This window comes from Lissotriton vulgaris, chromosome 7 (assembly GCF_964263255.1).
Source record: "Lissotriton vulgaris chromosome 7, aLisVul1.2, whole genome shotgun sequence".
NCBI classification, from domain to species: Eukaryota; Metazoa; Chordata; class Amphibia; order Caudata; family Salamandridae; genus Lissotriton; species Lissotriton vulgaris.
In genome coordinates, this window is record NC_141695.1 from 159,957,205 (window position 1) to 160,101,383 (window position 144,179).

The 144,179-nt window shown below is 45.6% G+C and overlaps 1 protein-coding gene across 2 annotated transcripts; it reads left to right on the top strand.

Moving 5' to 3' along the window:
- Window positions 1-18,183: 18,183 nt before the first annotated feature.
- Window positions 18,184-102,845, top strand: LOC147701061 (uncharacterized). Of its 2 annotated transcripts, XM_086929857.1 has the most exons (4): window positions 18,184-18,267; window positions 43,825-43,904; window positions 81,276-81,449; window positions 98,162-102,845. In XM_086929857.1, exons 3-4 carry the CDS (start codon window positions 81,282-81,284, stop codon window positions 101,186-101,188), a joined length of 3,195 nt encoding a protein of 1,064 aa, XP_086785983.1. In that variant the 5' UTR covers window positions 18,184-18,267; window positions 43,825-43,904; window positions 81,276-81,281; the 3' UTR covers window positions 101,189-102,845. The 2 variants fall into 2 exon arrangements, with proteins under 2 accessions (XP_086785983.1, XP_086785982.1); XM_086929856.1 differs by lacking the exon at window positions 18,184-18,267 and having other exon boundaries at window positions 43,783-43,904.
- Window positions 102,846-144,179: the final 41,334 nt, after the last annotated feature.

Here is a 144,179-nt window from a genome sequence, read left to right on the forward strand (position 1 = left end):
AAAAGGTACCAATAGCTTACAAATCTCACTTTAACACACAAGCAGAAAAAACATTCAGTCTCACAGAAAATACTGTGAAAGCAGTACTAACTGCAATAGCTAAGGAACGAGAACTAGCACACGGCAAAAGGATCAATGTCCTCACAGCGGAATCCGCCTTCGAGGTGCTATTCAGCCCAGTAAACCTGCCTACAGTTTCACTGGATCCGAAATGGATCCAGTGGGAAAATTCTCTTGCTGCGGACGACGTGAAATACTATTTTGCTCCGCAATTCGAAACACTGAATGATTTAAAATATGAACAAGAATATCCTCTGCCAATCGAAATTCTGCCTCTCCAACAATACTCTTGTATAATCTATACAGACAGATTTTTACAGCATTACAACGTAGAGAACAAATCCTACGATGCAGCCTGCGCGATTGTTAAAGGTCGCTGGCTGTGCGGTAAATTCAGACCGAAAATAACAAAAACTGAATCAGTTAGAAACTGTTCTGCTCAGAGAGCTGAAATCAGATCTTTAAAGATGGCGCTTGAAAATGCAGAACGTGAATTCCCGACACTAATCGTGTGCGATTCGCATTTTTGCGTCAACTCTTACAACAACAAGTTACAGAGCTGGGTTCAAAATGATTACAAAGATGACACAGGTGCCACAATCAAGCATAAAATGCTTTGGAAACAGGTAGTTCTTTTACAGAAAAAACTACAAAAGACTCACGTGATACACACTCTGAGTCATCAACGTGATGGCGTTCACGTTGCAGGGAATTCATTAGCTAATACAGCCACAGCGGAAGCAACTAAACTGGCTTCCGTAGCCACAAAAAAGCGTTCAGAAAAATACATAGACGGGGAAACGATGCTGGCAGTAAAAACGTCCTTAAAAGGCGACTGTGCAGCACTACCTGTGAACTATCCACTCAATTATGCATACGTAATTGATGCAAACTCCGTTCCTTTTGCTCGAATCCCTGAAGTGGGGGATAGGGTCATTCCAAACATGAACCGGAGAAAGTTATTGATAGCAGACGCACACATGGGTGAAGGTCCGAGGCACAAAAAGATCAAGGAATCTCTGACTGAATTACAATCAGTATACTGGTGGCCGGGGATGAGCGTGCAACATCAAATATATGTAAAGAACTGTCCCGACTGTGACAGGGATCGCAGTAATGAACCGGTCCAGCCTGTTGCCCAGTTACCATTTATAGACAGGGTAATGCTGTCTACATGCCATCTAGCGTCCTATTAATTATTAAGACTAAAATTCACTTAAAAAATGTGGCCCCAGCGCTCGGCTGACGCCAAAACGGTTATAAAAGATCTGCGAGTCTTTATCGGCACATACGCAATTGCCATGTTCCATTCTGACCAGGGTCCTGCTTTCAGCTCTCGAGCTTATAAGGAGGCCATGGCCAGTATGGGCGTTGGGTTGCGATACTCTTGTCCATCACACCCGAAGGGAACAGTGTAGTGGAAAGAAAAAACCAGGACATAAAGCAATCTATAACAGCGAAGTTATTAGGTTCGGGTGATGAGTGGGTCAAACATTTAATAAGTGTCCAACTTAGTCTAAACAATTTGCCAAGAAATTCTCTAAAAGGTTTCAGCCCATACGAACTATTGTTCGGAACTAGAATGCACATTCAGGACTTAGATAGTCAGGTATCAGTGGTAGAAGATAAGAATAAAGACTTTGACATCAAAGATCGTCTGGCTGTTTTACAGGACTTGAATGAAACAAGAAAATCCTTAAGCAACATAAAGTTAAAGCAACAGCCAACTACCACTGAAGAGGCACCACCAGCCCCAGCAAGGCCTGTCTGGATTCCAAAGATTGGGGATCTAGTCAGAGAAAAAATAGCAGGGAAGAAGGAATTTGGGCCTTCTTACAGAAAAGCAGTACCTGTCTTGGCAATCAACGGAACAAGATCAGTAGTACTACCGCCCCTTGCTGGTAAAAAGGAGAACAGAGTTGTATCAATCGACCTGGTAAAACCACAAGCATGTGGCCTATAATCAACAGTAGGCCCAGTGGACTCCCGAGAAACAACAGAATACCCAAATTTGCAACAATCCAAGAGGTTCAAACTGAAAGACTAATCACATTTGATAAACCTGCAGTGCACAGAGAGGGACTATGCAATAATGCCATGGAACTCGTGCCTCTTGAGACACAGATTGAAACAGTTCGTCAAGAAACACCAGTCTACAATGATGTGGCATCAGAAAGTGCTACCGAAGGACAAATTGAAAGAACAATCCCAACAATTGACAGAACTGCCTCTGGTTATTTCATTGACTTCGACAACTTTTCCGAGGATCAAAGTAACCCCGAAGTGATGCCAGAAACAAAAAAGACGTTTAAAGAAAAAGCAACAGAACTCTTTAAACAAGTCAAAGAAGTATATCTGGATGCACCATTGATTGAGCATTGGATTATTTCGGGGGTATTTATACTCCTACTATGCCTAATTTTAGTTTTAATTTTAGGAAAGTTTATTACAATGGAATGGACACAGCAAGTCAGAACATCAACTTAGTCCTCAAACCACACAGATCATCCCACATGAAGAAAAGAGAACTGTCAACAGTAAATGTCACAGCCATTCCAATACCCGGTGGGGTAGTATGGGAGAAAACTGACTATGAGATCTATGGTCCGGTCGCGATCCTGAAGTATCCTCATCAACTGAAGGTTTCCTTAAGTGACTTTGTAAAACCTAGTACATTCTCTGATGATTGGGACTTTAACAGTATTAACGACATGATGTCTGATTTAGTAATGTCAGCTAGATTCACAGAACATGATTATTTACAAGGTTCGTCTAGTTATGAACAGATGTTCTGTTTTAAACATTATGGCGATCATTATTTGCATAAATCTGCACAGCCTAGAAATGTTTTTAAGTTTAACAAATGGGAACATTGTGCTACACCACCTAAAAGCAGTTCTAAAACATTCTTTGAGAAATTCAAGTACTTCTCAGGGTTTAACACCAGCGATGCAGAAACGTTTTATTACAAACTGTTAGATAAAGCAGGATTGAAAACAATGCTGACAAACACTAAATTGATATATTCAGAAGCATTTTATGAAAAAATGATGACATTTGGTTTTGATTATTGGAAAAATAACATTGAAACAAAAACCATTTGGGGTACGAAAGATTGGCAGGTACAAGGCCTAGAAGCACTATTCAGAACCTGCATGATACCAGAACAAATGATGTTTTTAAAGGACACAATTCATCAAACATCCTGTCTTGGCCTAGCTAAGATCAAAGACCTTAACAAACCGTCTATTCCAAAGCCAATACCTGATAATGCAACAACAGATATTGAGATAGACGTAACTAAAATTTTACATTTTAACAGAACACATCCTGATTGGAAAAAGTGGTTAATCTGGCCTACTGACACAAACAACTGTCAAGATAGATTCCTGAACAAAACACAGGGGTTAAAAATGACCAGACAAGACCCTAGATACTCCCAGAGACAACATCCAGGGATAGTAACAACATACAGTGTAGGGAAACTCTGCCTTGAATGGCTAGGATCATCCACACTGGCTGAAATTAAGCCACACTTATCTTTACTTAAAGAGGGTGCTGATTTGCGCGATTTCATTCTTGGAGCACGCAAACAGCGTCAAAAGCGTTTCATAGCGACCAGTATCTATGCTGCATACAACGAGGCTTGGAAAGTCACACAAATTGAAACAGCTGAAAAAATACGAGAAATTGATCATATTCATTTGGAAAAATCACTTTCTGTAGTGGACAATGGGTTAATGACTCTGTCCTCCAGAATATATTCGTTGGACGATATTGTATCCTCTGCCTTTGATATAATAGACAGAGACTTGCTAATGTTACAGCATGGCCAGTCGCAATTATGTTCTATTGTACAATTAGGCTGGACGCTGCAAAATCTTCGTTCAGGCTATGTGCCTTGGCGTTTAATCAACACAACATCATTGTTTTTCATTTTTAACCTTACTGATAAACAAATCAGCTTGGCACAGAAAGGAGCAGACTATACAATCCTGAGCATCGAAAAACTTGAGAGATTACCATTGACAATGTCAGAAAGTCCTGTCATTGAATGGATAATACACGGGATTATCACTATTCCGATAACAACTTTCCGATTTAAGAAGTGCCTTGAATACATACCTACTGGCCAGTATGAACAATTTGGTAAAGGATATGTTAAGTCAGCATGGAAATTACCATACACACATTCATGCTATAGTGACAGCGACAAAAATGTATTTCTTAGTGGTGAAAACTGTAAACGTTCACTAAGCGGTATACTTTTGTGCCAGGGTATTAATTTACATGGAGCCTGTGAAGGTAATTCTAACAACCTTTCATGCCACCAGCTTGTCACACCTGCAACGCAGATAGAGCCTTTCTTTATGCAACTCGCAAATGGGAGTTACATTCTAAGAACGGATCACAGATGTTGTGGCCTTTTGCCAGGGAAAGCGTATCTCGTAAGCGTAACTTCCATGGTCAAATGCTGTATGCAAGCATTGTTCCCGAGCGGCCCTGGAGACAAAGAGACTCCCATCTGGCCTCGTCTGCATTTCTCTTCTATACGAATTGATACTTTAAGCAAAATGAAGTCTGTGCTTTTGCAGACAACAGTGCCCATCACGTCATCAAAAGAGACGTATGATCTCCTAGTTGCAAGGACAGCTACGGAGGTTCATGACCTTTTATCAACAAATTGCCCCGTGCATTTCGTAGAAATGTTGAGCTAACTCCTTAACATGTCTAGTGCCACAGGCATCCCAGGCATATTTAAGACGATTTTTACGGGACTGCTAACACCATTTCAAGCAATTCTGGGAATCGTTCCAAATTTTGTCCACTCTGTTTTGGCGGCATACCCCTATTTTTGGGACTTGTAGCAGGGATTTTATTTTTGACCCTCCTGCTCCGATATGGCAAGCCACAGCTCAGACATGACTCCTATGGGAATGGAAGAAACAATCCTAGCAATCCGCTACCGGGACAGAATAACTAGAGTCCTTGGATTGGCCAGGCTGAGAGATCTAAACATGACCTGGTTCCTTTCATTCAGACCGATATGGCAAAACTGCATCTTACCTGTACTACGATGTATGCTATGCGGAGATGAGTGCATGTTGGACACCTGTCTTGCACTTCCATCAACAGTACCAATGGATATCGATACTTTGCTAAGTCCGATAACGGCTCACGCATTGTGTTGTCCCCAGCGGCTACCAATCCTGATGACGGCATTCGTTGAGACTCCTGTGCTACGACTAGGTGGTAACAGTGGAGCGAGTGACAAAAGCAACATCACCCAGGTACGACCTTCTGTGAGCATTGCTGATCCAGCCTTTGATGACAGCAATCATTCTCACACCTGCCAAGTTACAGCACTATCGAATTTGGTCGAACTGTCACCTGATTTTGTAGACCAATTCTTTGAGAGCCTGTCTGATATGATGTTCTCACCCGAACAGAAACAATAACTTTAGAGAAGCATTCCGACACACAGCGTTCCCATGAACTCTGAATTCGGCCTTCAGTTTTGAACAACAAAAACTGCTAAAAGCGTTGGAACTCTATTTTCCCCGTTCAAGCAATAATTCTTTTGATTGAAACCTTTTTAATATTCACACTTTTTCTGGCACGAAAAATTCTTTGCTTAAAGTAGAACTATTCATAAAGAACAGAAGCTTCTACTTCTATATTTTTAAATACATCTAGAGACATAATAACTTTACACCAGCCTCTAGCACATTTTACTGCAATGCATTTATATGTGATGAAATTATCTCGCCCTTCCTTTCTGTATTCAGAGATATTTCATGTGTAATTCTTTTTGCAAAATCGTTCATTGATTTCATATGCTATAATTTTTGAATGATTTCTATGCTTCAAAAACGTACAGTACCTACATGTTCACGTATTAGAAATACGCCTATTTCAAATGCATATATGTATTTTGGGGTGGGCAATGTTACACATGCATCTTATTGCTCTAGTTTTAGTAATTTGATGGACATGAATTCGTGTAGTGGGTGTAGCATTCTAATCTAGGACCCTGATCGATACTGTGACCTTATGCCCCTATACGGCTATAAATCCATTTATTCCCTATATTGGCATAACCGATCAAATGCAATATTCAGAAACTTGTCTCTGGCCTCACACGAACAGAGCCACATTTCAGAATCGCTTTCTCTGCCACTTCCTTTGCAGCTAATTAGTGCAATGACATAGCAGAAGTTACTATCTAAGATTCCTAGATTAACACTCCGAGTTCTTCAACAAGATAAAAACTCAGCAACCTGGGAAAGCCCCACTTGCTATGTTTTGATTAGTAATAGAACTCTAATGAGCACTGATAGACGATCACTTCCTAGTGACATCTTTATTGACGTCTTATGTCCAAAAACTTACGTCAAACAAGGCACCTTTCAGGTATAAATATTACCAACGTTGCCTTAAGCAAACGCTGCTGAAGTTGCTGCTGTTATGCTGATGATACCATAGCTGCTATCGCTACTGCTATCGCTGCTAACGAGCGAACGATGGTGTGGTGAGCCTAGGAGCTGAACCGCCTTCCCCCTGCAAGAGCCCAGCAGATGCAAGCTGCCCGCGGACCCTGCCCCTCCTCTTCCTCGACGCGCTGAGAGAGACGCTGTCTTTTCTCCTGCAGAGAAATCCAGCCCCAGCGTTTCCAGCCTACCCTTGCGGGTGACTGGGATATCGAGTCCCTGGGGGAGATACCAGACCTCCATCATTCTATTCCAGAGGTATGGTGTTGACTAAACCCTTAGAGAAAATTCTTGAAGCAAACCTTGGCAAAACCAACTTAACTTAAAGCTACTTACTTACTCCCCTCCCAAGTATTAGGCTTAGGTCAGGTACACTGGGGTAGGCGTAGTTAGAAGCACCAGTTGAGTATTTTAGCCTAATGTATATATGAATGTATATAAGTTTTATTCATTTTAAACCATTGTATGGCTAAGAAACCATATCAATGCTTTTACAGTATTATTTCGCAATACTCATCTGACTGTACGTACTTTTTATAATAACAAGTCTTGCAATTGTGGCAATTCATTTCTCTTGTACGAGAAGAAAGACTGTTCAATAAATAATACCTTTTATTGAAAACGCCCGTCTCTCTATTCTCTGCATCTTGGTGAAAGTAATCTGCACCACCACAGACTGAGTAAAATAACTGTCTATTGTTTCACACGACTCTAGAGATTGACTCTTATTCTAAGGAGCAAAGTTGTCATGTTTATGAGGTTGTTGGAAAACTGAATCCCTTCTTGTCTGAGCCAGGGGAGCTGATCACTTCCTATTCAGTCAAGAAAGTTTCCAGTGACCTCTGAGCTAGTTGGTAACATACCCAATTAAGTTTAGCATAGTCAGTAGAGACCTGGAAGACCGCACTTCTACGTCTATACTGCTGTTTATGTTATTCCAATGCGCAGGGCCTATAGGGAAAATAGGAACTACACTACAAGCTGAGAGTTGCCGAATCCAGTGGTAGACCTCTAACATATAACAGCAGCAACAACGGAGCAAGGCACTGTTACCCCGACTGTCCTGCAGTGCTTTTTCCCATCGATTCCGTCATTGGAAGGTAGGGAGGCTGACGGGAACTTCGCCCGAAAGGAACGAGGGTTAACCGAAGATAGCCTGTGATGTCCTGGTCATTCCTGAGTTTTGTCGCTAAATAGGGATGGTTGGAAGATCTTGCCTTTGGGAGCGCTTCATGTGAATGGATGCAATGCATGACATGGCGCCCTCAGGTGACTAGAGTGTTACCCTATCCCGCCTTACCACAGTGACTTCAGATGCCCAAGTGAGTGTGTCGAAGCCAAATATCCTGTCTGATGGGGCTGTGGCGGTGAAGATGACTGTGCATACTGAGTGTGGTGATACGAGACCAACGCTGAGTGCTGTACTGGTGGCTATTGTGGGACTTCACTCCTCCGTGAGCATGAAAATGCAAGCCCTGGATGGTATACTGGAGAATATTTCGCCCGGGAGTAGATTACAAAGTACGGACCCCGTTGATTTGCTGGGCGGCATGGAGGTCTTTGAGTTCGCTATGGATTCACTAACAGACGTCGGGAATTCTGTGGAACAAGAGGTGTGCAAGTCTTTGGACAGCGGATTCACTGGCTTTGGGTGTGTACATGTGACTCTCTCTTTGCTCCCGGATCCTGTTTCAATCCTTCAACTGGAACATCTGGACTTCCTGTCGGTACAGTGGAACTGTGAAGAGCATGGGGTCGGCCATGCTTTGCTGTCTCGAGTGGGCCGTAACATACCAGTACCGTACTTGGACTATCCTGACATTGCTGTGGATGGGAAGGGAAGTGTTAATGCTCCTGATCGGTCAGGCCAAGGCTGAGCTGCACACAATACCTCTTGTACTTTGTGACTCGGTGGTGGTGTGGGATCTCATCCTTTTATGTGTAATATGCGAGAGGAGAGGCAGGCGAATTACAATGCCCCTTTGTCTGTGTATTATAATGTTTGAGGATTAGATTTGTTTGACGAGGGGAAGCCGATCTGTTGGGGGGGGGGAGGGGATCAGGAGCCCGTACCAAGGCCCTCCTCCATTTTCTTCTTTTAGAATAGTTAGTTTGGTTTTGGGGCGACAGGCACGTTGCTAGTTGGGGACGGGCGAAAGCTAATGCAGGGGTGCAGGGTCGGGGGATGGGGTTTATGTTTAGTGTAGTTTATTTTGGGCTTATATATTTTTGTCATCTTTCCTGATCGTATTTCTCGTCTTTCGGGGTAATACGCGCTTGGTGGTTTATTTTTAGTTCTTAGTATGGTCGATTATCCTTCGTTTTTCCTGATTATGTTTCGATGTTTGTAACATATCCTGGTCATTTTGAGTATATGGGTGCAATACAAGCTTTATTATCCTGATTTGTCAGTGGGCGGGGACTGAGGGCTGTGACACTTGGGAGGTATCTACCATTAAAACTGCTGCATATCGTACTGGTTAATAGTGCTGGGGCCAACGTAATCCCTCTTGTAGTTTCATATATCTATTCTGATTAGACTTGTGTATATGGGGGCATTGCATGCTCGAATATCCTGACTTTCTAAGTGGGCAGGTCCTGATGGGCTGTAGCGCTTAGATTCGGTCGTGCACAGTATGGTGTGATATCATTTTAATTGATTACTAGCGTCTGTGTCGTCTTCTAGGTATCCTGATATTTGAAATTGCCCATCTTGCTGCTGTGACTGACTGTATTGTACCTGATATGTCTGTATTTTTGTTCTATTAATAAAAAGAAATATAAAAATAATATTTACAAAAAAACCAAAAAAGTTAACTCCATCCTCTCCTCCTTCTTGTGGAGTAATAAGAGATCCCGTATATCTATTTCAAAACGAATTTACCTTAAAACGGAGGGAGGAGTTAATATTCCCAATTTTTCTGCTTATCAAAAAGCATTTCTTTTACATCAGGCTTCATATTGGCTGCTTAACTCTACAGACCTCAGTTGAACACTCATTTCTATCCCCTTTCTCTTTTCAAGAATATTTCTATGTCTCCCGTAAACCTCAATCCCTTTCCACCCCTATAATCAAACTTACCTCTAAACTTCTTGGATTAACTTCCCCTTTAAGCCATGAGACTCTTGACTACTTCCTCAATTCAACTATCTGGCACAACAAAATTGTGTTAATACGTAATAAACCCTTCTATTGGAAAACTTGGAGGCAAAAAGGTTTAATCAGGATTCATCAATTATTCTCACAATCAGAATGTATACCCTTTCTCACAATTTGTCAATTATTTGGCTTGCCTGCTTCCTTCAACTCTGAATATAACCTCCTTAAAAAAGCTGTGTTAGACACATGCGCTCAATTTACTACAACACCTATTAATGTTCATACTCTCGATTCACCTAAACGCCTTTGCACCCTGTTGCGCACCTTACCTAAAGCATCCACTATTTATAATTTTTTACAATGTGCTGACAATATCAGACAAAAATCAAAAATAGAGATTGCATGGGAGCAGGATTTCAAAGCATCTTGGCCACTGTCTCTCTGGAGCAACATCTGGACTAAGATACGGAAATCTTCAAGAGCAGCTAATATACCGCAAACATTGTTTTTTGTATATAATAGACTTTTATTATCCCCGATTACCTTAAGTAACAGTTTTTCCACTGTACTAGATACATGTTGGACATGTTCATCCCCAAACGCTGATTTGTTTCATATGTTATTTTCATGTTCAATTGTATACAGTTTCTGGAAACGGGTATTGTCTCAAATTAATTCAGTTTTTGGTACCAACTTTTCTTTTTCCTTCACTCATGCATTCTTAGGAAGTCTTTCACCTATTTGGAGCAACTTTACATCCAATGTCAAAATTATTGATTTGTTACTTGCGGTTGCTTTCCAGCAAATTACTAGGAATTGGTAAGATTTCACCAAAATTTCCTATAAGGCTTGATGGTATGCTATTTGCCATAATCACAGGTTAGATACCTCCTTTGTCTATCCTATACATATGGCTATGAAACGTCTTCAACTATGGTCACCTGTTACATTGTACTTTGATGCAAGTACTAAACAACTTTCCTCATTCCAACCTTCTCAACAAGAAGTACTTAAACCACCATGAATTCCTCAGATGTTCCTCGGTTTTCTATTTCAATATTCACTATATTACCTTTTTACCACTTTTTCCATTCATCAATCCACTTCATGTATTTCTATCGGAGTAAATATGTAATGTAATGACTTGTGATTAATTTTATATTGAAAACCTTACTCTTTCAATAAAACTTTTTCTGAACTGGAAAAAAAAGTGAATAATATGACAGGGGAGGGAAATGTGGAACTAAGAGTGGCAGTACTAGCAAGACAAATATCTTTATTGTTTGGTTAATTAAAACCTTTACAAAGACGTAGATCATGTACATAATGATTCATTTTAAAAAATCGTATCGAAAGATAAAAAGCAGTACACTAATAATATGGATACAATTTGTTTAAAATGTCTATTTTTTTGTAAGCAAGACATGGTGACAGGCTGGGTGGAAAGAAGAGATGTAAAGAGAAGAGCAAGGAGGGGAAAGATGGAAGCAAGAGAGGCACAACCAGATGGAGAAGGTAAGAGGCTTGGGGAGAGTTTGGCAAGGAGAAGAAGAGAGCATGCATTGGTGACGTGAATATAAGAGGGGCTAAGCCAACAAGAGAAGGTAAGAGGATAGGCAAGAGATGAGGTGAAAAATAGAGCACCGAGGTGAGATGCTAATGTAAGTGGGCAGAATTAGCAAAATCATAAGAGTCTGGAGGAAAGGTAAAACATGACTTTAAACCAGTGTGTGCTGCTAAGTGCATTGAGCCTTCTGCCAAAGGGTGCAATTCTCTATCATCTTATTTTCCATGTAAACAAATGGAAAACATTTGGCTTATTTTTGAGGTATGTGTGCCTTCCTTTGTAAAGGGTTGTGATCTTCAGCCATCCTCAATGTCTCTGTGGAATTTTAACCTGATATCTGTGTACTCTGTTACCCTCTTGCCCTTTCTATCAAATCTAGCTCCTACCCATATTCTGATCCCAAATCTGGACATCATAGGTCCTAACCTGGCCTCCATTTGGTTTGTTCACCCTTGCATACTCCTCAGAAACTACCAATGCAAAACACTGAAAAAGCTGTGGTCGTTCATATGCTCAAAAAAATATTCAGCAGGCTCAAAACATCTCCACGTTTTCAAATATATCTCTTTGTTACCCATTTCTTGAAAATCCTTGAAAAAGAAGCCAACCATCTTCATCAAGAGTAATTTACTCACTGGCCATGTGCTGGTTGGCTTCTCACCATTCCATGGATCATATCTTGCTGTGTCAGATGGTTTGTGCCCGATTCTCAATCAAAGAGGTAGAGCAGCCTTAATATTACTAAACTGTAGTGCCACAATTGACATTGGTTTGTAGCCGGTGCTTTTAAATCAACTTGTACAACCTGAAATGTAAGGAATTTCCCTGGTTACGGTCTTCCTTGATTTGGGTTTGGGGGGGGTCCTGTCAAGTCAGTCAGTCAAAGGATCTTTATTCGTCTAAATGACAGCCATAAAAGAACAGATAAAATTTTTAACAATAATACACATAATAAAATTTTAACCGACTTAAATGTTACCCAGGAAATTCATTTTCCAACAATATTACGAAATCAAACTGCAGCAGAGATATACTTATAAACCATGAGACAAGTGAATTCATTGTTTAAAAGAAGTAAGGTGCTGACATTGGGTCCATTCTTATTTCTGATCATGCCCTCGTTCTGATCACTTTAGATCTCCCATCATCTGAACCTTCAAAATCTCGTTGATGGCATTTTAACAACTCCTTACTCAAAGATAAAACAAATTTGGACCTTTTTAAAGACTTTTTGTCAGACTGCTTTCTTAGAAATGTGTAATGGGGTGGAATGGGTGAAAGGAGGTGAGTCAGAGGCCTTGAATAGCGATCGTAAAGAAGGTTTTATTTTAGTATAGGATTTCCTCCTCCTGCTCGTCAGCCTCTCTCGGGCAAAGGCTGCAGGGTCCGTCTTGTTGTTTGGATCCAGACTGGGGGGGGGGGGGGGCGGGGGGGTTCGGTGCTACTGCTCCGTTCAGCAGCCGGAAACAGCTCCGTCCGGTATCCGGAAACAAAGAAAGACACATGGAAGGATATCAGTAAGAGGACCTGGGTTTGAACACGCAGGGGCCAGGGGTGAAGGAAACCGAGTGAGGAGGTGGTATATACAAGTACGGCTTGTGTCTACAGTGCTCGTGAAAGGGAGGGGTCTTTGTGACACTTATACACTATTTACAAGCGGGATTTAGCTCAGTAGGTAGGCTACGTCGCCCCACCCAACCCGCTACTCTGCCCCGTACCTGGTCAAGCCACGCTCCTCCCGGGGGAGCGTGGCGGGGCGCCTTGTGGTGACGTTGGCCTCCTGGCTTGATGGAATCAGCTCGGGAGTCCTCGTCTTGGCTCGTCTCGTCTTCTTTCTCCTCCTGGAAACGCCATCCGCCGACTTCCTGGATCCGCCTTGTTTTATTGTGGTGACGTCTGTCAGAGGAGGAGCGTCGTCGGGCTCGAATCCCTAGTTAAAGGTGCCCTGGTTATGTACATCTTCGTATGTCCAGAGACGATCGTTTTCCTGACGATGCCACTCCTCCTGATAGTGTGGAGTGGGTTGCTGTTGGAAAGGGACAGAAGCGGATGAGAGGGGGGCAGCTAGCCACCAGTCAGGTATATGTTCTTGTTCCACGGAAGTCTGGCCTGCTCCGTCACAAAATGCTACCCGACATTTCCTTCTATACTGTTTGGGATGCCTTGAAGGCAACTGTGAGAGGATGTATTATCGACTATGTTGCGGCTAGGAAAAAGGAATCTCTTCAAGTCTCAGCTTCATTATTAGCTTCCATCAAAACATCTTGAGCATTCCTACTTTTCTACCAACAATGAAGACACACTTAAGAAATTAATTCAGGCCAAATTGTGTTTTAATACAAAGTCTACAGAGGGCGCCTCTGGGACCCTCCTCAAGATAAATTCTAAATTTCACGGTGGTCGTAACTGGACAGGTAAATTGCTTGCTAATTATTTGAAGGTAAAATCCCAGAGATCTAAAATATGAATATTATCGATGATAAAGGTGTTAATCATTTTAAAGATAAGAACATATTACATTGTTTTATGGAATTGTACAAGGCACTATACACTCCTGAGACTTCTCCTTCTGATTCGGCTTTTGAATCTTTTTTTAATTGTTACCTCCTCATTCTTCCTCTTCTCCTGATTTTTCTTTTCTAGAACAAGACATTCCCTTTCTGAACTTAAGTCTGCTTTAGCTTTACTGATTAAGGAGAAATCTTCTGGCCCAGATGGATTTACTGCTGAATTTTATTCCTGCTTTTCCCAGATTCTTCTTCCTCATTGTTTATCTTTATTTCAGTACTTTCTTTCTCAAAAGGAGGCTTGTGGCTCCTTTCTTGAAGCTATGATATGTCTCGTTCCAAAGAAAGATGAAGACCCCGCTTCATGTGCCAATTACCACCCCATTTCTTTAATTAATTTAGATTGTCTGATCTTTGCTACGGTTCTTGCTCTCGGTATTAATAAGGTTATTCCTGATCTGATTGGATATGAACAGACAGGGTTTGTTAAGGGTAGGATACTTGCTGATAATTCTCAAACCTTTTTAAACATTGTTCATCTTGCCTCTAAAAGTCCCTCCCCTCTTGCTGCTATTACTTTGGCCTCAGAGAAAGCCTTCGACCGCATTCATTGGCTTTTCAAGATGCGTGCACTCAAGTGGCATGGTTTTGGTCCTGTTAACTTATCCCATACTAGTTTATTATATTCTTCCCCCTCTACCTCGGTCTTTGTTAATGGTTTTCAATCTCCTTATTTTACTGTTCAACGTGGCACTCGTCAAGGTTGTCCTCTTTCGCTTTTTATTTTATCTCTTGAACCTTTTCTTCTTTCCCTCGGACATCCTTCTTCTTTTAGTGGTTTCACTCATAAATTGTTTGAAATTAAGTTTGCTTCTTATGCTGATGACATTCTTCTATATATCTCTGATCCATCTTATTCTTCACCCGCTTTCACTGATCTTCTATCTTCTTATCCTGCTCTTTCTGGGTATAAGTAAAATTTGTATAAGTCTGAGGTTCTCCCAATAAATAAATATTGTCTAAGAAGTATGTTTGAAGGGTCATGTTTCAAATGGAACTCTAATCACATTGTTTAGTAAGGTATCAAATATTCTCCCTCAATTTCTAGTATGATTCGACTTAACCTCGGCGACATTTTATTAAAGATCTCTGCTATGGCGTAGAAATGGTCCCCTCTTTTCCTATCTTGGTGGGGCAGGCTAAATACAGCTAAAATTATGATGCTTCCGGTCATTAACTTCTATTTGTCCATGTTGCCAGTACGACTCCCTTTAAAGTTTTTTAAAACCCTCAATGGCATTTTGAGTAAAATCACAAACCTTGTATTTCTTTGTCTGCTCTATCTACTCCTAAAGACAGCGGTGGGGTTAGTTTTCCCAACTTCCGTCACTATCATTCCTCCTTTTTACTTCGTCAGGCTCTGCCTTATTTATCTACTTCGGATAACCCTCCTCTCTCGGTTTGATTTAAATTAGAGGAATTGGCTATTCTCCACTTCCTTTTTCTTCTGTAGCTCATTTCTCTCACTTTCCTCGCTCGTTTAAATCCCCTACTATTTGACAATTTGTTTCTACTTTTCATCCGGTTCTTACCAAATCCCTTTCACCTTTACAGTTATTCCTGGATTCTTCTATTTGGCATAATAAGTGTATTAAAATCTCTAATTGCACTATTTTTTGGAAGGACTGGATTATTAAAGGGGTTATCCAGGTCAAACATGTAATGGAAGATATGCAGCTCTTGACTTTCCAGGACTTTCAATCCACATTTAACTTACCTGCTACTTTCCTTCTTAAGTTTGAATCTTTAAAATCGATTCTTCTGAACCAGCTCTCTCATCTTCAGGTAGCTTCTTCCTCTTCAAATGATCCTTTGTTTGCATCATTATCTACCTCTTCTTCTGTCCGGGCCTCTTATATTTATAAGTACCTTCATTTCTCTCTTCCCACTCGTCTCAAAAGCAAAACTGAGCTTCTCTGGGAAGCGGATTTACAACGCACTCTTTCTATCCATACATAGAACTCCATCTGGGCCCCAATACATCGCACTTCTTGCAATGCTAGTATTTCATAGACCCTTTTTATTTTTAACAGAGATTATTTTTCACCTCACTATCGGTTTCTAAATGTAGTCACGGCCTTTCCCCCAATTGTTGGTCCTGCAAGAGCACTCCCGGCACATATCTACACTCTTGTTTCTTTGCCCTCACATTTCCAGCTTTTGGACCAAAGTCTGCACTTCAATCTCTTCCATTTGCTATGTCAATTTCCCTTTTGACATTATTAAATATTTCTGAGTAGTAACTCTATAGAATGGCTGGGTGCCCACAAATTGGGTTTATTTGTGGCCTTGCTGATAGCAAGTGCTCGTCAAGTAATTACCTCTAACTGGAAGGACGCCTCTAAGGTCTCCTTTTCAGCTTGGTGGAATCTCCTTTGCCATCATCACCGGTTAGATAGAGCCTCTGTCACTACCTCTCAACAACTCCTTCGAAAAGAAGCTTTCTGGTCTCCACTTACAGATTACCTATCTTCCTCTGCTTCACTTGCCAGGGATGGTAATTTTGTCTTTCAGCCACCGTGAGTACAGTGTTTATTCCTTTTACATACCTCATATTTTATTGTTCACATACTGTTGTCTGAGATTTTCCTTGGTTTAACATACATATAGTTGTTAATTTTTCTTTTTTCTCTTCTTGTTTCTTTCTCCCTTGTTCTTCCTTTTTTCTTCTTCTTTTCCTCTCATAAATATTTTAAAAAATGCTCCTTTTCATTTTCGTTTTAACTTTGCCCATTGATCTTTTAGTTTTCAGTTTCCAGCCTTTGTTTATTTTTTTTTTACAATTTGCTATGTTTTCTTTTGTATTTCTCATAAACTTGTTATTGTATTTCTGTACCTCGCTGTTCTTATTTGCTGCAATAAAGCTTTCTAAAATAAACAACGGAAACATCTGAGTAATGATATCAGTTTTGGAGACACAGGCCTAGCCTTCCACCTAGTTTAATTAATGTACTGGATTTCCACTTAAACGAGATTTAAATATGTGTACCTAGTTTACCTGGGTCATTAATGAAATGTTTATCCTTTTTAACTCCTACGTGCGTAAGGTTCCCCCTGAAGGCGCTATCCGACTCGAGAGAGGCCTCCCGTCGTGATGAGCAGCAGCTGTTCAGTGCCTCCTTGCTGAATAATAATACGATACTTGAAATACTTATCAATAGTGCCTGAAATCATTGAATTATGACAGAGCGGGTACTCACGCTCGCCCCGAATACCCGTGACAGTGAAGTAGCGGTACTCTCTCGTTACAAGTATTGTACCGCTGCTGATGCGTTCTGAGCAGGTACTCATGGCCCGGCAGAACCTGCCAGTTTAAAGCGCTTCTTATCAATGGCCTCGTGGGACTTTCTGACATCACAATGACGTCATCATAGGAGACGTCACCTGGCGGATACTGCGGCCCGTGAGGCTTTTATGTGACAAGACTGCCTTTCATAAGCAGCAATTGATAGACCTTGTTCAAAAGTAATTCGAAAAAGCGAAAGATATTTTGTGATAAAAAGAAGATGTACGCTCCGACGCACTCGTTGTTGGCTTTATTCTGCCATTTAGCCCAGGGGGGTCGCTACCAGTGGTGCAGCAGGGGCAGTGACGCCGGGGCCCTAAATCCTGAGGGGCCCATTAATCCCTGATATATGCCAGCGGCTGTATATCTCATGGGGCAAACGTCTCGAAGTGTTGAATGAATGCCTGTTCTAAGAGAAAGTATGAAGTGAAAACTAAATAGTTTTATATTCTAATAGCAGACTTACTTTCCACATGTCTTCGCCATACAAATAACTTTAAAAGACTTTAAAGACTACAATAACATATATCGCGCCTTCCTCTAGAATGGTATGTTAATCGGTGATGCATAGCGCCTATCTGCCATTGGTGTGGCTGCTAAGTGCTGTGGCTCGTCTGCTCTGTGCCGCATCGCACTGACAAGACTGTAACCGCATTCAAATATTGTAATTCACCAGGTCCGAACTGCTCCCGCCTCCCTCGTTTTCGAAGATTTATGGGTCATTGGAAACGATACACGTGGCATGTGACTCGCAAGAGAGTTCACAGACGCACAATGAATGAACCTGCTTCCGAGGTGTGGGTGTTTGCTTCAAACGCAGCCGTTGAGCCTTCCGAGGTCGATAGCACAGCGCTACGGAGAAACATGAGGGCGGCAGGGTGTGGGGATCAGAACCCAGTAGTTAGCACGGGTATTTCGGCATGGCTGCAATGCGGGGGTTGTAGTCCTCTGCTCCCGCTAGGGGCCCCAGGGACTACACCTCCCAGAACGCTCTGCGGCGGACAGGAGCGAGCCTATGGCAGGTGACCCGGAGGCAGGCGACCTTCCCATTGGCCGCTGTCTCCGGCAGGAAATCCCGGCCTTAAACTCCGCGGTGTGAAACTACAACTCCCAGAATGCACTGACGATGTAAGATGGCTGGCGCCGCTTCCGAAGGAGGGGTCGTGTCTCTATCTCGTGAGGGCCCCCCCCCGCAGGTGAGTGGGGGCGCAACGGAGCTCGGGTCGGAGGTGCTGCCGGCTTTTAGTTCTCCCACTGCCTTGAGTTGAGAGGATGTAAGGGGGGCGCGGGAGAGGGATCTTCGGGTGCTGCGGCTGGAGGTGGGGGGAGCTGGACGGGGGACGGGGGGAGGGGGGTAGCACACCTGTGTGAGGGAGACCCCGGGGGCACACGCGCATTACTCGACGCAGTCCTCATGACACGGACTTTATCTTTCTCAGACACCCACATGCACGCAGCCCGCCTCCCCCCCCCCCCCACACACACACCATGGTCTCCGGACGGGTCATGTGATCTGTTGTACTTGCAAACTCTGCACGCACGTCCCCTTCTCACACCGCACTCTCTCGAACACACACTTAAACGGGGAAGGGAGGCTGTGCTCTTTGTCTCTAAACCGTTCGCTTCTAAGCACTGTCACACAAGCAGGCATGCATACGTACATCCACCCACCCCCATGCCCTGGCTCACACGACCTTGATCTCTGTCCGCAATACGCACTCCCACTTTTGAGTTCTCACACACAAAAACAAACTTCTGAAATGCAGTTTGGAGCTTTAACTGACACACACATACTGGTGAGCTCTGACATTCCTGTGAACAGTTTTCTAAACTCTGACACCTACACAGCTCGATTTTTATGAGCTCCGATAGTGTCTATCTCACACACACACACACACACACACTCTCGCTCTGATTTTTATAACACATTCTACGAGTTTGTGGTGATTGACATGCTGATTTTAGAGTTTAAAGCACACAAATATGCATTACAGGGTAACAACGGTATGCTCATTGGGGTAACGAAACTTGGGGGGATCCCATGTAAAGTGCATGGAGGGCTCCCCTCCCCAGCACCCCACTTTTGCTGAGCCTTCCCCCACCCCCAATCCCCCAGAGCTCGGGTGCACCACCTCCTCTGCAACGCTGACGTTGTGTCACTGCGCATGCTTTTCCCCTATTAAGGTCCTGATTACAAGTTGAGCCAATATTTATCAATACTACAGAGAAAGGATGGCTGGGGGATAGTTGTGCAAAGTTGTGAGGCAATTTAAACTCAAAATATAAATAGCTCAAAGGATAAGGTGACGGCCATCAACCAGAAAGTACAGAAAAATCTATACTATATAAAGCCAAACACGAATATATCCTGAGCTTGCATCAACAGTAACTAGGCGGCGGCTAGGACATTTCTAGAGCGCGCTACTCACCCGCGAGGGTCTCAAGGCGCTAAAGGGAGGGGGCTGTCATTGTTCGAATAGCCAGGTCTTGAGGTGCTTCCTGAAGAAGAGGTGGTCCTGGGTCAGTTGAAGGTGCGCGGGGAGTGAGTTCCATGTCTTTGCGGCCAGGTAGGAGAACGACCTTCCTCCAGTGGTGGTTCTGTGGAACGGTGGCGAGGGCGAGGCTGGCTGAGTGTAGCTGGCGGTTGGGGGTGTAGAACGTGAGGCGGTCGTTGAGGTATATGGGTCCTTTGTCGTGGAGCGCTTTGTGTGCGTGGGTAAGGAGCCTGAACGTGATCCTCTTGTTGACAGGGAGTCAGTGCAGGTTTCTTAGGTGGGCGGATATGTGGCTGTGGCGGGGGATGTCGAGGATGAGTCGGGCGGAGGTGTTTTGTATGCGCTGAAGTCGTTTCTGGAGTTTGACTGTGGTTCCTGCGTAGAGGGCGTTTCCGTAGTCCAGTCGGCTGGTGACGAGGGTCTGGGTGACGGTCTTTCTGGTATCTGTGGGGATCCACCTGAAGATCTTTCGGGGCATGCGCAGGGTGTTGAAGCAGGATGAAGATATGGCTTTGACTTGCCTGGTCAGCGAGAGGGAGGAGTCCAAGATGAATCCTAGGTTATGTGCGTGGTCCGTGGGAGTCGGCGCGGCGCCCATGGCCACCAGGTGTCGTCCCAGGCGGAGAGGGATTGTCCGAGGATGAGGACCTCGGTCTTTTCTGAGTTCAGCTTCAGGCGACCGAGCTTCATCCATTCTGCAACGTCTTTAATTTCTTCCTGGAGGTTGGTTTTGGCGCTGGGTCCTTGGTGAGGGAGAGTATCAGTTGGGTGTCTTCGGCGTAGGAGATGATGTTGATGTTGTGTTTGCGTGCGATGGTGGCGAGGGGGATCATGTAGATATTGAAGAGGGTTGGGCTGAGTGAGGAGCCCTGGGGTACGCTGCAGATGATCTTGATGGCTTCGGAGCGGAAGGGAGGGAGGCAGACTCTCTGGGTTCTGCCGGAGAGGAATGATGTGATCCAGTCCAGGGCCTTTCCTTGGATCTCAGTGTTGTAGAGGCGGGTTATTAGGGTGCGGTGGCAGACGGTGCCAAAGGCTGCCGAGAGGTCAAGGAGAATGAGGGCGGTTGTTTCTCCGTTGTCCATCATGGTCCTGATGTCGTTGGTGGCTGCGATGAGAGCGGTTTCGGTGCTGTGGTTTGCTCGGAATCCGGACTGGGACGGGTCGAGCAAGTTGTTAGTGTCGAGGAAAGCGGTCAGCTGTTTATTGACAGTCTTCTCGATGACTTTGGCCGGGAAGAGAAGAAGAGAGATGGGGCAGAAGTTCTTGAGGTCTCTGAGATCTGCCGTGGGATTTTTTCAGTAGGGCGTTGATCTCTGCGTGCTTCCAGCTCTCCGGGAAGGTGGCTGACGTGAAGGAGCTGTTTATGATGTTCCGGAAGTGGGGTGCGATGATGCTGTCGGCTTTGTTGAAGATGTGGTGAGGGCATGGTTCAGAGCGGGATCCGGAGTGGATGGTGTTCATGACGTGGGTGGTGTCTTCTGTGCTGATGGGTGTCCATGCGTTGAGGGTGGTGGTAGGGGTTGTTGGTTCTGTGATTGGAGGCGGAATTTGGGGTCTGAAGCTGTTGTGTATGTCAGTGATCTTACGGTGGAAGAATGTGGCGAGGGAGTTGCAGAGTTCCTGTGATGGTGTGATGTCGTTGTTGCTGGGGTTGGAGAGCTCTTTGACGATGCTGAAGAGTTCTTTGCTGTTGTGGGTGTTCTTGTCCAGTCGCTCTTTGAACGATGTCCTTTTGGTGGTGCAGATCAGCTGGTGGTGTTCTCGGTGGCGTTTTTGAGGGCTGTCATGTTTCCTGAAGTCCTGTCGTGGTGCCCGTTTTTTTTGATGGTCAGTTTCAACAAATAACTACCTCCCCCCTAGATTCAGGTTTCGCCAGAGGCAACGATGGACAGAGCGGGCCTCCATATCCTGAGCATGGTCCAGGAGAGATGAGGTCCAGTCCCTGGTCAAGCTGGATGATAGCTACATTCCTTGATGCGGAGGATTAGTACAAGCAGGTTGCAAGGTCTTCCTGGATGTTCATTTATATCCTTTTTGCATATACCTTTTCACTTTTTTGCAGTAGCAAAAGTTAGAGAGCAGAGGCCTTGAAGAAAGCTGTAGGATTAGTTTCCTTATTGGCTGAAACATGTTGGCCCGTCTGCAGTTATTTGTTGAATCTGCTGTTTTGCACTGTTCTTGTTTTTAAACTAGGGAATGAGTCGATATTCTAATAAAAAGTGTTTTTTCGTCTCCTCATCCTATTTTATTCATCACTTTTTTGTTTCTTGCACTGCACTGATTCTCATATGTTCTATCAATATGGTCAAATAGTGGTTGTGGGTTTGATCCATTCCAGCCCTCATACTGTGGGTATGGTAAAATATCTCCATGATCAAGAGACAGACCATCCTGCCAGATGGATGACCAAATGAGAAGATTGATCATTATGATATATTGTTGGGAATCCATTTAGCTGGGTGTGGATCTCACTGGTAATCATGTGTCTTGACGCTTGTCTCTATTGTTTTTCCTGTCTTTTCTTAGGCTTGAAGGGAACTCATGTCCTGACTCACTTAGTAAGGAGTTTAAGCCAGTGAGCTAATTGAAAGGCTTTTTTGAGACCCCCCGGTTCTTTGTGTTATTACAATTGAGTGGTAGGGGATGTGAACCTGGGCAGGTATTTAAATATTCCTTTGACCCCTTCTTTCTCTGTGGTGTTTATGGGACCATTGTGGTTGGCAGAGTGAGGTTAGCGAGGTGGAGGTGTGAGAAACAGGCACAAATTGTAATTATCGATTGGATTAAGACACATAAACAGCTACACAGCACCAGCCATATGTGCTGCAGTGTCATATACATCAAAAAGAAAGTGATACTCAGAGAAGGCCCACTAATCCATATGGCAACATGCACAACACTGATGCTGTCAACTGAATGGAATATACCAAATAAGCAAACATCAGCATTAGTGACATGAGTAGCCTGCACCTTTTTAGTTTAAGCAAATGCAAAGGTGCACCACCAAAGACTCAGACAAATAATTTTTGAGTCCGTGTCTACGTTTATATTCTTCATAAATCTTCCTTTATTTTCATGCAGGATTAGAACACGATCAAGATGATCAAAAAACACAGCCGACGCGTTTCGTCCTTACAAAAGGACTTCTTCAGGGCACAATGAGTCTATATGTTCAGTAAGATGATAAATGATTTATGAAGAATATAAACGTGGACACAGACTCAAAAAATCTTTGTCTGGGTCTTTGGTGCTGGTGCACCTTTGCTTTTGCTTAAACAGCCCTATTCAGGTGTCAGTGACAACTCCTCCCACCACTGTAGCTCTGGAAGACCTATCAGCCTGGTTTTGAGCCATCAGGATATTCAGGGCTCATCTCAGCTCCCTTTGTGTGACTGTCTAGAGTGAATGCACTACCCCCAAATATCAGTATAAACCAGACGTAGATTCCACTGGTATGCAGAGACACAGTAAGGTAAAGCAAGAAAAACGTACTTTCTAAAAGTGACATTTTCAAACATGCGGTTTAAAAAAAAAACTTCACTAGAAGATTTATTTTTAAATTGTGAGTTCAGGGACCCCAAACCTCTATCACTTCCCAATTGGAAGTTACACTTGTAAGAGGTTAAAAGGCAGCTCCAATGATAACCTATGGGAGAGATAGTTTGATGGAAGACAACACGAAAAATAAAGGAAAAAAGAAAACTCACCTGCCGCCAGCCACTCTTCTGCTTTGAGTCCTTGCTGCAGCACAGGCTCCCAGGCTCCCCCGTGGCCAATCCTGATGCTGCTCTCATGCTGCTAGCTGCATGAAAGCAGCATTAGGATTTGCCTGAGCACCCTGAATATGCACTCCCAGATAGACTGGGAGCCTGTGCTTGCTATCTCCAACCTGCTTGGGTTAGAGACAGCTCAGTGCCCATGTCTATTTGGCTATCCTGAGATGGCCAGCCAAACCGACATGCACTGATGGCTGTGCCTACCTCTGCCCCGCCCCAAGACTCGGCCAGCCATAGAACTTTAAAAAGAAAGTGATACCGTTTCATTTTTCAAGTTTTGAAGCTGGCACGGGGGAGGGGGTGACACTCCTCTGCCATAGCGGAGGAGCCACTCCTCTCCTGCTTAAATCTAATAAAAGGGAAGGTTTGGGGCTGGCAAGTGGGTGCACTTGCCAGGTTGACATGGCAGTTTGTAACTGCACACACGGACATTGCAGTGGCAGGTCAGAGATATGGTTGCAAGGCTACTCGTGGGCGGCACAATCAGTGCCGAAAGGCCCACTGATAGCCTTTGAATTACAAGCCCTGAGAACACCCAGTACGCTTTACTGGGGTCTCATCAGTAAATCAAATATATCAATCATGGATAACCAATCACAATGACACGTTACACAGGGAGTACTTGCACTTTATCACTGATTTGGGCTGGACTGTTCCCATGAGGCACATGGTCAAGACTGATTTGCATATGGCCAGGTCTAAACTGGGGTGGCATGGTGAGCAAAAGGATGATGGATTTAACCCAGATCTCTTGACCGTGGGTGAATGTTTTGATTGGTTCTGCATTCCGTCCATCAATTGTGTGTCTTTTACAATCAGTGCAGCAGGCCCACTAATAGCCTTTGAATTACAAGCCCTGAGAATACCCAGTGCACTTTACTGGGGTCTTAGCAGTAAATCAGATATACCAATCAAGGATAACCAATCACAATGACAAGTTACACAGAGAGTACTTGCACGTTATCAGCAGTAGTAAAGTGCCCAGAGTTCAAAAACTAAATCTAATACACAGTCAACAAGCATTGGCAAAGCCAATAGGTCTCGCCTTTGGGACCTTATTAGTGTTTAGTCAGAGATATTGACTTTGTCTATGTCTTTAAGCTGTGCTGTACAGAAGTTTGCAGCATGCTAAAAAGTTATAATAAAGAAGTGTCAGAAGCCTGTTTGTTACTTTCTATATGACCAACTGAATGAAATGTCCTACACTCATTTACTTTCATAGAGTTAACCACATTGTGTTCTTGAAGCAATTCTCCCGCACGGTTCTATTGTCCTCGTACCAATTCATTTAAACCAGCAAGAGGTGCACATGTCTTCATAGTGGTCTGATCCTTGTGCACATGCCTTCTGCCACCAGCTGTGCACTCGGGATGCGTTTCAGGCTGCATCAGCAAGGTTTCCGTGATGGAGCCTGAAACCTTAAACGGAAGATAAGGATCCCTGGACGAGACTTTCTACTTAGCTGGCAATTATTACTCTCAATCATCTTTGGAAAAACAGGATAAGTGGCATTGTTTCTTCATCAGCGCTGTAGGCAATGCTCATTTGGATTGCTGTGAGAAGAGCCCTGGAATGCTGCCATTTGCTCCTGGGAGATTGTGAAGCAGGCTGAGGAACTTTAATCTGCAACTTCCCAACTACCATGAGTACCCTCTCTCAATGTGTGCCAAATGAGGTTAGTGTGACATTTCAAAGCCATTAAAAGGCCCAATGGAAGGACAAACTTGATAAGACATCCTGGGAATGCATTGAAGAGTTACGACCTCAGAGTACATACATCTCAGTGAGAGACAAACGGCTGTGCACCCTGCTCATTCCACAGTAAAACATCAGACTCTTAATCTTTCACAACAGTACGCTTCAGCCATCAGTGGTGGCTATTGCCTAACCACTTATGCAACTCAAGAATGTCATAGGAAAGGTCATATGCGCTTAGTGCTCAGATGCAGCCAAGAGGGAAAAGGGCGTTGTTTCAAAAACTCGTAAATTATAGGCTCAGAGGGAAAACCAGCTAAGAACATTTCCAGGGCTGCCATTAATTACCCTTTTATAAGCCTCACATCAGATCACATTAGTCACATCACATTATTCAAATTACATTAGTTTGTTAAACGCAGTACATATACAATCTGGTATTTTTACACCATGCACTCATTGCAAACATTAATCTAGTGCTTTATACTTGAGAACAACTTGGTTTACATCAGCAGAGGACAACGCAAAGAAAACGGGTATGCCATGCAGTGTCAAGGCGAGAAGAAAATAGCAGGGGAGGCGCTTTGCCCTTGAAGTCAGACTTCAGGCAATGTTGCTCCGAGTCAAATGCGTATCTAGGTCGTTTATGTACATTCCAATAAACGCCAGACTCAAAAAAACATTGCCAAACCACGCACTGGAGATACAAACACTCAGTGCCATGAAAAGAGGGCAGAGCCTCACACTGAAAAGCTGCACCAAACTCTCACCCCAATATCCTAGCTTCACAAAATAGTGTGATCCTGGGCATGTCGCCTTATCTCTCTGGTCCCCAGTTCCATTATTTGTTCAGTTTGAGAGAAATAATAATACAAGCTACAAAACGAACTGAAGGTATGTAAGAGGAACTTACCAAGCGCCATCTGTCGCCCTTAAGGAGCAAGTAGAGCGAGATCTCGGCTTCATAACAATGCTTATTTTGTAATCTAATTCCACAGGGTTTGGGCACTGAAAGTTTCACTGACCCTGCCGCTCGCATGTCACGCGCTCCTAGGATAGGGTGACCAGATTCTCAAAACAACAAGCAGGTCTAAGCTGATGTTGATGACAGAAAAAAACAAGCACTTCGTGTGAAAGTAAATGTCCTTTTCTTGTGCGGTTTCCCATATACACTTACACACGTCGGGCTCGGTGAGAGTCATCCAGGGCCGGCTTCAGCGACCTGAAAGGGAAAGCAACGTCGTACAGCGCGAGGAGGGAACAAGAGAGCGAGGAGAGAAAGACAGAAGGAAAGGGGGAGGAAATACCAGTGTCGTATTAAAGAATTTGGGAGCTCCAGGCAAGCCTCTATACCAGTGTGAGGGATATGTTGTGGCAGTGAGCGTGAGCTGTCTTCTACATGCAGCAACTAGCATCTAGCAGCCGGCGAACGCGCTAATTAGTCACACAAACAACAAGCACGACAGTGGTGCGTGCGCAGTCCGTTATATTTTGCAGCACATACTCGTGCTTGTGGCGTGCCCCTGCTCACTCCCGCAAGGTGGCTGCCGCCACAAGCACGAGTATGTGCTTCCAAAATGAGCAGAGCGACGGCTAAAGGTCTTCCTATGCAGCACACGCGCGCTGCATCGGCGAGACCTAAAAACAGGAGGTCAGATGCAAAAACAACAGGGAAAAAACACTGCCAGTCTCACAGTTTTTTTGTAATTCCAAGATGGTGGGAAATTTTAACCACTTGCCCCGTTATCATTCTAGTTTTTGTCATCATTTGGGGGACTAAGTGTGGTGATATAAGTTTGCAGGATACAAAATGTCCGCTTTTGACTATCTGGTAGATCAACAGGAAATATGAGAACTTGAAGCTTTTCCCAGGTGTAGGAAGCTGGGTCTGTATATACTATACCAAAGTGAAGTATAGTATGCACAGTCTAGTGGAACCCGAGAGGTTGGCAGGGGTGCCTTTTAGGGTCGGATCTTCTTACCAGCTCCTGGTTGCGGTTGGGGGAACCTCCCGGTTTGAGGCTGCAGGTGTCGGCTGGAGGCTTGAGGCAGGTCAGGAGCACTGGGGAGACCTCCTTTTGGTGTTGGGCCACTCAAACTGAGGCCGTGGGCGTCGGGTGCATAGTGGTGCAGACTTGCTAATCCTGCTGGAGCTAGAGTCTGTTGGTGATCAAATCTGGTGTTCTTGGGAGACAGTCTTTTCTTTTGAAGGCAGGGCAGGTTCTCTGGGTTCTTTATGCTCTTGGCTGCAGGATACACCGTGGTTTCGCTTCTGCAGGTTCGAGGTGGAGACAGGCCAGTAGGGCTGGGGCCAAGTCAGTAGATGTCCTCCTCTTGTTAGCTTTGGCACGGCTGTTCGGTCCTTTTTCTTCTGGTTTCTTGTCTGACTTCCTGGTTCAGGGCTGCCCTCTAAATACTGTATTTAGGGGGCGTTTTAGGGGCCTTAAGGTCAGTAGCCAATGGGCTACCTACCTTAGGGTGACTACACCCTTGGTGTGCTCACCCCATGTGGAGGAGTGAGCATACTCCCTAATCCTGATTTGGGAGTGCCTGTCATCTGCAAGATGGCGGGCACTGAAGAGTGGGCTTCACCTCGCCTCCCCCACCTGAGGGGTGGGGTTGCCAGAGATGGGCACACCTTCTGGGCAGGCTAATTTTTCCCACCCATCTTCCTGCCGAAAAGGAGGGGAGACAGGAAGGTAGCCTGCTCCTGACAGCAGGAAAGGCTGGGGGTCGCATTACAAAGGCTGCAAGGCCTTTGAAGCTCCCCTGCCACAGATGACTATTCCTAGCCTGGGGGAGGTGTAAACACCTCACCCAGAGTGCGAAGGCTCCCACCCAAGGGGTCCGGAAACATGCCTTGTGGTGGCAGGCTGCTGTTACCAGTCAGGGAACCCACCAGAGGCTGGTCATTTTTCAGGGGGCATCTCTAATATGCCCTCTAGGTGTATTTTTCATTAAGTTCTACACGTGCACCAGTGTGGGTTTAAGTTGCTGAGAAGTTTGATATCAAACATCTCAGTTGTCAATGCAGCCATTATGGTACTGTGGAGTTCGTAATGACAAGCTCCCAGCACCATATACTCTTCATAGAAGCACTGCACTTACAATGTCTAAAAATGGACTTAGACATTGTAGGGGTACAGGGCTCATGCACCTGCACCCTCACCACTGGTATAGTGCACCCAGCTAGAGGGGTGACTTATCTATGCCAGGGCAGTGGGTTGTAGGCATGGCACATGTGTGCCAAGTCGGCTCTTCAGTTTGTTCTGCACCAAAACACACAGCCTGCAAGGGCAGTGTTTGTGTGTGTGTCTGTAATGTAATGTAATGTAACTTGAACTTGTATAGAGCAAAAAACTGTCACCCTGCGGGTTTCCTGGCGCTAAGACTTACCCTGTTGTCAGTGTGCATAAAAATAGCCTGTTGGCAGTTGAGTAGCTCGTATTACTCTTCCCTTGGGAAGAGTCCTGTCTTTACGCTTTTCCTAAATGGACTATATAAACAGCGAAGAGTTGGCTCCTAATCAGTTAGGCTGAGCACTTATACACAATAGACCAAAAGATATGCCAGAACTGATATGTGAATTCAACACTAAATTTTACTCATAAGTTAGAAAAACTCATTCCAACCTGAGATGTTGCTAACAAATAGCGATTTATTCATTCAATTTAAGAGAAATTATTTCAAAAAATGATTACATTTTATATACAAAACTACACCATTATTTCATACAACACTCATTCAACTAGTCATCCATATCACAATCATACAAAATCAGACATCCATATGTACACAGAATTAAGGAGTTATCACAAGGAAAAAAGAACGTGATAATAGAAAGAAAGAGACAAAGGCTGCTCAAACAATACACATCTGTAATATACCATCTATCTATACATATATATACACTAGGAAATTAATCATAATCAACTTAGATGATGTAACACACTGTATATACACAGATTAGAGCATTCAAGTTAGCACTTGTTTGAATTTTTGAATTTAGAGAGAGCAGCACTTTGCGAAAGGGCCTACGCGTTTCGAGTCCTATACAATGAAGGGACTCTCATCAGGGCCAAAGGAAATATCCTACTGGTCTGCAAGGCCACTTAACGGGTGTAGAATGCAGGGATGCGGCCGGTAGCGCTCAGTTTTGAAAATAGCGTGGTCACACTCGCTCAATCTAAGCGGACAAGGTCAGGGGGGGTGGCCTGTGCAAAGTCGGCCTTTGGGCTCAGAGGGCAAACGTCCCAAACGTATTTTGACGAATGCTGTATTATATGATTGGCTCCTAATGGTAGGAATATCCTCGTCTCGTTCGGCGTCTCCTGAGCGCTGATCCTTCGCGCATGCGCTGTTCCACAGCGCATGCGCGAAGGATCAGCGCTCAGGAGACGCCGAACGAGACGAGGATATTCCTACCATTAGGAGCCAATCATATAATACAGCATTCGTCAAAATACGTTTGGGACGTTTGCCCTCTGAGCCCAAAGGCCGACTTTGCACAGGCCACCCCCCCTGACCTCGTCCGTGTCCACTTGTTGAACCAGACAGTGGAGAACAACTCCGTCCCTGACCCCGGGGGTCCGCTTAGATTGAGCGAGTGTGACCACGCTATTTTCAAAACTGAGCGCTACCGGCCGCATCCCTGCATTCTACACCCGTTAAGTGGCCTTGCAGACCAGTAGGATATTTCCTTTGGCCCTGATGAGAGTCCCTTCATTGTTTAGGACTCGAAACGCGTAGGCCCTTTCGCAAAGTGCTGCTCTCTCTAAATTCAAAAATTCAAACAAGTGCTAACTTGAATGCTCTAATCTGTGTATATACAGTGTGTTACATCATCTAAGTTGATTATGATTAATTTCCTAGTGTATATATATGTATAGATAGATGGTATATTACAGATGTGTATTGTTTGAGCAGCCTTTGTCTCTTTCTTTCTATTATCACGTTCTTTTTTCCTTGTGATAACTCCTTAATTCTGTGTACATATGGATGTCTGATTTTGTATGATTGTGATATGGATGACTAGCTGAATGAGTGTTGTATGAAATAATGGTGTAGTTTTGTATATAAAATGTAATAATTTTTTGAAATAATTTCTCTTAAATTGAATGAATAAATCGCTATTTGTTAGCAACATCTCAGGTTGGAATGAGTTTTTCTAACTTATGAGTAAAATTTAGTGTTGAATTCACATATCAGTTCTGGCATATCTTTTGGTCTATTGTTTCCTAAATGGAAGCAGAGATTTGGTTTGTCTAATATTCAAGGGAAGATTGTTCCTGAGTCGTGAGGCTGCTACACCGAATGCTTTGCCACCCGTCCTAGTCTTCTTGAACCTTGTGGTGGTTACCAGATTTGCGCCTTATGAAGGGACGTTTCTCCCAGGAGTGTACCAAGTAACTTTTTCCTGCATGGATATCGGACCAAAATCCTGTACTGCTCTGAACACAATACAGAGGGATTTGAAATGAAATGAATTCTCTCATTAATAGGTAGCCTCTGTAGGTCCTTCAAAGCTAGAGTCATTGAGGAACTGCGCGGCCTATTTAATGCCAATTTGGCTGCTATAGACTGGATCCTCTGTAGCTTGAGTTGAACTGAGTTTGATGCTCCCAGATACAACGAATTACAATAGTCCAGCCTGCTCAATATTATACCCCTCACTACTTGAGATCTGGAAGTAGCAGGCAGTAACGAGGATCTGACGTAGTGCTCCTATCAAGTAGAAACAAATACCAACTGTTTTTTGAACTTGTGACTCCAATTGAAGGTTATCATCCATTAAAACCCCCAGGTTACACACTGTTCTAGCTGGAATCAGTGGTTTATCCGTAGGGGTGAGTCTGAAGTGGGAGGGAAAGGGCCGCACAGTTTTGGCTATGGAGCAATATACTATCTCTGTTTTGTCTCCATTGAATTATAAGGAGTTTTTTCTGAGCCAATTAAGAGTTATAATGCATACACTTCTGGAATTTATCTAGGGAAACTGCCTGGTTTCCTTCTAAAGAGAACACCAGTTGTAAAAGGTAAAAGGTGGAATTGTTACAGCCTGTTGCCTGCCTGTCGGATATGATTGCAGCCACTTCAGTGCCAGTCCTTTCACTCCGATGTTCTTTAGTCTTTTCAACAAGATACTATAATTCACCGTGTTGAATGCGGCAGACATATCCAACAGTACTAAAACGGTCGGATTACCATTGTCGGCTCGCATTCTTAGGTTATCAAGTACTGTCACTAGGGCCATTTTCTTTCTGTGCCCTGGTCGTAAACCAAATCGAGCCTTGTCTAGCAGATGGTTTTCTTCTAAAAAGAGGGACAGGGTTTACTAACTGCCCGCTCCAGAATTTGTCCTGGGTATGGCAGAAGGCAGATAGGTCTGAAGCTCGATGTACATTGAGGGTCAAGTGAGGGTTTCTTAAGCAGCGGGGTCACCACTATCTGCTTCCAGGCTTCTGGAACAGTTCCCCTGTCTAGTGATTGGCAGCAAACCTGCAGCAACCAAGGGAATAATTCTGACTGAAATTCTTTCCATATCCCCTGCGGAAGAGGATCCAATGGAGAATCAGAAGATACACTTTGAGCTGAGTTATTAAATAATTCCTCAGTGGGGATTTGAAAGCACTTTAAAGCTGGCGGCTGATAACTATTAAATGCCTCTTCCTATTGTTTTATTGCTATTACCGTTGGTGGTTCCTTTTCCACATCTAAACTGCTGCTGTTAGAGTTAAGGTCACCAACAATCTTATTGATCTTTTTATCAAAATAGACAGCAAAATCATCACAAAGCTTTTTTGTCGCTTTAACCTTATTGCCCACACATACTGGGTTAGATAGGCCCCTTATAATGGACGCGGCAGGGGCTTTTAACATTCACAAAAAAGGCGGTTAGTATTCTGAAACTTGTGAGCCTGGTAAAGGGCTCCCGAGCTGGTCTAATTGTTATGCGGCTGCAATAAGGAAAAATACAAATTTCATTGCTCTGCTGCTGCGTGTGATAAAGGAAAATCACGAATTTCTTTTAATTCACTCCTCTTGCATTTTTGACGGATGTACTTTTAAACCCACTGTTTTTTAGCTCTGTACTAACTTACCTGGTGACTTGCTTGCGTGCTCCCCGGTCCACCGCGGTTGTTACTGTTTTTGTGGAGGGAACGTTGCGCACACAGGAAGTACCAGTGGGTAACTTCCGGCAGGGACACACACGAGGTCAGCGCTCTAGTGTTCGAGCAGGACACCTCTCCTATAAAATCATGATGCCTGCTGCAACGCACAACCCGTCCGCTGCCTTTCGGTGCTGGGGGCCAGACCCCCTGGCCAATTTCTGACATATTCCAAAGCAGAGCTGTTTGCTCTTACATCAGGCAGTCAAACCCTTAATGAAAGAGTGGCAGACAAACTACATGCAGAAAATCTGTTGAGGGTCACCCACACTAAAACTCCAGACCCACCCCTTAATGCTAATCCCATGCCCAATAACCCCCATGGCTTAAAGTAGCAGTTTTAAACACTCGATCCCTACAGAAACACCACCTTCAAATATTCTCACTCCTCCAAGATGATGAGGTTGACATCCTAGCCCTCAATGAAACCTGGCTCGATGACTCCTCAGTCCCAGACATTATCGCCTCACTCCCAGAGAACTATGATGTCCTTTGGCATAACAGACAAGGAATTACCCGGGCAGGGGGGAGTAGCCATCTTCTTTAACAAACGGCTACAGGTTACGAAAATAGTGAATGTATTGACCAAGCTGACATTCTAGGGGTCAAAGTCTCACTTAAATCTGCCTGCTTCCTAATGGTAGTGGTCTACCGCCCCCCAAGGTCAACACCCAGCTTTAACAAAATTATTCCTACAAACGGCTCCTTATCACTGGGGACTTAAACTGTCACTGGGACACTGTCCCGAAGGAATCTCACGCTAGGCAATTCGAAATAGGAATGGACGCAATGGGGCTACATCAGATCATAGATGCCCCCACTCACCAGAAAGGGCATACCTTTGACCTGATCTGGACGTAATAACCCTGGGCCATTCTAGCTTAGGTTGGCCCCTGTGCCTGGTCGGACCACGCACTCCCAAGATGCTGGGCCTCTTTGGACTGTGTAATACCACAACCACCCCCAGATTGGATATGGGTGCGTGACTGGAAGAAAATTGATGCCCCCAACCTGGTAGAAGCCCTACTCAGCTTCCCCCAGGCTCCCGCACTCAAATCAGGAAACTTAGATCTAGAGAGCGAAACCCTGACAAACACCTTGCGCCAAGCCATAGATAAGGGAGCTCCAGAGAGTACAATTAGAGCTAGAAACAAAGGGAAGGGAGCACCCTGTTTTAATGATTCTCTAAGAGCTCAAAAACCAAGCTTCTGCCAGGCCGAACGGCAATGGCAAAAAGCTTTTGAACTAGAACAGCTGGCACTTTTTTAAATCCAACTTACCCTCTATAAAAAAAATCTATCACTGACAGGGAGGCTGAATACTATGAGGCAAGGATTACTGCTGCCTCTAACAAACAGAAAGAGACTTTTAAAATATTGAGAGAACTTAGCCAAAAAGCCGAGGTGAAAACTGCCGACGTCTCTTTAGATTGTACTTCCTTCCAGTCCTATTTCCTGCAAAAAGTCAAAGACATCATCCCTGAGATTGACAATATCCCAATCAACCAAAATGAGCTAGTCCACGTTCAGGCAGTTCACCCCACCGGCCATCAACTTACGACTTTCCCTCCACTGGATCTCACCTCACTAACTCATTTAATGAACTGCACTAAATCCGGTTCCCCGGCCGACCATTTCCCCCCCAAGGATCTTCCAGATGGCTGCACCGGGCTTGGAACATCAGATTCTGGCACTACTAAACAGCTCACTGGAGACCGGTTACCTGCCTTCCAACTTAAAGGAAGCAAGAGTAACTCCCCTCCTAAAACAACCAGGAGCCGACGCTACCAGCCTCAAGAACTATAGACCGATTTCCCAAATTCCCTTCCTGGCTAAAGTGATTGAACAACATGTTTTTAAAACACTCTCACTTTTCCTGGAGTAACATCAACTTTTACAAATGCAACAAGCGGGTTTCAGAGCACACCACAGCACCGAACTTGTGATGCTCTCGGTCCTTGACGAGCTAAGAACTATGGCTGATAAAAAACAACAGAGCGCCCTGATTTTATTAGACCTATCCGTGGCGTTCGATATGGTCAATCACCTCCGACACCTTGATCGCCTAACAGCCTTAGGTCTTCAAGGATCGGCCCATCAGTGGCTGAAATCCTTTCTCACAGGGAGATCCCAGAAGATTCAGCTGGGGGACCAGGTATCGAACAGGGGCGCCCTCACCGGTGGTGTCCCTAGAGGGATCCACCCTATCACCACTCCTCTTTAACATCTACCTACAACCCCTGGTAACAGCTCTGGCCCACATGGACTGCAGTGTCTTTAACTATGCAGATGACACCCAGCTCATCTTTCGGATTGACAACACCGCCCGCGCCCAGGAAACGGCACAAAACCTTCTAAGATTCACCATAAACTGGATGACCAATAATTCTCTGAAAATTAACCCGGAGAAAACTGAAGTTCTTGTGATTCCCACAAAAAGCAATCCATGGAATGATTGCTTCTGGCCCCACAGGAGTTGGGCACTACCCCCACTCCCGCCGCCACCGCCGTAAAAAGCCCAGGCATTAAACTGGACCAAGAGCTCTCCATGACCAACCAAATCACCACGGTGGTAGGCACCTGTACAGCGGTCCTAAGACCACTACGGAAACTGGCCCCCCTGCTCTCCACTACCTCCCTACAAATGATCGAACAAGCCACAATTCTCTCTAGACTGGACTATGGAAACGCGCTATACCTTGGCCTTCCTCAAAAACTCATTAACAAACTCCAGGTAGTGCTTAATGATGCAGCCAGGCTGATCTTTAGGCTACCCAGATGAGCCCATGCCTCTCCTCTGCTCAACAAACTTCACTGGCTTCCTATCAGGCAAAGAGTGAAGTTTAAAGGCCTTTGCATTGCCCATAAAGCGATCTTTGGCAAAGCACCAGTCTACATAAAGGAACGCCTTAAGACCTACGTACCAGGGCGCTCGCTTCTGTCAGCAGAGGCCTGTAACCTGGCCGTGTAGATGCACCCTGGCGTCGAAAGGGGGGAAAACTTTCTCTGTCATATTCCCAAAACTCTGGAATCAGTTGCCAGACCATCTACGCAAAGAACCAGTGCTCCTCTTATTCAGGAAACAACTTAAAACACTGCTGTTCAGGGCAGCACTGATCGCTGTCTAAACCGCCACATTGCTGTTGGACTTCTTGATCTGTCCACCACGTTCGGCCTCGCCTCCAAAAGAGCTTAGAGACCTGTCGGTGATTAGCGCTATACAAATACAAATACAAATGGTAAAGAGCTTTTTCGTACTATTAGGAGCCTGCATGATGGTTTTGGCATAGTACTCTGCTTTTGACCTAGCAATTGTTTCCTTATATGAGGCCTGCAGGAATTTCAGCTTTTTTTTGTCTAATTCATCATAGGACCTTGTCCATTTCCTTTCAGCCTGTTTGCGTTTTTTCCACAACAGTTTCAGCTCTTCACTATACCAATGGGCTGAGGGTTTCTTTCTATTCTTTAGCCTTTTTACTGGATTAATCTGATCTAAAGTACAGTTTATTTAATCACAGAAGATTTGATCGTTTTCTTCCACTGATTTACTGGGTGCAAATAGATTCGGTAATTGTCTATTTTTTGAGTAGCTTAACCCATTCTCTTCCCTTACGGAAGGTTACTGATTGATTTATATTGTTGGTTAAACTGGGCAACGTTATCATAAAGTGAATTAAAAAATGATCCGTCCAGCATTGCCATAACACTCGATCACCTCTGTCTCCCTGTGGTTGGCAAATATTAGGTCTAGGGTGTGACCTCCTTGATGTGTCGGCTGGTGTACCAATTGGTGCAGATTGAGGCTCACGCATGCTTGCCTCAGATCTCTAAGTGGGGGTGAAATCCCACTTTTCTTTGAAGATCACCCCAACCCTCTGCCTCGCCCCAATGGCCTGGGTTTGTGGAAGATTTTATAACCTACTGGACATGCAAATCCTAGCTCTATAACACAGTCGGCATGGGTCCAAGTTTCAGTTAAAAAAGAAACTTTTAGCTCGAGACACTCCAGCATAGTTGATACCTCTTGGTAGTGTTTAACTAAAGATCTGCTGTTAATCAGGCCACATTTCAATCTATCTGGAGTGTGATCAACAATGACGGTGTTTCCAGTGTTCGCCATAACTTCTTGTATAACCCTGGTGTCCCTCTCCCCTATGTGTATGAGTTGTTCCCTTGAATAACAGAGTCTGGCATGCCCAGGAAGAAAACTGGCAGCATGGCTGGCGCTGAGCACGGGCGATGTGCCATCAGTGCACCCGCTGCGCGCTTGCATCATCCTTCCTAAATAGGGAGGCGTGTGCTGAGCAGAACAACTAGCACGCTGACCAAGATGGTGTTGTCCCGGTGACCTGCTCTAACAGGCTGAAGTACATCAGTACATTTTGGTCCGTAAAGTGCGAGTGCCAGCAAGAGGATAATCTCCGCAGCAGGTAAGTTAAAAAACACAGTTTTCCAGTTCCCAAATAGCAGCAGAATAAAAAGTTTAAAAATTAAAGTGTATTAAAACAAATACTAGCGTGTGTGTAAAGGTACAGGGCCTCTTAGGTGGCACAAAAAGTGCTGCAGACCATAGTCCTTCCCTGGCCCTTGGTACCAATGGTAGCTTTTACAAGGGACTGACATGTGGCCAGAGAGGTGCCAATTGGGTGTGCTACTGAAGACTATGTTTAGCGGGTAATGGTTGTTGCTGCTGGGATGACTGCCGCATTTTCCTAACCTCGCAACACCCGCTTCGCGGGTGCCGCATCGCGCTCTGAGGCCGAGGTGACAGGACGCCTTGAAGGAGCTGTGGACTGCGGGCTCTTGCTGGGGGCACACACAACAGGGCTGCGAGCGTTGCAGGGACTCCAGCTCCCAGGAGTCCCTGCCTGACCTACAGCTACCATCTGGTCCGCTCTCCTTGTTGCTCCGCCCACAGCCTACCGAAGGGAATTTAAACGTTCAGCCTGCGAGTACTTCGTGGGTGTGCTACTGAAGACTCTGTTTAGCGGGGTGTTGTTGCTGCTGGGACGACTGCCGCATTTCCCTGACCTCGCCGCACCCGCTTCGCGGGTGCCGCATCGCGGGTGCCGCATCGCGCTCTGAGACCGAGGTGACAGGACGCCTTGAAGGAGCTGTGGACTGCGGGCTCTTGCTGGGGGCACACACAACAGGGCTGCGAGCGTTGCAGGGACTCCAGCTCCCAGGAGTCCCTGCCTGACCTACAGCTACCATCTGGTCCGCTCTCCTTGTTGCTCCGCCCACAGCCTACCGAAGGGAATTTAAACGTTCAGCCTGCGAGTACTTCGTGGGTGTGCTACTGAAGACTCTGTTTAGCGGGGTGTTGTTGCTGCTGGGACGACTGCCGCATTTCCCTGACCTCGCCGCACCCGCTTCGCGGGTGCCGCATCGCGGGTGCCGCATCGCGCTCTGAGACCGAGGTGACAGGACGCCTTGAAGGAGCTGTGGACTGCGGGCTCTTGCTGGGGGCACACACAACAGGGCTACGAGCGTTGCAGGGACTCCAGCTCCTAGGAGTCCCTGCCTGACCTACAGCTACCATCTGGTCCGCTCTCCTTGTTGCTCCGCCCACAGCCTGTAATCGCCCCTACTTATTGGTTGTTGTGCCCCGCTGCACGGGAGCGTCACCGGGCGAAGACCGGGCCAAGAGTGGGCCCGTTCGTGACAGATCGTGACCAGGCCGGGCCCCCCCCCCTTGCTTTTGCTCCTTGCTGTACATTCTTAGTGTGGGGAGATGTCCTGCCATGAAACAAGGAGCAAGTCATCCTTAGTGGGAGCAGCTATTACTGGAGGTATGGAGAAATTCTTGGTCAGAGCCAATACACTCATTGATACCGAAATAAACGCTCTAGAGAAGCGTTTATCAAAGGAACGATCAACCAACAAAAGATCCTCCCTTGGCACTCTGGCTAGTGCCAAAATCCCGGACCGGCATAAAGAGACTAGTAATAATGCCATGACAACCTCATCTCTCAAATCTGTGGAGATCAACTCCTCGTCACCTGATCTGGACATATTGGTTAATGCACTTCTTCCTAATATTGATTTGGTTCTTGACATTAATAAGCCCACTTCCCCTGATCCAGTTGTCAGTTACGATTCTATATCAAATGGGGTGAATGAGGGGGCCGCCACCAAACGTAAAAGACAATATAATTCAAAATCGGGAGGCAAATCAAAATCTGCCAAACATCGACATGAAACACTTAATCCCACACCTGGATCATCCCACTCCTTACTTAGCACGGATTATTCTATAGAAACCTTGGGAGCTCTTTTTACATCTTTTTATTCCCCCTTGAGTCTAAACTGGAACGTATTGAACTTCGTCTGTCTATTATCGAGGAAACATCAGCCGCTATTCTGGCCAGACTTTCTGAGTCTAATTCTCCCTCTAACCCTCAAATCCCCCCTACTAATCTAGGACCCCCTTTAGTGGCCACTGTTGCTACCCCTTTGCAACCCTCTATGGGCAATTCAGCCCTGACTCAAAGTAGCAATTCTATAATTCCACCTTTGCTACCTGCAGGTCCAGTTCATCTTACGACCGCTACTAATGGGGTCACATCCAATGGCCATTTGGCTCCCCCATCCCCTGTAAAGTTTGATCCCAGACCACGTAGACCCGACCTGCCTCCTGAAGCTAATTGCTTCATGGTAGTCATGGCCGGTGTCCCCTCCCTTGAGGCTGGAGAAGGTGAGAATTTTCAGTCACTTAAAAGTAAAGTCATTAAATGGCTGAATTGGAATAGACCCCTCCCGGCCCACTTTAACAATGAAATTATCATGGTGAGAAGGATACCTTGGCTGGGTAAAACCAGAAAGTCTATAACCGGGGATTGTATCACAGTGAGTTTCCGTGACCCTAGGACAGTTTTGCACATATGTGCCGGGTTCAATAGATCACTAGATTCCACCATTCAGACACTGCCAGTGTCCTTCTTCTTCCCTCCTATCCACATGCACCATGACCAAGGCCGAGGTAACTGGATGAGGGTTGAGCGGAGGAGTAGATCTCGTGGGTATGAAGTAAGACCGGCTTTTTTGCCCCCGGAGACCCCTTTCTGCGATTTTAATCGATTCAACTGCCTTAACGGGCTGGACGGAGTCGATTGACTGCCTCCATCCCCTGTCTCAGTCCCTACCCCTCTTACTACTGATAACGGCCCAGTTGCAACATTGGGTAACATTTCATCTTCCACCCCAGCACATGTAATGCTCCCTACCGTTACCCCGGCACACTCACTTTCCCAGGGAACTGTCACAGTTGACAACAATTTAGTAGCAGTTATGGGTCAATGTCTAGTCCCTGTAACACCCTCCATTTCCACCCAGGAGCACACACCTTTCCATGGAGCTAACCCCCTTGTCCCTACCCATTTTCCAGTTTCCATGGACTCCCTAGTTGCCATTGAACCCCCAATTTCGAACGTACACAAGGTCCTTGAACCAGCCTCCTGTATCCCTGGCTTTAAATTCGCCATCTGGAATATTGCTGGCTGGAGCCGGCAAATGTTGTCCCTGGGCTGGAGCGAAATCCTTTCCGAGTTTGATGTCTTATGCCTACAAGAGACCTGGGTAACCACTGATATCACCCTCGATGGTTTTGTGTCATATAATAACCCGGCACAAAGGTCTAATATGGGCAGGGCCAAAGGGGGGTTAGTAATTTTACTTTCTGTGAATCTCCCCGTTCGTGTGAAATTGCACCAGACTGTGGGGTTCCATTCGCAAATTCTAATCCTGGAACATAAAAGGGGCCATGTAACTTTGTTAATCAATCATTACAACAATTTGTTTGATGCTGCTAACACCTCTGTGGTGGATGAGTTGGGTCTAGCCGTGAGTAATATTCGTAAAGGTATTCATAAATCTTTTGATATTATCTGGGGTGGGGATTTTAATATTCGTACCTGCCCCCATTCATTTACCAGAATTTGCGGGTATGATAGGGATACTGGGGAAAACCGGGCACATTTCATACATTCACCATATGGCGACTCCCTCAATTCTTTCATGTTAAACCTGGACCTCTTGATACACCCCCCGACTACAGATGCAGAGGGTAATCCAGTACCAACTTTTGTAGGATTGAATACGACCTCTGTTATTGATCATCTATTAGTTTCCGCACATTTTGTCTCATTTTGTACAGTCCCCATTGTTGCCGATCTTGGAAGTAGCGATCATAATGCTATCACCATGTTGATTTCTGTCTGGGGGGTCCCAGCTAACATTCAGCGATTGATAGTTGAAGATGTAACCCCCTGTAGGCAGAATGGTATTCGTATCAAATGGTGTATGGATAACTCCGAGAAGCTGCAGCACAAAATTGTAGAAGCGGGGTCTGTGGCAATACTTAAATGCTTGGATCCAGAGGCTTTCTCTGAGTGCATTATAGCCGATTTTGTGGAATTAGGTACTATCATTAAAAGATCTCTTACCATCACTAAAGGTCTAATTAAGAACTAAAATGTTGGCTGGTTTGATAGTATGTGTACTAAATCTCTCTGGGAACTCAAGCAGGCACTCACAAAACAACCCAGAGATAGAGAGGCCATTATATCCCTTAGACTTACTTATAAAAAGCACTTAACATGCAGAAAACAAGAGCTCAGGGAGCAAGCCTGGGATGATCTGACTAAAGCAGCAATATTGCACGATAGTAAGCTCTTCTGGAATACGGTTAACAGCCCTTTTCTTGTAAAAGAAGACTTCCCCATACTGTCAGCTCAGGTTAGTGAAGCGAACTGGGTTGCACATTTTACTGAAATCTTTGACCCGGCTAAGGTGGATTGTGCTAGTTCCTCCTCCCCCATGTTCGAATTAAAGCTATCTCTGGATATTACTCTCCAAGAAGTGGAAACCGCCATCAGACAGAGTAAAGGGGGGGAAGGCGCCGGGACCAGATGGGGTCCCGGTCGACCTGTATAAATCCAACATGACACTTTGGAGCCCACTCCTGACACAGGTATTTAATGCCTCAGTTAGGGATAATACACCACCCACCTGGAGCGAATCCATAATCTTACCTATCTATAAGAAGGGAGATAGAGGAGAGGCTAAGAACTACCGCCCTATCTCCCTTCTGGATTCCTCCCTCAAGATTATGAGCAGGGTCCTACTGATGCGTCTAGAGGAATGGGCGTAGGACAACAAAATTCTAGCCGAATCCCAATATGGCTTCCGCAAAGGCCTCGGGACTACAGAGCAGTGTATAAATCTCGACCTTATCATCGGGAAATACACCAAAGCGAAACAGGGTTCCCTATTTCTCTGTTTCGCTGATCTCTCGAGCGCCTTTGATTTAGTGGATCATACTTTGTTATGGTCCACTTTACTGGAAATGGGAGCCCCTCCTGCAATTATATACTTCCTGGCCAGACTCTACAAAAAACTTTCAGCCCAGATTCGCTATGGCCAGGCTGGGGAATGTACTGGGAAAATTAGGGTTAACTCGGGTATAAGGCAAGGTTGTGTGCTGGCCCCCTTGCTTTTCTCCCTTTTTATAAACTCTATGGAGTCCGAACTGAAGAGGGTGCAGGCAGATTCCCCGCAGGTTGGTGGTCATCCTGTGCCGGTCCTGCTATGTGCTGATGATACGGTCCTACTCTCGCGCACCCTTAACGGACTCCAGAATCTTATGAACTATTTCTATGATTTTATTAAGGGGAGAAAACTGAAAATTAACAATTCCAAGACCTACATTATGGCCTGTGGGAAACGGATGAAACTCTCCAAGCCATTTCATTTTAACAATCACAGAATAGAGGTAGTGGACAGATTCTGTTCTCTCGGTGTAACCTTTAATAACAGAGGGACATGGGCACCGGAGATTTTAAATGTGAATGCTAGGATGGGCAAAAGCTCCTCTGGCGTATTTCGCTTTGCATCCAAGTTAGGTAGTCGCCGCATCCCGGACATGTTAAATATCTATAGGCATAGATGTGTATCCATTGCTTTATATGGATCGGGTATATGGGGCTACTGTAACCACAGGGATCTGCAAGTCACAGAGAATCAGTTACTCAAAAGACTCCTTTGTCTACCTTCCTCGGCATCCAATGAACTGAGCCATAGTGAGGTGGGCATGAATCATCTTACTGACCTAATGGGAATGAGACCTCTCATGGTTTGGAGGTCAATCTGGGTTAAGGATGAGACTGACTTTACCAGACAGATCATCTTAGATTGTCTTCGGTTGGACAACGTCCGCAAGATCCCCTGGTTAAATTACGTTTCATCTGCTTATAGTGAAATTTTTAATCTTGATATATTTGATGACCCCTATAGTGCTGTTACTGTACCAAAAAAGGAACTTAAAAATGTCTTTCTGGGGACCAAGTCTAACTTGCGCAGGGCCGAAGGTAGCCTCATGTCAACTCATGTATTTTATCATTCTAATGTGTTGGAAGACAGGGGCATGCCTATGTACCTAAAAGCTATCACCAAGCAATCCCACCAGTTTGTTCTCACTAGGCTGAGACTAGGTATTGTACATAATTTAGTGGCATTTCCGCAGATGAAAATGTATAGCCAATCCCCCTGCCCCTGTGATGGTCTTACCAAGCAAAGCACATTTCACTATATGCGTATCTGCCCTTTTTACTTGCACCTTCGTCGTTACTACCTCAGAGATGTTTTTAAGAAATATTCTGTGTATACTACTGCCCAAGCACTGAAACTGTTATTTGCACTAGATACTTTGGACATCTGTTTTTTTACCGCTACCTTCTTACTAAAAGCTGTTTCTCATAGGAAAAGCCTAGTGTTTTAACCCCGCTATTGATTGAGCTGTTTTATCTATTGAAATGTCTGTTGCCTGTCTAGTACCCTATTTTTGTATTTTTTACATTGTATGCTTTTGTGATTGTTTTTAATAATCGAATAAAGCTTTGAAATTGAATTGGGTGTACAAGGTACAGTTTCGGGGAAAGAACACAGGCCCCGGGAACCTGATTGGCAGGGACACTGGGCACATCAAGTCAAAGTGCATCAGTAGTATGGCAAAAAGTGGGGGGGTTACTGCAACAGAAACCCAGCTTCCTACACCAGGTAAATGATGGGAGGGAATACCGGGGCTCAGTGTAATTGCTATTTCATTTTACATGACGAGATACTTGAAGGCAATATCACATTTATATATATTTTGTAATATGGCGGACCCGCAAATGTGTCGTCAATGACTATTGTAGTGTCTCGGGCTGATAGGTGATGTATACCGGCCACTTTATTCTGCTTTGTGATTATAGTGGCTCGGGCTATAAATGTGATTTCTACGGCCTACTTTGTTCCCAGTTGTGATTGAGAGGGTATGATACGCACATGCATATTCATTGTAAATGATGTTGACTCAGGGAAATTTAAAAGTAGCAGCACCCCGCTTAGGAATGGCATGACGCATTGGAACTACTTCAATGACATTTGGGAGGAATGAGACAAAATATGGGATATGGAAATTGCATTAGGATAATTACTCAGAGGTTCACTGTATTATAATGTTTTGATATACAAGTGAATTTATTTATGATTGATGTTAGTGTGGGAGTTGTAGGCTGTACGTTTTGATTTAGGGATACTAAAGTCTGTCCCCAATATTTATTATGCACGTTTTAGGAACTCCTGTTTAATGAAATCTAAAAGCGACTGAGAATTGGTCCAGAACATTATACATGAAGGAAGGCTGTTGAGATTAGGTGAGTCCTGCTACTATCACACATAGGAGCTTGAATGTACAGTAATGTTATGATATGGTTAACACACACAGTTTTGGTCAAATTTAATGTAATTTGTTAAAGTCTGAAAAGATTATTGCTGTATCTATGGGGATGATCGAATATAATGATTTTGATTATAATAAGCCATTGATTATGAAATCATGGATATAGGACATAATCATACTACACTATTCATATTTTATATTAACGTACATTTATTGAATATTATGTACTGAACAAAATGAAAGAATAACTGTGTTGAAAAAGGTCCCTCCATCAATGTATATAGAACATATTACATTTTCTATTAATGGAAACAAGTCTGATATGGAGTGATATAATGAAATGACTGTTAAGATGATGCTGAGAGGAGGTGGGTAATAGAAATAGGGAGTTGTTTTGTAAAATGTGCTTTGTATGTCCTTTTACAGCCCTGATGAAGTCTCTTATGGGAACGAAACGTGTTGTCTGGGCTAACGTGGTTTACTTTTAAATAAGAAAAAATGAAGAATAAGGAGAATTATATATTTTTTGTAATTGATAAGATCTGAGTTTTAGTATTGAATGGCATAGGCTCAAATACAATGCCTCAGCATAATGGACTTCTGAATTGTTTGCTGTTTTGTTGATAAACAAATATTAATTGATATTGACTTATTGAATGTTTCCCAGTTGAGGGATTATTTAAAACCATTTCATTTTATTTACCACTGCTGCCAGAGCAGGTTCTGTTTCAGCTCCTTCTGCCTCAATTTTTGTTATTATCCAGATATATCCTTCACCAATGAGACTATGCAAATTATACTGACCAGACTACACAATTGCCTAGATGTGGGGTGGGGCGGGGGTGCTGATTTTCTACACATGCTGTGGAGCTGCACCTCTATGACACTCTATTGGAAACGCATTACCCAGCGTCTAAACGAGGTGACCAATATAAAAATAATAAACACTGTCAGGCACTGCCTAGTATACACCCTCCTCTGCCCTATTGAGGGCAAGATACACTATAGGTTATCGTTTCTGGGCCTAGTATTGGCAATGAGGCAGGTGGCCCTATGGTGGTTATCTCCCACAGTTCCCACCCATCTACAGTTGGCTAAAGATATGGTGGAATGGGCTCTTGCAGAAGAAAGATGAATGCTAGAGGTCAGACGGCTGAAGAGGATTTTTTTCGTATGAGCAAGTATGCTGCAGGAACTGCTTATGTAAGAAGATTTATATAGCGCTGGCTAGACCCGGAGGTATCAGAGCGCTTTACATACGGTAAGCATTTTTACATAGTTAAATCGGTTGCATTTTTACATCATTATGTCAGTAACAAGAACAAATCATGGCATGGAGAAAAGCCGAGCTACATTATTACTAGAGCCTTAAATATGATAGAAAACAAGTCCAATGGTGTTGTAGAGTGGCGATAGATGGGAGTTGGAATATAGACCAGAACTAGGCAAATGGCCATGGAGGATCGAACATCAGGGAAACACAACACAGTTAGGGTAAGCGAGTAGAAAACAAACTGGAAAGTGTCAAATAGAACAGCAACATCGAGAGCCGGACCGCTTGCTGGATCGGGTAGGGAGGGGGAGAAAGGGAGCATAATGGTGACCATACGAGTAAAGCGGGGTGCAGGAGTTCCAGCGTGGAGATCGATTGAGGCTATGGTCAGACTGGAACGCACAAGGTGCTGACCGGAGGAAGGAGTAAATTTGAGAAACGGAAGAGACCGCAAGATTGAGGATCCAGGAATTAAGCCAGTTACTTTTACGACAAAATGGCGGTAGAACAAAAATCTGGTTAACAAGTTCTTAAGGAAACGTACCCCTGGTGAAGGGCTGAAGGGGAAGGCAGTCACCAGATGTGGTGGGGGAAGGCTGTAGTTTGTCAATCGTTCTAAGGTCGTCGAAGTCAGGGGGAAATCAGCGTGGGTGACTAGGCAGTGGCCCCGGGAGAGGAAGGCACCTGCGGGTCAGGGGGGGCACGCTGACTCGGATGAAGAAGGGGAAAAAAGGCTCAGTGGTACTGGGCAGCAGCGGTTCCGCCATTCTCGTTGTTGCTGTGGGGAGGGGGAACTAGAAAATCCAGCCGCAGTCCCAGCGATGCAAAGCAGGACACCATGCAGCCCCCGTCTCAGGCTCGGGAGACAGGGGAACAGCCGGAGAGGAGTTCCCCGTGAAATCACCAGCAACCACAAGGGCAGCTCAACCGGGCGTCATCAGCAACGAAAGAGGAAGCCCCATCGTTATAACCGCGCTTGAAAATACGTGTGTGCGTAAAAGTGCTGCCCGCAAATAAAGCTAGAAACTGTTCATTTGTGATTTAAAGTAACAGTGTAAACCACAGTGAAAGCATTGCCAAAGTCAACAAGTCATTCGGGTGCCTGCTCAAACATTAAGCATGGCGTCCGTGTTGTTGGTAAATGTGTACCCAGGAGCAGGACGGCAATGAGGAGCACGTTGACCCGCCGACAAACAACCATGCCATTGTCCGGGCTATAAAAAAAACTAGGATAATTAATGCAATGAACTGCTTTCCAGCTAAATGTGTGAGAATAGCAATAATGACATGATTAAACAAGCAAAATGGAAAGCAGCACCACATCCGGGCCGGGGAGGAGACCTGGGAGGGCGAGGGCTGCCCTCGCATGCGCGGTACATGTAACTTTCGCGTGCCCTGCAGCTTGTGCCCAGTGGCGGCGCGTGCGGCCGGTGTAGGCAGCACCTGTCCCTTTCCGGGGCTCCTGTGGTGAAGAACGAGCCCCGGCGCCAGAGAGTAAGTGCGGGAGCTGAAGTCCCGGGAGAGCGGCAGATAGTGCGGGGCTCCCAGGCCTAAGGAGAGAGCCCCGCATTGAGCTGGCAGAAGTATAGAGGAGCTGGAGTGCTCCAGTACCGTGCCACAGCCAGACGCCACACCGGGTGAGTGGGGGATTCTTCATATGTGCCGATACAAGCACAGTGTCAATGTTTATTTCTTGAGCGGGGCCGCTCCAACGATGGGGCAAGTTTAAAAAAAAGAAAAAAGTGAAAGTAAAACTGCATGCTGGCTTGCGAGGATGGAAGTGGGATAGGAAATGTGCACACAGCGTGGCTGTACGTGCGCGTACACCTGCTAAAATCGCCAAAAGCTCTGCGCATGCCCATCTCCTGTCCCACTTCCAAGGCGAGTCCACAACAATAGATCTCGCTGGCGACAGTGCTTCACGCTGCGTTCGCCAGGCGAGACCTAAAAAATGCTCCATTAGGAGCTGGAGGGTAAGGTCAGCAAATTAGTTAAGACTAAATTCTAAAATGCTTTTTTGGAGGAGGGCGGTTCTCACCATCAACCTATCATTTTTCAGCAAGTAGGTAAATAAAAAAACAGGAGAATCGAAAAAAGTGCCAGTAACACTATCTTTTTAGACATAACCTCCATCAAGGTTGTCTACATCGTGAACCAACAGATTACAAGAATTGAGTGGATCAATGGTTGACCTGATCAGAAAGGTGAGCTTTAAAATGAGATCCCAGAAAACATGCATATGTGCACCGTGCTTAAACAAATGAGGCTTCTAGAACGAAATGCAAAGAGATGTCATTTGATGCATTAGAAGGCCCGAAGAGGGGCGTGGCTTAGCAGCGGATGAGGGAAGCAGTGTGAGCGTAGAGCTCCGCTAGAAACCCCTCCATTATCCTGTAAATCAGACGCTTCCACCCACCTAACGGCGCCAAAGGACCGGAGAACTGGGGGGGACACCACAGGAGCAGCGCCGAACCTGCAGGGAGCGGGAACCGAGAGTCTCTGGGGGTTCCCTGACTAGCGCCGGTCGCCGGAGAGAAAGCTAACATGGCGGCGACACTTCGGGACATATACCGGACCTGAGCCGGGAGGTGCTACGGACCAGCCGGAGGAGAGGTCGCAAAAATATCAGACTGACGACCGGAGCGGTGAGGTGACCCCGATGTGTTGTAAGGGGGCTGATTTTTTTAAAATAGAAAATCACTTTTTTTCATTTTAAGAGTTCATTTTTTACACAACACATTATATCATTGGTACATTTCTTTTATAACCATGATAATTGTGGAACAAGATCCTAAAAATAAGTACATATACAATGATGTTACTCAATGTCCTCCTGATTACATACCAACACAGTCACTCCAATCATACAAAAACATTCACTCCCATACAACTACCAACATATAATATCTGAAAATGTTATAAAATAAATGTACCAATGATATAATGTGTTGTGTAAAAAATGAACTCTTAAATGAAAAAAAAGTGATTTTCTATTTAAAAAAATGGATGTTATAAAACAAAAAAATATAAAAACTTTGATATAGCAATCTTGTGTCACTAGTATATCTAAAAAATTGTTGGTCAATGAGGGAAATTTTATGATATTTATGTGTCTGGTTTTCCTCTCTTTTCCCTGACCGTAAAATATTATAGAGGGGGTCCCGTTATTTTTGCTGTTGTAAGGGGGCTGAGCCCTAGAGGAATGCGGAGGGCTTTGATGGACACCTGAGTGCTGGGTGAGAACTACTCGGCGGCGAGGAGGTGGGGCCGATGCGGCTACGAGGGCAGGGAGCTTTGGCCCCCGTAAAACTAGCCTCGGAGAAGGACTGACGATTGAGAGTGGACCCCGGCCGGGAGGCGCCTAAAAGACCGAGAGTTGAGTTTAGCCCTTTACTGGCGAGTGGAGAGCAGCAGAGCCTGGAACTGCGGACGGCGGAGGCGGGTACGTGGCTTTAGGGCTGCTTCGACATGCGAGCTGGGGCTTGGCGGAGGGGATCACCAAAAGACACTAGCTGATGTCTGGCACGATCCTGGATGCAAGGATACCTGAACTTGGGTAAAGAGGAGCCTGGGGGGTGAACCTGGGGCCCTAAAACGCCTGTGGGACAACCATGAAGGAGCGAAGAGATGTCGCAGGCACTTGACCTGTAGGAGGACGAGCGGATTGCCCCCCGGAAGGGAGGACGGGCCTATAGTGCACATCTAGACCATCCAGAACGTAGATGTGGGCTGGGGTGCCGGCAAGAAAAGGAGCAGCCAGACCCTGGGATTGAGATCATAGAGGCGGTGGCTGGCGGGCCCTGCCTGGGGCTTGGACCGACCCAAGAACCAGGGCACATGTGCGGAAGGACATAGAGGGGCACTGGTAAATATCTGCAAGGGAAGCTGGCAGCCGGAGAAGGGGTTCCTAGGGCTATGAAAATGAAGCACTGAGACGTTGTTACTGGATCCCTGGAGGAGCGGTGAGTCGCTGCGGGTTCTGGTCAGGGAACGGAGAGAGAGGATTATGGACCGGGCAGAGGGGGGTCACCAGACATGAAGGAGAGCGGGACCATAACGCACCGCTGGAATAATTAGGACATCATTGAGGACTGAGCTGCTGATACCCCGGGGGATAGCCAGTCACTGGACCAAGATCGCCGCAGTGGTGGGGACGGACCCTGATCGTGACAGGGACTGGTAGTGCTTTCTCCATTGGCCTCCAGCGACGTAGTATGGATAAGGACTGCTGAAACAGGCAAGAGGAGCAGCGGTGAGCAAGGGCAAGTGTGTGCTAGACCGTACAGAGGTGGTTGAATACCCCTGCTCGGAGCCCCAACATTGGCCCAATCGCTAAGCAACGGTGCGCTGGGAATTTGAGCTGGGTCGCAGTGGCAAAGTGGCGAGAGATTAATTAGTAGATCCTGCCTAAGGTCTTACATTTAAGAACTGTGAAACCTAGAAATATTTAGGAGAATACAGTGTGTCCGAGCACCAGGTAACGCCAAGACAAGAATTGTGGGGTCTAGCCATGGGGAAACCGAGAGGAAAGAAGGATGGAGCACAGCAGCTATCGGACACTGAGACTCCCAGTCAAGGGGAGCTGGAGACACAGGGGCCACCCCAGGATCCTGGTATGCAACAACAATTCGACAAAATCCTAGCAGCCATTGCAGACTCTTGCATGGCCCTACAACAGGACATTGCACAGGTGGCAACTGGCCTTGGCCTCCTGCGGGCAGACCACTCCAAGTTAGCGGATAGGGTGAAACAGGTAGAGGGTATTATACAAGATGTGGTCCCAGCACAAACTACACTGAACGCAACAGTAACAAATGCCTTAGATCGGATTCTGGCCCTGGGGAAACTCACCGAGGATGCTGAAAGTAGAAATTGATGCAATAACATTCGAGTAGTGACTCTGCCCGAAAAAGCAGAAGGTTCAGACATGGTGGGCTACTTAGAGAACTGGCTGAAATAAGTGGTGGCTCCGGAGGGTTTATCGTCCTTTTATACTTTAGAGCGAGCTCATAGAGTGCCAACGAGTTAACCACTGCAGGGGCGCCCTACCAGACAGGTGGTGGCGCGCCTGTTACATTTTAGAGACCGGGACTTATTGCTCCAAAAGGCACGAACTGATGGACCATTCCATGTAGGTAATAGTAAGGTTACACTGTTTCCGGATTACACCTTCGAGATACAACGGCGCAGCGCGTCCTTCCAGTCAGTCAAAAAGGAATTAAGAGCGGAAGGGCTCCAGTATTCCCTGTTGTTTCCGGCCAAACTAAGAATAATCTTGGACGGTAAAACTTGCTTCCACGAAACCCCGGAGGAAGCATGGACCCCGTAGGAAGCATGGACTTGGCTGGAATCCTACAGAGCTGGCAAGGATGGTCCGGAAAGTCGCACCCAGGAACCTGCGGATGAGCTACAGATCCGTAAATCCCAGCGGATTAGGCACCGGAGGCGGGGCCTGAGGAGGCCGTCGACATCACTGACTGAAACAGAGCGGAAGGGAGCACTAGCGTCAGTGTCGGCCCTGGCCGGGGCACAGAAGGCGCAGACACCGGAGGATACAGAGTCCGAAAGGGACAAGGAACACTCAGAAGCTGAATCATTAGAGACCGATAGTATACGCTTACCACTGGTTACACCAGCAACGGCAGATTGAATATTGGATGAATGAAGGTTTGCGGTATGGAGGGGAGATGTACACTTAGTGGGGCCTGGGTGAGGATTAGTGAATATTGTAGCGGAGATAGCGGGTTGACACCTGGGGTGATAGGAGGGGGACCTCCAGGAGCTGTTCTGCAATGGTGGGCCCAAAGGGTGGTTGAGTAACCTTGACTGTAAGTGACTGTGAACTTGGGGATACGTGGAAGCTATATCCATCTGGGGTTTCAAAGCGGCAACGGACCTGGAGTATACGAAGCCACCTATTGGCGCTGGGCACCCCCCTATTGCACATAAGACTTGCCTTCAGTGACTGCTGGAGGGCTTAGACTAATGTTGGTGGTTGATATGGTTTGGATGGGGACTAGCAATGTTGTTCTAGGGGGGAAAGGGGGACAAGGGAGTAGGGGGAACGGATGGGGAAAGGGGGTAACCGGTGTGTATACAAACGTACAAAGGGGAAGGTGGCTACTACTGTCTTGTGATGGGAGGGATATCTGATTTGCGCTGTATTACCTGGAATGTAAGGGGACTGCATACAATGACGAGGCGGCATAAGATTCACGCGTATTTGATCAGGAGAGGTATACACATAGCACTGCTCCAAGAAACTCATCTTACTAAGGCAGAGGGTTTAGCGCTGCAGCGACGATGGAGGGTATTCAGCACCACATATTCGGCATTTGCACGGGGAGCATTAATATGGATAAGGGAGGGAGTGCCTTTCCAGGTGACAAGACAGACTATTGATCCAGAGGGAAGATTCGTAGCAGTGGAGGGGAAGCTGAGGGGAGGGACATAGCACTCTGTAGTGTATATGCACCAAACATTGACCAGGCACGATTTTTAGAACGCTTTACAGGCACATTGGCACATTACTTTACAGGCCAGGTAGTAGTGGGAGGTGACTTCAATTCCATAGCGGATGTTGTACAGGACAGATCGCACCCACCCTGTACGGATTCACCCACCCACAGATTGGCTAAGTGTAGGCGAGACTGGCAGTCTCAGTGGGGCTTGGTGGATATATAGAGAACACAGCACCCGGTAGAACAAGATTACTCTTATTTCTCAGCATTGCACGATTTACATGTCCGATTGGATGTAGTTCTGTGTTCCACGCAGATGGTACCCTCCATAGAGCACACTGAATATCTTACAAGGACACTATCTGATCATAACCCGTTGCTGTTTAATGTGCGCTGGATGACGAACAAGGCTGATGTACCCACCTGGAGGCTCCGGCCTGAAATGCTAGAAGATCAGGCTTTCCAGAAGGAGGTTCCTAAGATACTATGAGGCACTATATGGCAGCTCGCTGGTGGCCGGGGAAATGAACATTGACGCCTTTCTAGGTGAAGTGCTGCTTCCACAGTTGGATGAAGAACAGGCGACATGATTGAGTCAAGATATAACGCTGGAGGAAATTAGATGCTCTATTAAGCACATGGCCCGCAATAAGACACCGGGCCTGGATGGATTGCCCGTAGAATTCTATCACCAATATGTGGACTTACTGGCCCCGTGCTTATTGGAAGTCTATAAAGAAGGGAAGGAGTTGGGTCTCCTCACCAGATCAATGAGGGAGGTGCTTGTTATTCCATTATTAAAGCCGGGGCGGGAGGGCACAGATACATCTGCGTACAGGCCGCTGTCAATGTTGACCACCGACTACAAGATCTTGAGTAGGATTTTAGCGACTCGCCTTCAGCAGCACATGACTGCGCTGATTCATGAAGATCAGGCTGGATTTATCCCCACTACGAACACAGCTACTAATGTGAGGAGATTAGTGAGAATTATGGGCGAGATCCAGACAGGGGAACCGGAGACAACGGTGCTGTCAGTGGATATTGAGAAAGCCTTTGACAGCTTGGAATGGCTGTTCTTATATAAGACGCTAGGAAGTTTTGGCTTGGGGGATGACTTTGTCAACTGGACTAATGTTCTATATAACTCCACGCTGGCCAGGGTGAAAGTGGGAGGGCTGATATCGCCCCAATATCGAGTGGCCCGAGGTACGAGACCGGGCTGTTCACTTTCTCCGTTTTTATTTGCTCTGGCAATAGAGCCCTTGGCAGCACAAGCCAGATTAGGACAGAGTTTTGAAGGCATGGAACCAGGAGGGAACCAGCAGTATATTTCGCTGTATGCAGACGATTTATTGATGTTTTTTAAGGACGCAGGAGAGGCGCTAGAGGGAGCGGCGGGCTTACTATCAGAGTTCGGCGATGTCTCAGGACTACGAGTGAATTGGGCTAAGTCGTGCTTGTTCCCGGTGAAGCCCAGGGGGATTCCCTCTCTTGGGCCCAGAGAAGTGCGCTGGGAACCAACGTGCTTAGTATATTTAGGAGTACGTATATATCATGACGCCAAGGACATTCTAGAAGGGAATATAGGAAGATGCATGAGGGCCCTAAAGAGTAGCATGGCTCTTTGGTCTACACTTCCACTGTCGGTGATGGGGCGGATAGCTTTATTGAAAATGGTAGCACTGCCTAGACTATTATATTTCTTTAGAACATTACCGGTTTGGATACTGAACTCTGTGTGTTTAAATCCCTGAAATCGATGATTGTTGGATTCTTATGGGGATCGGGTAGACGGAGAGTGGGCCAAGCAACCCTGGTGTGACCTAAAGCAGAAGGCTGATTGGCAGTCCCCGACTTTGAGCTGTACTATTTTGCGGCTCCACTTCAGGTGTTGACACAAGCGGTAGCAATGGAATTAAGAGGCCCTGAAGCCTTGAGAGGCAGAGGGATTCCAAGACTCATCCTATCCTTCATAATTCTGCAACAAAAGCTAGATCTTACTGGTCTCACTCTAGAGGAGATGACGCTGCGGTTGTGCTGGAATCTCAGTCAACCCAGGGCTGGAATATTACACCCATATGCTCCCGAAATTCCATTGGGGATGATCACAGCATTACCTCATGGGGGCGACTGGACATCCTTGATGGACTGGGAGCAAGCTGGGATTCAGGTGTTTGGAGACTTATATGAGGACGGGATATTGCTGTCCTACCAGGTTCTGCAAGAGAGGTATGATCTCCCTAGAGGAGGATTTTGGATACATGCTGCACTGGTTCATGCGCTACGAGCTCACTGGAGGGAAGGACTCGTGGAACCCAAGACGACAATGGCATGCCAGTACGTAGTAATGGCGGCGGGGACTTTCAAGGCGGCCACATGTCTGTACTCCAGGATGCTGAATGAGGGGCTGGCACCACTGGAGACCCTGAAGATAAAATGGGAAACAGGCATTGGGAAGCCTATACCAGGAACCACATGGGAACAGATAATACATAGAGCTTGGAAAAGCACGAGGAATGCACAATTCCAATTGGTGCATTTCTTTATGTTGCACAGAGCGTATTTAACGCTGGGAAAGAATAAGAAATACTTTAAGGTGGAAGATGCAGCATGCCCTAGGTGTAAAAGTGAAGTGGCGGAACTAGAACACATGTTATGGGAGTGTCCCAAACTGGGAGGCTACTCGGATGGAGTTGGGGACGTGTTAAACAGGGTCACAGAGAGGAGTTTAACGTTTGACATGGCAGCGTGTATACTGCACTGGTTCCCACACACTGCCAGGACAAAGGTGACAAGCAAGTTTGTGGACATGGGATTAGTGCTAGCCAAAAAAGAGATCACAAGACATTGGAAATAGGCAGAGGGCTCTACTATCAAGAGTTGGAAGGCTGAGATGCAAATATGGGCCAGTAGTGAGAGCACACTCAGATTCCAACAGGCGAGACGTCTGAATAATGAAAAGGCACTGGTATCTGCAAATGCATGGGAAATACTAGTACAAGAGCTGAATGATTGTCACTCTGATGTGGAGTAAGGGAAGATTATCATACATGCGAAAGTCCCCTGTAAAAAAAAAATAATAATTAGAAGGCCAGAAGATAAAGTATTAGGAGGTTAGGCCCTTTCTGATGGAGAAAACTCAGAAAATAGTACAGACACACCCATAATTTGACATAGGAGCCCACAGTGTGCCTAAACGGTGTCCCTGAGAGTATGAACTGGGAGGCCCACTGCAGGACGGCGGTTCCCTGTCGATCAAATGCTGACCCATGGCCTAAATTGAGGGGGAGGGGTGGAGTGTGGAAGGGAGAGGGGGGATGTGAAATTACATACTCCATCAGGTACCGAAGGCGGCGCTAATGGCACACTTCAAACACCTCGCCAATACAGATTACAAAAGATTCTTCCTACGACAGGCCCAACAAGGTCCAGTGGGGTGTGTGGACGTGTTCTATGTATCACTTCAAGAACCAGCGAGTACATGCACCCTCCCTGCAGAGTAAGATGAAATAAGGGTGCAGTTTATCCAAGGTCGTGCTTCAGCCAAGCTCCGGGAAGAAATCCTGCAAGCTCCTGGAAAGTCCATGAAAGACATTCTCACATTGGCTTGCTCCAAAGAGCTGTCTAAGGCACTTGCATTCCACATGGAAGCAGCGCTACAATGACCTGTCTAGCATCCTGAGGGGCCCGACGAGGAAGGAGGACAGGATAAAGCTCAAAGCTTTTAGCAAGATCTATCGCTGGTGTAGTGGACCCTTTCAGCCCACTGGAGAATGCCTTGCATTGGGAAAGAAGAGCTCATCTTGCGGAAAGCTAAACCATTTCTCTAAAGTGTCAGTCTGCTACAGTACAGCGGACCAGACAAAAGAAAGCCACAAACGCTCTTGAGCATCGAGCAGAAACACTAGAGGGCAGCAACATGGACTCAATGACCAAGTAGGCACCATCCATGTTGTCCAAGCAGTTGAGCTAGTTTGTAGCAAAGCTAGAACGACCCTTAAGTGCTGCATACAACTGGAAGGACAGTTGATGACAGCCCTCATCGAGAGAGGGGCATTGATCAATAATATGGTGCAGGAACTGTACAATACTTTGACAGAGAAACCCAAACTCTGACGCACCAGAATCAGAGTATATGCATTTAGAAACAATACACACCTTCCCCTAGCTGGGATGTTAACAGTTACATCAGACACCAAGAGCACTCAATGCATGGCAAAGTGCATGTCACCAGAGATGGGGCAGGCATGTTACTGAGCTGCCATATGGCAGAGAATCTTGAACTGGTACAGTTCGCTCTTAGCATAAATATGACTGCTATTGAGACTCTACTTGAGGACTACTCACTCCTGTTCCAAGGCATTGGATGTCTAAAACGGATAAAGGTGCACCTCTAAATCGACCAATCAAGCCAGCCAGTCACTCTGTGCCACTGGAAACAGGCTTCCATCTTCAACTGAAAGTGGAAAACAAACTCTTGTAACTGAAAGAGGCGGATATAATTGACAATGTTGGAGGAGTCACACTGTAGGTATCTCTGACCATGGTGGCCCGGAAGCCAAAACGACTGGGTGAAGTATGGAAATGCACATTCCAAATGTATCCATAAAGTGAGAAAGATTCCTGACCCTGACAGTTGACAACATTGTATTGGTTCTCGAAGATGGACCTGAGGTCAGGGTACCATCAAATACAATTGGCGTCTGAATCACAACATGTCACCACTTTCTCGACCCACAACGGACTAATGCGATACAAACGCCGTAGTTTCAGCATCTCGAGCGCCCCTGAGGTGTTCCCAAATATGATGAATGGGGCTGGCCTTCCAGGGATACTAAACATCAGCGACGATATCCTGGTACGTTTTCCTGACCATGGGTAACCATCTCACTCAAAAGCAACCTGTATTCATCAGACACCTAGGCAGAGAACTGATGCTCCAACAAGAGAAATGTGAATTCCTCAAACAAAACATCTTTTTTTGGGTACAAGTTCCTGGCTGCAGGAGTAGCACCTGACTCGGCCAAAGTCTGCAACATTTAGTCTGCAGTAGCTCCCACCTCAGTGACTGGTGTTCAGAGTTTCCTAGGCATGTTTACGTACTGTGAACATTTCACTCAAAATCTAACCACCTTGACAGCACCTCTACATGAGCTCCCTAAAACCTCCACACTGCGGGTATGGGTTCCAAAACAAGAACAAGTCATTCAAGACACCAAACAAACGCTATCCGAGGACACAACATGGGCCTACTTTGATTGAGTTGTCAGTGGATACCAGCATCCATAGGACTGATGGGTGTAGTTTGTCTCAAAAAGAAGAATGTAGTGAGTGGGGCCAGTGGCATGTTATGTTATCCTCCCTTTATAGCATGCACGGCTACTCGGAAGTGTCCCGACGCGGTAGCCACATGGTGGAGGCGAAGACGGACAGATCCGACTGGGGGATTACTTAAATAACAAAGTTTTCAAGTGTTTCTGAACAGCCTGAGGTCGCCGTTCTTCCGCAGCTCAAGGGCAGGGCATACCTACCTGGGCCAAACTTTTGGAAAATGTGTTCATCTTCAACTGACTAAACATGTTGATCACTTTGACCTTCTTAACAAACATCAATCAGGCATCAGAGAAGGTCATAGCAATGAATCAGCCATGATACACATTATCGATGATGCGCTACAAATCCTGGATCAGAATGGAGCTTGTCTACTCATCCTGCTAGACCTATCCTCAGCCTTTGACACGGTTAAACATGAGAATCTGATTGATCTTTTAAAACCGAAAATGCGGCTATCCGGATCAGTGCTAAATTGGTTCACCTCCTTCCTCCATAACCGAACGCAAAAGTACAAGGTCAACAACACTCTGTCCAATCCCATACCAGTCACATTGGGGGTCCCACAAGGCTCCTCACTATCTCAGACACTGTTTAACCTAGTCCTGGAACCTCTCACCGAACTGCTACATGCGTCTAACGTACAATATCATATGAACGCTGACGACACACAACTCTATCTCAAGATTCAATCCCTGGAAGACATCAAAGTGCTCAATAGAACGCTCAGGAACACACAGGCTTGGTTGGCAGAAAATCACCTCAAATTGAACGCTCAAAAAAACAAATTCCTTCTCATAGCTCCCCCTTCCAATGTCCCCATTATGCAAGACTTGATCAAACCTATTACCGCATTCAACGTTCAACCTAACATTGTAGACTCTGCTAAATCCTTAGGAATATCTCTTGACAGCAACCTCACTATGCAGAAACACATTAGCAATGCAACAAAGGAGCAAACTTCCAGATTAACACACTGAGGAAGCTGAAACCATTCTTGCCAGCTAATGATTTCAAGCTGGCAGTACAAGCACTAGTTTATCCCTCGGGTGGAGTATGGAATTGTTTCTTTGTGTGGCCTACCCAAGGCTACAACAGCACCCCTTAGAGCCTCATTAAATGCAGCGGCGAGACTTATCACTGGCTCGAAAAGAAGCTCGCATATCTCCCCAGATTTAAAAGCCTTGAATTGGCTCCCGCTTGAAGCCAGAATTCACCTAAAAATAGCATGCATGACGCATAGGGCCTTTCACCACAAAGCACCTAGCTACCTCACACAGAAGTTGACGATCTTGGGTGGGACAAGAGCCTCAAGAAATGCTGAAAATCTGCTACTGAAACCTCAAAGATTCAACAGGAAGAAAACATATAAACGTTCCTTCTCTGGGATGGCGCCCAGGATATGGAACTCACTTTCCCCAGAAACCAGACTTAACGCCTCTGCTGTTTCATTCAAAAAGGAAGTGAAAGTGCTCCTCATGGTGAAACTCACCTACTCACAGACTTTGGAATCTCGGAGAACAATCATCCCCTTACCATTAACACCATTGGTGCGGTGCAGATTTACCCTGAGCGCTGACCATCATAGATTACCATTGTTCATGACGAGCTCAGCTCGTCATGAGTGTACGAGAGGTGTACCTCATGACGAGCTGAGCTCGTCATGAGCATCGAAGGGGTTAACCCTCTCCTCCACAAGGGGCCACTAGACTGGATAGGCAAGCTCTCTGACAGCGACCTAACTCAACGGTTATATGTTGTCCTTGTAACCTATTGCTTCACTTGGATCCATTTGCTATGTATACTTGATGTGCCTGCATTTATAAGTTTGTATATCCAGACTGACTTTATGTAAAGCGCTCTGATATCCGCAAGGATCTTGTTCGCGCTATATAAGATCTTCAAAATAAATAAATAAATATAATTCCAAGCCATGGCTGCTCTATCAGAGAGGGAGCTGCCTCCCATTCTAGCCAGGGGATACCTGGGAACAAGAGTGAGGCATTGACCAGTAGAACATAGCTGTCCGGGCGGCACATAAAACGAGAACGGACTTCTGAGATACTGAGGCCCAGACTTGTACAGCGCACCATGGACAAGCGTAAGAGCTTTGAACAGAATGGGTTGGTCAACCGAACGCCAGTGCAGATCCCATAGAAGCTGCTTTGCCCTGGACCTTCCTGGAATACCCAATAAGGCTCTGGCTGTTGCGTTCTGGAAAATCTGCAGCTTTTGTAACTGATATGCCGGAAGACCGATGTACAAGTCATTGGCGTAGTCCAAGCGCGAAATGATGAGGGCACTGGTCACCATTTCTTTGGCCACTTTAGGTAAAAGTGACAGAAACTTCTTAAGTCGTTTCAATGTGCCAAAGCACATACCGGCCAGCCTGTTGCATAATTCTCAATTCCTCAATGAACCATACCCCCACATTTTTTGCCGGGCTCCCCGTCGATTTAGGCATGGGATGAGGCCACAGGCCAGATATCTGTTCTGAAATGTGGGGGGAAGGATCCGTAAAGGAGCACCGCTGATTTTTCTTCATTATATTTTATTTGGGCCTGAGCTAGCCATTTAAACACTTAAGCCAGACAGTTTTTTGTAATAGCCGGGGAGGAATCCATTCTCTTCCACGTGAAGAGGAGCTGGGTATCATCCGCATCGGCTTTGGTTTTACCACCCGGCTCCTTTGCAAAGTAAATAAGGGGCGTCATATAAACATTGAACAAAAGAGGGCTCAATGTTGAGCCCTGGGGAGCCCCTGTCGTCCGGCTTCGCGGGGGTGCTTCGAAGGACGGCAGCCAAACTTGCTGCGTTCTGAGATGTAATCCACTCCCACGCCTGGCCAGAGATGCCGATGTGGAACAACTGAGCCAAAAAGTTGGCGGTGTGGCACGGTGTGGAATGCGGCAGAGAGGTCAAGTAGCACATTAGCCGCTCTGCCGCCAGCATCCAAGCACTCCCTAATGGCCTCCAACACCGCCACTAGGGCCGTCTCAGTACTATGAGAGACCTTAAAACCTGACTGGGCGGGGTGAAGACCGCCCAAATTCTCCACAAACTCAGAAAGCTGTTTGTGCGCTGCCTTCTCACACACCTTAGCCACCGCCGGAAGGAGTGAAATTGGACAGTAGCTAGCTGGGGTAGCGGGGTTGAGTGAGGGCTTTTTCAACCGAGGGAGAAGTTTTGCCTGTTTCCACTCAGGTGGAACAGTGGCATCCATGAGGGGCAGATTAACAATTTCATTAACTTCGGGGAGAGGCTGATTTTAGCGACTGCAGTATCGCCAGAGTATCTGACAGCGGAATGGGGGTGAGCACCATAAGGCAGGTGCGGACTAGATCAGGGTCAACGGCAATCTGAAGCGAATAAATCGCCTGCTGTTGGATGACAGTCCTGAAACTATCCTGTATAGCTTGTATTTTATCAATGGAAAAACCCCGAAAGCTGCTCGCACCAGTCATTCGAACCAGGCGAGGCCATCTGTTCTGGATTCAGGAAGCTTTGTACAATTGCAAAGATTTCCTTCGAATTGTTTTTTGATTGAGCGAAACTCTCTGCAAAGAAGTGGCCTTTGGCCAACTTGACCTTGGAATAATAATTGTGCTCGGCTCTCCTGAGTGCAATTTTAGCAAGCGGACAGTAGGCCAATCTCCAGCAACGTTCTAATTTTTTACAGGATTTTTTTAGGTCTTTTAGATCCTTAGAGAACCAAGGTTGGGACGGGGATTGTCTTGCTCTTTTGAGAACCAGGGGTGTGGAAAAATGCTCCACTGCACAAAAACGGTGATGGATCAAGCCCTGATCTTTGGACTGGGTAGGAGTGTTCTGCTTAATTCAGATACTCTGTCCATCACCACCCCCTTTTCTGAATCGTTTTGTCCACCATAAGCGTGGAAGGGTATACTCAGATGTGAGTCCCTTGCTCACTGCACCATCAGGATTCAAGCAAGCCGGGCCGAAGACGGCTGAAATGCCAGAAACCGGTCCCCGGAAGCTTGTTTCCTTCCCAGTATAAGAATTGGCTTGGTAGTTTGGTCTGCCCTGTTCCCATGATGCACTGGGCCAGGGACAGACTAATTTGCATGTAGCCAGGTTCTGAGCTGGGATGGTGCAGTGAGCTAAAAAACGGTGATGGATCAAGCCCTGATCTTTGGACTGGGTAGGAGTGTTCTGCTTAATTCAGATACTCTGTCCATCACCGCCCCCTTTTCTGAATCCACTGCACTAGCCAGCCAGTTATTGAATCCCCCAAGTGCCTCCGACAAACCTACTAAAATACTAGGGCGGGTATCAGCTAAGACTCTACCAGATGAACATAATTCGATGCGAGGAGGTGGTCTCGCCACCAAAGTTTTTATTGAAGAATAAGATGGCTTAATGGTCCTGGAGAATAGAATTAGAAAATGATCTTACCAGGAAATAGGGTGAGGATCCTGTATAACTAACGGAAAGTTGGAACAAACCCCATCAATGGTATGACCGCTACTATGAGAAGGGGAATTAATCCATTGAGTCAGCTGAGCAAGATCCATGGACTCATTAAAAGCACGTGTCTCAGAGGCCTCTCTACAATCAAAGTGAATATTACAATCACTGAGTAAAAGATAATTAGAGAAGTGCAAAGCTCTGGGCACAATGACTTCATCCAAAGCTTTTAAAAAGGCATTCGGTGGCCCGAGGGGACGATATACAAGCGTGGCTCCCCGTAGAAAGTGAGGAGAGCTAGTTAGGGAGAAATCAAGCGCTTTCCCCCTCAGTAATGTCCTGTGATTGTCCCAAAGTGAGAGTCCAGTTCTCCCTGAAAACTACCGCCACCCCACCTCCTTTGCCTGATTTGCAGTCAACCATAGTAATTTTATACCCTGCCGGGATAGCCAAGGCAATGACCGGGGCTGAGCACTCATTAAGCCAGGTCTCAGATATAAACAGCAGGTCTAGCTCAAAAATGTCGAAGGTGTGTTTAGCCATGGACCGCGCGTTAATAGGAGCAGCTTGAATAGGTTGCGCAGGCAGAGGGGCAGAAGGAGTAAGGTTGGACATAGAAATCGTGTCAGTATTGTGGTGAAATTATACCTGCAGATCGGACAAATGCTACAAACATTTTCCAGTACTCCCCACATCATGGCTGCACTTACTCAATGATGCCCCAATGAACCTCAATTCCTCACCACTCCAGACTCTGCGTACCGAAATCATGTCCAGCAGGGAACAGGCAGCATGGCTGGCTGCTTCCGGGACGCTGACTGGCGCAGACTGGCTTGCCCTAGGCGCTCCTTTGGCGCACCCGCTGCACACCCGCTGCACGTATGCATTTGCGTGCAGCGTTCACGCGCAGCGGACGCGCCCTAAGCGCGCCAAAGGCGCGCCAAAGGTAAGCCCGTCTACGCCCGTCCGCGCCTGGATCGCGCCCAGCGCCAGCCCCCCTGGCCCCTGCAAAAACCTCTCCACCCGCCTAACGTACGATGCAGCAACCCTCTCTGCACTCAACACCGGCTGACTCCCCGACTGCCACCAAGCCGCCCCAGGACGTACCCATGAACCCTTCACCTGCCAATCCTGCAAGTTCTGCTGCATCAGGACCAACACTACAACCACGAACGCCAAACTGAGCTCAAACAACAACCACCTGAAGTGCATCCTGCTCAACACCCGGTCGGTCCACAGACACGCCATTGAACTATGGAACCTACTCAACACCATAACACCGGACGTCGCCTTTCTTACAGAAACTTGGATGAACGCCTCATCAGCTCCCGACATCGCCATAGCCATCCCGGACGGTTACAAAATCGTCCGAAAAGACCGCATCAACCAAACAGGAGGAGGCATCACCATCGTCCTCAAGAACACCATCCGCATCTCGACCAGCTCCGGCGACACCCTCAAAGCAACCGAACACCTTCACTTTCGGATACACACTGACCCCAAGACCACACTTAGAGGCACCCTCATTTATAGACCCCCAGGACCCCGCACACAATTCAGCGAAGACATCGCTGACTTTATCAGCCCACACGCCCTCCCCTCCGAGGACTACATTCTCCTAGGAGACCTCAACTTCCACCTGGAAATGGACAACGATAGCAACACCACCACCCTTCTGGACAACCACGCCAATCTCTGACTAAAACAACTGGTAAACACCCCCACCCACTACGCCGGACACACGCTCGACGCAATCTTCTCCAGCAAGCACGTCTCCTTCAATCACGCCACAGAACTCCACTGGACGGACCACAGCTGCGTCCACTTCAACTTCAGAAAGACCACGACCCACCACCACCCACAACAAGTCGCCCGCAGAAACTGGAACAAAATAACCACCGACCAGCTCACCACATTGCTAAACCAAAATCCTCCCGCCAGATCATCGGATCCAAATCAAGCAGCCATCAATCTCGCACAATGGATCACCCACTGCGCTGACGAACTAGCACCTTTGAAAAACCATCACAACAAGCCAGGAAGCAAAAAAGCCCCCTGGTTCAACGACGACCTCAAGAACTCCAAAAAGAACTGCCGATCCCTCGAGAAAGCCTGGCGAAGAAACCCAACCACAGACAACATGACCGCCCTCAAGGACGCCACCCGCAAAACACCACCAACTGATCCGATCCACCAAGAAATCAGCATTCAAGGATCAACTCAACAACAACGCCCACAACAGCAAGGAACTCTTCAACATCATCAAAGAGCTTACCAATCCCAGCGCAACGACAACACTCCCTCTCAAGACCTCTGCGACTCTCTAGCATCGTTCTTCCACAGCAAAATCACTGACATACATAACAGCTTCGGCGACCAGCCCACTCCCCTTACCTCCGAACTGAAGCCTCCCACCACCACCACCCTCAGCGCCTGGAACCCGATCAACACCGAAGACACCATCCGCTTGATGAACTCCATCCACTCCAGATCGCCAACCGACCCATGCCCCCACCACATCTTCAACAAGGCCGACTACATCATCGCACCCCAACTCCGAGATATCATCAACTGCTCCCTAAGCACCGCTACCTTCCCGGAAAGCTGGAAATATGCCGAACTCGGCGCCCTCCTGAAAAAACCTACAGCCGACCCCACTGAACTTAAGAACTACCGCCCCATCTCACTCCTCCCATTCCCTGCCAAAGTCATAGAGAAAACCGTCAACATTCAGCTCGCAGCCTTCCTCGAATCTAACGGCTCCCTCGACCCCTCACAGTCCGGCTTCCGTGCCAAACACAGCACTGAGACCGCCCTCATCACAGCAACAGACGACATCCGAACACTACTCGATAACGGGAAAACGGTTGCCCTCATCCTCCTGGACCTCTCCGCAGCGTTTGACACGGTCTGTCATAGCACCCTTGTACAACGCCTCAGCAACGTCGGGATACAAGGAAAGCATTGGATTGGATCATCTCGTTCCTCGCCGGAAGAACCCAGGGAGTCCGCCTCCCCCCTTTCAGATCAGAGGCCACCGAAGTCACCTATGGCGTACCACAAGGATCATCACTCAGCCCCACCCTCTTCAACGTCTACATGAGCCTCCTTGCGGCCATCGCTCGCCAACACAACCTCAACATCATCTCATACGCTGATGACCCACAGCTGATCCTCTCCCTCACCAAAGACCCAAACACCGCCAAAACCAACTTACACGAAGGGATGAAAGACGTAGCAGAGTGGATGAAGAACAGCCGTTTAAAACTGAATTCAGACAAGACGGAAGTCCTCATCCTAGGATCATCCCCCTCTGCATGGGACGACTCATGGTGGCCGCCGGCACTGGGCAGCGCACCCAAACCAACGGACCATGCTTGCAACCTGGGATTCATCCTAGATTCCTCCTTCTCGATGACCAGACAAGTCAACGCCATCTCATCATCATGCTTTAACATCTTACGCATGCTCCGAAAGATCTTCCGATGGATCCCCACCGAAACAAGAAAGACGGTCACCCAAGCACTCGTCACAAGCCGACTGGACTACGGAAACACCCTCTACGCCGGAACCACAGCCAAAGTACAGAAAAAACTCCAACGCATTCAAAACGCCTCCGCCCGAATCATCCTAGACATACCCAGCCACAATCACATATCCGGTCACCTGAGGGACCTTCACTGGCTCCCCGTCAACAAGAGAATAACGTTCCGTCTCCTCACCCACGCACACAAAGCCCTCTATGACCTAGGACCCAGTTACCTCAACACGCGCCTGACCTTTTACACCCCAACCCGCCAACTACGATCATCCAATCAAGCCCTCGCCGCGATTCCAGGCATCCAAAAAGCCACCATGGGAGGAAGATCATTCTCCTACTTAGCGGCCAAGACCTGGAATTCGCTCCCCACCCACCTCCGCCTCACACAGAACCACCTCTCCTTCAGAAAACAACTCAAAACTTGGCTATTTGACAAGTAGCGAACCCCCCTCCCTAAAGCGCCTTAAGACCCTCTGGGTGAGTAGTGCGCTATATACATTTTTGACTTGACTTGACTTGACTTTATGGACACCCATTCACTGTGCATACAGAGCACACGCCCCTAATTACCCAATTCCCGGGGTAAGCCTCAAAACATCCCCATACTTAGAAAAGTGGCTATTGCAGTTAGAAGAGTATCAGTTTACTGTGGAGGGCAAGCCAAAATCCTGCAGATTATCTGTCAAGGCATGCCAGACCAGCCACAAAAGAGGAGGAGGTTGCCCTGTTTGACATGAAGGTGTATTTTCGCATGATCATGGAATGGTCCCAGCCCATCCCGGTATCTCTGGAGGAAACAATTGATGGTACCTAAGTTGATAACTGCCTGCAGCTAGCAATGGCTACAGTACAATCTGGAAACTGGAAAGCCCCTCACCTTCAATGAAGCTTTCAGAACAAAAGGGGCCAGACAAGTGCTAACTGCCCCTATATCATTTGTGCCATGAGCTGACTGCCACCAAAGAGAACTGCCTCATGCAGGAATCCCATCTGGTAACACCACAATGCCTGACCCAGCGAGTAGCGCTGCTAGCCCACAGCTCCTACCAAAACATGGTAAAAGCAAAGAGTCGACTTTGGAGTAAACTGTAGTTCCCCCAGCTTGACGAACTAATAGAACATTCAGTCACAAGGTATGTACTATGTCGGTTAACAGGAAGGCTAGAGCAACCCGACTCTGGTCATCATGAAGAACTACCAGAGACCCCCCTGCCACCAGACGAGTGCCGAATTTGGCAATCTACCTGACAGTTGCCAGATTTTGGTTGGCATTGATGACCATTCTAAATATCCAGAGGTGGAAATTATGCCGCGACAGTGGCTGGGTATGTCATCGCTAAACAAGACAAAATCATGGCAACCCCCAGTCTCATTAAGGAGCTGTGCACCAAAAATGGGCCTCAATTTAATGGGCAAGAACTTAGAGTATCACCACTCCAGCTGTCCCAGGCAATGGAAGATCACTCTCCGATGGACCCCAAGCCAATGGAGAAGTTGAACGTTTCATGAGGACCCTCACAGAAGTGATATGTATAGCTCAGGCTTCTCAAAAGAATGTGGAAGGAGCCATTTGTAAGTGAATATAGGCTGACTCCCCACAGGACCTCCGGGGTAGCCCCCAATATGTTGGGCCTAGGCTAGAAAGTAGTGGGCACCATCCTGCATCATCCTGAGTGGGGTGGATCAAAGCCAGTCCTGCTGAAATCAAGTAATTTCAACATCGAATCAACCAAAACGTACGAGCCAGCCAGTAAAGACGAGCAAGTTTTCCATCATCTGCGAGAGGGCAATCAAGTCCCGGTAAAGGGCCACCGCTCGGGGAGCAAATTCCAGGCACCATTCAAACCTGGCTCGTGGATAGTCACCAGGGGTTGAGGCACCATGGTGTCTGCCTGTAAAAGACCTGAGGTTGTCACAAGGAACGTTTAATTCTTCAAGAAGTTCTGGGACTGTCAGTGTAACCAGGTATCATGAAAGAGCAAGCAATCAAAGGTTCTAGGAGAATCTGGGAGATGATTATGGAGAATAGTCAAGCCCCCACCCCCTCCCCCTCCGAGGGGACTCCCTCCAGGGGACCCAGGTTTGTCAGAACTGCAAGCGATGACTTGAGGACCTGAGGTGGTTGTCCAGAGTCAGGAAGATGATGAGGCAACCCCCTTGGAGTCCTAGAGTCAACAAGGCAATTCGCCCAGGTACAATCTATGGTTGAACTCCAAACCATCCCAACTGTACTGATACTTTGTAGCCAAGGAAGCATGTATGACCCCAGCCATTTAACCACAAACTTAGCTAGCACGTCTACAGTTGTGATATCGTTTAGATTTTTGTTTTGCTTTCCCTTTATTTTCAGTTGAGGAGTAATGTCCAAGGGGAAAACTGTTGTGACCCAGGGCGGTGTGGTGAGTTATCCACTTCATACTGTGATTGCTGAATCAGATTGTTTGGTCCAGCATTACTTTAGAGTGGTTAATAAACGAGCCTGGGAGCCAGGTGTGGTCATGCAGAGAACCACCAAAACCATTGTTATGGTGTCTTTACAGGCATTCACACACACAAGCGTCAAGGCCGACACTACACCTGCCTGTAGTGTGGTGATGACATACTGGAGAATTCGGGAGTATTTGGTATGCAGTTTTCATACATACAGAACCTATATGTTTGGTGAACAAACTTTCTGTCTGAGGCAAAGAACTTGCTTCAGGTCATCTTGATCTGCAGCGGAGATCTTGACTCACCTCTATCTCTAGTCCGAAATTCCACGACCTTGTGCAGAATATTCTCACTGTCTGAAGTGCAGCACCCTTGCTTGGAAGACACGCCTGCACATTTGTCCAACTGTCCTGGCTCAATGGGTAGTTGTAGTAGCACTCCTGTTTGTGGAAGCTCAGGGCACCTCCGTGTGACTGTCCTCAAAAGTGTCTAGGAACTTTTCAAATTCTTTATGTTCATCATATTCAGTTGTTCTGCTGTCTGGGGTGATGATAATAGTGGCTGGATCTACAAGGCCTAACTTGAAGTCCAAGCACTTCGGACATGGGCACAGGAACCAAATAAAACACCACCTCTTTGCATTGGTGTCTTGACAGAAGACTTCCCATATGCAAATCGCTGCGCCATTGAGAAGGAAATGTCCCTCATTCTTCTGGACGGCCTGTAGTATGGTTCAGGCATGATGGTGGCAAAGTAGACTTTCTAGTACTGAGCATAGTTTTGTTGAGTCTCTCGAGCGGGTTTGACGACCTCTTTGGATTTCCAGTAGTTTTTAAAATGTAATGCCCTTTCATACCAAAGTATGAAAGTCACCGTGAAGGCAAGTATGTCCTCCTTCTCCACCTCCTCTAGAATACCATAGATTCTGTCATTTTTTCAGACTGAAGGAGTCTTACAAGTCTATTACTTCTCCAGTCACCGTATTGCTTGTCCCTGCTGTGGGTCGGTATCCTCCTCTCTGCTTTGTACAGTCTCTGTTATGCAGCATCCAGGGAGAAGTGAAATGAGCCAAGATCAGGACATATAGATTTCACCTCCTTCAATATTTGTGACTTTTGATTCCATTTTCCATATAGCTAAGATACTATTCATAAGCTCTTTCATCAGGGTGGCAGGTGTGATGTCTAGAGACTCTGACTTGGTTGTAGATGAGAAGTGCCTTTTGCCCAGTGTGTCTCTAAGAAAAGTAGTTGTCTTGATGGCTTCGGGGCAGATGTGCACTCCTGCTAAGACCAAGGAAGAGTTAAAACAGCACAAGAGTTGCCAATTGGCCCCTAAGGTTAGCCCCCAGTGTCCACAACATGTGTAGCCATGTACCTGCTACCCTGTGAAACCAGTTTGGCTATGACCCTGTGCAGGTCTGATGGCTTAGTGGACTAATGCATCCATTGCAGCAGCCTGTGTTTGACCTCATGGTCACAGGTTCAAATCCCAGCGGGTCCACTCAGCCTTTCATCAATTTGAGGTCGAAAAAATGAGTACCATTCAGTTGGGTAACAATAAGCATCTGTTATTCAGTGCCTTGAGACCCCCGGGTGATAAGTGCGCTTTACAAATACAAGTGTTATGTTATGCTCATGACACTCATCAGTGGCAGTACAAATAGGTCACAGAACCATATAGCCTGGGTGAAAAGGAAATCCGTATAGTATGGGCAGCTTTGGGCATCGCTTCATGACTTTGGTTCTCTCACACAGGAACCATGCAGCAAGTCTAGAGGCCGACTGGTCAGAGGCGGGGACTGCTTGGAGGTACATTGATCTGCGCTTTGCTGATAAGCAAGCAAAATAGTAAAACCTGTTGCCTGGAAGTGTTAGTAAAAGCAAGTGGTCTTCCCCGGTCTAGTCCATTTGAGGAGCCCATCACCAGTGATACGAACTGTTTCTCACCTTATAAAAACTCTTGCTTTTGACATCTGCTCCCCGGTCCACCGCAGCTTTTGCTGTTTGTGTGGAGGGAGTCTCGATGCTATACTTTCCCTCACTTCCACCTGGACAGTGACTGGCGCCATCTTTGAGGGGAGATGGTTTAGTCTTTCCACAAGACCTCTGTCTCCACGCTAAAAATAGAAAATGCCGCTGATGCCAAAGTCAAGCCAGTCTGTGCCCAACCACGTCCGGAATGTGTCCAGCGACAGCCATGCTGCAGGTTTGCAAATAAATAAAGTGTTTACATCAAACTTTCTTAAACAGCTGAACACAAAAAAACCTTGTGGACATTTTCTGGAGGCAGATAAAATCAGAGGCCCTGTTGCCTGCTGGAAATGCCAAACACAGATACCAACGGTCGCATTTAATCATACCAGGATAAAACATAAAGGAGGTATTTGTCAAATTGCACTGAAAGGGGGTTTGATTAATGCAGGCTCCTTAGTGAAACATGCGTTGGACATCAGAGAGCTAATCATACATAATGAGTTAGACTTTCTATACATTACGGAAACTTAGTTAACAGAGGACTGCAATCCGGATATTTTAGCAGTCCTGCCCCCCAACTTTACCATCTGTAGGAAAGACCGAGAGACTGGTAGTGGGGGAGAGTGGCCATTATCCATAGAGACACGCTCCAATGGAAGACTTTTAGCCTTCATGAACTCAAGGGAGCGGAAAGTCTTGGTTTCCCCCAGGCAATAGCAACACCTTTCTGGACACACTAGGAGACACCCTTAGTCAAGCCCTACTTAGTTATGCTAATCTTACCTTGTGAGGAGATATTAACCTACATCTTGAACAACCCGAGTGCAATGACCTTCCTGGAATCAACTACTACATTGGGCATGAAGCAATTAGTGCAAGGGCCGACACATAGAGCAGGACACACGATAGATGTAGTGTGTTCCAATCTTACCTCGATTCAGGTAGAGGACCTCATTCCGCAGGCCTGGTCAGCTCATTATTATATCCAACTGACCATCCCCACGCCTAAGTTAGAACAGGTAGCCAGAAACAGGACCACCGAGCCACCAGGACGTAAATGGCATCTGCTTTCCGACAACCCCAGCTTACCAACAATTGCACAAAATAAGATACCTATTCTAACAGGTGATCCAGTAGAAGATTCTCACCGCTTCCATAACTGGATGACCACTGTAAGTGAGGAAATAAGTCCCTTAAAGCCTCCCACCAGGAAGGGCCATAGGGAAATACATAATGACCCATGGTTTACGAATGAGCTAGCGCAGCAACATCTGTACAGCAAACAACTAGAACGGAAATGGAGAAGGGGATATGAGGTGGCAGATTTACAAATCTTCAAAACATATAGGAAACTATATCATCTGGCTATTAAAACAGCCAAAAAAGAGTACTTCGGTAGCAGAATAGCCACAGTAAAAAAAATCAAAAAGAGATTTTTAAAATTGTAAAATCTTTTATCGATCCTAAAGCACTGAAGTATCGAAAAATAAATTGCAACCCACCTAGAGCCATACATACAAATAGCCCAATACCAATTACCAATAATCAGTCAGTTGGCAGTGTAGAAGGTCCAATCGTTTATTATAACAAACAAACTCTGCCAGAGGAGCTCCTTGCGACCTAACCCCACGAGGTCCACCAAGAAGACTGCTGGCACATTGCCAATTGATCACATATATACTGCTACATTTCGAAACTGTTACCTAAGAAGGAAAAATACAAGTTGGTACAGGTTGGTGCAGGGGAAAGACCATATATGGGAGACAAAGCACTCTTAGTTTAGCCAGATCGTTATAGCAAGGTCGTGTGCGTAACTCCCTTCTGCTAACTCCGAGAGAGTCCGCGCAGCACCCCTTGGAATGTGCTTATCCAGCCTACCCCCCCCCCCCCCACAACCTTGACCGGCCGACCGTGGAGAAACAGCAGTTAGCTACAGTGAGACTATTTCTCAGGAGAACAGCTTGAGCAAAATGCAATAGGGTTCCATTAATGCTGTGAGTGGACCAGGCCACAAAATGGCGTCAGTCGAGTTAAGCTGTCTTGCCTATGATTAGGTGCAAAAACGTGAAACATAGTGTATACTTGGCTCTAAGTGGGTACATATTGTGTGCATATTAGTGTTAGCATTCCTACATTAGCCTACTAGGTACATCACGCTAATTACTAAAAGTAACTTCATGTTTTACTGGGCCCAAATCGAATTCTGGTTCCTCAAACCCTCCTTTTAGCGTGATGTAGCTAACTAAAATGGAAGTGCTAGTCCTGGAAGACTTACTCATCAATGGCCATCAACTCTCGAATCTCCTGTTGGAGCATCTGAATCTTAGTAGGGACAGGGGAAGGGACAAACATAGCTGTTAGTTTTGTGGCACAATAAGAACAACAAACTGGGCCACATTGGATACAGAGGCAATAAGTGAAGATGATACCCACTGCACCCGCTGCTATCATCAATAATTTCCAACCCCAGGTCGACAAGAGCCCCCAAAACCAACCAGAGAGTGACCAGGACCCATTTTCGGTGTGCATTTCAGCCGCGATGTGGTGCAACATTTGAATAGCCAAATGAACTGTGGGGGCGGAGTCTGGAATATAAACACAGCAGGAGCTGCCGATCACCCGGCATGCTCACCTCGATCAGCCAGGATAAAGTCAAGAACCATCCGGTTCTGGAGCGAAACGAGTCTCGTGGCCTGAAGCTCCACTGTGATATTGGTCATGATATCAGTGGTGATATTAATTAAGCATGGGCGGATTTCACGGAGCCGCAAATTTGCGGATTCGCGGATCTGCAAAATCGCGGATTTTGCGGCTTTTTTAATGGGGGGGGGTCTTCTGTGCGAGTAGTGCCTCTTGTGTGTGTATAAATGGTCAGAGACCGATCAGAGCAGCAGATGAAGAGAAAGAAGCTCCTGGTCACAGGAACAGCACGAGGATTGCGCTCGTGAAAGTCAAGGATACAAAGGCCTCTATCCAGCATCACAGCTGATTTTCGACAGTAGATTTGGGAAGAAGGCAGACCTGCCCAGCCTCGACGACGCTCACAATTGTTTTTGGGCTGATGAATGAGTCACTGAATTTGAGCTTCAACTAGTTCCAGCGACCATGTGTGTGTTACTATGCAATCGCACAGATGTGCGCAGGGGTCCCTTGAGTGAGCTGCAGCTGTCCATCATCCTGTAACTATTTTAGGATGGCGCTGGCAAGCTGCCAGCGCCATCCTAAAATAGTTACTAAATTAGCTTCATCAAGAAGCACTAATAGATAAAATAAAGCAGGTGCTCGAGCACCTGCTTTATTTTATGTATTAGGGCTTCCTGTTGAAGCTAACTTAGTAACTATTTTAGGATGGCGCTGGCAGCTTGCCGGCGCCATCCTAAATTAGTTACAACAACTTCAAGCTTGAAGGCTTGAACTTTTGCTCGCGGTTTCGCGGATTTTAGGTAAATTTGCGGGAGTTCGCGGATTGCGGATTTACCGAAAATCCGCGAGCGGAACGGATTTTGCGCTCACACTTAATATTAATGACGTTCTCTACTATCCGGGACAATCGTCTTTTTCTCCCTACTATCGAATATGGGCCCCCAGAAAGGAACCAATCCTTTATTAAAGTCTGTGAGCTGTTGCATGGAGGTTTCGGTCTGATAGACCTCCGTCATCCCGAGCTGTCTCCTCTGCCTATTGGGAACTGCTCTAGCGTTGTGGAGTTGGTGTGTTCTATGATAGTCTGATGGTGCTATGTATACAGGGGGGTACAAGAAAGACAGATAACACTGACCTGCCCAGCCACGTGGTAACCAAGTGTAAGCTTTTTCCCCGCACAAGAAATACACATTTGGTGGTGTCAACAGTGGAGGGCTACTGAATATTTTCATTCTAGAAGTATGATTGCAGACACTGTTTCCAACTTGCACATGTCCCATTCCTTGTACACAGAAATCAGAGGAAGTATTCAAAATGGGAATGGGCATAATGCGCTCACTGGTGACATTTCTTGCAACAAAGTGTTGGAAATACTGTGAATCATTGAAATTAGCAAAATCATAAAGTTCATCTTTTAACTAAGTACTATTTTCATTATCTGTATACAAATTCATACAAGCTTCCGGGTCCAAGGATCCCTGGCCCCCATTTCCCTCTGGGTCGAATCCCTGATGTGTTTCAATGTAAGCTAGAATCATCCATAGTCCTTTTCTGTGTATTGCTTGGGATTTTCTACATAGTGATTATACATAGCGGAGAACATTTTAAACCATGCTTCACAACTCCCTAATTAGGACAATGGCAGTGAGAGGAACAGATCATGTTTATGCATAACTGATGGCAAGAGCCCACAAACCCAACAATCAGTGATATTAGTAGCGCTATGGGTTTGATGGACATTTCTACAAATACATTCTTTGCATAAGTCTGGTGATGCCTTTCTTTGTGGGGTGCTAAAGTGAACATCAAGTGTTCAGGCGGGGCAATGGTAGTGGGCATCAGAGTTTGCATAGGATATTTATACTCTAAATATAAGAATACACTCATAAAAACAGCAAGTATAACTGCTATTACTAACACAAAGGCTACTTTTACACGTGTGGTCCAAGTAGAAAACATTGGCTCATAAAACGGCAAATATCGTGGTGCAATGGGAAACTCTTCTTTAGGTATAATTCGACCAAAATGGTACATTCCTAACTAAGAGTCCAAAACTAGACTCTGGCCTAGCAGTCCGTCCTGCCAGAGGGTTCTTCTCCCTGTGTCCGTCAGAGTCTCACAGGCAGACTCCTATCGTTCATCTCAAGAAAACAAAACGTCGTTTGTCAAAGGAATCCGATGTACAACCTGGCCGTTCAGAAAGAAAGACTGACATTTGTGAACAGAGCACAACCACAAAGTTCCAGCTCTCAATGGGTTCAGTCCAGTGTCTCGCTCAGTACCTCAGACTCGAAATCTAGCAAACCCTTCCTTATAGGAGTCTTTCCTTATCTCCTAACAGGGATGTCTGAGGCACCGTGATGTTTTCTTGGCCGTAGGTTGTATCGCACATGGCCCGGAACTTCCTGATCAGAAAATAGCAAAGAAGGTACCTTTCCTTCATCAGAGCTTCTGCTTACTGTGATATCAATGACAGGATTAGGGGCAATTGCGGGTTCAGCTGAGACCGGTTCGCCCAATCCCGTCACTCCTTCTTTCCTTGGCTCTATTTCGCAGGCGTCGGAAAAAGGCACAAATGCAGTGGCTCTCTCGGTTTCCTGGGTCAAGATTCCACCAGATTTTCGCTGATCATAAGGAAGCGTGAGTGGCAGCCGTTTCAGATGGGAGGCATGTATCCAATGCTTCCTCCCATCCACCTTTACAGCCGTCCGGGTCGCCAGTAGGACTTGGTGTGGTTCGGACCACCTTGGAGCCAAGCTGGTGTCCCGTTCAAACTTCTTGACCAGTACCCACTGTCCAGGTTCCAAGCGATGTCCGGGGCCCTCTGGCGGAGGCTGCAGTACAGATGCTACCTGCTGATGAAGAGAAGTGTGGCTCAGGGGTTAGAGGCGGCAGACCCGGAAGCTGAGATCGGTTCTGGACCAGGGTTCAATTCCCCGCCTCGGCGGGTCTTGGGCTCAAAAATTCCACGGACTCGATAATTCTCGTTCCGGTGCCTACTCGACTCACTGGTTCACACTCTGCGACTCTGGGCAATAGCTTGCTTAATCTCCACTACGGCCCCTCGCGGCGGGATGCCTGGCTTTCACCTTGTGGATACCCTGCTGGGGATAACTCACAGGTGAATACAAGGACGGGTTCCCAAGGCAAGCGCCTTGATGCCTTCGGGTGATACGTGCGCTATATAAATCGCAATACATTTACATTTACATGAATAGAACGGAGGTCTTTAGTCAACGTATACAGATAATCGATCAACATAGGATATTTAACATCAGAAAAGGACCGTGGCCTAGGTACCCCCCATACGTTGGCTGGTCGCCCGAAGGTGATCTCATAGGGAGAAAGACCAGAGCGAGAATGAGGGGTGACTCTTAATGACATGAGGGCCAAGGGCAGGGTGTCAGGCCATTTTAAACCAGTGCTCTCCTGAATTTTAGCCATCTTTAGCTTTAAAATCCCATTATACTTTTCCACGAGCCCTGCTGACTGGGGGTGTCGGGCTGCGTGGAATTTCTGTCCTATTTGTAATCCATTACAGATATGTTTAACAAGGGCCCCATGGAAATGCCCCCCATTGTCCGACCAGATCAAACGGGGCAAACCGAAGCGGGGTATAAACTCCTTGATCAGGGCCTTTGCTGTAGCCAAGGCAGTATTCTCTTTCGTTGGGTAGGCCTCAACTCATTTACTGAAGGCACACACCACCACTAGCACATATTTCAAATTGTTGACGCACTCCATGTGGATATAATCCATCTGCAGTACTTCAAATGGTAATGTTGGAGGCGCAAAACTTCCACTCAAAACATTTTCTGCCTTCCCCGGATTGTGTTGCAAACAGACCATGCAGTATTGGACCAAACGGACAGCCGTCCTTTGTATGTTAGGGTTATTCCATACTGGGTCTAACAAGGCACAAATTCCTTTAGCTCCAACGTGGGCCATAGTCACCACAGCTTGTACCAATGCATTGGGGAATAGCCATCTTTGCTTTTCTGTCAAATCAACCCAACAGTTATTCTCATCCAATCTCCCTACTTCCTTCTCCCATCGCTCTAATTCGGCTGGGGTGGCTTCTTTCTAAGTTCTTGCATACTTTCTATGGTATTATCAAACAAATCAGATTCCTCCACCCAACTTGCAGAGGACATTACAAACATAGTCAATATTGTAGACTGAGCTGTTTGCTTAGCAACCTGGTCTGCAAAAGCATTCCCCTCACCCACTTCGTCCACCACTGCCTTATGGGCACTGCATTTTATTATGGCTAGCTTTTGGGGTAAAGTTAGGGCATCCTGTAATCGTAACACCAAGGGACCATTCTGTATTTTCTGACTATGAGAGGTGAGGAAACCCCGCTCCCTCCACAACCGCCCAAAGCTATGGGCTACGCCAAAGGCGTATTGGCTGTCTGTGTAGATGTTAACCTCGAGTCCTTCACTAAATTCACAGGCTCGTAATAATGCCACCAATTCAGCAGCCTGGGCTGATCATGGGGAACTCGAGATGTTTCAACTACTGTTTTCAAAGTGGTGATTGCATAAGCAGCTGTTGTTGTTCCATCTGCTAACTTGAAACAGGACCCATCCAAATATAACTCCCCCTGAGGGTCAGATAGAGGAATGTCTGTGAGGTCAATCCTGCCCTTTGTTTCTTCTTCAGTTCGGAAAATGCAATCATGTACATCGTTTGCAGTTTCACTTGAAGGGAGTGGTAGCAATGTGGCCGGGTTTAACGTGGCACATCGCGTAATCGTAATGTGTGAAGCAAATGGTGTCAATTCATATCCAGTGAGGCGTGCACTCGTAAGATGCTGTGTCTTAGTTTTATTTAGCAATGTGTCCACAGCATGCGGTGCCATCACTGCCAGACTAGAATTTAGAACGAGTCCTTCCGACTGCCGGATGGCCACCGCGACAGCTGCCGTGGCCCTCAGGCAGCTGGGAGGTGCTCTGGCAACATTATCCAATGTGGCCGACAAATAAGCGCAAGGTCTTTGCTTACCACCAAATCCTGCGTTAACACTGAAAGCGAGCAACCGTCGACCTCATGCACGTATAGTACAAAGGGTTTACGGTAATCAGGAGTACCCAAGGCGGGTGCAGAATAAAGAGCAGATCTCAAAGAGTCGAAAGAATGCTGACATTCATCCGTCCAAGGGAGGGGTTCATGCACATCTTTAGTGGTTAAATGCAACAAAGGTTTAGCAAGAAGAGAAAAATTAGGTATCCATTGGCGACAGTAAGAGGTGATCCCAAGAAAAGCACGAACTTCACGTTGGGTGCGAGGGACAGACATGATAGAGATGGTAGAAATACGCTCAGGAGTCAAACGCCTACCCTCCTTCGACAGTAGATGACCTAAGTAGGTCACCTCCTGTCGACAGTATTGAAACTTAGACAGGGACACCTTATTACCTTTCGCCGCTAGATGGTGTAGTAATTTTACAGTAGCATCCTTACAACCTTCCTCAGTGTCGGATGCTATCAACAAGTCACCCACGTACTGCAAGAGCACGTTGCCTTCGGGCAAGACTAGATCATCCAACAGAGCCTTAAGGGCCTGACTATAGATGCTCGGACTCTCAGTATAGCCTTGCGGTGCATGACAGAATCTGAAGCTTCGGCCAGATAACGAGAAGCCGAAGATCTGCCTGCTATCAGGATGGATGGGGATACTGAAGAAGGCATTCTTCAGATCGATGACCGAAAAGTATTGGGCAGTAGGCGGGATCATTGTGAGTATAGTGGTGATGTTGGTCACCACAGGGTACTGTGGTACCACAACCTTATTAACTGCCCGCACGTCAATCACAAAACGATAGGCGTCAATATGTCCCTCTGGGCCAGAATCAGGACTTTTCTTCAAAATCGGAAGAATCGGGCAGTTACAAATATTGGCAGCTGTCTCCTCAACTACCCCTTTATCAATGAGTTCTTGAATAATCGAGAGCAAAGCCCGCTCACCAGCCGGTGAAATTTTGTACTGCGGGATGCGCTGTAACTTTGCGCCAGGTTTCAGCGTGATATGGACGGGTGGGATGTCTAACTTTCCAACGCCCGCATCCCATGTGGCCCATAATGTAGCGGGGATGCTGTCGAACTCGGGGGGGGGGGGGAGGTTGGGGAAGGGGTTCATTTTTAGCAAAGCATTGTTTCATGTTGTCGGTGTGGGGTTGTATCGTTAAATAACTCCCATCTGGGGAGCAGTATATTTTTGCATTCAACTTTTTTAACATATAAACAGAGATATCTCCCTGAGCTCCACAGAAGTATAAAACGCAGCAATAATTTGCCAAAGCAGTTAGAAGGAACAGTTCCAATCAAGTGCAGAAGTAATGTCTTTCTTGCAACAAAGTATATCCGCTGTAGGAAGTAATCCACAAATCCAATTTTCACGCTATTCCAATCTCTTTAATGGTTTTTTCTTCAAGCAGGTCTTTTAGTTGGTGGTGTCTATCAGACACCGCCAGTCGTATTAGAATAGGCATTTTTCAATGCCTGTCCGTGGCAAAGGTATGCAGTGTTCACTCTGGAGGGGCCCATGTGGGCCCCCAGAGTGACGGCCATGTACGGGTGGTACATGCGTGCATTTGTTTTTAACATTGTGGCGGGCGGTGCAGTGAGCACCGCCCGCCACAATGTTAATTTGAGGAATGCGCCAGCCACTGTGGCGGGCGCATCCTAATGCCAATGTCGGGACCCCCGCCCTTTAGGCGGGCGGTCACGATTTACGATGGGATGACGGGCGGGCAAAGTCCGCCCGTCATCCTAATGGAGCCCATAGTGTATACTTAGCTCCAAGTTGGTACATACTGTGTGCGTATTAGTGTTAGCATTCCTACATTAGCCTACTAGGTACATCACGTTAATTACTAAAAGTAACTTCATGTTTTACTGGGCCCAAACCGAATTCTGGTTCCTCAGCACTACATACAGAAATCCCGCCCTCTCAGATGCTTTGCGATGACATTACAACATATTTTGAAGAAAAAATCAAAAACATACAATTGGATTTTGAACTTTCAAGTGTTCCTGAACCTACCAGTGAACATGAGCAAGATCACAGACCGGATAAGCCGGTCTTTCAAACTTTTCAAACTGTCACCCTAGCTCAGACACATGATGCCTACCTGGCCTGCAGGTCAGGCTCTCCACTGGATCCTTGCCCCTCAACTATATTACATCCAATCATTCAAATCTCTTCAATATTTATATGGCACCACTTATTGATCTTATTTTATCGTACGGGATCGAAACAACCTCTTATGCTGATGACACTCAGCTGATCCTGTCTCTTGAAAAATATTCTACGGAGGCGGAGGAACATTTTAAATCCTGTCTCACTGCGGTCATCAAATGGATGAAAAACAACAATCTCCATTGTAATACGGATAAAAAAGAAATCCTATTAATTGGGAAAAATAACTCCTCCCACAAATTGGTGGCCCACAGAAGCAGCATCCCCTGCACCTTCCTTGGAAGTGGCAACAAACCTGGGGGTATGGTTTGACGCCTCTCTCTTTCAAACCCCTCGCATTAAAGGTGGCGGGTACTTGTTTCGGCCTAATCAGGACCTTGATTAAATTCTGCGCCTTTCTTCCACTCGAGGCCAGGAAAACGGTGGCAGTAGCCTTAATACTTTCTCGTTTAATCTACTGCAATAGCCTCCTAGACGGGGTCAATAAATCTACTGTGAAGAAACTACAGGTTGTTCAACATGCAGCAGCCAGACTGGTATTGAAACTCCATTGCAGACGTCTGCCTCCGCAGCACTGAAAAGTCTTCATTGGCTCCCGCTCCACAAAAGAATCTTGTTCAAACTTCTCCTTACAGTCTTCAGAGTAGTGCGCCGATAAGGCCCAGTTTAACTTTCTGCAAGATTTAGGCCTTGCACGACAAGTAGGACACTTAGATCTACCTTTTCTAACCTCCTTAAAATACCTGACTTCAAACTTAAAACAAGGGGAAGGAAGTTGGCGACTGTGTTAGGGGCATAGGCCTGGAATCTCATGCCTAGTATTTTAAGATCAACAGATTCAGAAGAACAGTTCAGAAAGGCACTAAAAACATAGTTGTATGGAACAGCTGACAAATCATGTCTTGCACTAATTTTATGCCTAATCAGTATCTGCTGTAGCATGTTATCTGGTAGCGCCAGGGGGCTCCCTAGGGAGCGACAGTTTGCGCTTTATAAAAGTTTCATTTCATTTCATACACCACTTCTCATGAAAGCACTCTGCTGTAGCAGACTGGGCACTCTGGGTGGTCCAAGCAGGAAGGGTGTGTATGGGCCCTGGTCCCAGGACCATGCATCTACTACGCTGAATGCTGATGAAAGTCATGTCACACGGCTGACAGGGTGACCTAGGTGATCCGACTGTGTCACTAGGAGACTAAAGCAGCCACGATAAGAGTGGCCTCTGGACTCTTATCAGATAGCTGTAGGATATAGTCGGCTTGATGTAGCGGAGGGCTTGCAAATTAACCGTCTTACAACAGTTCTAACCGGTCCGTGGCTACAGTAATGGCACAAACACATGCCCCTTCCTTTGTCTGGCCATATGCACTCGTCTGCACATTACAGAGACTCCTAATAATTGCAGATTAGTCTGAATTGTGCCACTAAACTGGGAGATTTAGCAGGCTGCTGCCTTTTCCTCACATTGCAAAGCTCAGGCTCAGCTGCTGCTCCATTAGCTATCAATCACTTCACACCTAATTTCTCTCTTTTTTATAATGTAGAGAACTGGTGAGGTTGCGAGCTCTCTCAGGGGTACGGGCAAGCCACATAAGATGAATATGTGTGCAGTACTGGTACGCAGTGCTCTTTACTAACATCTATAAAAGAAGTGCCATGCCACCAACTAAGATATATATACACAAGTATATAAGGTGGTGAAGGTCTATTGACTAAGAATAATATAAATGTCATAAAAGCAACTTTAATTTTGCTCAATATCAAGATTTTAGGTTGCATAGAAATCGCAGTTCCAGAAATCTGTATTGACTTCGCAAGCCTTGAGCATGGACTTTTTTGTACTTTTTTACACAAAAGGTAAATAGTGCGGCAGCTGGAAAAAGGCAGTGTCCAAGTCCTCTGAATTCACCTGCTCTGAATTGATCAAAGAATTTTAAAAATAAACATGGGTGACAATTAAGTTAAGTATAATCCAGTTTTGATACAAGAGTAAGAAATTCGTTTTGGATCGCGTTCTATAAGTTTACTTAAATTGTTGTTTTGTGTTATTGTCCAGGTCGTCATGGAGTTTGACTGCAAGGTGGAGTACACTGGCGAGGTGGAGGTAGTTGAGGAGGTGGAACTGGGCACTGAAATGGAATGCAGCAGCGAGGTAGTATTCCAGGAGGTTGGAGCTGAAATCGAGCTGCAAGAGAATGATGGTTGTCCCGAGGAAGCTTGCGTTGTGCTGGTAGGTATCAGTGTGTGAAACCATACAAACCTGGCTAAATAACTTTTAACTTCACAGCTTCAAACCCCAACTTTCATGGAACGCAAAGTTATTTGGATTCACCTTGAATACCAACTTCACCCTCAAGGAACACATTGCCAAAAAAAACACACAAAGGCAGACTGGTATCCGCTCCCTTCTAAAGATAGTACATCCGTTTCTTCCAGAATCCAACTTAAGAACTGCTTTTTAAGTGCTCGTATTCTTGCATCTGCATGGCCTTACAAGACTCATACGCATCCCATTGGCTTCCTTTGCCAGCCCGCACCATTTCAAACCAGCTGCATCATTTAAAAAGCAATTTGGACCAGCATCCCCACTTATTTTGCAGACAAGTTCAACCATCTCTGGTGGTTCTTGGCAAACCAGCAGCTAGGGCACGATCAGACAGAAGTGTGAAAAATAAAAAACAAGGCAACAGGCCTTTTCTATCTATGCACCCAGGATCTGGAACAACACCCCCCTCTCCATCAGGACCACCATGATGCTGCTCCAATTTAGAAAAGAAGCGAAGATTCGCCTCTTTAAACACAACATCCTAATATATTAACTAGGGCTGGGCGTAGTTTGCGAAGTAGCGATTTGCGAAGCTACGCGAAGTGCACTTCACACTACGCGAGCTAAGCGTAGCACTACGCGAACTGCATAGTAGCATGTTCTCACTGTGCAAGATGCTGTTTTCAATGATGGAACAGTGCCGGATGCTTGTCCGCACTGTGCAATCATTGAAAACGGCATCTTGCACAGTACTAGCTGTGGTTTTCTGCCGCTCAAGTAGATTTTTACTCGTGCTGCAGCTTTCCCAACGCAAGAAATCAAAACAGTCCCTATCCTTAACTTGAAAAGAGGATAATGCTATCCCTAGTAGGCCACCATAGCTCAAGAGATCCTTACACTTAAATCCACTCTAGTAAATTATATACACAATAAGAAAACAATTGGGGTAAAAGTTATAAACAATTTATTACAAAATATACAATTTCAAGTTTCAATTACAGTGCCACAGTGTAAAATATTAAAAAAAGGGGTAGTGTCAGCACCCTACCAATGGTTCAATGGTGCACACATGATTAACACACAAAGTCATAATTAAAAAAGCAGTTAGCTATTAAAAACAAGTTGTCGACGCAGCGTTTCGGTTTTTATGATGACACCTTCATCAGGCTTTCCCAACGCAGACTGGTATTTTCTCATTGCGAGCGGTCGTGAGCATACGCGACCACTCGCAATGAGAAACCTGACCTCCCCGCATTGAGAATCTCACCCGGAGGTTTATTTTCCACGCTCTAGATCAGCAACTTGATGCTGCTGATCGCGAATGAGGAAAAAGTCTTGCCGGGATGTCATTTTGTTTGCTCACGGTCGCCAACTTGACGTTGAGGACCGCGAGCAAGCAAAAAATGACCGCTACACTACGCTACGCGTGTTTGCACTGTGCTACTTGCAGTTCGCGTAGTGCGAAGTAGCGCAAACTGTGCGAGCGTAGCATAGTGCTTTGCCCAGGCCTAATATTAACAGTCCACAAACCGGCTATTTCTACCATAACTCAAAAATGTTATGCTTGTCCTTGACCGTGTACAGCACTCTACTGCCTCTTGGCTAGGTTCGAGCTATAGTATTACCATGAACTTACATACATGCATACATACTATGGAGTAACTTGGGTCTTTATTGCTAGGACCATCAATATTGATCAACTCTAGTTTTCACAGTGCATGGTACTATTATGTGAAATATTCCCACTGTTCGTAGGCATAATACTTCACTTTTATTTGCGGGTAGAAGTAGAAAAATTATATGGGGGGTTTCTCACATATTGGGGGGTCGTCATAGGTTTCGCCACGGAGTCTTTGATCCCTCAAGTGCCATTAGTACCTGCCTCATATTGCATTGATCGGAAAAGGACTATTTAGCTCCTCATTGCCAAGAAGTAAGAACCTCCAAATCTTTATGTTGATGGCCCTTCTGCAACCTAGTACGCATCTGTATGTGACTCTTGGGGCATAGTATTATGGGTGCAGCCCAAATCCTCAAAATAATGCATTGCTTCTTTTATCCTGTGCTCATTGTAATCACAAAATATAACCAGTTAATATTCATCAGGCTACAATTCACTTTTGTCTATTTGACTATTCAGCCTTAGGTAGGCACAGAGGCAGTCAACATGTTTCGGGGTCAGTTGGCCCTTGAGTTGTCCACATTCTTCAGGGCTAAAATCAACCTACCATATGTGAAAAGTGTATTTAGTGCATTTGTAAGTGAGTGCTTTTTCCGTAACACACTGATGAATCCCAGTGTCTGCATTGGCACAGGTCGTTGATATGTAGGATCTGGTTGTCACTAATTGCGTTAAGGGACAGAAGATTAGAACTAATTAGAGTGTTTTCCATTGTTCTGATTCCCACTCCTCCATTGGTAATGTTGAGATTTGTGTGCTGCCTTTTTTTGGGCAACCTAACAATTTTAGCTTTTTATTTTGCAACTGCTAGCCTGGTTGTAGATTCAGTACATGTTTTGAAAAAGTAAGCCCTTATTTGGAGAAAGGTCAAAATGTGTCTTGATATGCAGCAGCTGTGTGAACAGTTACAAGTGATGAGATCTTTCATACTGTTTCTTTCTGAGTGTGTGGGAATTTTGGATAATTGTAGAAAGTTATAAAGTTTGCATGGTTTCATCTAAACCTTTAGCAATGCACTGTATCTTTTCTTTCCTCCTAGCAAGTTTAATTCAGTTCAAAAGATTTCTGTCTCTGAAGTCAAGATGGGAACACATTAATTGTTCTAACCAGCAGAGCCTATAAATTGCAAAACATGGTGACCTGGCCAGGCAGCATGGCAATCTGGACGTAATTCGCAGTGGCACTGCCAGCATTGCTGTTGGTCCTCCTACATCCTGGTTATGAGTGCCTAATTGGCCCTGTCCTTGCAGCAGAATTACCCTGGGGCGCTCGTCTGACAGTGCTGAGCATCCTGTGATCGGCATGGTGCAAGTGAGCAGGATTATAGCAGAGTATCTGGTGGCGCTTCATCCTTCGAATGGCTGTCGGAGGAAGATAGTACAGTGCTTGATGGCCCATCAATGGAGCAGAGGTTGTGGCTGCTATTAAGGCCTTGAATAAGGGTAGGATACCTGGAGGAGACGGGTTGCCTACAGAGTTTTATCAGTCCTGGGTGGGGGACTTTGCAGACCATCTTTTGGTGGTTTATAATGAGGCTTACACTCTAGGGATATTGCTGGAGCGCATGAGGTATGATGTGGCATTGGATGACCTTCCAGGATTAGACCTTAAGTGGGAGAGCACTAAGGTTCAATACCTAGGTATCCAGGTGATAACAGATTTTGAATCGTTCCATTGTTCTAACATGGCTAGGGTGCTGACGAGCCTCGATGACCTGTTGGAATACACTCAGTCTTTCCTTCATAGGCAAGATCGCCCTGGTTAAGATGATTATGTTGCTACGCTGCTTATGTTTTACAAGGCGCCATATTTTGAATACCTTAAAAGACCTTCAAAGAGCTATATAGGCTTATAGTAGAACTTTTAAGGGCATCAGGAAGAAAGATAGTGGGCTGGCCACTCTCAAATGGACGTGGCAGTGGCGTAGGGGATGGAAGTTCCATGTATGAATCTTTACTACCTGGCTACCAAACTGCAACATGCAGTCCCACTGGTTGAACAAGGGTGGCAACTTGGAAAAATGGTTATTGGAATGAACGTGTGGATCCACCTCCCCAACCAAACTCTGGAGATGGGATCCCCAGCTCTGTGCCTTTTGTGATCTAGCAAGTATGTGTGGCTAGGGAATGTGTGATCCGGAGGGTGTTTCGTTAGGCCAGTATGCACCCAAATTGAAGTTAACGATTCTGCATACTTTTCTGCAGGTATCCCTCCAAATCAAGCAATCAATCAATCAATTATTAGTAAAGCGCACTACTCATCCGTGAGGGTCTCAAGGCGTTGGGGGTGCTGCAGCTTCTGCTCCAACAGCCAGGTTTTGTGAAGTCTCCAGAAGGTTAGCATGTCCTGGGTCTGCCGCAGGTGGATGGGTAGTGTGTTCTAAGTCTTTGCGGGGAGTGGGAGAACGATCTGCCACCGGAGCTTGCTCTTCGGATGCAGGGAATGGTGGCGAGGGTGAGGTCGGGCGGAGCAGAGCTGGTGGTTCGGGGTGTAGAAGGTGAGTAGTCTGTTGAGGTATGTGGGTCCGGTGTTGTGGAGTGCCTTGTGTGCGTGGGTGAGGAGCTTGAAGGTAATCCTCTTGTTGACGGGGAGCCAGTGCAAGACTCTCAGGTGGGGTGGGGTGTGATGTGGCTGTGGCGAGGGATGTCGAGGATGAGGCGTGCAGAGGTGTTCTGTATTTATTGTCGTTGTTTCAGGAGTTTGGTCGAGGCTCCTGCGTAGAGGGCGTTGCCATTGTCCAACCTGCTACTGACGAGGGACTGGGTGACCGTCCGTTTGGTTTTGGTGGGAATCCATCTGTAGATCTTGCGGAACATGCCGAGGGTGTTGAAGCAGGAGCATGAGATGGTGTTGACTTGCTTGGTCATGGAGAGTGCCGAGTCGAGGATGAACCCCAGGTTGCGTGCGTGGTTGGTGCTACTCCCAGAGTGGTCGGCCACCAGGAGTCGTCTCAGGCTGAGGGGGTGGAGCTGAGGATGAGGTCCTCCATCTTGTCCGAGTTCAGTTTCAGTCGGCTGTCCTTCATCCATTTGGCGACGGCCTTCATTCCTTCGTAGAGGTTGGTTTTGGCGGTGGAGGGGTCCTTGGTGAGGGAGAGGATCAGCTGCGCGTCGTCGGCGTAGGAGATGATGTTAAGGTTGTGTGATCGGGCTATGTGGGCGAGTGGTGCCCTGTAGATGTTGAACAGTGTCAGGCTTAGGGATGATCTTAGGGATACGCCGCAGATGATCTCAGGGGCTTTGGATCGGAATGGCAGGAGGCGGATACTCTGGGTTCTGCCGGAGAGGAAGGAGGTGGTCCCTTCCAGGGCCTTGTCTCGGATCCCTGTGTTGTGGAGGCGTGTGCGAAGTGTGTAGTGGCAGGCGTGTCGAAGATGGCTGAGAGGTCCAGGACGATGAGGGCCACAGTTTCTCCGTTGTCCAGCAGGGCCCTGTTGTCGTCAGTGGCGGTGATGAGGGCAGTTTCGGTACTGTGGTTGCTACGGAATTCAGACTGTGACAGGTCCAGGGTCCTCGAGGCAGTGAGTTAGTTGTCTGTTGAAGCTCTTTTCAATGACCTTCACCAGGTACAGGAGTAGGGAGATGGGCTGGAAGTTCTTTAGGTCCCTTGGGTCCGCCTTGGGTTTTTTGAGTAAGGAATTGATCTCTGCGTCCTACAAGCTCTCCCTGGGAAGGTCGCGGTATCGAAGGACATGTTGATGATATTGCGGAGATGGGGTGCAATGGTGGCACTAGCTTTGTTGAAGATGTGGTGCGGGCATGGGTCTGACGGAGAGCCGGAGTGGATGGTGTTCATGATTTTGGTGGTATCGTCGTCTTTTACCTGTGTCCAGGTGGGCAGTGGGTTGGTGCAGACGGTGGGCAGTGGGTCTGAGCTGTCGGCGGCTGTCAGGGGGGAAAGAGGGGTGGGGTCTGGTAGTTGAAGCTGTTGTGGATGTCTGCTATCTTGCAATGGAAGAAGGTGGCTAGGGAGTCACACAGGTCTTGCGATGGTGGGATGTTGTTGTTGTTGGTGTTGGCGAGTTCCTTCACGATGTTGAAGAGCTCTTTGCTTTTGTGTGCATTGTTGACGAGGTGGTCTTTGAAGGAGGTCCTTTTGGCGGTTCGGATGAGGTGATGGTGCCTGTGGATGGCGTTCTTGTGGGCTGCGTAGCTGTTCGGTGTCTGTTTGTGGTGCCATTTCTTCTTGAGCTTTCGGCAGGTCTGCTTAGAGGCTTGGAGGTCGGCAGTGAACCAACTGGCTTTCCTGCCTGTGCGTCTGTTGGAGTTTTTTTGATCGGGGCGAGAATAAGGGCGCAATCGTCGATCCATTGTCGGAGGTTGCGGGTGGCAGTGTCGGGGTCGATGGGGTCGGAAGGTGGGCTTCGGGTGAGGGCGGTGTTTAGCTGGTCTTCGATGACTTCGCCCCAGCTGTGGCTGGGGGTCCGTTGAGTGCGGTGATGTGGGGTGGTTCTGGAAGACTAACTGGATGCAGCGATGGTCGGTCCAGTGGAGTTCGGTGGTGTGGCTGAAGGTGAAGTGGGTGCTTGCGGAGAAGATGGGGTCGACCGTGTGCTTGGCAGAGTGGGTGAACGTTGTGACGAGCTGTCTGTCTGGTTGTCGATCAGGGTGGTGGAGTTGCTGTTGTCGTTGTTCTCGAGGTGGAAGTTCAGTTCTCTGAGGAGGATTTTCAGTTCTCTGAGGAGGATGTAGTCTGCGGAGGCAAGGGCGTGCATGCTGACGAAGAAGGCGATGGAGTCGCTGAACAGAGGCAGGGGTCCGGGGGGGGTCTGTAGACGAGGGTTCCTTTTAAGGGTGGTGTTGGGGTCAGTGTGGATTTGGAAGTGCAGGTGTTCGGCAGTGCTGAGGGTGTTGTCGGTGCTGGTCGAGACCCTAAGGGTGTTCCTGCCGATGATGGCGATTCCTCCTCCTATTCCGTTGGTGCAGTCGCTACAGGTGATCTTGTAGCCGTCCGGGATGGCTATGGCGATGTCGGGTGCAGAGGAAGCGTTCAGCCAGGTCTCCGTCTGGATGGCGACGTCCGGAGGGGGGATGTGTTGAGCAGGTTTCAGAGTACGATGGCGTGCTTGCGGGCTGAGCGGGTGTTGAGAGGTATGCATCTGAGGTGCTTGCGTCCTGTCTCAGTGGACGATTTGGGGGATCGGAGGCTGGTGAAACTGCATCTCCGGCAGGAGAAGGGTCCTTGGGTGCGCCTCGGGGCAGCCTGGACGCAGGAGTGTGATCGTCCGGTGTTGAGCGTGTGGAGGATGCTGGCGTCTTAGTGGCAGCAGTCATAATGGCGTTCGCGGGGGCCAAGGGGTCTGGTGCTGGTCACGATCCCGGCGCAGACTGGCTTACCTTGGGCTCTCCCGCTGCGCGCGGCAGCCATAAGAAGGGGAGGTAGGAGGGAGGAGCAGCTGGGAGGTGGGAGCAGGACGAATGGGTGAGTGGGGGGGCGGAGTCGCAGTGGCGGGATGGCTGGAGTGCTGGAGGGCTATGGCATGGGGAAAAAAATGGCGGCAACACAGAATACAAAAGGAATCCAACAGTGGGCACAAGTAATGTGGGCAGAAAGCACAGAATACAAGAAGGAATACAACAGAGGGCACAAGAATACAGCAGCAGAATATCAGAGAAATCCATTCCACTGAGGGAACAGAAGGAGGGGGGCCGCGAACTCGTGGCTGCAGCGAGGTCAGGGACACGGGCACAGACTGATGGGGATGTGGGGCGTGGGGAGCGACCTGCCTGGTGCAGGGTCAAGAGTCGTATGTGGGTGGATAGGTGGAGAGCGTGGAGTTGCCTGGTACTTCAGGAGTTATATCTCAATAATAGATTTATTACTTTGGCTGAGGTGCTAGAAAGTAATGACTTGGGGGCCAATCAATTCCTATAGTATGCATAATTGGCAGTCACGATGTGGGGGATTTGGCACGTGTTTCCAGATGTCCCGGAGACGTCTCGAGTGCTTGTGGAGTTACTGAGCCTGATGGTGGAAAGTGTTTGGGCTCTCAGCGATACAGAGCATTGCGTTAGGATGCACCCACTCGGACTCGGACTATTCAGAGCTAATGGCATGATGTGCTGGGGTAACAATCACGGACACAGAATGGCATAAGGTCCATGAGGGGGTGTCTAAGACCTCAACAAATTCTTGCTGGTCCAATATAATTTTATACAACAAGGTTATTTGACACCTAAATTAATTATGCGGGCCGAATGTCTACCATGGTTGTAGCGAGGGTGAAGCAAACTTCTTGCTCATGATGTGGGGGTGTCCCTGAATTCAGGAGTACTGGCAAGCAGTGGGGTTGGTGCTGGAGCTTGCATCAGGTTGGACACTTGATCTGAGTGTAAGGGTGTGCCTGCTGGGACTGGTTCCTAAGCGCAGGGGGAGGCGACCCAGTCGGCATTTTTTGCTACTGGGGCTGGTTAGGACAAAGCGTAGAATTACAATTCGGTTGATTTCTCCAGTTCCGCTTTTGCTCTCCGATAGGCTGTGGAATATGGCTGAGTGGGCCACAGAAGAAAAGAACCATACTTGCAAGACTCTCGTAGATGATAAGTGGTGGATGATCTGAGAGCCTGGGAGGCAATGCTCAGTGAATTATTAGAGCCCCAGCTGCTAGGCCCCCATCTAGTGGTAGGGAGTGTTAGGGGAGGAGGAACCTTGGGATGGCCGCTCACAAGTGAGTAATTTACAATATGATTACTGGTCTGGTGCTCCAATGTATCTCGACATGACATGGATGCACCCCAGCAAAGCCACACTACACTATGGAGATATATTTATTTCCTTCGCCGAAAGTATCCTGCATTTTCAGCCTTGCCATGTAGACCTCGTGCTCCTCCTGGTCTTTATTAGACCAGATTGGCTGTAGGCAAGTCTCATTATTGATCAGCCGAGCCCGTAGACCCCCTGCTCTGTCACCCTTCATTTACAGGCTACTCCTGTAGGGGAGCCACACAAGTCTCTCCAGATGGTCCTGTACAGTGTACACCTGCTGCCAGACCCTGCTCCACTGCCTTGCTGCAATGCCTCTGGTTTCATGGACCATGTTGCCTCCAGGGCTGCCAAGTCCTTTTCCTTCTGTGACTAATCCCTCTCTAATGCCTGCCATATACACGAGGATGTCGTCATGCAGACTGCCCTTTTTAGAACGACTTTGCGCCCCATTCCACCTCTCTACTCCCAGTACTAGCCCAGTTGTTATCAAAAGAGTCCGTTAGGGCTTCCGCTAACATCTCTGTAAATACCCGATCTGTCGGGCCTCCACCTTCAATTGCCATAACAGTGAAAGATAGTTGATAATTTTTCTACTTGGTCCTATTCCAGAGATACAGTATTTAATCTGCATTCCCGTTGCCTACTTGTTACTGCTAGGCCTGCCACGGTGAAAAGGGCTTTTGGGTGCTAGTCACTTTAAGGACATGTTAACATTACATTTCTACAACTCCTGCTTTTAAATACCATGAAACCTGCTGTGTGGGCCACAAGGCCTTCATAGGGTTGACTTATGAATATTTAAAGGGGAGGTTTTTTTAAAGATTTTTTTTATTGGTTTGAAAGGCCTAGCATTCACAAATAACTTAGAATTTATACATCTCAACACAGTTACATCAGCAGTATATATCTAACAGAATTAAATATTAGATCAGCCACTTATGCCTATACTATCCTAATGGTTCTCTTTCATCTTCATCTCCCTGATAGGCGAGGTACACAATTCACCCCTGTGTGTGTTCCATTTGCTCCATTTTTCAATACAACCTCTGTACTTGAATACCTCCTTTTCTGCTATCATACGTTTGTCTAGTTCCTTTGCCCAACTCTTCGATTGTGGCCCCTCTGCCACCCCCTCACTTCATTGCAATTGCACGTTTCACTAACGTATATCCCAGGGTAGCCAATTGTTGCTCCACCTCAGTAAGGCCTGTCTCCTCCCATATATTAAGGAGCCCAAATTGTGGTGTTAGTTTAATCTTTTCCTAGTGCTCTCTGCTTGTGCCTGTTCGCCTTTTCCCATCGAGCTTGTATGTAGGGACATTCCCATATAGTGTGGTAAAAGGTTGCCTCTTGATAAAGAGGAGGTTTTGACTTGTCAAAAAGGTTTATTTTGACAGCTTGATTTGTAGTTTTTACTCCGCAACAGTCAGGCTTCACAGAATAGGCCATAAGCCATATTTGCACTGCCACTTTAGTGTATGGCACAGTTGTTGCTGTGGTCCAGTGGTGCCATTTAAATTTCAGGCCCTGGGTACCATATGCTAGGGAATTATAGGCAAGTGAATTATGCCAATTCGGCCATGTTTAAAGAAGAAGCTGGACTACTATACTACTGATTAGTAGAGGTAAAGTGCACAGAGTTCCAACTGCAGATAAAATAAGGGTCCAGTGAGAGACAAAAAATCTAGGGTGATCGCGAAGACAAGGTGGATTCCTAATGGCAGAAAGTCATTGTCCTATCCCTCCACTAGCTTTCAGACCTTGTCGTAGACCTAGTAAATTAATCTTAAGAAAAGTAACCATACTTTTGTCAAAAGTGAGGGGTTTCAAATTTAGCCTCAAAAGTGGGTGCAAAGTATTTGTGACTTAAAGCAGTGTTTATTTGAAATAATAAATCTGTCTGGGAGTGGGGGGGTGCTGTGGGGAGAGAAGAGTTTAATGTTGCCTAGCCCAGATGTCCTGTGAAAGATCTATTAATCTCTGCTTGAGGCACCTCCTGTCTATTCTCTATCCCCCAAGCCTGTACCCTTGACCTGCTGGTTCTGGAGCCTGGCTAACTATATGGTATTCCATTCAAAGTCCAGACTCCCTAAACACCTCACCAAACCAAAGAGTCAGACCACCTCTCAAACGTTCAACATATTGTCTAGGGTCTCTAAGGCTCTGATCCCTATATCTCATCCAATAATGATTTATGTCTTCTGCTAAAGAGTGCTGTTATGTTCTACCAGCTCATCTCCAGAGACTCGCATTGGAATCTTAGCAATTCTGGAACTCAAACCAGAGTCTTGGAACCATAATGGGTGTATTGACCCTTCATCTATGGCCACCCTCCAATCTGAGGCATTGATCATACAAGAAATCCAGAAGTCACAGCTACATAGGCAATGTAATGCCATATATTAACCATTACGCTAGAAAAAATAGCAGACCGTCTATAGTTTAAAATAGATGCTCTATCGTGATATTAGATAAGAATTTATTGAGAAATTGTGCAATTACTTAAAACCATTACAATAAAACACAAGTGATTTATAAATTCATTAAGAAAACTTTTGATCAAATTGGGCTCACTATCGACTTAAACTTAATATTGTGAATCCTCTAGCAGCTCGGGCTGCTTCAAAGGCTAAACTGTGCAAAAATGACTCCTGCACCCTCCCAACAATTGTCCACACAATTCCATGAGTGATGATTCGGTCAAATAACTTACTCCTTCTTCTTTTCCCCTCTCTCAACACATGGCTATTAACCCCTCTTTTGCTTCCGCTCAAAGGACCTGCGAACCTGGACAATTAAAGTGCATCACATGCGGAAAAGTGAAGCAGAGCTACGAGTTCACACCTCAGGAGAGGACTATTCTTATTGGTACTCTCTTTAACTTTAATTCGGTTTACTAAAGTGGACTACATTCTTCTTGATACGATTCCCCCTCGATTTAAGACCATTGCTATTTAAGCTTATTGCAGCAAGTTCTAAGACACCCTTGTGGTCCATAGAGCTAAAATAACAAAGCCAGAATCCACTTGACTTACGCATGCCACACTTTACCAAGCCGGATAAGAGGAGAACTTGCATGGAAAACTGTAAACTCAGAAATGATTCACAGTGTTCCAACAATTGTGTTGACCACTGTGTGTGTAAAGGCTGCTCCCCACCGTGGTCATCACAAAGAAACGACAAAGGGCATCACAGTGCCTTATCTTTACCATGTATGGCTGCTGACTTCAGGTCGGGGTGTCCGCTTTTTTGAATAATGGTGACCTCATATCGGTGTATGTTCCATGTTTATGGGCAGAAAATTCCTGATGGGTGGAGTGGGAAGTCGGAACTTGCGACCCAATGATGCTTAAGGACAATACTTTAAGTGAAGATGTTAGATCTGTGCTCAACCGTGTGTGCTCCACCGTGAAAGAGCCTAGTATTTGGGTCCATATATCTATATTCTCTCATCCATCTCAGTTGATTAGGTAACCTCTGCTTCTTTATGGGATCGTTGCTGTAAACTCGCACAAGAGTATCGGGTCATTGGCCTTCCTAAACACAGGTGTATGTGGGTTCAGTAAGGTCGTGTGCTCAGATTGTGTGGGGTTATTTATAGTATTAACTTTATTAAACTAAGTTCCTAATGTATCAAAAGGCTGGTCGTAAAAAGTGGTAGCAAATTTCACACATACATTGGTTGACCAGTGATCAGCCTTTCATGTTGCTACACAACCTGTGTATTAATAGATCACGTTGCAAAATGTCCACTCCCAAGGGTCCGCAGAACAACCAACCTAGTGAATGTTAATCAAGCAGGTTACACAACACCATATGTAACCCCCTGACTGACTTCAGAGACAGGGATGATGGCCTCCAAGAAACAGCAGACTACGATCTCTACTTTTGCATTCCCTAACAGAAAAAGTATATTTTTTAAGCAGTCTGTGTTCTTTAAAAGAACCAGTTCTACTTTACAAAAAAAGTTGCCCAATTAGGAAAACATTTACCACTGATTGCTCCCTCGACGATACCCGGCACCATTCACAAATGGGAAAGCATCCCACTTGGACACCTTCCCCTTTTGTGAATCGTTACCACCTCCTTTGAGGTATTGATAACTGACCATGGTTTACGACCACAATTGTGGTTACACACTATTGATACATACCACACCGAATTGGAATTAAGAGGGAATATCCCTTTCACTCCTCTTCTAATTGCGATGCAGTATGGGTTGTTAAATTCGTTTTGCAATTTGGAAAGGCTTTTCCAACGTGCAAAATAGGTTTATTATGTGCCTGAAAGAAATTTTGTGGTTGCATATCATGTGATTTTGGAAGTTGTAGCGTTGTCAAATGGAAGATGGGTTTTTACATCTGGCCGTAAGATTCCATCCCATGCTCTGAACGATCCCTTGGCGATGTGTTCAATGGTGATTTGTTGTGTGGCCTGTATTTACTGCCTCTTCAAAGAATTAGCGAGTCTATCACCTCTTCTGTCTTCTATGCCACAGGAGGACATTCATCGGACTCGATCAGCCTTCGCATATGTTGCTTTGCAAGGCATAGTTTGTGGGCATCCAGCTCTTCATAAACACTGGTCTTTTCTAGACTGGGTCCCCAGGGGTAGTCAGGGGCCCTTTGCTAGGGTTGATGGCAGTTCCACGTCACCAATGTTGCGCTTGATATGGTAGGGTCCCAGGAGAGCTGCCTTAAAGGCAGGGCCAATGGAAATTGCTATTAATTTCTCAGAGACTAGGTCTCAACTTCCTGAACTACTGGAAAAAGGAAGGACTTGAATGCACCAATTGGACCTTTGATATTACTACACTGCTTCATCCTGACAATTTGGCTCAGCGAGATGCCTCAAAAATTCTGATTGAAAAAGGCCAGAGATGGACTTCTCTTGACTCTTCTATTAATTAATCTATTCATTACGGATCTACTGGATTCTGACGCAATAGGCAATTCCTATTCTTTAGAGCTAGGTGACGAGCAAGTGGGTTGCTTGATACTTGCAGATGATTTAGCTTCATGGATCCAAAGTTCACAGTATAGGATTATAAAGGAAAACTGTCTGCAAAAATATTATTTGGTCAACCAATTAATGATTAATACAGATAAAACTATGTAAGTTTCCATGATCGCTAAACAACAGTAAATCGCAGGCAATTGACTTACTTAAGCATGAACTTTTACAGTGTCTACTGCTATTGCTGCCTTGACCGGCTTAATAAGAAGTAATCAATGTTATGGGGGTTATATCTGTGAGTTCAATGTTATGGCAATTTTAGCTTTTGGTGTTAAATGTTGTAACTGTGATCTTAAAATTTGCTCTAGACTTACCGTTGAGAACAGTGTTACAGGCTATCATACAGAAATTGCGGTTTTGTTTGGCATCTACAAACTGAATGTCATTGAATAGACCTCTATAACGGTCAGGGAACTGCAACTGTCGAGCTTTCTGACATTGCGTTGCTGTGATTAAATATTCAAGAAAATCAATTTTCAAGTCTCCAGCCTTCTGAAATTCAAATTTAATTTTAGAAGGGAATACTACAAGAGATTTAGAGGAAAATGCGAGGAAGAAGGTGTTCTTCAGTAGCCTTCTTCAAATGTTAGTTTGGAATTGTGAGGACACAATTACTTTATTGTGACTGCTTACATGTTTAGATGATGTTAGGGGCTAGGATAAAAAAATATATCTGTGCCTTATGGGCCAATTTTGTTGACTGTAAACAGCGTTGTCCTTTTAATTGCGAATTATTAAAAATTTCAAGGCCATCGGCCAAGCAAAGGTAAGTTTTAACCTACTGCTAAGTTTAATTTACTTCTACATTTCGGGTACACGTAAGTTTCTCGGTCATCCTGGAACCAGTTACCTTCTTACGGACTACCTTCTTCAAGACCCCCAAACACCTCTTTTCATGCTCTCTGCTGGACACTTCAGTTGCTCCACTCGCACAGTTCTGGGCATGCACACTCAAATATACCTGAGCTGGAGGTGACCATACATCTGTATGTCAATGAGGATACAATGAGAATCCTAAAAAGTCTAAAGGTCTTAAGGGAGCAGGTTTTATTTGGATTGTATGGCTGGACATGAAGTCACTTATTGAGGCTTGTCCTGCAGTACATATTCTTTCAAAGCTTCCGTTTAATTATTTATAATTTTTATACAAACGCTGGGCACTGCTTTTCAATGATTTGCCACTAAATATTTTGGTGCACCTATTTTGATACATATGTGTAAGGCTGATTTGCTTCACTTTCTATTCGTGACCTAGCAGTGAAGGCCAAAGTGGCTTAAGTGGGTTAGTTACGTCAGGATATAAAAATCTCAGCGTAATAAGCTTAAGAAACAGAAAGCGATACAAATGTTTGGGAAGAGCACAAACAAATATATATTCAGAGGGCCAAAGGTAACACTAACAGTAAAATCTTGTTGAAAGTAGGGATTGGGTTTAAAGAATTGTTTAATGAAATTGGGGGTACAGAAGTAAATTTAAAAAGTTGGGTGGGTTAATGTAAATATTAGAAGTTAAGATAGATGGGATAAAGTTAAATGATGGCACTGGGTACCATGGATCTCTCATAAATGAATTGGAAGAAAACGAAAATTCTGAGTTTAACATATGATTTCGAAAATACTCTCCGTGGTAAAAAATACCTGAAAAATAGGTGTCTAGCATCATTCACTCTGGGAATAAAAACACAGAGCTGTTTAATACTCCCCACATGTAGAAGATTAATCCTTAACTGGGAGAAAAGTTATTCTCCACTCCGAGATTAGCGCAGCTTCACTCTCAAATTATTTCTGACTCGTAACTAATAATCCTAAAAATGATAATTGTAGAATATTCACTCCGAGATTAATCACTTGGAAAATAATAGTGCCCCGGCATAGAATAATGCTCCAACTAGGAAAATAGTAATATCCATTAGAGGAATAATCACTTGGAGTATCATAATCAATGTACAGCCAATAATAATCCCTTTTGAGAAAATGATCACATGGAGATTGATCATTCTGAGAATAATTGTTTCCTCTCGCAGACTAATAATCCCCACTTTAAGAATAATGATCTCCACAGTGTGTACAATGATCTTCTCTCTGACGACTGATTGCCACTGGGAGAATGATCACTTACATGTTGATCTGCTGGAGAAAAAATTACCAAACTCTGAGAATATTAGTCCCCATTTTGAAGAAAATAGTCCCCATTCTGAGGAAAATATAGTCCCCATTCTGAAAAAAAATAGTCCCAATTCTGAGAATTATAGTCCCCATTCTGAGAATTATAGTCCCCATTCTGAGAATTATAGTCCCCGCTTGGAGAACAATAGTCCCCGCTTGGAGAACAATAGTCCCCGCTTGGAGAACAATAGTCCCCACTGAGAAAACAATAGTCTCAACTCAGGGGAATATTTACTCTGGATCTTAATCTTGAAGTGATCAATGGCTCTGAAAAAAGCCATGAAAACCTATGAAGTAGTCAATCGGGGTACTGTGCATGTTTTGCTTTTTTTTAAGCCACTGCATGAAGGAAGTTAACTCAAGGTTGGATGCCCACAACTTTTAGCTGGACTACTCAATTCTTCTTCTTCTACCTTATTTCTAGAAGTCTTAGAGTAATGTAATCTTCTCATGGCACTGGAGGGAGGAGGATTGGAACAGAGTGTGTGCTTAGTTACGGTTGTGTCTTTTCAAGTACAGTATTAGTGGCACTACGTTTATAGTCAACTGATCCACAAACCTGTTGCTCTAAACACTTAGAGACGATGGAGACTGGGTATGTACAGTAGTTATACTTTCACTCAGAATTCAAAGCAGTCAGATTAGCCCTGGGGAAACGTGCCCTGGTCCATAGCAAATTCATTCCATGATTCTGGCGAATGGGTGCTTAGCACCCAATGTGCAAGACTAGCTACAGGGAGTTACTTCTACTTCTTCGCTCCTCTGTCTCTTTTTGCCTATTTACATTGCCTTATTGCCCCTTAAATTTCTCCTAGTGCATTCTTACCTCTTTACCTTAAGGGCATTTTGGACCAAGGCTTGCACATTACAAATTCCAACACACACTTAATGGCTATCTTAAACACATACTCTTGAGAATGTGTTGAAGAACGCATACTTGTTTGGTCTATTGCACACAGTCACACAGTCGTTAGTCACTTAATTATACAGACTCCATTCCCTAGTGAAACAATGAGCTGCTTCCTCTTTGCTAGAGCACATGTCTTCTTAGAGTACTGCAGCAGGCAAAAAGTACCTAATGAAGCTTGTTTTCTTTTTCTTTCTGTAGAAAAACAAGGAGGGCTGCCCTTCTTGGGACCTTCTGCATACATCTGACTCCAGCTGCGATGAATCTGTGGAGACCCACGTTGTGGAGCCTGTGGTTAGACTGAATGACGCTGAGATTCTGAAGAGGGAAGAGGTGATGAATCCCCACCTTGGGGCCCTACCTCAGCGGAAGAAGCTTGATGTGGGGCAGCAGGTCGCAAAGTTTTCCATCTCCAAAGGGCTGCGCAAGCGTCTCTGCACTTATGGAGTAGTCCTTGGTGGCAAGCCTGACCTGTGGAACAATGCCTACAAAGCTGCACTAATGGCCTTGCAGAAGAAGGGCAAAGGGAATAGAGGACGTGGACGTGGCCGAGGCCGAGGCCGAGGCCGTGCAGGGCCTCGCTCAGCAACAGGGCCTAGCTCAGCAACAGGGCCTCGCTCTGCAGCAGGGCCTCGAGGTCCCCGAGGTAGAAGGCCACGTCAGCAGGGAAGTGGTCCAAGAGATATCCAAACTAGTAGAGGGAATGGAATGGAATGTCTTGAAGATTCAGTCTTACAAGACAGTGAGAACAGTTCTCGCGTGCTTGAAAATTCATACAATGAATGGCTCTCTGCAAATCCTGGCTACCCAATTTCACACGACCAGGTAGGTCAAGGAAAGGAAATGGAAGAGGTCTCCAGCACCCAGCCATTGATCTCTGACGACCCCTCTAGGTATATGTGCCAGAAATGTGGGCAGAGTTTTCGTCGTATGTGCAATCTAGAAAAGCATGTCTGTTTGAGGGTGGCTTGGAAGAATACCTCTGTCAGAGGTAGACGTGGGAGACCACGGAAGGCTTTAAACATGGTCCCAGCCGTCACTACTGCTAGTGGTGATAAACACACATCTGCATCAGAAACTGGTGAAAAGCGAGGCTCTGGGATAGCGAGGAAGCGAGGTGCCTTCACTGATGTAGGGTCAATACCAACTCAAGCCCCTGAGTGTGAAAACAGCTGCCCTTCCTCCACTAACATCCTATTGAGTGAAAGCATAGGCGATACACTGCCGGACACAGTCGATATGATGACCCTGGAGAAAATGTGTATTCGAGCTCAGAACGAGCTGAGGCAGCTGCAGAAAAATTTGCAGGGCAAAGGTCTGGATCCACCCCCTTTGGCGACAGGTTTAAATTTAACCATGCCCGTTCAGGTGGGCCGCAGAGTCCAAAATCCTCCACAAACATCACAAGGCAGACCATCTCAACAACCGTCACAAGGCAAGAAAAAAGTCTTAGTGGTTGAAGTATTAGCCCCAGAAGACGCAGATGTTGGTACATCTCCCTCGGGCGCTGTTCGGGTGTCCTCAACTAACCGATCAAACTTCAAAGGCAAAAATGTGTATAGTGTTGTCAGCCACCTGAATGGCTATGTCAGACCATGGAGTACCACACCAGCAACTTTCATGTGTGATCACTGTGGGCGCCAGTTTATGCGTAAGTGCAACCTGGACAAGCATGTGTGCTGGGATATGGATCCCAAATTCTCAGGCCTCAAAGGTGTCCTGCGGCGAGTTGCTCCAGAAATGTACCCTGACCATTCAGTAGGGCAGATAGCTAGTCCAGCACCTTTCCAGCCTGATGCCCCTATAGAGTGGGAAACTGCTGGCCCGAGTGACCAAGGACACCTTGTACGGAAAATCCCACAGACCAAAATCATAGCACCTCCGGACAAATCCAAAACTTGTGAGAATCAAAGTCTTGCTACTGCAGAGGTCCGGAGTAGTGTGAAGAGTAAATTTAAGTGTCAGCAGTGCTTCCGTACGTTTCTACGCAACTGTGACTTTGCCACACACTTAAGGTGGCATGCAAAGGAAGCAGAGTTTCTGCAGCTAACGAACCAAATCCGCAAACTGCAGGAGACGATCGGGGAACGCCCACCAAGTCCCAAGCCATCAATGGACTGGCAAACTCCACAAGCTAGTCCGATGAAAGTAAAGAGGGTCAGCCCTAGTATGTCAACATCAACATACCCCTGGCTGGGGCAATCTGGAGGTACCACAGAACATAAACCGTTCTCATGTGATGAATGCGGACGTGATTTTCTGCACAAGTGCAACCTTGCCCGCCATCTCCACATGCATATGGAGACCAACTTCTCCATTACTAAAGAAGATGATGAAGGTGAAAGCTCTGATCTCTCTCTTGGTGTGTCCTCTCTTTCGGGTACTGAAATGGCTGGCCTCTTTAGCCCAGATTCTGACTTTGGAAGTGCTGACATTGGAGTATACCAGCAAACATGCTTTCAAGAAGAGATGGATCCCGTGCAAGAGGATGGACAGGACGAGGAGGAAGAGACCGCTGCCAATTCGCAGTCCGACTTTGAGGTAGTGGTGAAGACAGAAGAGGATTGTGACTTTTTTGAAGATAACCCTTACCGCCATGATCAGGCTCAAGAGAAGGATGAAGGTTTCATGGTTGTCAAGGTACCCCGAGAAGATGGACAGGGGAGCAAAACCGTGATGATGGACATCAAGGACTTCGAAAAGTTCCAAAATCCAGAGTCCAACCCAAGCAATGACTGGTCCTTTTCAGAGGACACAGACAGTTTGGACATCAACATAAAGATGGAGTATCCTGGGAGTGTGAGGGTGCTGTCCTACCACACAAACCCTTGGTACAGATTGATCCAAAAGTCAGCCAGTGATATAACATGGCGGCTGAAGACTAAGAGGCGCTATGAATGCAAAGACTGTGGGGCTCTTTATTGCTTAGCCTCTCAGCTGAAGAGGCACCGCAGAAGGAAAAAGAGGCAATACCGGATTCACCGATGTGATTGTAGGAAGGTGTTCCGGGGGCGGCTGCACTTCCTGCGGCACCAGCTGCAGCATCTGGAGACTACCGTCTTCATCTGTGCCACCTGTGGGCGGTCCCTGATGGGTCACCAGCAGCTCCTCAGCCACGGATGGGTACACCCAAATGTTTCACGCTTCCAATGCTCCTGCGGAGTCGAGTTCAGGCGCCTTCCCAGCTATCTCTGGCACACGCTGCCGAGTATACAGCGCCGCCGATGAAGCTTCTAAGTGAGGGTGTGGAACTGAAACATATGGAATTCCCCCTTCTGTTGCACTCCATGGAGCACTTTTCCTGACAGTTATAAAAGATGTTCTAGCTTTAAAATTATCAGAAAAGCCTCCAAGCCCAAATACCTGAACAGCTGACCTAGTGGAGCTATGGGCAGAGATCTGATCTCAACACTTAGTTGACTTTGCAAACATGGAGATACCAACTTGACAAACACGTACTCCTAATCCCCATGCCTGGGTTCCTCTAGCTGTTCAACCCGGTAGCATTTACAAACTAACCAATCCCAATGCTACACAACTCTACAAACAGGAAGTCATTTAGTTTGCTTTAAAGATGGATGCAATAAGTGTTTAAAAATTAAATAAACCTAGACAAGGGGAGTATTTAGGCGTCCCTGTTCTTGCTCGGTGACGCCTCCTAGCTGAGGAGCTACATAAATGCTCCGTTATGTTGTAATTCTAGGCGGTAGGCAAAACGGTGTTTTTCTGCTGCCACCCTGATATAAATATCAAGACACCCACAATAACTGCACAGGCTTCCTACACCATCTGTGGGTCATGCTACCACAAAAAAATCAAGGAAATCTGGAAATGTACATAGTATAGTATGGTGTTTTTGTATTTTATTGAAGTGCATCGCTCTTCTATTGCCATGTTAGGTTTGCGTTGTTGACTCTATTCGTCAAAGGACAAAGAGGCTTTTTCTAGTACACTGCCAAACTTATAGCCATCTGCGCCTCAGAAAAAGGAGTTCAGCTAAGGGGTGTTTTAAACACAGCCGGGGATCCATGACACAAGGGTATAACTTGCTTTGCTTTTATGTCCTGCACCCTGTCACCCTACACCCTGTTTAAAAAGAGAGGTGGTTTAGAACAAAAAGGAGGTTCATGGTTAACAACAACCAGGAATGAATGATGTTGATAACTTTATCTCATGTCAGCGTTTGGGGTTGTGCTTTAAATGGAAATTTGGTGTCCATGCAGCTCTGTGTTGAAAGGTGACCAGTCCACTTGCTGTTAAACAAGGTTTATTTTTCCAATGAATCATTCTTGTGCCTTCTGATTCTCAAAAAAAGCGCCGATATGAGCTCCTGTGTTTTGCAATTCTAAGCACCTCGCTGGTGCATTGTGGGTAACCTGTGATTTAAATTGAGAAAGAAGGTGTGCACACCACCATACATGATTGTTCTAACCTGTGATTTAGTCTACCAGAGGGGAACGTGATGATACGGCTAGTATCTCAATTACCCATGGTGCACTGAGCGGTATTTCAAGATGGCGCTGACACTGGCCGATAGTACTTCCTGTTTTCAGCCAGTTAAAGAAAAGAGCACATCTCGGTGAAGGTGGTAGTGGGTCGAGTTTAAAATCCAGATTGAGGTTCCAGGGAGGGGCCTGTAACAGCAAGATAGTTACTAGTAAATTACATAACATCAAACATGTTAAAATCATTGATCTAAAGTGTCCAACATATGTTCATTTTGCAACCTTGTTTTTTTGTACTTTGATGTACTGTCCTGATTGTGCGACTATAGCAGTTCAAGCACTTCATTCTGTTAAAATACTAGATGTTAATAGACACACAAATTGATTTTGCACATTTTGAATAAACATTGTGGGATAGTTTAATCCCAAATTCAGCTTTATACCTATTTTGTGTTTTCTTGGGTGATTGATGATGGAAACCAAGAATTTGATAGCAGACCAGGGCAACCATTTATTTCAGTAAGGGAGTGTTGAAAGTTGCATTTAAGTTTGTCACTTTTTGGTTCTATTTAAAAATAAAAATGGTTGCAAAAGATTTACAATTACAAACACTGCAGACATCTGTTTTCACTGTGGCATTTCTTGTGCATTATTATCACAGGTTGTTATTATTTGAATGTGATTTCTTTTGTTTCACCAAAATAAAAGGATGGGGTGAGGAATTACAGACTTTGGGGCCTTGGTGGTGGTCTGCCACACTGCAGGACCACCCACTGTATTAATACTGCGGCAATCGGACCACCACAAGACCGCCGGGATCAAGAATCCTGCTGGGCCTGCTGTCTGTTACTCACAGGAATATGCTGGCGGTGCCCCAGCTGGTACGGCCAAGCATATTCTAAGTTGCCATTTCATCGACCTTTTCATGGCAGTGAACCCGCCAGGAAAAGGGTAGCAGAATGGCAACAAAGGTGGCCATAACAGGGCCTCCTCCCGGATCTGGGCTTGTGGTAGCGGGTGGTGGGGAGGTTGAGGGCGGGGGGGAGGGGCTCACAGGTAGTGACCCTCTGGGGTTGCAATCCCATTTCCACATAATGCAGGAAGGTGCTATCGGCGCTCTGACTGCAGCGGTCTGCATGATAGGCTCTTCTGTGAGCCAGGCAGACCACCGCCGTCACCCCGCTCAAAGACCGCCTGCCAGACCAGGATTTGGATCCTAAACTTTTGGGCATTCGCACCCTGGCTTTGACGGTCCTGCAGCGGACGGCGCGTTGCATAGTCTGCTGTAGGACCGCCAAAGTCTTAATAAGGCCCTTAGTGTATGTATACACTTCAATAGGATTGCGTCAGTTAGGTAGCTTGGCAGGTTAATGCATCTGTTATATCTGCAACATTACTAACCAGCAAGGTCTTGGCCACATTCTGCATGATGAAGCTGATAGGGGCATCCTTGGACTATGTCAAAGAACTATCGGAGAAACTTCTCAGGCTTCCTCAATCTTGTCCGCAAGTGTAGCTAAGATATCGCGCTAGAATGTCGCGATTCAAGTGTACAACCATGCTAGGTGTAGGAAATTTGCATCTGGGGAGTTACAGTGCTAACATCTAGTTATTGCAAATCCAAATGTTTCAAGCTTCACTGCTCCATATTAGTCTGTGGAGATCTTATGTCTGATATTTAAAGATATAGCTTTGGTTGTGTGTAACAGAAGTGCCATTGCTTATTGTCAGTGGAGACCAGATCAGCGTTCCAGGTTTGTCTAGCCGGAAGCACTCTCAGAAGCCTACTCCTTATAGCTCCTTTGTATAATTTGTGTGTGGTGTGGGCTAGTATTACCTAGTAATTGTGCAAAACAGTCTAGCTCTGAGGTTCTGCAGGGTGTGTTGTGAAGGAGCACCGAAGTGTGCTTCACATTCAAAAATATACAAAGATGTCAAGAGTTTGTGTGATCTACTGCTTTCAAATTGGGGAACAGGAAGGTGCTCCGAGTAGGTATCCTTCTTGTGAGTCGGTCCTTTTCCAGCCAGCTGGAGCTGACCCTCACGCTCTGATGTAAGCGGAATATGCAGGTTGTCCACTTGCGGCTCAGATACATACAAAGTTCAATATTACTCTGCGCTACAAGGAGGTGCTATGACCACAGCATAAAAGCCATCACATCTGTCTGCTTCTGGGGCATTTGGAAGTGGGCAAGATTATATTAAATGTACATGGGACACAGCTTCTCTCTCAGCCTCTGCATAGGATCGCTTGGGCGTTGAATGATGCAAGTAGTTATTCAGGCATGTTTGTGCAGAATAGAAATACAGCACAAAATGGTGCACCAAAAATCCCACCATGTGAAAAGGTGATGAGAGAATACACCCTATCAGTCCCACCCAGTCATCAGTGACCGTAAAGGTCTAAAAAGGGCCAAGGACAAAGGTTGGAGTTAGTAATAAAACGTTGTACGAGTTTATGTAAAATTATAATTTTTAGGTTTGGAGTTAGCCAAGACCATTTGGTGTTTTAAAAAAAAAAAAAAAAAAAATATATATATATATATATATATATATATATATATATATATATATATATATATATATATATATATATATATATATATATATATATATATATATATATATATATATATATATATATATATATATATATATATATATATATATATATATATATATATATATATATATATATATATATATATATATATATATATATATATATATATATATATATATATATATATATATATATATATATATATATATATATATATATATATATATGGTACGTGGCGCTCCTTGAACAACACACAGCCGATCAGCCGATCAGTGGACACAGGAACCAGCAAGACCCGTAGTTTGGTGCAAATCTTTTTTATTTTAGATAGTGGCCCAGCACCAGTCCGCCATGACGCGTTTCGGCTAGAGATAGCCTTGATCACATGACACCGTCACGAGGGCTGATCACCCTTTTAAAGTGCAATGTGCCATCACATGGTATTAGAAACAGAAAAAATACTGTCAATGTTTCTAATTACAACGATTACGGCATAAATGCCCGTATCCTGTTAACGTAGTTGCACAATAAACATCGTAAATTCATGTTGCAATTGATGAACAATAAAACTGTACACTATATACAGTATGTATTGAGTATACACATGTAGAATAAATATACAATACATGAAACTTCGCAAGGCTTAGGCAGTAATAAACTTTTAAAAAATTCTTATAAAAGTTAAAAGGGACATATAAATAGTTATATAAATATTAAAATATAACTAAAACATCATTTAATATATATACACACTGTGAATCCAGGTGTGGAATGTTAAAACCCTTGATCACTGTATTACAATAATGCCCAAGTGGGCAAATCCCAAAGCCTAACATGTAAACAATGCGTATGTGCAAAATATGCTAATTGTGCAACTCTAGCTGATGGCAAAAGTGCTACCAAGTGCGTGATATTAACTTAAATATGTGAATTAAATAAAATTATATAAGATAACTGTTGGTCATGGAGGGTGAAAGGGATGTAGTGTATTTAAACAGAATGTATAGTCCACAGTTCACAGTTAACAGTTACTGATTACTTCAATGCAAAACTCAAGTATAGCAGACAGAAACAGAACGGCATGAATGACTGACTCACCAAGGCTAAAGCAGATATACTCAGAGATAGGTGTGGCAGTCCTCCCCTGTGTTAAGGCCAAACGGTGTCTTAGTATCTAGCAAGATTATATAGCGAGTCTCTAGTTTTCTTAGAAGTGACTCCCTATCACCGCCTCTCCTTTGGGGAGGAACACAATCTATCGCGAAGTATCTGAGTAAGGATGCATCCTTTCCATGTTTACTGTTGAAATGCCTGGCCACTGGATATGTTGCATCTGCATTGTTGATCGCACGCAGATGCTGCAGTATGCGCTTATGCACCTGCGGCCTGGTGCTTCCAACATATCTTAGACCACATGGGCACTCCAAAACGTATACAACGTATTCAGATTTACAATTAAGTTTTTGTTGGATTTTAACTGGAAAGGGTGAAAGAGGAGTAAAAATCTCAGTCTTACTGATGCCATGTTTACATGCTTTGCAGCTTGAGCATCTTAAAAAACCTTTGCTATCATTCAGCCATGTTCCTGAAACTACCTCTGGGCTACTCGATACCAGACTATCTTTCATTGAGTGTGCTTTGCGGTAGGTAATGCTAGGATTTTTGCTGATGGTAGATCCAATTACAGGATCATATGAGACTAAAGACCAGTTGTCTTTAATTATCTTATGGATACTTTTGTGTTGTATATTGTACGCCATAATGAGTCTAGTCTCACCATCAGTTTTAACAGTGATAGAGCTGGTTGGTACACTACCTGAGCCCAGGAGTGCAGTTCTATCAATCCTATTGGCTTTGTTAACAGCATTATCTATCGTGTTTGTTTTGTAGCCACGCTCAACAAATCTGGCCCTACATGCTGCTTGTGCCAGCCGGCATTCCTCCTCACTGCTGCAAATCCTTCTGATACGCAGCATCTCCCCATAAGGGATGCTACGTATCAGATGTGCTGGGTGATGGCTTCCAGCATGCAACAGTGTGTTCCCAGCAGTGGGTTTACGATAAAGTCTGGTATGTAAGTTGTTGTCACAAACGAACAATTCCACGTCTAGGAATACTATAGATTCTCTGCTCAGGGTACTGGTGAATTGTATGTTCAAGTTGTTACAGTTCAATTCCTCAATGAAAAGAGTTACCTCTGACTCCGATCCATCCCACACAAACACCAGGTCGTCAATATACCTTAGCCAAAGTTTGACTTTGGTATCCATGACAATAGCAAATTGTTTCCTCAGGACCTGCTCCTCCCAGTACCCCATGTGTAGGCAGGCGTAACTGGGAGAGAAGCAGGCCCCCATTGCCACCCCCCTGGTCTGTATGAATAACTGATTAGCAAAGAGAAAGATGTTATTTTCTAGGCAAATATTAATCATGTCCAACAACATTTTCGAATGCTCATGGAAGCACAAATTTCTTTTCTCTAAAAAGTGTTGCACAGCCCTTAAACCATCTATATGGAATATGCTGGTGTACAGCGATGTAACGTCCATGGATACCAGGACATAATTAGGGCACCATTGAAAATCCTGAATCTTTCTCAACAAGTCACTGGTGTCTAATATAAATGAAGGAAGGCCCCTCACAAAATCCTGTAGGAAATAGTCAATATATCTGCTCATGTTCTCAAGTAAGCTGTTACAGGCAGATATTATGGGCCTTCCAGGGGGTTGATTTATACATTTATGTACTTTAGGGATGAAATATATTACCGGAGTAACCGGGTAGTCTTTTTTCAAAAACTTGTATTCATCCATTGAAATGAGGCCCTTACTCCTCCACGCTGATAATCTGAGGTAGATTTCATTCCTTGAGTTTAACGCCTCTTGCATGGAGATTCGACGATAGCACTCTCTATCGTTAAGTTGCTTGTGGGCCTCTTCTAGGTACATTTTGCGTGGCCAAAGGACCACGTTGCCCCCCTTGTCGGATTGTCTTATCACCAGGTTCTTGTTGGCTCTCAGTTTTTTAATTAACATGTGGTATTCCTTATCTTTGTGGTCATATCGTTTGATTTGGTTTGCCGTTTTAATTTGAAGTTCCTTGAGTTGTGTGACAACGCGTTCGTGGAAGATGTCAATATTGTCTTTTAACATTAGGGGGCAGAATTTCGATTTTAACCTGAAATTCGTTGCACATGATGTTGGTAATGGTTCACCCCCCAATGCGTCCTGACTCTCAGTCGTGGGACCAAACTCCTCTCGATGTAGTTCGAATAGCTCCTGTGTTAGCGCTGCTCCCAGCACCGTGGGTTCACCTTCACTGCCAGATAAGATTGTAGTTGGAGCACTCACTTCACTGATATTACCAGTATCGTCATTGGAGCTACTGCGCGAAGCAAAGTGCTTCCTTAACTTCAGCTTGCGAACAAATTTAAAAACATCGATTTTCGTGGTCGCATAGTCAAAATTTTCCTTCGGACTGTACGAAAGTCCCAGTGAGAGTATTGTAATTTCCTTGGGAGTCAAGTTGACATCCGACAGATTGATGACCGCTTGCGCATTTGCTTGGACAACCTCTGAGGTAGCTGATATTGTTACTGTTGCGCTACCTGTGTTTTGTTCCATTGTTTTCTGGTGCGCTGTTTTCGCGGCTTGCCATTTGTGTTTGCGTCGTTTGTTGCAGACCCGCCTTTCTGCGCGTTTCCTGTTCTTGCACCGGCGGCGGCTGATTGTGTCCCAGAGCGGAGGGTGAGCTTTCGATCTTGGGTCACCATTTCCATCTCTTGCCCTGGGGTAAATCTGCAAAACCCCGACATCTGTTGGCGTCTAACTTCCGTTTCGGATTCACTCTCATATTGTGAGCTTTCTCCCGATACAGAGGATACTTCCATTAATTGAGTTGTCACAGATGTATTCTTATCAGTATTTGTGGAGGGAGTTGTATTCAAAATCTCTTTACCATGCCGCTGTTTAATTTTGTCGTAACGCTTAGCAAACGTGAAAATTTGGCCATTCTCATAATCCAGCCGGTCACGCTGGAATTTGTATGCCTTCCTCTTCTTTATAATATCTTCCTCCCGCTTGAGTCTTGCAGCCATATCCTCTCTATATTTGGTTATTTCCGCAGAAGGAGGAAATTTCTCTATTTCAGTGTTAATAACTTCAATCTCCGCAAGTAACTTTATCCTATCGCTTTCAGCGTATTGTATTAGGATTCCCATCAAGCGTTTGGAGTTTTCTAGGTTACATTGTGCCCAGTCAGCTAACATTTGGGGGTCTGGTTTTTCATATGATGGAGCCAGTAAAATTCTCAGACCCCTAGGCACGCGACCCACCTCTAGGTAACCAGATAATGATGTATGCTCCCACCATTTCGACTGTTCACTCTTGCTGCACTTTTCCAACTTCTTGAACAGTTCTTTTAATCCAGAGCTCTGCTCCGGTGCAGCTTTTAAACTGGGATGAGCAACGGACTCCCCAGCCGGGGGGTCCGTAAACATACCCTTAGACGCCTCCATGCGCCCCCTTAACGTGTCTGCGGACATGGTGATACTGGGCAAATGCAAACAACAAGCACACTCAAAAACGCGTCCTACCGGTAGTCCTCGGATAGCGTTTTTGGAACTCCTCACAGGGAAATATCACGGTCCGTTTGCCTGCCACTCCTGGTACTCGCTCAGCAGGCTCAGGATGTCCGGACCAACCGACGTCGATCCGTAACCTCCGAACCACTTCCGGGTTTTCCTCACGAACGCGGCAGTTAGATCCGATGAACCCTGGGGCGTGGCAGCTTTCTCCGTACACGGAGCTTTTGAAAATTTCCAAGCAGGAAAGTTGCTTCTCGCTGCAACTTCGCCCAAAGCGAGGAGGGGTCTCGCAACAAGCCGGTGAAGCTTCCCAGCTAGGATACGAGGTACGTGGCGCTCCTTGAACAACACACAGCCAATCAGCCGATCAGTGGACACAGGAACCAGCAAGACCCGTAGTTTGGTGCAAATCTTTTTTATTTTAGATAGTGGCCCAGCACCAGTCCGCCATGACGCGTTTCGGCTAGAGATAGCCTTGATCACATGACACCGTCACGAGGGCTGATCACCCTTTTAAAGTGCAATGTGCCATCACATGGTATTAGAAACAGAAAAAATACTGTCAATGTTTCTAATTACAACGATTACGGCATAAATGCCCGTATCCTGTTAACGTAGTTGCACAATAAACATCGTAAATTCATGTTGCAATTGATGAACAATAAAACTGTACACTATATACAGTATGTATTGAGTATACACATGTAGAATAAATATACAATACATGAAACTTCGCAAGGCTTAGGCAGTAATAAACTTTTAAAAAATTCTTATAAAAGTTAAAAGGGACATATAAATAGTTATATAAATATTAAAATATAACTAAAACATCATTTAATATATATACACACTGTGAATCCAGGTGTGGAATGTTAAAACCCTTGATCACTGTATTACAATAATGCCCATATATATATATATATATATATATATATATATATATATATATATATATATATATATATATATATATATATATATATATATATATATATATATACATATATATATATATATATATATATATATACATATACATATATACATACACACGAAACTCCAGAACGCCACCTCTAATCCCAACTCGGATCAGCGAAGCAAAAGCAGGAGACTGACCACCAGATCGAATTACAGGTTCTTTATTTCAGTCTCAGCTGGTTGAAAGAGCAAGACGCGTTTCGGGCCAAACAAGCCCTTGTTCACATTTATATATGATATATATATATATGATATACTTTTAGCCAGATCCTTTCATCCATTGGTGTGTTGTTGATATTGTGCCTCCACTCACTACAGCATGGGGCAATGGGTCAGCCTACTTCAGTCACTGGCTAAATTCACATTGAGTGACAAACTTTTGCTGTTTCACAAGGAGCACGTCCATACACAAGATAGTTCCCTTTAGTACACGTGTTTTTGTTGTTACTTTATTATTACTTTAGCGTTGCATTTATTTAGAGCCTGACGTGAAAGCATGATGCTTTCCGCCAGCTCTTCGTGTTGATGTGAACACAGAGCACAATGAAGCTTTATCAGTTCCTGCATCCTGCTACTGCTTTTATAAACTCCTATTGGGGTGGCCTTTGTTTATCTGACTCTTGCTATTTCACAGCATACCAGACTGTGTCAATATGACACTTTCTTTATTAAAATGATCTTGTATTTAAAATGTACATTATGAAGTGCATTTATAACCGCACTCCTGCGTGACCTGCTGGTTTGTATTTCCATTGAGGAGTACAGTTATTCTTGAAACCAAATTAGTTTGTGTCCTTATTTGGATTTCTAGTTTGCTTTTAGGGCTCTTGTATGGCAAGCTTTTACAGACATGTAACTATTATCACTGTTTGAAGCTCTGTCTATCTATCTATCTATCTATCTATCTGTTGTTTGCGACTGTATCTGCTATATATTTGTGCAACACTATCTTATCTCTACAACCCTTTCTACCTCTGTCTTTGTAAACCTCTCTATCTATCATTTCAACCCTTTATCTATTTCTAATAAATATTTACAAAAACGTTACATAAAAAGCACCAGCACCAAACCGATTCCCTTTTTTCAGGTTCAGTGTTAGCCAAGACCTTTTGATTTTACTGCAATTTTGTGAGTAACCTCGTCCCGTATAGGGTTTTTCCGCTTGGCGTCATCCATTAGCCTGTTGCTGAGTTATTGACATTCGCCTTGTACCCGCTCCAGCATGCATCATGGGGCAGGGAGTCCATTGGTTGACTTCACTGTGTGAGATGATGTGCTGTCCTTTTGCAAGGAGCACATCCACATACAAAACCTTTGAGGGTTGTTCACCACTAGGCTATAATTGTCTCCACCTCTGTATCGATTTGCACCAACAAATATTCCTCAGATGCCTTCCTTCACTGCAAAGGAAGTTCATTATCACATGAGTTACTTCAGGTGTCGGAGAGAGCACATCAGATCTGATAGGCTACCAAATTCCAAAGAGTCCATGCAGTATCAAGGGAAGGTTCTGGTCTGGCTTCTTCAAGGTTTAGCAGAAAATCTTCATGGATGATGAGATCCTCTGTTTATAAAACTGGAGACCTCTTTGGGAGAGACACTGTCTGAGGATGGAGGCCAAGTGTTCCAGTACTACGGTAAACAGCGGGGGCAGTGGATACCCCATGACCGAAATAGATGGCGACATAAGAGCGATGATCCATGTGCTCGCCTGGGGTGCAAAAACAAACAATCTTTTTGGTGTTGGCTTCGGGGTGAGAGGTCATGTGAAACCTTGTGGGTGTAGAATGAGTGTGCAATCAAACGAGAATGTAGTGGGGATTTGTGAAAGCGTGGCATGTGCAGTGCTGGGCTGATGGATGTGCGATGCACCTCGTTCTGAGGGGAGGACCCATTCTAGTGACTACTTTTCCAGTTCAACATTGTTTATGAAATAAATAATATTTCTAAGACTTTCACTTGATTAGACCACCTGTAATGTGTCCCTGGCATGGAGGAAGTCTTATACCAGGTGAGCAGCAAGGCTGGTGTTATTGGTGGCACACTTCACCTGTCGGAATAAGGAAATCCTAGTTGGCACCAAACAGCCGTCCTCTTTATGGTGGCTGTTGAAGCCACCATTTTATAACATTCACTTTTTTCACACTGCGCTCTCCAGTGCTTAATTTATGCCAGTGTTTGCCACTGCTCAGCAACTGCACCTGCACATATTTCTGACAGTCCACCAGATGGTGTCACTGTGTGTCGATTTTTGAGTAGAGCATATTAGCCAAGTATTTAAAAAGTATTACAATTGCAATAAAATTTTCTCGGCCAGCCCATTTTTTTGCACTGGCATTAAGAGGCGCTAGCTGGAGCGCCGGGTTGTGCAAGCTGCACTAGCCTCACGTGAAATTCTTTGGGCCCCAGCACATAACCTTATTTTTTTTTTTTTTTTACAAATTGTGCACTGGTGCTATGTTTGTTTGTCCTCTGTGTGTCCATCCCAGCACACGCATGCACACTGTCATCTCAGACGCTCACTCACGTGCACGGTCTCTGCCAGCAGACCCCTTGCTGACAGTCTAACTTATGGGGCTGGAGCAGGAGATGCAGATGCACTGGTGGCTTCAGCAGTCCACCTATGTCTTCAGCAGCCGGCATCTTCAGCTACTGCAGACCATCAATGTCAAACACACCAAATGTCTAACCAGTAACCTAAACTCAAGATTACAGATTAATCCCAAATACCTGACTGCGGAGTATCCTCCTATAGTACTGTACATTTGCAAGATAAAATCAGGGAAAAATATATTCTCATTAAAGCTCGATAGAGGCGGTTTCTTTGAGAACTATACCTCATGTTTGAGCTTCTTTACATCCGTGCCAGCTCACGGCTAAGGATTAAGGGCGGCATCTTCCTGCAAACTCAGTTTCATCTCAAAATGTAATATGATGCTGTGATGAAGGATATTTAAATGCATCAGGATTTAGCCTAACCAGTAACATTTAGCCTTAGATTTATTCTAACCGTCAACATTTAGCTTTATATTTAGTGCTAGATGTACGACCCTTTCTTTTAGCGCCTCACTATTTGCGGCTTATTGATAGTCATGAAATGAAATGTACAGCAGTGTTATTACACTGTTTTGCGATTCCCAATGGGGTAGCAAATTGCGAGGCTCATTATTATTAATTAACCTCTCGCAATTTGCGAGCCGATTGGGAATGCCAGGCCTCCCAGGGATGGTGGCCTTCTGGGCTCAGCAGACCACATGTCTTCGACTGCTTTTAAATAGAGTAGCTTTTTTTTTATACAAAAAATGCAGCCGTTTTCCTTAAAGGAAAACTGGTTAAGTTTAAAAAAAAAATTAACGTTTTCATTTAAAATTTTAAGGGAAGACAGTGGTACCTGGGACCCCTTCCAAATTGTGACTGCATTACCACCCTCTTCAAGCGGGTGGTAATTTGCGAGTGTTTTTCGACTGCAATTGTGGTCACAAAACATTCACACATAGCATTGTGGACCCAATTAGGAAGGGAACGCCCCTTCCTAATTGCGACTCGCAATTCCTAAATAGCGAGTCACAAATGAATTCGACTCGCTATTTAGGAATTGTACATGGCCAACAGTGATTTTGCATGCGCAAACGGGTTCGCAAACCCGTTTGCGCAATCAAAATCATGTCGTACATCTATCAATCAATCAATCAATTACGTCATTTATAGAGCGCGCTACTCACTTGGGAGGGTCTCAAGGCGCTGGGGGAGGGGAAATTTACTGCTCGAACAGCCAGGTCCTGAGCTGCTTCCTGAAGGCGAGATGGTCTTGGATTCGCCGGAGGTGGGTGGGAAGGGAGTTTCACGTCTTGGCTGCCATGTAGGAGAAGGATCTTCCTCCGGCGGGGGCTCTGCGGATGCGTGGTACGGTGGCGAGTGCGTGGCCGGTCGATCGTAGCTGGCGGGTGGGCGTGTAGAAGGTCATGCGGTCGTTGAGGTACTTGGGGCCCAGGTCGTGGAGAGCCTTGTGTGCGTGGGTGAGGAGTCTGAACGTGATTCTCTTGCTGACAGGGAGCCAGTGCAGATCTCTCAGGTGTCCGGTGATGTGGCTGTGTCGGGGGATGTCGTGGATGAGTCGGGCGGAGGCGTTCTGGATGCGTTGGAGTCTTTTTTGAAGTTTCGCTGTGGTTCTGGTGTAGAGGGTGTTCCCGTAGTCAAGTCGGCTGGTGACGAGTGCCTGGGTGACGGTCTTCCTGGTTTCCGTGGGGATCCATCTGAAGATCTTGCGGAGCATGCGCAGGGTGTTGAAGCACGAGGATGAGACGGCGTTGACTTGCCTGGTCATTGACAGGGAGGAGTCCAGGATGAAGCCTAGGTTGCGTGCGTGGTCCGTCGGTTTGGGAGCGGTGCCCAGTGCCGGGGGCCACCAGGAGTCGTCCCAGGCGGAGGGTGATGATCCCAGGATGAGGACTTCCGTCTTGTCCGAGTTCAGTTTAAGGCGGCTGTTCCACATCCAGTCGGCGACGTTTTTCATCCCTTCGTGTAGGTTGGCTCTGGTGGTGGTGGGGTCGCTGGTGAGGGAGAGGATGAGCTGGGTGTCGTCGGCGTAGGAGATGATGTTGAGGTTGTGCTGGCGTGCGATGGCTGCGAGGGGGCTCATGTAGACGTTGAAGAGGGTTGGGCTGAGTGAAGATCCTTGTGGTACGCTGCAGATGACTTCGGTGGCCTCGGATCTGAACGGAGGGAGGCGGACTCTCTGGGTTCTTCCGGTGAGGAACGAGATGATCCATTCCAGTGCTTTTTCTCGAATTCCGATGTTGCTGAGGCGCTTCACTAGGGCTCGGTGGCAGACAGTGTCGAATGCCGCGGAGAGGTCCAGGAGGATGAGGGCCGTTGTTTCTCCGTTGTCGATCAGGGTTCTGATGTCGTCGGTGGCTGCGATCAGGGCGGTCTCGGTGCTGTGATTGGCTCGAAACCCGGACTGCGAGGGGTCGAGGGATCCGTTCGTCTCGAGGAAGGCGGCCAGCTGTTTGTTGACAGTCTTCTCAATGACTTTGGCCGGAAAAGGAAGGAGCGAGATGGGACGGTAGTTCTTGAGGTCGGTGGGGTCCGCCGTTGGTTTCTTCAGGAGGGCGGTCAGCTCGGCGTGCTTCCAGCTCTCCGGGAAGGTGGCGGTGTGGAAGGAGGAGTTGATGGTGTCTCAGAGATGGGGTGCAATGGTGGCGTCGGCTTTGTTGAAGACATGGTGTGGGCACGGGCCGGTTGGTGATCTGGAGTGGATGGAGTTCATTGTGCGGGTGGTGTCTTCGCTGCTGATCGGGGTCCAGTTGCAGAGGGTGGTGGTGGCGGGCATTGGTTCGGTGGTGGGGTGCATGGCCCTTAGTCTTACCAGTAACATTTAGCTTTAGATTTAGTCTAACTGGCAACATTTTGCTTTAGATTTACTCTAACCAGTAACATGCTGTATAATTTCAAATACAGCAGTGGGGAATTTATTACTTGTGATAAACTACTTCTGGTTTCCTCTGGTGCACTTATGGTTCGCTTCGGGCACCAGCATTGGTATTGCACCTATAGTACCAAAACGATTCAGAACTTTGCAAGAAGATGTACTTTTTAAGCAAGCACCCAAAGACCGCAGTAACTACCTTTATTCCTTTAGCTTGTTGTGTTTAGCATATTAATGCAACAGTGATTACTTTGACAAGTTGTTACCTTCTCGAACTCCAAACGACAGTGGTGACTACTTTCTTATTTCAGTTTAGAATTTTCAATTGCAGAAACATATAAAGTATCCTTATACCCCCATTCTTTTCTCACCATCTTGGAGAACAACCAATCCTATAGAATACGTAGTATGAAATATTGTGGACTATGTGAGATTTGGAGGGCGAAAAGTGTTCAAAAGGTAGATGTTTGTACTGGAAAAACTACTTAGCTAGCGACAGACTAAGCTCAAATTATTACCTGCTTCGCAAAAAAAGTCTATAACTTGAATATTATCAATCAACTTGTATCAACCAAGTATGGTCAAAGAATAAATAAAGTCATGGGATGCTTTTAATCTAGAAAGCAGAAAATTGGCGAAGCATGGCAGACATTGAGAATATTGATTGAGAGTCTTAGGGATCAAATCTTGATGAGGATAAATTGTGTGGGCCCCTTCCTCAGTGCCGAGTTAGGGGCTTGATGTAGACGTAGACAGACTGAGTTCACTCTGCAGGAATGTCAAAGGACCACCAAACTTAGAGTTCTCTGAGGGCTCAGTGGACATCTCTCTACATTGACAGGAACCACCGTCATGTTAGTTCTTGCCAATGCAGAAAACGTTTAATGGATGGTACCGTCAACCTTGTCGGTTGGCCAGCTGTCAAACGTTTCTAAAGTTTTTTTGTTTAAAAAATAAATTACTAAAGTGGAAGTTAGTTTTTGAAACATTAAAACGAAAGGCCTTGGAGTGTGGGATCATCATGGTTTCTTCCCTGTCCCAGATAGCCATGTTTTTCCTGATGGTGATAGACAGGAACGAAACAGGCATTACACCATGCACCCTAAACAGGGCGGACTGTGTAATGTCCTTCCTCCCACTGCCTCTTCTCCGTCACCCATCGGAGAAAGTATTCCATTGATAGAGGCAATGGGGGCTCCATCGATGAAATACGTAAGATGCTCATGACTCTAAAGGAGGCTGGTGGGTGGAGGATTTGGTACGCAGGTAACTTTTTAGCTTTAGCTACACAGTACACTTTCCCGCCAACTCTAAATCATGCCCTAGGTCCCTACGGTGTACTGAAGATCATGCCATCAGTAAAAGGATAGTACTGATAAAAGTGAAAGTTCTACTTTTGAGAGAAAGTATCCAATGTCATGCTATGGATGCATCAATAATAGTCACAATTCCCAAATACTGCAATTGGTGTTGTAATTTTAGAGGAGGGAATTTTAACATGTTGCATGCTCGCCTCGGCCAGCACTACATCTGGGGTGCTGTGCACGACCAACGGCCGACGCAGCCCCGCCCACTGCATGGAACGCCCGCAGCAGAATGTCTGCCGCGGTAAACGGGTTAATATGATTTTAGAATAAACAATTGACAATACCAAGGGTTTAAATCCCAAAGTAGTTTTTAGCACAGAGACAGAGGGAAACATTCTGCCTTTTGTTAATCACAGATTTTTCACCTTATCAATATCCCCAAGGCCCCTGACTACTTCCTGCTCCCCAGCTAGCACCCAGTGCCGTGCTGGCAGCAGCTGACTATTGTACTTTTCGTGGGTGTCCTGGGTTTTAGGCTTTGGGTGTACTATATGATTGGGCTGGAGAGCCTTATCGTGCTGTACACTCCCAAATACTGTCTTGGGTCCAGTCAAGTGTGTTTACTTAACCTCAAGCTCAACCCTTGGTAGCTGTGGCTGTGAACAGTAAGGCTTAGCAAAGGAATTAGGTGTAAAGCATTTAACAGCACCAAACCGTGAAATAAGAAAGTCACAACACACGAAAGAAAGAGGATACCAATTCATAAAAATAGAGTATATTTAATGAATTTTAGAGAACTTGATGAGCAAAATCCACCGAAGGGGTCAAGCAATACTGATTTTAGATGATATTAAAACTTTTAAATTCCAACGCAAACAAGCATTGGTCAACAAAAACAAAAAATGGTAAACCTTTGAAAGTTTGGAACAGTTAGTTTGACTACTCTGGCCCAGGTTGGGTGACCAAATCTGGTAGGACAGAGATCTAGGGGCCAGAGAGGAGACTTTGGGTAGTTACCTGGCCACCAGAGCGTTTTTGGAGCACGATCCCAACTTTACAAGACAACTGCCGTAGACTTTAACTGAGTGGTACTGATGCTGAGGGTTGCAGACAAAATAATGCTCAAAGGATGCTTTGGTTGTGGTGTAGTCAACGATGGTGTGTTTGCAGTGGATCTTTGGTCGATAGCTGACTAATCTGGCCACAAAGATCAGGGCCCCACAAAGTCCTCTACGTTGCAGTAGCAGGCCAGGCAATGCTGGGCTACTGGTCAGTCTGCATCGCGGTTGGAGCCAAGTCCTTCACTGGGGGCTAGCTCCCCTTGGGTGTGACAGATCGGGTCTTGGACAGCACTCTCGGGTCCAGGTGCTGATTTTGGCTATCTTGGATTTATCAACTTCCAAGCTCGGTGTCTGCCAGCTGTAAATTGTCAGGGGCAGCTACCACTTTGCCGGTTTGAGCTACTTTAGCTCTTGTGTCCCTGGAGCTGGTTCCAGGGGATCAGCCGACTGATCCTAGGGGGTCATTGCTGTGGGTGAAGGTGGAAAACCAACTCTTTCCTGGGTCAGGAGCCGTAAGAGCAGTCCCAATCTCACTAGCCCAAAAGTGCAGCTGGTGCTGTCCTCTATACGGTGCAGCCTCTTTGCTTGGGCTAAGGGCAGCACAACAGTCCTTCTTCGGTCCTCTTTTTAATTCCAGCGTTACCTAAGGGTCAGAGTGCTAGGTGTTGCCAATGGGCTACTAGGTCCTCTCCTGCCTAATGATGTAGTTCCAGTGATGTATGGCATCTGGATATCCTAGGGTGCCACATTCTTGTCCCTTTCTAGATGGCATGACCCTTCCTTGGTCGTAAGAAGCTTGTTAGCCCACCTTAGGGGTGTGGCTACCAAAGAGCTAAACGCCCAAGGATGAACCGTTTTCGAGGCGAATTTCCCGTCCTTGGCCCTGTCTCCACTTTGTCTATGGAACAAAAGGTATCCTGCTCAGAGTTGTTAGCGCTACTTCCCTCCCAAAGGCAGCATCACATTTGAAGTGAAAACTGCGGTCCTGTTTGTTGTCAAGACAGTTATCCCGTCGGCCAGGCTGTTGACTCTCCCCCCACCCCGACCTTCAACCACTGCAAAAGGCCTAGGTGTGAAATGGGAAACCAACTTGACGTTCACAACCCAAGTACGGCATATTGCATCCTTGTGCTTCCGTATACTGAGAAGCCTGAGAAAAGTTTTTCACTTAGCTACTGAGAGTTGTTGCAGAATCATTGTTCATGCCTCAGGGACATCAGGGCTGGATTATGCGAATAGCCTCTTGTTATGATTAGATGTATTTCTATGGAACACGGAGTGCATCACATCACAAGCTGTGGTGGAGCATTCCAATGAACAAGGATTCAGTTGAACTGCTTCCCTGTTGATGGTTGCATCTAATAAACCTGCTCTTCACATTACTATTGGATTTGGATCTTTTATCACTGGCGACGAGGATGGGATAGTATATGTAACAATTGTGGTGTCAAGGGACACTACACTAGTGTCTGTAAGTCATCTAGGTAGAGAAATGTGAGTGATGAAAGTTCTGATGTCATTCACACTGTGATAGTGTCAAATGTAAAAGGGAGTGAAGTTGTTATTGATTCAGAACAAATCAGTATGCCATTTTGTGATATTGGTGTAGATAATGTTTTTAAACTAATGGCGGATTCTGGGTCTCCATTTACCCTGATTGGGAATAAAATTTGGGATGAAGTTTTAGGATTAGAAAATGTATCACTTTCACCTCCAGACATTGCTCCTTTGAGTTATGGAGGGTCAAAAATTGACATTCTTAGATACGTGGTAGCAAAGATCACATTCAAAGGGAAGGAAACGACTGGGAAGGTGTATATAGCGGTGAGAGGAGATAACCTGCTTAGGTGGAGACACCAACATGATTTGGAGATAGTTCTTAACCCAGGTCCTAAGGACCCTCGAAATCAAGTGTTGTTAATGGAAGAATTAGTTGGTGACACTCATTCCCCGACAATTGATACCGTGTGTGACTACAACAAATATGTTGAAGATTATTCTAATGTATTTTCAGATACACTTGGTTGCTTGAAGGGGTTTGAACACTGAATTATTCTTAAAAAATCAGCAAGACCTTGTGTTCACAAAGTACGTAGAGTGCCAAACATGATGCTCGGACCGTTGAAACTGGAGATTGAAAGATTATTGAACTTGGGTGTGATTGAGGAGATCGAATCCTCTGAGTGGTTGGCTCCGGTGGTTTTGGCACCCAAGGATGGAGGGAAGTCTGTAAGAATGTGTGTGGACTTGCGCGGTTTGAATGAATGGATCTGGGTAGATCGACAGCCACTTCCTAACATTTCTGAATCTATTAGTGTTTTGAAAGGTGCCAAGATTTTTAGTCTGCTAGATCTTTCATCGGCATATCACCAGATTATGCTTCACAAAGACTCAAGGCCCTTAACATCTTTTGTTACTCCTATAGGAGCATATCGGTTTTTGAGAATGGCTTTTGGGCTGGCCTCAGCGCCAGCTTGTTTCCAGAGGGAGATGAAGATGATCCTTGGTGACCTACAGAATGTGATGTTTTTTCAAGATGACATCTTGATTTATGGGAAAGATAAATTTGAGAGAACACAAAATTTCCCAGGCAGTAGCCCGAGGAGGGAACAAGTGGCAGTAGGGTACTGGTAGACGGTCAGCCTCCAATCAACTATAGTAAACACAATAGAGACCGCTCCCAGCTAGAGAACAAATTGAAATAGAGTGAGGTGCCTAGTGGTAGTGAGGCATCTCACAAAAAGTGATAGACTGGCATCACACACCACCAGGTGTCATGCTTCACCATCTGCCAGTCCTCGCCCTTCAAAAACCGTGTTTGGTGGAGGGCGGGCATGCACCTGGAGACAGGGATGCACTTCTAAGTGAGTAGGGGCCCAGAAGGGAATGTTAAAAAGCCATCACAGTGCACCCATAAATCCTTTATTCAAAAGGGAGACTGTGTGGAGTTAAAAATGGAATAGTGCGGTGAATGAGGATCCTATCATCCCGTCACCGCTGTGAATTTATTTTTAAGAAAAAGGTCCACATGTTTCTGCCAGTTGTCCCTGTGGGTACATGGCTTTCGTCAGAACCAGATCAACCGATCTTACCAAACATTATTGGCAGAACCACTGTGTGGGCGTGATCGCTAATCGCACTCCACTGGCTGGGTCCATGGACCTGTAGCAATATATACAAGAGAAAAGTGCATTTTACTAACAACTTGTGATTAATATATTCGGTCTGAGAATTTTGTAATCCACATTTCTAATTGTGGAATTCAATGATAAAAACCAGTTATCAGTGATAGTGCTGAAAACCGGAGAGATTTCTGGATTGAATGTCTTACCCTTCAAGATGGACAACTTGCCCATGGGAGGGGGGAGTTTTCGGAAGATCCCCGTGGTCACACTATGTTAGAGAGAGAAGACGAGGTATAGTATATGCAGAGTTTAAAATATCTAGATGGTAATAATTACCGGTTTAGACTTGTGAGCCCTTAAGGAGCAGTGTTTCAAGACTCCCCAATTAGAGGGATAGTTTCCGTCTGGGCACCTAAAGTATGCGCCTCTCCATTTCCCCGACGATACAATGGCTCAGCGGTAGGCGGTTTTATAGTCCTGCCCCAAATTTCAGCGGGATCGTTAAAGGGCTGCAGTTGATCACTAAAAGGCTGCGGCTGAGTGCGCGCGCACGGATGACGCCTGGTTTCCCGTGTCCGTACACAGGCCCTCTCCGGAACCTATCTAATCCGTGCACATGCCTGCTCAGGAACGTATGCAAACCCCTGCTGAAGGTGACGCTCCGTCGCACAAAGATATCACACAACGGCGTCCGGTGTCCCGTGGTTGTACGCCTGGCGTGCCTGATTCTGCAAAAACCTGGCGTGATTGGCCTGAAGTAACCACCTTGTCTATCACGTGTGTGCAGTGTGTTGTGTTAATGATGTAACCGCGGTAACCAGGAGATGCGGTTGCCTAAATGTTATTGGCTAAAGGAGACAGCGGGACGTGTACCATACCTTCGTCAACTCCCGTGTTCTATTTATCAACTCTGATGATCGGTTGGCGTTTTACGGTAGCCTAAATGTTATTGGCTACAGGAGACAGAGGGGCGTGTAACATACATTCACCACCTCACGCATTCTATTTATAAACACTGATGATCGATTGGTGCTTTACGGTAGCTAATATATACTGCACATAGTCCTGTTCAAATGGGGTAAGGGTTGTGCTCAAGTGTATATGTTATTATCATTATTAACGGGACTATTGAACTTCACTTAACATGTTAGACGTAGGCCCCTGTGTATTAGTGGGCCTGCCAAATGAAAGTAGGTGATAACGGGTGAAAAAATAAAGATAAATTCGTTGTTCTCTGACATGCAGGGCATGGGCCAGATTTGTTTCTCTTCTCTGTAGCACTTCCAGGAATGTCAATTTCAGATCATATTCTGTGTGTTTCATCTCAAGGAAGTGTTTGATTAGCTTGGTGTTATCTTTTTTGCACCTGAAGGTGCTGTGGTGTTCATTGATGCGAAGCCTTACTTTCCGCGTGGTCATGCCAATGTACATCTTCTTGCATGGACAAGTTAACAAGTAAATCACATTGTCAGTGTTGCAGTTACTGAAATTGTTCAGCACCCACGGTCGGCTGGTGCCTATGTCCACTTCTTTCGTCGGGTTGGTGAATTGGCATGCAACGCAGTTACCACATGGGTAGTGACCCACAGGTCGTTGGTTGCCACAGAGTGTTAGTTGGCTTTCTCTTTCTTTGGTTATATTTTTAGTATGCACTAGTTCATCCTTTATATTGCGACTCCTTTTGAAAGCAAAGAGTGGTTGCGCCCATTCCTTCTGGCTTGTGTTTAAGATGTGCCATTTCTTACTGATGATATTTTGAATTCTATTTGAGGCCGTAGTGAATGTTGTCACACACACAAGTCTGTCCGCTTTCTCTTTCTGTGTAGTTTCCAAGAGAGCTTCACGATGATTGTTCTTAGCTCGTTTCTTTGCTTTGGAGATTAATTTTTTTAGGTAGTGTCTCGCCAAAATTTCTTCTCCAGATCCATTGCTTGCGTATTGTAGTCTGTCAGTTCCGAGCAATTTCTTCGTATTCTCAAGAATTGGCCTACAGGTAGGTTTTGTATCAGGGACTTAGGGTGATAGCTTTCAAATAGTGGCAGACTATTCTTGTCTGTAGGTGTATTGTGAACTTTAGTCCGTATCCCTTCCGGGGTAGGGTAATGTCTAAATCCAGGCAAATTGCATGGTTTTCTTCTATTTTGTGTGTAAATTTTAGATGAGGATCAATATTATTGACCCACTCTACAAACAGGAGTGTTTCCGAAGTTGTGCCATTCCATACTATGAGAACATCGTCTATGAATCTTTTCCATGTTTTTAGTTTCGTGGAAAATGGGTTGTTATCTGTGAAGATATTGTCTACCTCGAATTGATGGACGTAGAGGCACACCAGACTGGGAGCAAAAGTGCTCCCCATCGACGTGCCTTGTATCTGGTGGTATTTAACGTCCTCAAATTCGAAATAGTTCTCTGTAAGTGCTATTTCTGCGCACTCCATCACAAAATGTTGGGGTGTTACGAAGTTCCATTCCTGGTCAAGAAGGATTTGTTCAACCACCTCCAATGTGCGTCTTTGAGGAATACGTGTTTAAAGTGCGGTCCAGGTGAGGTGAGGTCCAGTCCCCTGTCATTCCGGGTGAGCAATAAAGTTTATTCATGTTATTATTGGTACTAGATAAGAATAAGAGCATGTGTCGTTGTTGGAATTATGCAAAAAAGGTTTTTATAAATTATCTAGCAGCCTGCCCCAGCGTTGCCTGGGGCAGAAAGGGGCTGGGGCCAGCATTTGAGGCTTGCTTGCACTTCTGCCCCCGGCCCCCTCCCGCACCGGCCCATCCCGGCCCCCTCCCGTCCCGGCCCCCTCCCGCCCGTGTCCCGGAGAGCCTGATCCTTACCTTAGCCGCCGGTCCCGCTCCAGGCGCCCCGCCCGCACAAGCCGCCACTCTCCAGGCACCCCACCCGCACAGGCTGCCACTCTCCAGGCGCCCCACCCGCACAGGCCGCCACCCTCCATGCGCCCCGCCCGCACAGGCCACCACTTTGCCCATCAGTAAGCAGGGCCGCGGCAGTCCTCCCAGCAGGTCGCGATCTTCGGCGCCATTTCCGGAAGTGTTGCCAGGGAGCGAAAACGCAAATGATGTCATCACGCAGACGTCGCGGCCGGCGCTACTTGCAAGGGACTACTTTATTTTGATTTTGAAATTTTTTAAACCACGTATATTTTTTATTTTTAATAGCCTATGTCCTTCTGCTTGCCCTGAGGTTTTCAATGAGGTCTTGGGTGTTTTGATTGGTGGTGTACTTTTCGAGTTTACCTGGCTCAAAGGGCACAGTTCTCTTTTTATAATAGTAGTATAGTGATGTACACACGTTTTTCCAGATCATGTTGAATATCCAGTGACAAGGAGGATCAGTACTTGAATGTAGGTACAGGTTGTATCGTTCCTACAGGTTTTGTTTATATTCTTTTCACCGATTAGCTGGGTGTTTTATTGGTATCCACACACATACTACAGTAGCAACTATTGTAAGAACAGTGGCCCTGATGAAAGCCAAGGGACGTCTTGCCCGGTAGGCAGAAACATGTTGGCCCTATTTTTGACAGTCATTTGTTTTATACTGTCTTTTGCGCTGTTCCTGTTTTTTAATTAGGGGATGTGCCATGTTCTGATTAAAGAGTTGCTTAGACACATCACCCTATTTTATATTCACCACTTTTTCTGTATGTTGCACTGTATCTTTATCACTTTTCACCAACCATCATAAACTGGCCAACAATTTTAGGTTCATTCCACTGTGGACCGCACCCAGTATTCACGATCTACTGTGTGGCGTGGGGTCTAGATGATCTAGGGACCCGCCAGGCCATGGTGTGGACGGCCAAATGATAGGACGGATCACTTGGTTTGTTTGATGGTTATCCACAAAGTTCATGCACTGGATTTGGTTGACCAGTCTGTGATCGTTGTTCTAGACATTTTTCAAGATATTACTTTTCCCACTTCCCACACATGTCTCCTCTGTTATTCTTTGTTTGACCTTTAGTAGTTATTTTATGGTGACTGCAGCACTAACTGACATAGTAGTAGATTCTGTCAGCATGGCCAGTATAGTGTATGGCTTATAGACCTCCTGGGTTCTTGTTTGTGATTTACAAGATGATGAAGCATGACACCTGGTGGTGTGTGATGCCAGTCTATCACTTTTTGTGAGATGCCTCACTACCACTAGGCACTTCACTCTATTTCAATTTGGTCTCTAGCTGGGAGCGGTCTCTATTGTGTTTACTAAAGGTAAATTTGAGCATGAGAATATGTTGAGAGCTGTGTTGAATGAATTGGGAGAAAGTGGTCTCACTGTAAAAGAAGAAAAATGTAGGATTGGATTTGAGTCAGTTACGTATCTTGGTCATGTGATCTCCGGAATTGGAATACAGCCTAAGATTGAACTTGCAGATAGCATTGTGAAAGCTCCGGCGCCAGAGGATAAAGAACAAGTTAAGTCATTTTTGGGAGTGGCAGAATTTTACTCTTTTAGCTCTTTCAAAAAAAGGTGTACGTTTTATATGGTCGAATGATTGTGAGGAAGCTTTTAAGACTATCAAAATGGAAATTGGAAAAATGCCAACTCTAGGTCACTTTGATTCAAAGTTGAGGACTATTTTGACAACTGATGCCAGCCTTAAAGGTCTTGGGGCTATTCTCCCTCAAGTGGTCAATGGTGAAGAAACTGTTGTAGCTTTTGCTTCAAGAGGTCTTAGAGAAGCAGAAATAAATTATTCTTGCATTGAGAGAGAAGCTCTGGCTGTGTTTTGGGCGATTCACCACTTTAAATTTTATTGTGGGGGATTCCATTTGTTGTGAAATCAGACCATCGACCACTTGTACAAATTTTCTCTTGTCATCACAATGATCACATAACTCCCAGATTAAAGAGATGGAGTGAGGGTTTGCAAGAATTTAACTTTTCTGTGCAGTACATCCAAGGTCAAAATAATAAACCTGCAGATTGTTTATCGCGTTTGCCCATTGATTCTGAGCATGATTTGAAAATGGTGGAAAGTATGAATTGGATAGTTGAGCCATCAGTATCTAGAGAAGAATGGTTGTCGTGTGTCAAGAACAACAACAATTTTGCTTTGCTCAAAACTATTATCTCCAAGGGTTGGCCTGATTATAAGAATCTTGATTGTGATTTAAAATCTTACTGGAAGGTGAGGGATGATCTTACTTTTTGGCACGATAACTTGATGAGGGGTGACAGAGTAGTTCCACCGTGTGATTTAAGAAGTAGGATAGTCAACTTGGCTCATGAAGGGCATTTGGGCAGAAGTCTCACCAAAGCACGTGTCAGGGAAAAGTATTGGTGGCCTGGCATGGACCGAATGGTAGATTCTGTAATCCAGGACTGTCATCTTTGTTCTGCTAATGATAAATCTCGCACCACCAATAATTCCCCTCTTTCACCTGTAGAAGTCCCTGTTGCAGTTTGGACCAAAGTCGGTTTAGATATAGCTGGCCCATTTGAATTGATTAACAACGGGAGAGGAAGGGAAGTATAAGTACATTCTCAGTCCCCCCGGGAACCGATTTTAAACAGCAAAAGGGTGTAAATCAATGCATGTGTAGAAGCACAAAAGGGGAGAGGATGGATGAAACGGATCTATTAGATTTGTATAGAAAGCCCTCACTGACCATCCCGGATGGTGACATGCTTCATCATCGGGCCCACTGGGAGAAGCCGAATGCCTCCCCGGTGTGCTTTAACGCCATATTTACTGCAGAGCTGGTTTTTGTGAGGAACGTGTAGGTGTGAAAGGTTAAAAATGTACAAATTGTGTCCCACATAAAAAATGTTTATTCTGTGGCCAATCTGACGTAATAAAAGCGATGTGTTTGGAAACTATCAAGTTAATTGTTTGGTTATTTCCACTTAAAGTGGGGTCAACATGTTTCTGCCCGTTTATGTGTGATTTACTGGGCATTCGTCAGGACCATGGGGAGTGTACCTCGGCGGTATGGGCGCGCTAAGGCCCACCCTTACCAGAGGGCGTGAAAGTTAAAAATTAGTGAAAAAAGGGTGCGAGGAAAAACAAACCAACAGGTTTTGTGGGGTAAGCGTCCTCAAAAATAAGAGGAACCTGTATAGTCTGAGGAAAAAGGTACATACAGACCTATGAAGAAGACAAAACACATAATTAGTCTTAGATTTGTAGTGCTGGTTTGATCAGATAAAACCATGCTCTACGGGATGTGCTTCTGGGTTACCACTCAAAGAGTGGCTGCCCAATCATAACTGTAATGGAATTTTATACTGTGAAGGATGCACTGGCCTTGTAGCAAGGTACCAGTGGCGATGCATGCAAATAATATATTATATAATATATAGGCACCTGTACCCCGATTCTGGCGTTATACCGGTATTCGTGTTGGGTACAGATCAATGGGCCGATTTAGGCAAGCCCGGTGAATCGTGGTGACATTACCAAGACCCGGCACATATCGTAAGCATTATGACAAAGGTAAACTCTCACTCGTAACGTAAAAGATCCACACCCCATAGGTCACGGGAGGGGGGGTGGAGGTGACAATGGCACACCCTGTACGAGGGAAGGGAATAGAGGCAATGTTAAGAAAAAGGCATAGAAATCATTCGAATCGTTGCGAAAGTACTTAGCTATATTTTGCGGGGAAGGAACCCACGCCCGCAACACCTGGCACCCGCTCGATACCTGCGCGTAGCCTCTGACCGGACCTCGTGGATAATGGTCGGTTCAGACGTCTTCGTTAAAGTAGTCACTACGAGGTGGTTAAACCCGGAAGCGGTCTCCGGTGTGTGGCCTGCGTGGGCTTGCGAGTGTGTAGCCAATCGGGCCGCGTCAAAGTATGACATCGGACTGAAACGCTGACCCTGAGTATTTAGAAATGTCACCCTGGGAAAGAGGGGTCTTATATTTCATTTCGGCACGAATTGTGCTAAGGGTGAGAAAAAAAAATAATTTTACAGATAAAAAAGGATCCCCTTATGAAAAATTAAAAGGATCACCTTAGGGTAATTAAGAACGGGCAAGAAACGGCTGAGGAGGCAAATGTGTTCGTGACAGAATTGTGGGCACTATTGCTCTGGAACTGGTTTTGAATTGTTTGAAACTTTATTGATGCATAAAAATGACAACACGGTTGAGGAAGTAAACACCTAGTGTCATCAGAGGTGGTAAATAATCATACAGTGCATAAATTATACACGGTGAAGTCAGTCATTTGATAATACTCCCTAAATGAAGCAATATGAATGTTTATAAATAGTCATGGTGCTCAACCGGGTGGGGCCACAGTGTATAAAGTATATGTAATGTGGTTTAGTCAAATCGCGAAGGCTCCATTGATCAAGCCATATATTGGTTATGTTTGAAAATGAATTAGGGGTACAGGGAGCCATTACCAACTACATGTTCACATTTGATCAGCACAACAAATCTAAGACTAATTATGTGTATTGTCTTCTTTATATGTCTGCATGTCCCTTTTTCCTTAGACTATACAGGTTCCTCTTATTTTTGAGGGCGCTTACCCCCCCAAACCTGTTGGTTGGTTTTTCCTCGCACCCTTTTTTCACTAATTTTTAACTTTCACGCCCTTTGGTAAGGGTGGGCCTTAGCGTGCCCATACCGCCGAGGTACACTCCCCATGGTCCTGACGAATGCCCAGTAAATCACACATAAACGGGCAGAAACATGTTGACCCCACTTTAAGTGGAAATAACCAAACGATTAACTTGTTAGTTTCCAAACACATCACTTTTATTATGCCAGATTGGCCACAGAACAACAAAAAAAGTATGTGAGACATAATCTGTACATTTTTAACCTTTCACACCTACACGTTCCTCACAAAAACCAGCTCCGCAGTAAATCTGGCGTTGAAGCACACTGGGGAGGCATTCGGCTTCTCCCGGTGGGCCAGATGATGAAGCATGTCACCATCCAGGATGGTGAGTGAGGGCTTTCTGTACAAATCTAATAGATCTGTTTCATCCGTCCTCTCCCCTTTTGTGCTTCTACACATGAATTGATTTACACTCTTTTGTTTAAAACCATTTGAATTGATGCCTTCTCATGAAAGATTTGTGTCACTCTTAGTAGATTATACTTCAAAATGGGTTGTCTCGAAGTGTTTGGGTGTGGTCAACTCAAAGACCGTAATAGAGTTTTTGAAAGATGTGTTTGTGTCAGAAGGCATTCCTAAGTATTTAGTCACGGGTAATGGGGTGCAATTTACCTCTAATGTGATGGATATATTCCTTAAAGACCTTGGAATTGTTCATCAGAAGACGGCTTTATATTCACCACAGGCCAATGGTCTTACAGAAAGGATGAATAGAGTCGTGAAGAGTTGTGCTCAACAAGCATTGGAGGCTAGAACTTAGTTTAGCAATGTGTTGAGAGAAACATGGTGGGCACATCGCACTGTTCCGAGTTCTATCATGCAAAAGTCTCCTTTTGAAGCTCTTAGGGGAAGAGTGGCGAATTCGAAACTTAATCCTGCTTGGCTTCCAGTAAAAGATAGAGACGATAGCATGGTTAAAAAACAGAGGGATGTGTTGTCTAAATATCAAAATAAGTACAAACAAAGGTATGATAAAAAAAAATGGCTGTGAAAGTAAGGAAATGGAACGTAGGTGATCAAGTGTTGGTGAAAAAACCTAGATTGGGTCACAAAGGTGTCTCCAATTTTAGTGGTCCTTTCATCATTGTTGACATCTGGGAAAATGTTGTTACCTTAGATAATGGTTGTACTTGGAACATGTCTAAGTTCACAGACACCAAAAATGATACTGCAAATAGATCTCCTAACTTGAGCTTGGACACAAGAATTGCAGGTGGGAGGTGCCAACAACTTCCCAGGAAGTTCAAAGACTATGTCATGTATTGATGTGTATAGTCTTTTCTTCTTTGTTTATTTTTTCTTTTGTTATTGTAACATGTAAGAAGTTTAATTTTTGTTTTGCTAATTACTGTGTAAGGGGGATGTGTTCTGATTAGATGTATTTCTATGGAACATGGAGTGCATGGCATCAGGAGCTGTGGTGGAGCATTCCAATGAACAAGGATTCAGTTGAACTGGTTTCCTGTTGATGGTTGCATCTAATAAACCTGCTCTTCACATTACTATTGGATTCGGATCTTCTATCACCTCTACCCGGGGCTGCCTGCATATCTGATCAGGAGATTGCAGATGGTACAAAATGCGGCTGCTAGACTGATCAGAAGGGTACTGTAGGAAGGTGGCTACCTGACTATGGTTACCCCAGATTTTTTGCCTTGTGTTTAGCTGGTTTTCGACTCTTTTTGCCTGGTTCCCTGCTAATTGGGCCCCAGGCTATCTGCTCTCTCTGTAAAATGGATTCCATGTACCCTAAGTGCATAACTAGATTGGCATGGGTCACCTTATCAGCCCCTGTACAGAGCACTATAGGTGCCCAGGGCATAGGTGCATCCAAGGCCTACCAGGGGCTGCAGCATAACTTTTGCAACCCCTGGCTGGCTATCTAAAATTGACACAACTGGCTGATCACTCATCTGGGGCAAGGTGGTGTAATCACCCCTTGCTTATATATAGTATGCCTATATCTAAACCTAACTGGACCCATATATACCTATCAGTCACTCCTATGGCAGGCCCTAACAATCCTGGAGGCAGAGTGCTTGGTTTTATGTGAGATGGTGCTCTAGCATGAGCTGAGCCTGTCTGCAGCTGTCGGGACCAATTCCCTAAGCTGTTCCGGGATAATGCCATACCATATACTCTTAAGTGCATTATAATCCTCACGGTTATATGTTAACTTTGGTTTGGCTTTATCAAAATATGTCGTGTAAGGTGTCATACGATTTGGAATACTATCCCCTCGACAGTTCTGTTGACGGGGATAGCATTCCACCCCTCTAGAGGGAGAAGACATGTTACTTTACTGAAACGCGGTTGATTTTTAAAAGAGCCTCAGATCCACAAAATGGATGCTTCTGCCACGGACACAAGTCTGACCTCCTGCTGCCAACCAAAACTCAGCAGAGGAGGCCTGGACAAAGGGTTTCCTGTCACAGGGTGGTGTCATACCACCCCAGACAGGAGATAGTGGATTGTAGCAGGGAGGTTTGAAAGAAACCAGACACTGCCTCGGGAGCACAAGGCTGCCCCTTGCATAATCTGGCCAAACCGGTTCTGGGGCACACCAGCCCCAATCCCTGGATCAAAGGAAAGGGGTGTATCCACCCCCTTCCTGGGTCCCACCCATAGGAGGGGACCTAGCCCCCTAGATTGGTATAAGAATGGGAGCAGTGCCAACGCACTCAGATTATCCTGATGAAACATTTGAAACGAAACTCTGGACCCTTCGACATCCTACTCAACGTAGAAGACTGAAGAATCTCCCTTGTGGTCAAGGAGTGACCATCCTGTTCAAACAGGCACCATCCAGAACCTCGACATCTGCTTTGTTGCAGTTCCTGCCGGAACTAGAGCGACAGAGATCGACGAGATCAAGCTTGCCTGCTGAGACCCGTGGAGGCGACCGGAAGCGTTGGGCACGCCATCTTGAAAAGACCACGAGACGCTGACCGTGCAGCCCACGAGTAACCCTCGAAGCTGTACACCGGGGTTTGAGAAGCGCCAACCCTGAGCCACTCTTTCACCGAAGTTCACCCCTCTACACTCAACGAGTGCTGCGTGGGGCCCTTCTGCTTTCTTTGGCTCAACGCGTTGGCCCGGTCACTTGCCAGCTAGCTTGTGGCCCCTGTGCCGATGAAAACCTAAAACGACTTGGGATTCTGGTTGCTCCAGACTTGCACCAGCTCCTCTGAAAAAGAGCCCCCGCTCTGACCCTCCTGGTCCAAGTGAGAAGCAATCTTCCGGTCCTGCGTGGATTGCTATTGCCAAGTGTTGTTTGCTCCATTCTTGAAGCCGACTGCGCCGACGGTGAGAGTCGGCGTGGGACAGATCGTGACCTGCTCCTGGACGTCGCAGATGCCCCAGAGCCCACGTGACAGTGGAGAGAAGCTCCTCGACAACCACCTGATTGCGCCCGACATTGCCTGGTTCCGTCCTGGTTCCACCCTGGTCACTGCTGAGTGACCCAGACTCTGTCCCCTCTGCTTTCAGGTACTTTTCTACTCTGATCCACCCTTGGATCACACCGGACACTTCTCCTTCACATCGCCTGCAGCATCTTCAGCTTCAAGCACCAAGAACCTGCGTGACAAAATCCGACGCCACTTCGACCCTATGCATCCGCTTCCTGTGGGTGAGGTAACATTGCAACGCCGGTGTTCCCACACTGGTACACACCTCTAGGGTCTGTGTCTAAAGTTTGGTCCTTCTAGGTTCAGCGGAAGTATCCTTAAACTCTATTTGTGTAACTTTTACGCACCATTGACATTGCATTGGTGCAAGCCGCGCTTTAAGCGCTGCACCCGAATCCCGCAGGCTTTTCCCGACTTCAGCATTGCTAGTCCCGACTGCTCCCAGCGATTCCCTAGGCCCTAGGCCTAACCACTGTTCGATTGGTATCTCTTATACCACTTTTTTAATATATGGTTTGAGTGGCCACCTGCCCTCATCCATAATTGTGCAACTTTGTATGTTATACTGTGCTTTTGATTTAACGCTTGTGCCCCTTTGCTCATAAAGATTACTGGGGATTATTTTAGAAATAAATACATATATTTTTATAATATATACTTGTGTGGTGTCCTTTCATTTGATATTACAGGACTGTGATTGGTAAAACAGCTCGCTTAACACGACCTCTTGAGTTAAGCCTTTAAGGCTGCTTAGTCCATGCTACCCCTAGGATAGCTTGTCTAATAAGGTTGACTTACAACCAGACACCATAAGGGATTGTTTGGACTGATACAAGGTGGTTCCAGAATTGGAAACGTCATATATCAGGCCAACTTCTTACAGGTACCTTTTAGACATCACATCTCTCCGCATATGAAACAGCTTCACTGGCTAACAGTAGCAAAACGGATAGAATTCAAGGCCCAGACAGTAACATTCAGGGCCCTGAGAGGCAACTGCCCCAGCTACATTAGGAAGCGAATCTGCCCCTAGCAACAAAAACGTTCATTAAAATCCGAACTGCCAGAATTTGCTTTGCACACCTCGTTATGCAAGAGCACGCATTTGAGGTAGATCTTTTACTGTGGTTATAACCAGATTATGGAACTTTCTTACGGTTAAACTTCTCCTAATCCAATCTGAATTGGAGCTCAGGACAGCTTTGAAGACCTGGCTATTCAGCCAGAGCTAGCCCCTCAACAAAACGTTCTCTCCTACTTTCTGCTTTAGCTCTGGGACACCTCTGTTTGAGGTGGCTGTTGCGCTTTATAAATGCATTATTATTATTAAGTGTGCCTTTTGGCTTATTCCCCTGAGTGGCGATACTGTGGGAGGAGGTGACACCTCTCTCTGTGTCAAATGCCTTTTCTACAGGTTTGGGGAGTCCTTCACATGTCTCCTCCGGTGGTCAGAAAGCTGTCTGTGGTGCCAGGTCGTTTGTGAGCCTGCTGGACTAGCTGGAGTACAGAGTGGCAACTTACTAAAAGTTGCCTACCTTTTAAAAGTGGCATGGATGCCAAGTTTGCAATTAAGTTGTATTTTATGTCATGATTAATTTGATACCTTACTTGATCCAGTTAGGTAGTCCCATTCAGGATTTACTCGGGTTGGGATGCCAACCGGGAACCGTGTTCTAGCCAATGACGCTACCATCTTTATCCACTGTAAAAACAACAATTTGAAAGTGTTACTGTTGCGGCATGAAAAATGTATGTCTTACATAATAAAATACTACTCCCTGCCATAGGGCTGTATAGGTCTTCCTTAGGGGAGACATACATATATTATTAAGGGATGGGGTGGCTTTGCCATTGGTACTAATGGCAAAGTCAAATTGGCAGTGTAAAACACTGCTCTTCCAATCTGCAGTGGTAGGCGGTGAGCCATTTTGTACTTTGTCCCATACATAGTGGCACAAACAGTGCTGCAGCCCTGGGTGGACACTCTGCCTTACATGCCATGGGTACCATATACTAGGGACTTATATGTCAGTCAGTCCTTGCCAATTGAGGGTATCCATCTAGGCATGCAATTTGTATAGGGTTGGAACCCTGGCATTGAGGTCTGGTTAGCAGGGCTCAGTGCACTCTCAGGAAAGTGTGGGTAGGGAATAACATTTACATTCCATGCCCTAACTCTCCCAGACAGGGAACTCAGCAGTGTCCCAGGAATGGGTTCCCTGAGACACAGCTTTGATTGGCCCCCGGGGGATCGGCTCCCCGGAACCGATCTACTGCTTGGGGAGGGAAGCTGACGCCTGCATTCACAAATGTTGCTTGAGCCCCCTCTTCTAACGCCAACGAAGCCGCCTCCAACCTCACCCTTTGGTTATCCAGCACCGCCGACACCTTAGCACCACTGAAAAAACGTCAACACAAACTTGGCAACAAGAAGGCCTCATGGTTCAACGATGATCTCAAGAAGTCCAAGAAACTGTGCCGCTCCCTTGAAAAGGCCTGGAAAAAAGACCCATCCACCAGCAACAAGGACGCCTTCAAAAGCGCCACCCGTACTCACCACCAACTGATCCGAAAAGCCAAGAAAACAGCATTCAAGGATCGACTTGACAACAACGCCCACAACAGCAAGGAACTTTTCAACATCGTCAAGGAATTTTCCAACCCCTCGGCCAACTCCAATGACATCACCCCCTCTCAAACCCCCTCTCAAACCCTCTGCGACTCCCTAGCCTCTTTTTTCCACAACAAGATTGCTGACATCCACAACAGCTTTGACAACCAACCCGGAAGCCAACCCACCCTACCATCTGCTGACCATCTTAAACACCCTTAACGCCTGGAACCCAATCTCCACTGAGGACACCATCCGCCTGATGAATTCCATCCACTCTGGATCCCCCACAGACCCATGCCCTCACCACATCTTCAACAAAGCAGACTCCATCATAGCACCGCACCTCAGAGACGTCATCAACTGCTCCTTCAACTCCGCTACCTTCCCAGAAGACTGGAAACACGCTGAACTCACCGCCCTTCTGAAAAAACTACCGCCCCATCTCGCTTCTTCCATTCCCGGCCAAAGTCATCGAGAAAGCCGTCAACAACCAGCTCGCCGCCTTCCTCGAAGCCAACAAATCACTCGACCCCTCACAATCTGGCTTCCGAGCCAAACACAGCACTGAGACCGCCCTCATCGCAGCAACAGACGACATTCGAACTCTACTGGACAATGGAGACACAGTCGCCCTCATCCTCCTCGACCTCTCTGCAGCCTTCGACACAGTCTGCCACAGCACCCTTTTACAATGCCTCAGAAACATCGGAATCCAAGGAAAAGCACTGGAATGGATCACCTCGTTCCTCACCGGAAGAACCCAGAGAGTCCGCCTCCCACCATTCAAGTCCGAGGCCTCTGAAATCATCTGCGGCGTACCTCAAGGATCCTCACTCAGTCCCACCCTCTTCAACGTATACATGAGCCCCCTCGCGACCATCGCCCGCCAACACAACCTCAACATCATCTCTTACGCGGACGACACTCAACTGATCCTTTCTCTCACCAAGGACCCCAGCACCGCCAAAACTAACCTACACGAAGGAATGAAAGAAGTCGCCGAATGGATGAAACAAAGCCATCTGAAACTGAACTCAGACAAAACAGAAGTCCTCATCTTAGGTACATCCCCCTCTGCATGGGACGACTCCTGGTGGCCGGAAGCCTCGGAAAAGCACCCATCCCGACAGACCACGCACGGAACCTTGGCGTCATCCTGGATTCCTCACTCTCAATGAACAGACAAGTCAGCGCCGTATCCTCTTCCTGCTTTAACATTCTTCGCATGCTCAGAAAAACATTTCGCTGGATCCCCTCCGAAACAAGGAAAACAGTCACCCACGCTCTAGTCACGAGCCGACTGGACTACGGAAACACCCTCTACGCAGGTACCACTGCTAAACTCCAGAAAAAACTTCAACGAATCCAAAACGCCTCAGCCAGGCTCATATTAGACATCCCACGCAACGAACACATCTCTGGTCAACTTAAAGACCTCCACTGGCTACCCGTCAATAAGAGGATCACTTTCCGACTGCTTACCCACGCACACAAATCACTCTACGACATCGGACCAGATTGCCTCAACTCTCGACTGTCCTTCTACACCCCCTCCCGCCAACTTCGCTCTTCCAGCCAAGCCTTCGCCACTGTACCTCGCATCAACAAGACCACCATGGGAGGCAGATCCTTTTCATACCTGGCTGCCAAAACATGGAACTCACTCCCCGCTTACCTTCGCCTCACCCAGAATCACCTAGCGTTCAGAAAGCAGCTTAAAACGTGGTTATTTGACAAATAATCCTCCTCCCCTTCCTCAGCGCCTTGAAACCCTCTGGGTATGTAGTGCGCTATACAAATTTTATGACTTGACTTGACTTGACTTGAGTACATGTCACTTTAGAATTATCTTATAGATTCTTTAAACCTGTTACCCAAAATCCTCAGGGATCATACAAATTAAGAATGTTGGATTTTTCTGCACTGTTACAGTTTACTAGTACCTTATTCACACGAGGGATCTTGCGGAAGAGGCCCAACAAGATACACACTAATCCATATACATCATTAAAGTCACAAAAAAGTATGTCTGGCAAAATCATAAGCAAAAGGAAGAAGTGTGTTTGTGTGTTTTTCTGCGTTTGTTACTACAAGAAGAAAGCTTCTTAACGGACAAGAACCCTCACTCGCCCAAGGATGACGTGCTTTGTCATTGGACCGCAGGGTCGCTGGTGTGGGCTACAACTCCACAACGGGGAAGAGCTGAGGTATTTTGAAAATGAGCGATGTTAGAGAGTTACTGAGGGGCAGAGTGCAAAGGAAATTGTAGATAAAACTATCTCCAGAAGGACGGATGAACTTTATTCAATGGTCTTCTGGGATTGGGCTAAAAATGATGGTCAACATGTTTCCACCTTTTGTTGACACTAATAGGGCTTCTGAGGAATTTGTAAGGACTTGCATAAATAGTCACTCTGCCTTAAAAACAAGAAAACAATTCAAGATATACAGCCACATAAAGGTCAGCCTGGTGAGGTTGGTGATGGCGAGTATATAGGACACACTAAAAGGAGTGACGCATCTTGCACTAATTCAGGCAACACTTACAGTGATTTTAGTGATCTTTCATAACCTTTTTTTTTTTTTTTAAGTATTTTTATTGGTTTTTTTCCCCCATTTTATGGGTACATAGCACATCAAAGAAAAAATATACGTACAGGATATTAAAAATTAACATCCAAGTCGCTAAAAGAATACAAACATTACAATAAAGAGAAAAAAAAAAACAGATAGTAATAGCGTAAAATACTATAAGGTCCATATTTAGATGTTCCACACATGTGTACAATTTATAAACTTAAACATTCATACTGTAATCCCTTATAGTTTCATTTAGACATAAAAACATAAATAAATCATATATCTTCTTTCAATTCTGTTAGACAGATAAATCAATCAATGATTCACAGGTTTAATAATTCCTACCCTGGATCTATATCTCTCCATCTTTGTATAGGATCCCATATTTCCTTACCAATTTTCTTACTAGTTGCCCCTTTCCTAGCATAAATTGCTTTTTCAAGATTGTATCTATTCAATAGCCTCATTAACCATTGGTGGAATGTAGGAGGTACACGGTCCAGCCAAGCTGAGGTAATACATAATCTCAAGACGGCCATAGCTACAAATATAAAATATTCATAAGTTGCACTTGAAGCATTTTGATTAATTCCAAGCATCACCACTGTTGGAGTAAGCATGATTTCTATCCTCAATGTATTATTAAGAAATGTTTCTATTCCATCAAAGGTGGTTTTCAAATGAGTGCAGTTCGCAAGCATATGAGTAAGGTCAGCTTCGTCACTATCACACCTTGGACATGTAATCCAATTTGTACCACCCCACTGTGCTATCCTGGCTGGCGTATGATATAAGCAATAAAGAGTCTTATAATGTTGGGCTTGTAGTGGTGCAGAACATAAGAGTCTCTGGCCTAATTCCAGTGATCTATAGAAACAACTCTTATCAACTCCCAGTTTCTGTATCCATTTATTCTCAAATTTAATCAGATCATCAGCCTGATGTTCTATCAGCTCCGAGTAGAATCTTCTTATTGAACCCTCTGTTCCATTCTCTATAATATCCATAATGTGATTTAAACTAAATCCCTCCACCCCTCCAGTCTTTGTCCTGATAAAACTTCTTATTTGCAGATACTTAAAAAAATGTGTTGTATCCAATCCATATATTGCCTGTAGGTCACCAAATTGCATCACCCCCTGTGCTCCCATAATATCCCCCACCTTTGTGATCCCGTGACTTAGCCAGTCATTAAAAACCGCCCCTGCAAATATTTCATCAGGTAGATTGGGATTCCCTCTAAACCTGGTGTAGGCATTGTACCTTCCTAATCCAAATTTTTTAGCGAGTGACGTCCATATTCTATGCGCTGCTATAATCGTCTTAAATTTAGTCCTCTTATAATAGCCATGATCAGTAATTTTCAACAGAAGGTTTTCAGCTTGTTCTCCCAGAGCCAGTGTGTATATTGCTAAAGTTCCTAGCTGGTTTTGTCCTTCTTTTTCTCCCCCTCCTAACAGTCCCGCCATCCATTGCAGAGATGCCGCCCAGTAATATACTTAAGTCTGGCAGGGCCCATCCTCCCCGCTCCCTAGGCAAAGCCATAAATCTTAGTGCCCTTCGGGTCTTTCCATGGGCCCAGACAAATCTATTTATCATATGTTCCAGTATTTTAAACCATTTTGGTTCAAATTATAGCGGAATAGCTCGGAATATGTACAAAAACTTTGGTAAAAAAATCATTTTAATTATATTTGTTCGCCCTACTATTGAGAAATGTATGTTATGCAGCCTGTCTAATTCCTTTTTCGCTTTACTTATTATAGGTGCAATATTTAACTCCACCAATTTATCTAGCTCTGCTGTGATTTTTACCCCTAAGTAAACTCCGCTTTCTACCACCCTATTATCTAGACAATGTGTTTTACAGTTTTTAATTATCTGTGTTTTACTGGTATTAAGAGCATAGCCAGACACTTCTCCAAACTGTTGGGCTTCAGTCTCTACCATTGCCATTGCTTCAGTGGGTTTAGTAGTTACAATTGCCACGTCATCCGCGTATGGCAAAATTTTACATTGAGTTCCATAGGTCTCTACTGGACAAATATTGTTATTTAATTGTATACGGCGTATATAGGGGTCCATATATAAAGCAAATAGAAGAGGGGAACAGGGGCAGCCCTGCCGCGTCCCCCTTTTTATTTTAAATGGTAATGTATACCCTGCATTTACTCTAATGCGAGCTGTTGGACTCTCATACAACACTTGAATTGCTTTTACCACACATTCTCCAAAACCCAACCTCCTCAATATAAACCACAGAAAGTCCCAGGAGACCCGATCGAAAGCTTTCTCAGCATCCAATAGCATAATTGCCATCGGGTCTCCTGCTACCTCTGCAACATCAAGAAGGGTAATCATTTTTCGTATATGGTGAATAGTGCCTCTCCCAGGTATAAACCCGTGTTGATTAATGCTGACAAGTCTGTTGATTACTTTTGCTATTCTAAGAGCTAACGCTTTTGAATATATTTTTGTGTCCACATTCATTAATGTTATGGGTCTATATGATCCAGGTTGTTCAGTTGGCTTATCCTTCTTCAAAATTATAACGATATGGGCACCTGCCCAGCTTTTCGGGATAGATGTCCCCCCCTGCGCCTGCTGTAGTGTATGTGTAAAATCCTGTTTAATTGTGTCCCAAAAAGTCTTAAAGAATTCAACTGGAATCTGATCAGGACCAGCAGCCTTCCCAGATGGCAAACTGGACAAGGCAATAAAAATTTCTTCAGGGGTCAGAGGGTCCTCTAATCCTTTTACCTCATTCTCCAATAGCTTCGTTACTTGCACTTCTCTAAGATAATCACCTATCCTGGCAATATCAATTTGTGTTTCTTGATTGTATAGTGAGGTATAGTGTTTTCTAAATACTTCTCTTATGCCCTCTGTTTCTGAGATTACTCTTCCAGCATCATCCTGAACTCCTCGCACTTGCGCTATAGATGCATTCTGCCTAGTCCTTATAGCTAAAGTGTGCCCCACAGACTCATTGAACTCGTAACATCTCTCTCTATTCGCTAAGTATATTTTAGCCGCTTTGTTGGCTACACTCTCCTGTGCCTCCATATTTGCCTTAGCTATTTTTATTAATACCTGATCAAGAGGATCCCCCCTTGTAACGGTATCTGTTAAGTCATCCTCTGCTTCTATTACCCTTTTAATAAGTTCCTCCTCCTTTTGTCTTTGTTTTCTCCTACTCGCTGCACTGTAGCTTAATGTCTCCCCCCGAATGGCTGCCTTGAATGCATCCCAAACATTCCCAACTTCCGTGCTGCCTCTGTTAATATTTAAAAACTCAATTATCCACTCTTTCATATGTGCTACATATGCCTCATCCTTCAGCAGTCCCCTCTCGAATGTCCAAGTGCATTTCGATCTCCTACTGGCAAGATTTACTGTTAGAACTAGAGGGTTATGATCAGACATTATTCGTGGTAACGTTTCAATTTTCACTTTTGACTGAAGAGAGTTTGATACTAAAAAATAATCAAGCCTAGCACAAACCCTATGGGGTGCTGAATAATAAGTAAACCCCTGCTTATCTGGGTAGATTGTCCCCCACAGATCTATCAGTGCATTGTTCCTTACAAGGTTACATAATGAGGACCAAACTCTTCTTTTTCTACCCTGGTAACCCATATTAGACATCAAACCAAGTCCTCCTGCCCCATTAATATTTAAATCTCCGGCTAGGATTACAATTGGTGACCATGTGGACAGTTCCAAGTCCAGGAAATCAAAAATGTCCGGATCGTCTTCTGTTGAGCCATAGACACACACTAGAGTAACCCACTCTTCCTTCATTTTAACCTCTATAATGACTGACCTCCCCCATTGATCTTCCAGTTTTTTTCTTATAATGAGGTCTCTCTGCTTGGACAAAATTGCCACCCCTCTGTTCCTTGCACCCTGTTTAGTATGGGCTAGTACTTGATATCCCAGCTGGTCTAAAAGGTAAGCCTATATGCGTTTCCTGTAGGCACACAAAATCCACATTTAGAGTTCTTAACCACATTGCCACTCGCTGCCTCTTAACCCGATCATTTAACCCACACACATTCACCGTGATTATACGTGTACCCATTAATGTACATCATTTATCTGTCCCAACAAATTGCCATTTTCCCTACACCGTGTCTTATTAACATCTCTCGAAATTAAACTCCTCTGCCCTTGTAATTTACATATTTCATGAGCTCTTTCCTGTATACATATATTCAAACAAAAAACATCCAAGTGCCATGTACCTCTCCCCCACCTCCCTCCCCCCCACCCCCCCCTTACAGGCAAATAGGTCAGTCCTGACCTATGCGTGACAGCTGTCATCCCAGGTGTCAATCGCTACTCCCCCCCCCTCCCTCCCTCCTGCTCTGGTTACCGTCTAGATCCTTATGCCATTCTTCAATTTTCTATCTTGTTTCATACAAGGATTTTTATTTTACTTTTTTTTTAAGTTTGTTAGTTCTTTTCCCCCTATTTCAAGCATTGAAAAAGTACATAATTTGTTTATTAAGGTTTCTTTGTCCTGATTAGTGCAACTGCTGTATTATTTGCACCTTCTTTTCTTTTCTTAATCTCCTCAAGATATTCCTGTGCTTTTATCTCAGAAAAAAAGATTTTAGTTTGTCCCTTGTCTATTACCTTTAACCGAGATGGGAACATGAGATATGCTTCGCATCCCAGATTTTGGAAGGGAGTTATCAATTTCCTCATACGCCACCTCCTCTCCACTGTAGTGTGACAGAAGTCGGGGCGGGCAAAGAAGGTTACACCATTATATGTTCGTCTTGCTTCGGGCTTTGCTCTGTCCATAATTTCCTGTCTTAAAAGGAAATTCCCTACAAATATCAAAATAGCCCTGGGCTTATCTGTAGGTGGTGCTCTTTTTTGAAACATAGGAAACCTATGCGTTCTTTGTACCTCCTTCTCCCAATCCCATCCTGTTAACTCTGGAAAAGCCCCCTTAAGCAGCTCAATAACAAAGGCCCGCGCATCCTGTCGCTCCTTTCCTTCTTCCACTCCCAGTAATCTTATATTATTGCGCCGTTGGCGGTTCTCATAATCCTCTAGCTTCCATTGTACATCAGTTGTCAACTGTTCTTGCTCCTTCCGGTACTCATTCCAGCTCCCTACTTCTTCCTCCAATTTCTCAGTTCTTGATTCTACCTCAGTAACCCTTGATGCCATGTCCGTATATAGCTTATTAACTTTACGTAAAGATGCTTGTATCTTTTGATTGGCGTGCTTTGCTCTTCGAGACTCCATTCTAGCTTCTCCCTGCATTTGTTTCAATGTTGAATACAACATGTCCATCGTTGTGGCTTGCGTTTACGCCTGTGCAGAGGTATTAATTTGCATCTGCGTACCAGGTGCTGCTACTGGCGCTGTTGCCCCTTCTTGATAAAGTTGTGACGTTGCTGCATAATCCCAGTCCAATCTTTTAGAGACATCTGGATGTGATAGGTTCATACTAATTCTTGACATACTGCGAGATCTGTTTTTTAAACTTTTCCCTCTTTTTTTGTGTTCACTTTATGATTTACCTCACTATCCGAGGTTGTGAGTTCAGATTCTAGTTCAGATGCAGTCTCTGAGTCCCCTACTTCACTCTCCGATATGGAGCCCACACTTTCATTATCAATATTGTCCTCCTCACCCTCCTCATCATTGACTGAAAAGAAGCATTCATCACTGGGGGACCCCAGATTTATAGAGGGGCCTGGAGGAGTCTGAATATTAGATACTGGTCCACCTTCTTTCTCTGCAGATACCAAACTCTGCCTACCATCATTCTGTAATCTTTGAAGAACCGGGGAACCCCCCTCTACTGTATCATTAGAGTCAAGGGTTGAGACCACCTTTGGCCCAGCTCTCAGTGCCTCCTCACTCGCAAATTCATTTAGAGCCACAACCTCTGTCTCTGCCTCTACCGGCAAACTCGGAGCTATAACCTGTCCATCTGCTCCATCTGCTCTCCCCTCATATTCCAGCATCTGAGTGTGAGTCCTGCCACTATGCGCGCTAGAGATATTGTCATCACCCTCTATTCCCATCTTACCGGCAGCCAGTTCGTAGGAATTAGTTTGATGCCCCTTTGGATATTCCGTTACTTCTTGGGCTTCCAGCGCGGCGGCAGCTTGCTGATTCTCCCGTATGTGGCTACCTTGACTCACCGCACTTCCATTTTCCAACGCCCCGATGTGCAGGAGCCTTCTGCTGTTGTTGTCCGACCGTCGGTTTCCACTATCTTCCTCGTATGATCGTCTCCAGGCTCTGTGTTGAATTCTGGCAGCTCCAACCCCAGCGCAGCTCCACAAGCCTCGTCAATTCCATACGGACCTGTAGCTGCCTGTAGCGAGGCGGGTGCTGCTTCCGATGTTGACTCTGTGCGTGCTTCATTCCCGAGGGCAGAGGGGTGATTCGTAACCGGTACTGCAAAGGATTCTCTAAGGGTAGGTTGGCGCATATTCCCCTCTTTGCTCAGCATTTTGCCAACAGTCTCGTTATTCGCTCGTT

Bases quoted from the DNA above. Each gene is read 5' to 3' on its own strand.
- LOC147701061 (XM_086929857.1), top strand. From the start codon at position 81,282: ATGGAGTTTGACTGCAAGGTGGAGTACACTGGCGAGGTGGAGGTAGTT. The intron at 81,450-98,161 runs GTAGGTATCAGT...TTCTTTCTGTAG, and splicing joins AGGAAGCTTGCGTTGTGCTG to AAAAACAAGGAGGGCTGCCC.